Raw genomic sequence first — 144,179 nt, 5'->3', positions numbered from 1 at the left:
CCAAAAAAAAAAAAAATGGGGGTGAAAAATAGGTTACACTTATGCCTGAGTTTATGAAAAGAAACCATGTGTAAATTAGATAACTCCTCAAGTTCATAATTTTTTATGCACTTTCGTAGGTTTTCTTTCTTTCTTTTAAGTCCAAAGGATTCTTTAGGCTATTTACACATTGTTGGGACTACCTCTGAATGTCACTGGCAAAATTGAATGGCTTCACTTCATTAATTTTAGCAAAACCTTTTCATGAATATGTATAGTAAGAGATTTTTCATAGGGATGCTATCATCCCAATCTTGAAGTGAGCAAAGTAGAAAATTAATCTGCTGAAGTAACACAAGTTGAGAAGAAATTCATCTTTTATTCCTTATCAAAGAAACTGGTAAAACAGAAAAGAAGCCAAAGAAAATGACATCATTTACCCTTGGAGAAAGTATAACTAATTTGTGTTCCATCCACACCTATCAAATAAATGTTGACTCATGTAAAACTTTAAATATTAACTTTAAAAATTAGTTTTCCAGCACACTCAGAAAAAAACTTTTTAATGACTGTAAAAATGAGACAAAAAATTTGATAGCTTTTTAGCTTTTTAACTCTATGTCTAATATAAGGGTCTTGACGTGTCATAATAGATGTTTCTTTAATAAAGTTCATGCATAGTGTTAACACCGGAAGCTTTTTTTACACAATCTGTAATTTTTACAACTTTTATTCTTAATTACAATGAATATGATCCATTTTAAAGATACTGTTTTACATTTCTTTTCCCCCTGAAGAAAATGTATGTATAATCTTTCAACTGATCACAAAGGCCTTGCAGGCAGGGCGGCTCAACACACTCCCAGCAGGGATGCAGTAGTGCTAAACTCTGACCATTTTGTTCTGTTTCTTTATTCAGTAAATTAAACTGAATGTCTATTTTGGGTGAATCAGTGCCGTCTTCACTGTTACTTCTGCACTATCACATTAGTTAGAGTTCTTTCATTGCAAGCAACAGAAATCAACTCAGGCTATTGCAAACAAAAAAGAATGTCCTGGAAGAATATCAGGGTTTCCTAGAAGCAGCATGAAACTGGGGGACCAGGTTTGGGGTCAGACTCTTCTCTGAGCTTCAGACCTACAACCTACACGCGGATTTCTTAAAGGCATCTCAGGATCACCTCTTCCCCTTTCCAGACAAACTTCTCTTCTGCTTAAAATCCTTCCATGGCTCTCCACTGTCCTTAGCATAGTCAAGTATCCTCAACAAGACCTCTGTGACCTTAGATAATCTTGAATGTGTTGCCAGTACTAACTCCCCCTTCTCATCTCCCACTCACCACCAACGCTCTCCAGGCTGGGCCCTGTCTACTTTGTCAGCATCCTTTCATGCCAAGTCCTCTCTTGAATGACAAGCTAGAGCTTCTCAACTGATCTGCCAAAGCTCAAAGCACTTCTGCAAACTGATTGCAGATATGCCAAGATATTGAGCCCTTTGGGACTGCCAGAGGCATAGGCTGGTCCACTGAGTCTTGTGAGCAACGGTGTGGAAGACATCAGGAAGCCCTGCTCCACTCCAGTTATGCTGATCTCCTTTCTGTTCCGCAAATGCATCAGCCTCTCCTCTACTTCAGGGCTTTTATCCACAACATTCTCACTGCCTGGAATACTATTCCCCAACCCTTCACTCAGCTCATCTTTTGAGACTCAACTTTGCATCACTTCTTCTAGGAGGCCTTCCCTGACTGCCCACACTTGGTTAGCAAACCCTATCATTCAGTCCCGCAGAGCCCTCGACCCCGCCTCTTGAAATATTTGTGGCACTTAAAATTACTTTCATCAATGTCTGGCTCTCCCAGTCTATACCCAGTGGAGCAGGGACTCAGTCTGGTTCACTGCTAAATCCCCAGCAGCAAGAACAACTTATTGAATGGACATTCAATGCATTTTTGTGGCTGAATAATTGTTAGCAATCTTGATTTCCCAGATTTAAGAAAATGAAAATAATAGCAATTACTATCTTACATGTGTGTGCTCTTTTAAAATTGTTTTACAATTAAAATCCTTTCTTATTTGGAAATAAAGAAAGTGAAACACTGAAAATAAAAAAATCAATACCATGCCTAAGGCAGCACAGCCCACCAGTGGGAGGTCAGTAGCGAGAACTGATTTCCTGCCTTTCCTCTGTGTTAATTAGAAGTTTGGGAAAGCTTTGGGCACATTTCTGACTTTTAAGGCTGAAATCCTGTAGGGCCACTGGAATTCTTTTTTCAGAAAATATGCATGACTGCTACAGTCAAAGACAGGCTTTTTGGTGGCATGATGTACTGGCCTGACCCGTGACAGCAATCACCACATGCCCATAACACTTCTTGCTGGTCTGCTGGAAATTTCAAGTATTAGGAAAGATTTGGTTATGACAATTCTTGATGATCTGTCATCTGTCTACTTTGTGTTTTGATTTGAAAATATATCCAAAAATGTGTTAATTAACTAGATGGGAGAATCCTTTTATGATGTATACATATATCAAATCACCATGATGTACACTTTAAATATCTTACATTATTGTCAGTTACACCTCAGTAAAACTGAAATTTAAAAATAAAGAAATAAATGTGATGGGCAAAATTCCCCTGAAGAAAGAAAAGAAAAGAAGGAAGGAAAGGAAGGAAAGAAGGAAGGAAGGAAGGAAGGAAGGAAGGAAGGAAGGAAGGAAGGAAGGAAGGAAGGAAGGAAGGGAGGAAGGAGGGAGGGAAGGAAGGAAGGAAGGAAGGAAGAAAAGGAAGGAAGGAAAGAAGGAAGGAAGGAAGGAAAGAAAGAGAAAGAAAAATACATCCAAAAAGATAAACAAGAGTTTAAAAAATACACTATTGTGATGGTTAGACAAAGAATTTTTTTTTTAATTTTGTGAAATTGTTGGCTCTCCAGGTTGGTTTTTCTGTTACAATTCCTCACAATTTACAGAGGTGACTAGCAGAAGGGAAAAGCTTCTAGGAAGTAATGTAAGGAGGCGTATATAGCAGCCATGTGTAATTCTGATTTCTTTTCAATACATCACGTGACATTTCTGATTATAAATTGATGGCAGATGAGCATTGGTATGAAAAATTTACTATTATGTAATGCATACGTGTTATTCATAACAACATACCAGATGGAAAATGTGAGTACTTTAACTGAAAAGTGAGTTATTTGGTCTTTCCATCTTGTGTAAATCTGCAAAGCATAAATTAAAAGCAGAAGATGTATCATGTGGATTCAGGATCTAAAACCTCTACCATACTCTATAAATTTTTCAACAGCGTGAAGGACAGCATATTCAACTGGCCAGACAGACACTCTTATCTCTTCCCTAGTGTTGTTGTTCTACTTTGGGATGACGAGGTTAAAGAAAAATGTACCCTTAAATGAGTATTTCCCACTCTAAGTATTCAACATGAACCCTAAGGCCAGACAGAGTTTATTTTAGTTTCTGTTCATAATGCCCTGTGTGGTGCATCATATTGAAAGTTTTTTCATTCAGAAAATATTTCAACCCTTCATGGTTTCGCAGTGTCTACGTGGAAAGGACTCAGTACACAGAGAAATAATCTCTTAGATGGCCTCTTGAAATGTATTTATTTTATTTTCATATAGCCTGAATAATTTATGTCATATCTTTTCATATTTAGAGAGGAGAAGAACTCAAAAGGTGATTTTTTTAGAGCTAGGAAAGCTGTTTTTCCCCATAAACATAAAGCTAGGACTCAGAATGTCCTATGAGAAATATAATAAAATAAAAGATGAAAGTTTAATATCTAAGTAGAAATAGAAAAATTCGCACTGACATTATCGCCATACACCTTAATGAATAAGAGTGTGAAGCTGAAAACTCAACATGACAAAAACCCAAAAGGGAAAGGGCTCCCTTGGCCAAGTAGGCATAAATTATTTCCACCCTAAATACCACCATAGGAAACCATACAGCATATTTCAAATCTGCAAAACAAGAAATAATTTTAATGTAGCATTTGTGACAGTGACAATGGGGAATTTTAGGTGCTTACGCTGCTCTATTCCTTCCTAGTCCATCCCACAGGTAACTGCCAGAATAGCCTCCCTAAAAAGCACAGCTCTGAACACATTGCTCCCCAGGTTAAAAATATTCAAGGGCTTCCTTTTATCTATAGAATAGTTTAACTCTCTCTCTCTTTTTTTTTTTTTTTTGGAGATACACACTGAAATATTATAGATAAATTGATATTATGACTGAGATTTGCTTTAAAATAATCTGGGGGCATGGCAGGGGGAGAGACTAGACGTAGATGGAAGAAGGCTGGCCACGAGTTGATCGTTGTGGAAGCTGGGTGATAACCACGTGGGGTTTGTTTTCAGATTTTCTCTACTATTGTATGTTTTATAAAGTTTAAAAAAAAAAAAAAACTCTTTACATTGACATTCAAAACCTCCTTTAATTTGGACCTAATAACTTTTCTTTCAAGTTTACTGTCGGTTTCTCAAGCATTCAAAGCCACATCCAAATCATTGTCAAAATGTTGTCCCTGTGTATATCTTTTCTCAAATCAATGCCTTTGTTCAAGCTGTTTTTCCTTCCTGGAATGTTCTTCCCTCTTTGTTTCACTTGTTGGACCTCGCTTTCCGAGCCTGAGTTCCCTCTTCTGTCAAATGATGAGGCTGGACTAGGTAATTTCCAAGGTCTCTTCCACCCTATAATTATCAAGCTAGGTTGACCGCTCACTTCTAAAGAAAAAGACCTACTTAGGACTAAAGTCTATACGCAAAGGATTCAACTAGCCGCAGTTCAAGCTAGAACTGAGAAGTACCTGCAATATCAAATTGTTTGGGAAATTTTGATAAAATTAGGTTTCCCATTTTTTATATTTCACAATTATTGCCTTTTTGGAAATGTATCATCCCAAAGGAAAGCTGTCCTGAGTAATCTCTAAGGTCTACTTAGCAATACATTAGGTGATTTCATGGAGCGAGTGTGCCTTGGGGAGAGAGGTGGTTAGAGACTGAGACTGGATGAAAGGGACTGGTTGTAGGAATTCGGCTAAAGAGTGTGCGACTGTGAAGCATGGAAAGGAGCAATGACTAAATGGGTTTTGGCTCTCCACGTCCCATCTGAGCACTATTGCCTTATTTCAAACGACTTAGAGGAAATATTTTTGCTGTGTGATTTCCATTATTAAATGTTATCTAAAATTATTTGAGGAATAAAAAGTCCTAGCAGCCACTGAATTTAATAAAAGAGCAAAAATTTATCTTTTTTTCGTAAAGGTTCTTATTCTCTGATTATAAAAGTCACACACATTTTAATTGTTGTAGTTTCGTAATAATTAGAACAAATTAGAACAAATATAATTACTCTTTACCAAAATGTTCCTAGATGTTGAACCAAATGATTTTTGGCAGGTATCTCTGTCCCTCTTTGATGAGAACTCCCTCTCCTTACCTGCCCACCAGGATAAGCCCCAACAACAGGCCCGTTTGTGCTCTGTGAGCCTGTCTCATGCTAAACACAGTTGATCAGACCAGGAGGCAGAGATTCTCTCTACCAGGACTCTATAACTGGGACTAAAATTAATTAATCAATCTGAATGTTTAACGTGGCGATATTAAACCTGTAATAGAACTCTTTCAATTGATAGTGACAGAAATGAAAATTCAAATGTGCTTAAACAAAATATAAATAATTTATTGTCTCATTAACTTAGAAGTTCAGAAGGATGTTGTTTATTGCATAGCTGGATATAGGTGCTCAAATGACATCTTCAGAATTGAGTCTATCCATTTCTGAGTTCATTTTCCTTGGGTTGTCTTCATTCCCAGGCATCTTCTTCCCCTATAGAGGAAGTTACCCACCAGTAGCTTCACACCTATATTCTACCATTTTAGCCACCCCAAAAGGAAGCACAATTATTAATTAGTTCTATAAAAATTCTTAGGAGTAATTTCCATTGGCCTAATTTGGATTGTGAGTCCATGAACCAATAGCAAAAGCTAGGGCATTTTGATGCTCTGATTACCCAGACCCAAGTCAAAATCCCACCCATGAGGTCAGCCATGCCTGAAAATCATGGTCTAAGAGTGGAGAAAAAAATGGTTCTTTAGAGGAAAATCAAGGTGCTTTATCTCATCACAGGGTCATATGTTAGAAAAAGAGGTGATTATTAATTGGTTAATTGGCTATTGGTTAATTGATGTGTGGATCAGCCATCTAGGGCCAGTCTTGGATTAGTCAGTTCTTGGATAGGAAATATATAAACGGAAAGTTGTTAGCAGAATGGACTGACTGGGTAGCTATAAACCCAGACTTTTTGTGATCTAAATGGCTCTGATGCTTTCCCAGCCTTCCAACTGAAGGTTGAGCCTGAATCATTGGTCCTTGTTCATTTTACCTTGCATTCTGTTGGAAGGGAATGACTAAGGCATTTGGACCAATCAAATGATGATGAAAAAGCATACACAGAGTTCCTCCCTAGTCTAGCTGAGTATTCAAACTCAGTTTACCAAGTTTCTGGGTAAGGCTCATGTATCAAGAGCAAGCCTGCTTATACAACACAGCATGGTAGCCTATTGATCCAGTGTGCTTTGTTGGTTTGCTTGCTTGTTGCTATGGTCTGAATGTTTGCGTTCCCTCAAAATTCATATGTTGAAATCCTAATGCCCAATGTGATGGTATTAGGAGGTGGGGCCTTTGGGAGGTGATTAAGTCATGAGGATGGAGGCCTGGTGAACGAGATTAATGCCCTGTAAAAGAGACTCAAGAGAGCTCCCTAGCTCCTTCCACCACGTGAGGACACAATAAGAAGTTGGCAGTCTGAAATCCAGAAGAGAGCCTTCACCAGAATCTAACCATGCTGGCACCCTGATCTTAGACTTCCAGCCTCCAGAACTGTGAGAAATAAATTCTTTTGTTTATAAGCCATCCAGTCTGTGGCATTTTGATTTTTTAATTTTTATTTATTTATTTATTTTTCCCCCAAAGCCCCGGTAGATAGTTGTATGTCATAGCTGCACATCCTTCTAGTTGCTGTATGTGGGACACGGCCTCAGCATGGCCAGAGAAGCGGTGCGTCGGTGTGCACCCGGGATCCGAACCGGGGCTGCCAGCAGCGGAGCAAGCGCACTTAACCCCTAAGCGACGGGGCCGGCCCTGTGGCATTTTGTTATAGCAGCCTGAATGGACTAGACATCGGTTTATTTATCTTTGAAAAAGATGAAATTATACGGATCTGGTATTTGCCAACAGGCAGAATGTGTGGATTGCCTCTAGTCCCAGTCACTGTTCCAAGAAGCAGATATAATCAGTTTCTCATTTCTACAAAATAAAAACATTTTATTGGTAAATTTGAAATAATTTGGAATAAATACATTTCCCCTCTTCACCAGTTATAAAAATTCAATTTAATTCAATCCAAGTCAAGCCTCATCTCCTTAATAAATCCTTTCTTGATCACTCTGTCTATATCAATTTCCTTCTACTTCCTTTTTCTTCCATCTTCTTTTCATCCAATAGTAATAATAATAATAAGTGTTACTCATTAAGCAATTACTATGTGCCAGGCACTGTGCTAAATGTTTTCATAGATTATCTCATTTAATCCACCCAACAAGGTAGATGATTGAAGAGATACTTGTTTTGCAGAAGCACAGAGAGGCTAAGAAACTTTGTCCAATGTCATATAATTAGTGATCAAACATGTTCCACTAGTCTGTACCACTTATCTATAGCACAGTGCTTGGCACATAGTAAGCACTCAATAAATGGTTGTCACTGTTATTATTATTAAATTGCAATATTAGGGTCTCGTAAAAATGTCCTACGTTTTCTTCTCCCCACTGCACAGCCCTCACAACTTGTGAGGCATGCATAACACTTACTGTGTTATTGAATTTAATCTATCAATTAGACCAGAAGTAGACACATGCTGAATATCACTTTCTCTATTAGCAGGAGTAATAAACACTTTTTTCAAATTGGAGAAGCAGAGGTCTTTTGTAATTTCTTCAGTTTCATAAACGTACCAATGATTTTAACTCTTGGTTATTTTTTTAAAATTGTGCCAGGTAAAAAACATAGGATGGATTTACTGGAGTGAATTCTCAGATTCTCACCAGATTTATTTTATTTCTAACTTTACTGAGCTATAGTTGACATATGACGTTGTGTAAGTTTAAGGTGTACAATGTAATTATTTGATACATGTATATATTGCAAAATGAGATTAATTTTATTTTTATCATAACATGTTCCAGCTATTTTTAGTACTAACTCATAAAATGAGTGTTATTTCATCATTTAGAATGGAGCTAAAATTAAAAATTGAAGTGTATTAGCAGAACACTGACTACATTTAATGCATTAGAAAAATCCTTCAAGGTTTGTCAGTTTTGAAAACACATTCGATTCTCTTGTGGACATCTGGTACCTGGAGAAAGGTCCCAGGTCACAGATTATGCAATTATGGCAATTGAGAATTTTACAACCAAGACATTTGGGGTCATGTTTAATATATATGGTAGATAAATTTCTAAAACGGCCTGCTAAGATGTCCCACTCTAATATGATGAGCTCTCAAGCCATGATTAGATACGTTGTATGGCAGAAGGGATTTTGCAGGTGTAATTAAGTTACTAATCAATTGACTTTGAGTTAATCAAAAAGAACATCATCTGGCAGGGCCTAATCAATTACATGAGTCCTTCAAAAGAGAGAGCTTTATCAGGTTGGTGGCAGAAGAAGTCAGAGAGACTTGAAGCACAAGTCAACACATCATTGCTGGCTTGAAGTCTTGAATTCTGAGAACAATCCTTGGCAACAACCACAAGGAACTGAATTCTGCCAACAATCTGACTGAGATTCAAGCAGATTCTTCTCTGGAGCCTCCAGAAAAGATCTCCACCCTGCCTTGATCTCGGACTTGTGAGACCCTACTCAGAGAATCCAGTTGAGCCCACTCAAACTTCTGATCTACTGAACTGTGAGATAATAAATGTTATTCTAAGCTGCTAAGTTTGTGGCAATTTGTTGCACAGCAATAGAAAACTAACGGAGATTTTTTTATTGGTTGATCCATAAGAAATTGCCAATATTCACTGTCTTTGACCTATAAAAATAATGATTTTATTTGGTTCAATCTAATATTATTTGGTTGATGGTTTCTTATAGCCTTGACATCTTAGGAACACAGCAAAAAGAAACGTTCACAGACTTTACTTCCCCCATGTCCTTTATTCCCCAAAACGCACGCACCAAAAAAGTGTATATGTTAATCATTTCATTAGTCCTACAGCAAAGAAAATGTCTCCTATCCCTAATCATGTTGTTTCTAACTGCTGCTGTTACAGTTATGAGCCATATCATAGCCTCTGTCTGTTCTCAAATGTGATCTTAAAGTGTTTGACGTCAAAAACCATATCTTTATTTCCGGTACATTTTCTTTTTTTACATAATATTCTCAATAAATGAACATTGCAATGTTCAGGTTTACAATGATGGCCCTTTGAAATGCAAAGAGTATATGATTCAGTTATGTCAGGTGATATGGGGATTTTGTTTTGGCATGACCACTGGAGAGAAAAGATGTTTTACATCTTTTTTTCTTCAAAGTAAAAGAACAGTTGAGGAATGTAGTATGTTCCCATGCACAGAAACAGGACTCCAAGATTTGATGACTGAGCTGAGAATTCAACAAGCCATCCTTTCAAAACAGCTCATGAAAGCACCTGAGAACAAAAAAAAGGGCAGAGGAATCTTCATTGGCATAAAGAATCCAGCAATCATATTTTCTTTATAAAACATACATTTTTCTTTACTCTTTACATATGTGGACCAAAAAACACAAAAGGTGAACTCGGTGCAAGAAGGTGCAATGTTTTGATTCCATGGAGAGAGTTTTGAGACAGAGTAAAGACCAAACAGCTCCTCCTAGTTGTCATTGAGGGTGTGGCATTTATTATCAAATCAGAAAATGCATTTCTGGTGATGCCTAACTCTAAGACGGAATCAAGAAATTAGTCATTTGTTCATGACCACTGTTGCCTCAAGGACTGTAAGTCAATGTTCTCCATCCATCCAGACAAAAAGAAACTGTGGTTCATGTAAAAATTATAGTCAATGGGCCGGCCCCGTGGCTTAGCGGTTAAGTGCGCGCGCTCCGCAGCTGGCGGCCCGGGTTCGGATCCCGGGCGCGCACTGACGCGCCGCTTCTCCGGTCGTGTTGAGGCCGCGTCCCACATATAGCAACTAGAAGGATGTGCAGCTATGACATACAACTATCTACTGGGGCTTTGGGGGGAAAATAAATAAATAAATAAAAATCTTTAAAAAAAAAAAAATTATAGTCAACTCACTAGAATCCATCTACTTAGCAAATTCTCAGGACCATGCTTCCAAATTAATACTATCCGTTCTTTGGACAGCTTTCGTTCATGAATTTCCTTTTATAAATTTTACAATCAGCCAAGTAATTTTACCAAGATCATTTACAGTATTGTTTAAGAAGTAATACAGAAACTATTTTCAGAGCTAGCAAAGGAATATTAATAGAATAAGACACTTCATACACGCAAGAATCTTTTTTAAATCTCTTTAGAAAATAGCTATGGTTCTCAACACTTTAATTTGTAAAAATTAATTTTAAATGGTCTATTTCTTCCCTAACCCATTTTAAATGATCTTCATTCTTGTCTATTATGATAAGCAGAGGCATGTTGGGTAGTCTTGGTATATTCTATTAACTAATATAACAGAAAAAAAAGCATCATTACGTGTTCAGTAGCTCTTATAGAATATTAGAATTGAAAGAGAGCTTGGAAGTCACCCAACACAATACAAGCATGAATGAATCTCCTTCAAGTACCATCACCAGCTTGATTGTACAGCTTTTGTTTGACTACGGCAGCCCATTTCAGTCTTGGAAAGTTCTTCCCATTAGGAAGTTCATCTTTATGTTGAAATAAAATCTACCTCCCTATCATTGCTATCTATTGTCATGAAAGTCAAACTGTGCTTAAGATTGTAGCTATTTTGTTCTTATCTTGCTAGTTATTATTCAATTATAGGTCTTTAACTAGTCACTGTGAAAATTCTGCTAACATACTCATTCTATCAAACTACATTCTACATTGTACATTGATATATATTTCCATAGAAGCGATTTCCACAAGTAGGATTTTAATTTCCAAATGGCGCAGTCTTAAATATTGTCTCAGAAGCCATTTCATTCTTCAAATCCGTTCAAAGCCACTTCTGAAGTTTCTTCTAAAACCCTCACATGAACTCAGATTGTGAAAATGAGTTATCACTCCTTTGAAATTAAATGCTTTTTTAATTCCTCCAAATGGAAATGTTCAGACTAAAATGTCAAAGTAAGCAATAGTAATACTAACACAGTTAATATTAAAGATAAATGTTAAACACACGCATACATTTCTTTGCAAAGGGCACCTGCAAATGAAGAATCAAGAATGGTTTCATTATAGACCAATCTACTTGAAAAGTTAAATTGTTTCACAAGCCATATCTTAGCATTTTCTAAGACTGAAAAAAATTCACAAAAGTTTATTTTTAGGGAACATAGCTAGTAATGATTATGATTGTAGATTTGGAAAGGGAACATCTTTACCCTGATCCTGAGGATTTTCCACAAGCACAGTCCTGGTAACTGTCTTTGACCTTTTTCTCATTCTGTCTTTCCTCTGGAGAAGTGAAGTGACTTACTGAATTTATAAATTTGGAAAGAATAACCAGACAAGCCTGCTCAACTCTGTGCTTCTTCTTCTCCCATAGGTATGGAGCCTGTTCATTGAGATCCTTGTTGCTTCTCTGCTCCTCTGTGCCATTGCCTTGCTGTAGCAGGCACACGCCCTGTGTGGGTCCCTCGAGTCCAGTGTGCAGGCCTACCTTACTCCTTCATCTTAGCCCCCACCAGTCATCTGTTTAGAACTCAGGTAGGGAAGAGATGGCCATTTTATGAGCTGGACTTCCCACCTCTAGGGACCCCAAAAGCAGGAAATCACGAAGTACAGTAACAAAGATCTTTTGATTACTTAAACAGAGGGGAGAAACAAAATTTTATTCTGCTGGAGGTAAAGCTTTAACTCTTTACCTTTTCTCTTACTTAGACACAAAAGTAAATTTAGCATACAAACCCATATTCCTTTCAAAGATGTATATTCCAATATTCCAGATATATGCAAAATAGGCACGCGAATTCCTAGCAAGCGGAGATGTGCCATTATTTTATATTCAGGCATTTTTGAGAGTGAAGTTAAAAAATTGTAATTTACAAAGCTGTTTTATAACCGTGTAATTTTTTAGCCCAAGGAATAAGAAATAATCTAATACAACACAATCATTTTATAAACAAGGAAACTGAGGCACAAAGAGATCTAAGCATAACCAAGGTCACATAGGTATGTATTGGCAAAACAGGGACCAGAGTGCCAACTATATAAAAATGCTAGTTGATAAATATCGCGAAACCAAAAGCAATAAATGCTACTCTGTAGACCACCCTTATGCATCTTTGCAATATACTAATGATGTAGGCAGATATAATTTTATCCAGTTTTTACAAAAAACGGGTGATTAAGTTATAAAAATAAGTACTTTTTCTGCAATCGTAAGGCATTTATTCTTTTATTAAGCATAAAATTAATAAATAACCTAATTTATATCAATGCTTCCTATACCAGATAACATATATTTAGCATTCGACAGTAATGACACACTGAGATGTTACAAAATGTTGAGTTAATTTTCAACACAAAAGCATTTTTCCCTTAGAATAACAAGAAACCTTAGACGAGTCTGCACTACTAGAGATTCTTAATCATATCCCTGGGTAGCTAAAACTGAAAAACAATTAAAGCAAGAATTATATAAATTATATACAATTGACCTAAGATAGTTCTTTTTTGTTGTCAATATAAATGACATCTTAACACTCGAATTTTGGACAGTGTGCAGCAAGCTCTCCCATCTCACCAAAACTGAGCAAGCTTTCCACAGCATCCTCATTTTTATCACGAACAATAAATTGTGTCCCCATTGTCACTCACATTGTTTTATGCACTACGAGCTCATTTGAACCTTAGGGTTTTCTTTCACATCAGCAATTCTGACAGGAGAGCTTTCTTTGAATTTTGCTGCTTAAGCAAAAGTCCAGTATTGAAGCAATAGACGAGAAAGCATAAAAATGAATCATGAAAGCTGACATGTCATTTAGGAAAATGGCCAAAAAAGAATACAGCACAAACCAAAACAGATTGAGAGTCTAAAATCCGTGGTTGAGCAAACCCTTCCATGTGGCTATGAGAACTGACTTACCCCAGGAATTATCGCCTCTGGCTTGTAGAAGCTTCATCATCTAACCTCCCAACAAGTCCTGTTTGAACTTGCTTCATTGTGTTCAACTCAGTGTTCTATGCTTGGAAGAAGAATACAAAAGAAATGTAAGGATGCCTTTACGGGGTTTATACTTCAGTTAAGGAGAGAAAACCAAACAGCTGAAACAACCAGACTACAGTTTCAATGTAAAATCTCTTAAACAACTTCCATTCAGTCCACTCACCACATTAAACTGTGCTCTGCTTTCCCTCCATAGAACATACTAGTGATGCCCACGGCATGCTCAAAGCCCACGTTACACCCAAGATGCCAATCCTCTTCTGCTCCTCTTAGTCGAGTTTTATGTTTACCAGAGGTCAGTTGTTGGTTATCAAACTGCTTATTCCATTTGTACTTGTTTTTATAATCACGTAATTTAGTTAGTCTTCGAAACTTTGAAATAGGAGTGTGAAAGGAGAGCATTTTCTATGAAAACTAATTGGAATTACTTTGGAAAGACATGATAAAGTTTAAAATGTGGCTTTTGAATTGGGTATGGGCAACACAACTGAAAAGATTAGGGGAAATATTATAATAATCTGAAAGGATGCTTCACTCAGATGGTCTACACCAGGCATCAGCAAACTTTTTCCTAAAGGGACAAAGATTTTATATTTTCAGCTTTGTGCTCCCTCTGCTCTCTCACTATACAACTCTACTCTTGTTGCAAGAAAGCAGCCATAGGCAATATGTAAAAAGAGAGTCATGGTGGTATTCCAGGAAAATTTCATTTATGAACATGGAAATTTGAATTTCATATAATTGTCCCACGTCATAAAATATTATCCTTTGGATTTTTTCCAGCCATTTAAAAATCTAAAAAGTAGGGGCCGCCCCGTGGCTTAGCGGTTAAGTGCGCGCGCTCCGCTGCTGGCGGCCCGGGGTTCGGTCCCGGCGCGCAACGACGCACCGCTTCTCCGGCCACGATGAGGCCATGTCCCACATACAGCAACTAGAAGGATGTGCAACTATGACATACAACTATCTACTGGGGCTTTGGGGGAAAAAATAAATAAGTTTTTAAAAATCTAAAAAGCAATTCTTAGCTCACAGGCCTCACAAAAACAAAAGGTGGACTAGATTTGGTCCTAGGTTTGCTGATCTCTGGGTTAGGTTAGGTATCTTAAAAAAAAAAAAAGACAGAGGAATTTGGAATTGCTTCATTGAAAGGCGTGCATATTTTGTTTTCAGTGTCTATTTAATTTTATTTAATGCAATATATCTGTGGTATGATTTTGAATATTTTTAATAGATATTCATTAAATCATCAGCACAATCTGGAAACAATCACTACTCTTCCCTTCTGATTTCTGACTCAGTGTCTACAATCTCTTTGTTGCTCAAACATCTCCTTGGTCAGAACATGTTGAAATAACTGGGTTCTAGGAACAAGCCTTTTTATTTCCTTCCCATGTAACTGAAATAATTCTTTTTAGCCAACTACTGCTTGTCGGGTATGCAAGTGGAATTCTCTCACTTGTTCTGGCCTCTCTTTGTCCTTCCAACTTGCAAAGTTACTGAAATAGACAAAACCACAAAATCTATCTCCAGGACTAGATTAATTAAGAACACTCAGTTTAAATCAAATGTCTTGATGGTTCTTTCTTCTTATTTTGCTTTTTTATAATTTTATTTTATTTTTATCAAAAGATAAGTAGTGCAACAAGGATATAACATAATCAAAAACAGCTGTTCTTACCCCATTCCTTTCAATCTTTCTTCCACCATCACCTTACCCACTCCCTACACACACTTCCCTTTCTATCTTCCCAATCCCATCATAATTTTTAGTAAAATCTATATTCAGAGTTTCTTTCTCCTACCCTATTTTTTAATTTCTGAGAGTTACTTCTTGCTTTCTGAATGCTCATAAATATATAGATTACTATTCTTTTTGTGTGTGTGTGTGAGGAAGATCAGCCCTGAGCTAATATCCCTGCCAATCCTCCTCTTTTTGCTGAGGAAGACCTGCTCTGAGCGAACATCTATTGCCAATCCTCCTCCTTTTCTTCCCCAAAGCCCCAGTAGATAGTTGTATGTCATAGTTGCACATCCTTCTAGTTGCTGTATGTGGGACGCGGCCTCAGCATGGCCAGAGAAGCGGTGCATCGGTGCACGCCCAGGATCCGAGCCCGGGCCGCCAGCAGCGGAGCGCGCACACTTAACCGCTAAGCCACGGGGCTGACCCTACTATTCGTGTTTTATTTGTGCAATATCTTCTCTTTCTAGGGTCACTAATTTTGGGGTTTTAATTTGTTTTGCATTTTCTTCTATTCTTTGCATTGTCTCTTACTCAAATGTTTTTGGTTTTGTCTTCTGTAAGTCCATTTTGATCTTTCTTCGTGTTAGAGTCTTTCCTCAAATGTTTGGTGACCTTTGGCTGTTCATTCATATTTAGAATCAAGGCACCAAAGATCTGATTGGAAACTGTGCATACAGTGGAGCTTATTGACTGATTGGCATCACCGTAGGCAATTGGGTTGGGATCTGGCTGCTTCATTGTCTCTACAAAGGATGCTCGCTGAAGAGACTAAGTCCAGAGACAAATTCTCTAATCTGCCGCATGGAGATAAACATGTAGATTTTCACTCAATCCTCCTGTTTTCTGCATCGTGCTTCACCTCTACCACCTTTCCTGCGGCTGTGTTTGGGATTTTCTGGTTCCATCTATCCAGACAGTCAAATTCCTTGTTCCTGTCTGGACAAGGTGAGAGAAGAGAGGGTCAGTCCTTGACTGGGTAAGATAGAGAAGACATTAAAGAGGGTGTTGAGTTGCTCCTTATATGGAGACTTTCAAACCTTCTCATCCCCACTTTTCTTCCCCACCTTCAGAGGTGCCTGGTGCTTCCAATTATTGAGCTTTTCAAGGGTTCTTGGATGTAAAGCTACTTGCTTCTTATTGGCCTAAATTCATTTATTCTGTGACCTCGGTTATCTCTTCTCCATTTACTTTCCTTCTTCAAAAACTTTGTTGATATCTCTTATCTGCTATCTTCTTCTTTCTCATTCTCTTTATTTGTGTGGCATTCTACTCTTTTTATCTCTGAACTATCACGTTAGTGTGGTTTCAGAAGGGTGTAGAGAAAACATATGTGCTCCATCTACCATATTTTGGTAATGTGCATTTTGAGTATTGCCAAAAGGCCCTTTGAAAAGAATGCACCAACTTACGCTTCTAAAATCTGTGCACATGTGTATCTTTTTTCAGTGGACACAATTGCCAATAGTATGTAAATCAAACTTTTCCATCCATGCCAATTCACTACTAAGTTTTATGTTCCTTAAGGATATGACCTACATCTTGCCTGTCTTTGTTTCCTGCAGACAACGTTTGGCACTGAAACATCTGCAGGAAAAAGCATCGACCAAAAAATCAGCCATCCCAGCCCTTCAATGGACCAGCAGTTAGCCTTTGGACATGTTATGTCATGCCTCTAGAGCTCTGTATATCAATCTGAATTCATTGCTCTTCTTAGCATTAGTGCTCTAGGCGCTTGTATTAGTTTGCTAGACCTACAACACACCAAAGCACAACAAACTGGGTGACTTAAACAGCAGATATTCATTCTCATAGTTCTGGAGGATAGAAGTCTGAGATCAAGGTGTCAGCAGAGTTGGTTCCTTCTGAGGGCTATGAGAGAAGGACCTCTTCCATGCCTCTCCTCTAGCTTCTGGTGGGTTGATGGCAATCTTTGGCATTCCTTGGCTTGTAGATGCATCACCCTGATCTTTGCCTTCAGTTCACATGACATTCTCCCTGTGTGCATGTCTGTGTTAAGTTTCCCCTTTTTATAGGTACACAGTCATATTGGATTAGGGCCCACTCTAATGACCATGTTTTAACTTGATTACTTCTGTAAAGGCCTTATCTCCAAATAAGGTCATCTTCTGAGGGACTAGGGGTTAGGACTTCAAAATGTGAATTCTGGGGGATACAATTCAACCCTTAACAGTACTCTTGGTGGGTGCTCAAAAATATTTGATGGATGACCTGAATTTATTATTTATAAGTAAATGGTAAAATATCAGGAGAGTTTAGCATAGAAGCTAGAATTCTGCATGTGTGTATGGAGACAGGAAAAGAGAGAAAACTGAAGCAGAATTGCAAACAGCAGTGTAAAGCTGGTAAACAAGGCCCAGGTAGTCACCAGGAATGGGACAGCTCAACAATTGGGTATCTAAGGAAGGCAGCAACAGGTCCCATATATTGATTAATGTGAAAGCTGGGCTGCTGTCCCAAAGACAATCAATAACTCAGAGGCTTGAAGAATAAAGGAGTGTATTTCTTTGTCATGTAGCAGTCCCAATGAGAGTGGTCCAAGTCAGTGGTGAAGCTCTGCTCTTCATGATGATTCAGATCCCAAGTCTTTTCCAAGACATTTTCATCAGCTGCATGGTAAAAGCTCAGTGTCTTTCATGCCTGCATTTCAGCTGATGGGAAGGAACAAAAGAATCTGGAAGAGGCAGGCCCAATGAATTAAGTCCCAGACCCAGAGCAGGGACACATCACTTCTCACATTCCACTGGTAACAGCTATTCCCACTGGGATGTCTAACTGCAAAGAAGGCTATAAAATGTAGTCTAGTTGTGCACAATGGGACTAACTGTGCAAGAAGAGAATGCATCTGGGTGGACAACTAGCAGTCTCCACCATGCTCTTAAAGAACCTCAAATGGCAGAAATAAAAAAAGTCTTCCTGGTAGGAATGAATTCAGTCTACTGAATTCATTGGGTAGCGTCTGCAGTGCTACTGGGAGAAAAGAATTAATGTAAATTTTTTTAATGGGTTATAATAATATGCCAGTCTATGTGGAAGAGAATATAAGCATAATCAAATGAGAAGAAAAAAATATCAGGTTGGGCCAGAGTAATCAGAGAAGGCCTAACATTATTATTATTCTTATTATTATTACCACTAATCATCATCATCTTCCTGTTGGTTTTCTCCCTTGCACATGGAGATAACCATCATCACCAGTAACAACTTCACACAGAACACAATTTATATCACCTTATTTACATACTAATTATATTAATGATAGTGGATCCCATAATTATCTAACAATTAGCGTAATAACCACTTAATTCAACACCTACAGAAGCTATAGTTATAGCATTTACTTCTTGTGAATTGGAGCTTAAATTTTCCTCCAATTTTAGTCTTTGACGTTATGTTCCAAGAGAAATAAAATTTGTTTTCAAAGAGCATACTGGTAGAAGAGAATATAATGTCTTACAAACTAAAAACAAATATTAAAATAATATTTTAGACAATTATGTAAAAAAAACTGTCAAAAGTAATACTTTTATTGGGCACAAAATAAAAGAGACACAAAACTGACTGTCTAAAGATACATACTGCAACTCCAAGTTGTATTTGAAGGAACATTCCAGAGCAGGCTAATGCTTTTTCAAGTTATTGATTAGTATGTTTAAATTCTCTGAAAACTGAAGGGGACTCCCATTTCCAGCAAAGATAGAGTAATAAGAAACAAACTTCCTATCTTACCTGAAACAACCAAAAATTATAACATAAAAACGAGAGAGAGAGAAATCTCCAGAAAAAGTATATGAAACCATGGTTTTCAAAACACTGGACATCAGGCAACCAGGGACAGAGATCCTGGAGAGACACAAAACAAATGAGGTAAGAAAAATATTGATAAACTGTGTTTTATCAAAATTGAAAATTCTGCACTTCAAAAGACATCATTGAGAAAAAAAGACAAGTTACACACCAGGAGAAAATATTTTCAAAGCATATATCTGATAAGCGACTTGTGTCTAGAATATATAAAAGTTTTCAAACCTCAATAGAAAGAAAACAAATATCCAGCCAAAAAATGAGCAAAAGATTTGAACAGCCACGTCACAAAAGAAAGTATACAAATGGCAAATAAGCACATGGAAAGATGCTCAACATCACTAGCCATTAAGGAAATGCAATTAAAATCACTAAGAGAAGTTGCTATACATCTATCAAAATGGACAAAATTTAAAAGACTGATCAGGGGGCCGGCCCCGTTGCCTAGTGGTTAGTGTGCATGCTCCGCTGTTGGCAGCCTGGGTTCGGATCCCAGGTGCGCACCGATGCACTGTTTGTCAGACTATGCTGTGGCGGCGTCCCATATAAAGTAGAGGAAGATGGGCAGTAGATGTTAGCCCAGGGCCAGTCCTCCTCAGCAAAAAGAGGAGGATTGGCATGGATGTTAGCTCAGGGCTGATCCTCACTAAATAAATAAATAAATAAATAAATAAATAAATAAATAAATAAATAAATAAATAAATAAATAAAAGACTGCGGCCAGCCCCACGGCTTAGCAGTTAAGTGTGCATGCTCTGTTATTGGTGGCCCAGTTCGGGTCCCAGGCGCACACCAACGCACGGCTTGTCCGGCCATGCTGAGGCAGCGTCCCACATACAGCAACTAGAAGGATGTGCAACTATGACATGCCACTATCTGCTGAGGCTTTGGGGAAAAAAAGGAGGAGGATTGGAATAGATGTTAGCTCAGAGCCAGTCTTCCTCAGCAAAAAGAGGAGGATTAGCATGGATGTTAGCTCAGGGCTGATCTTCCTCACAAAAAAATAAATAAATAAAAAATAAAAATAAAAGACTGATCATACTAAGTGTTGACAAGGATGTTAAGAAACTGGAATCCTCATACGTGGTCAGTGGGAATGTAAAATGATAGAACTTGTTTGGAAAACCATTTGACATTTTCTTAAAATGTTAAAAATTACACTAAATAAATGATCCAGCCATTCCATTCCTAGATAATTTACCCAAACAGAAAGAAAGTATATGTTCAGACAAAGACTTGTATATTTATTGCAGTTTTGTTCCTAGTCACCAAACACTGGAAGCTATTCAAGTGTCCATCATTAGATGAATGGGTAACCATACTGTGGTATATCTATTCAACACAATACTACTCAGTAATAAAAAGAGTGAACTATTGATGCAAGCAACAGCATAGATGAATCTTAACATAATTGTACTGAGTGAAAAAGCCAGATATAAATGAATATATATTGTATGATTTCATTTATATAAAAGTCTAGAAAATGCAGACTAATTCATAGTGACAGAAAACAGATTAGTGGTTGCCTGAGGATGCATAGGCAAGGCAGGAGGGTAGGATTGCCAAGGGGCACAAGAAACTTCTGAATTTGATGGATATGTTCATGATCTTAATTGTGGTGGTAATTTCTTGAGTGTATACCTATGTCAATATTTATCAGCTTGTACACTTTAAGTGTGTGCAGCCTGTTATACATCAATTATCCCTCAATAATGCTGTTTAAAAAACCTGAAGGGGGGGCCGGCCCCGTGGCGCAAGCGGTTAAGTGCGCGCGCTCCGCTGCGGCGGCCCGGAGTTCGCTGGTTCGGATCCCGGGCACGCACAGATGCACTGCTTGGTAAGCCATGCTGTGGCTGCGTCCCATATAAAGTGGAGGAAGATAGGCACAGATGTTAGCCCAGGGCCGTCTTCCTCAGCAAAAAAAGAGGAGGATTGGCGGATGTTAGCTCAGGGCTGATCTCCTCACAAAAAAAAAAAAAAAAAAAAACCTGAAGGGAACATTTTAGAGAAAACAATATGTCCACGTTTTTTAATTTTTTAAAATTCTCTAACCATAGCTCTCTCTGAAAAATCTATTAATATTTGGGAATAACCAGTATCACAATTTGCTGAAATATCAAAGTCGGTTGCCTAAGTTGTAACTTTATCGAAGCAATTTTAATTAGTCCATAGTTAAAAACCAAATTTGAAAAAGAATAGACAACTAAAAGACAAAGATTTCATGAGTAAAGGCAAATATCTTCTTTTTTTTTTTAAAGATTTTATTTATTTATTTTTTTCCCCTCCAAAGCCCCAGCAGATAGTTGTATGTCATAGCTGCACATCCTTCCAGTTGCTGTATGTGGGACACGGCCTTAGCATGGCTAGAGAAGCGGTGCCTCGGTGCACGCCTGGGGATCCGAACCTGGGCCGCCAGCAGCGGAGCGCGCGCACTTAACCGCTAAGCCACGGGGCCGGCCCGGCAAATATCTTCTAATTTGATATATTATGTGCCTAAATTGAAAACCTCAGTTCCTCAGAGGTGAAAAACCTCTAACCTCTAACCTCTAACATAAACAAACTTTATGTGCTAATTATAATTCATACAATATTTGCTCTTCTAAATGTATTTAGAATGTATTGCTCATACAATATAATGTATTGCTCTTCTAAACTGAAATGAGTTTATAATTTGGGTCTGTAAATATTTGTATTATGTTGCTTCAAAATTTAATTGGACAAAGAAAATGGGAAGATTACTTGAACGTGTAAGTTGGTCAAGTGTCAAGAATCTTTCAAGAATTTTGTATAAACTGACAAAAATATGACCACTTTGTTGTAAAAAAGAGGATAAATAATCAAGTAGCTTTAAGATGAGCTCTAATTGATGACACATAACTAAGACATTATAATTACTTTTAGTTTCCAAATTAACCCAAAAATAAATGGATTCTCTAGTTTTTAAAAGATGAGTAAAGTAAGATGAAAAATCAACAGAACACTATGAGAAGTTTCAAAGCATTTCATAAACAGTTGTGATCCTAAATATAACATTGTATTCTAAGATTAACGATGTGACGGATTATTGCTTGTTTTTGATGCAGAATCTCTGAAAGATGTAAATAATTACTAATCCATCGGGTCTGTCCAAGAACTTTTCGATTCCATATGAAGAATATATCTACACTAAATATTGGTAAGACCTGGGAGTTTACTGCACACAGAAGTAGGGCCGACTGAGTAAACTTTCCTTGACTTTCCAAGCTCTCAGCTAAATTATTTTAGTATCTAAAATAAATTGAAAAGCAAAACTTGTGTTTTAACACATGAAAAATGTGTATAAGTCTTTAACTTTTACATGTATGACATTTATAGAGTTATGAGGGTCTTTTAAAGATAAATTTCTGTTTCCGATGTGGTAGGGCCCAACTTCTTTGCATGAACCAAATTACTTGGTGGGCAAATCAAACTATTTCCAAGGGAATTAAGAAGTTAAGACAAGTACTATATATGTAGTTAATAAAATCCTGGTTTCTTTTCTGTGTCATTCTATGAGCACTAGGTCATTTGCTCCTATCATCAGAGCATTTTATTCCGGGAAAGATACAGTATTTGAGGAGCACACATTCAGTAGAAAAATAGAGCAAGAGCCAGAGAAAGAGAGAGAGAGATCATTCAAGATGTGAAATACAAGGAGAAATCACTGAGTAATACTAGTAGCTAAGTTTGGAAAAGAATTCATATGTCCTAAATCTATTTTGCTGCAACTTCCAACTTAAACCATAGCTGATGTGAGCTGTTCACGGCATGGTTGGAGACTCTTAGACTCTGGATTGTCAGGGTTTCAGCAGGAAACAAAATTCAAATGATTTCCACAGAAGACTTTGGTGAAGGCTCTGTTAAAGACATGTGGGCACAGCCAAGGGATAAAGAGGGATGTTTGAGGCTCCAGGGACCCAGCAAGGTAGAGAGCGTTATCACTCCTGGGCTGCCAACCTGGGGAGGGAGCCAGTGAGAGCCAGAGCCTCAGGGAACAGCCTGGCAGGAGCTGAGTTCCAGGGCAGAGTTCCTCTCTATTTGTTTTTAGTTAGTATCCCCACTCCCAAGAAATATGAAATCTAATTTAAAGATAAATTAACGGGCGGGCCCTGTGGCTTAGCGGTTAAGTGTGCACGCTCCGCTGCTGCTGGCGGCCCGGGTTCGGATCCCGGGCGCGCACCGATGCACCGCTTCTCCAGCCATGCTGAGGCCGCGTCCCACATGCAGCAACTAGAAGGATGTGCAGCTATGACATACAACTATCTACTGGGGCTTTAGGGGAAAGAATAAGTGAATAAATAAAATTATAAAAAAAAAATAAAGATAAATTAACTACTAAGGAATAAGATTTTATCAAGTAGGGTTGATTGTTGGGTTTTCTTTTTACTCCTCCTCTTCCCCCACCAAGAACTAATTTTCACCCTCTTGGGGGCAATATTGCCCCTGTTGAGAATGCATGTTCTAGAGGTAGGCAGCTACCAGAAGCAGGCTTCAGAAGAAGCGCTCTGACTTCTTCATCCTCTTGCCCTCCAGCAAGCAGAGGATCCTGCCAAACAGTCCAAGGGGTCAGCCCCCAGGTGCAGAACAAGGCAGTAAAGGGCAGAGCATGAAGAGCTGGGGAACAAAAAAAAACGCAGCAGAGAATTTTTCCAGTTTCTTAAAACTCATGTGGGGCAAAATCTCTTTGGGGGAATCCTTGTATGTCTTGGTGAAGGGCATGAATTTCGTGTCAGGAAGAACTTGGTTTAAATCTCAGCTTTGTCCCTCTTTCACTGCCTAAGCTTAAGGATGGTCTCTAAACTCTCTGAGCCTGAGAGAGTAAAATGGCGCAGTTAATATTTATCTCTGGTAGTCGCTTTGAGGATAAACTAAAATAACATATGCAGAGCACTTAATGATGTAACTAGCTGGATAAATAATCAGTCAATGTGAATTTGAGAGTTTTTATCGTGTGCCTTTCTTTCCTTTCACTCCTAAGTGCCAAGAGCTTACCCAATGGTGCATGCGCCCAGTGCTGGGCTTAGAGAGTAAACAACCAGAGACTCTGCCCCATCAAGCTTGTAGTCTAGTGGAAAGTCAGCGGGAACAATCTTCCACGTGTGATTCAAAATACCAAATCACAGTCAGGCTGTTTGAAGGAAATTGGTTCACAAAAGAATGTCCCTGGATACAACAGGTGACAACTGGAAGCATATCCGGTAGCAGAGTTCTCTGTGACATCTTCTGAATAATTAGTCTCATGTTGAAGAAGTCATCCACTAAGTCCTTTAGCCAATTGCTTTGCACATACTTTCATTCCGGAGGGAGTTCATTAAGTGATACCACAATTTCTACAAGGCTGGTGGTTCAGAAATCGTCATTCTAGTTAGTTTTCTAAGCCTTGTACCCTCATCTATGAGAGAGAGAAGTTGAGAGTTATTTACCTCAGAGGATTGTTGATGGTTGAATGAAAAAATGCACTTAGTACTTAGAATATAAAGCACTTAGTACTAGGTCTAGCTCAGAGTAAGTGCTTGATAAAATCTAACTATTTAACTGTATTTCTCTTCAGGTACTGAAATCTTTATGACCTGGATCACACACTTAAGCTTGCCTTAGCTTTTCATGTTTAACATAGTAATGGTTTTAAATGTCTATTCCATCTCAGTAATATTTTCATAGCTAATGAGAGAATATATCAAATTTATCTAGATAAGAGTTCAACATACAGTTAGAGATAAATTCGATTATATTTATACATGCATGTTTATAATTCAGTTAAATATAATACGAATATCCAGTTGAATACAAGTTAATTTATTATAACTAATTAATCAATCAAAAGGCTACTATTGACCACCTATATCACAATAGCCTATTGTTGGCATAACAGTTTACTTAAGAGATAATGTTTATGGTTATTTTTAAGCATCTGACACAATCTTCATGATAAGCTGCATATGAGACACTGAAATTGTGTGAATGTAAAAAGGATAGAACATAATTTAAACACTGGAAATCTTTCAAGTTTTTTAAAATTTTTTTTCAGCCTTTCAAAACAAACCTTTAAAGCCAACAACATAAAATAAAGCAAAATTAGAAAAAGGAGCAAAACACAAAAATAAAATTTTTCCTAGAAAGTGCTACCTATCTTGGAAAGCTGGAAAGGTCTAGAACACAGTTTTGGTGAAGTGTTCCAGCTACACAGTAGTTAGTTTCATTTTACTGGATGAATTAGAGTCCTTTGCAAAGCCTTTTGGGAGTTATGTCACTCTAATGAGAAAAGAATACTCCTGTTAAAAAACAAGGGGCGTAGATTAAGGCTCTCGAAAGTGCTGATTAAATCATAAAGTAACTCAAATATAAACAAAATGCTTATTAAGTGAAAACTGGCTAGACATCAAGGCATAAATTAAAGCTGTTATCAAGTATTTTTTCCCTGGTTTCAGGAGCCCAGTCAATTCTAGACAAACTGCCCAGACATTCTACCCATGAGGGCTGCCGGTGGCGGGGGGGGGGGGAGTTTTTTTTTTCTCATACCTGTGCTTAATGAGTAGCAGTTTTGCAAGCTTGGCTGTTTTCAAGGGAAGAAGATGGGAAGGATTTCATGCCAAAAAAATAAAGTCAAGATAAGAAACAAAACTACTGTAATTTATCTCCATCCAACCTACCTACTGAGACCATGCAATAGAACAAGACACTACAGGCTCTTAAGGTCGAAAGTCCAAAGGTCACTTAGTCAATGGCCTCCCCTCTAACAGGACTGAAAGAGATTAAGAACAGGATAAAAGCTAAAGGTTTTCAGGAAAACCAGCCCACTTTCGTCTAAATGTAACCCTCAGGGTCAAGAAGTTATTTCTTATCAGGGATAAGATTTTTTTCAATAGGCAAGGGATTTGGCTAGGGAGGGGTATTGTCTGTAATGTGTGTTTTACTCCTAAAGGAAACCCATTTTTCACTTGGAAAAAAATTGCCTTTTAAAACTTATCCCTTAAATTGTTTTAATTTCAATCCTCTTTAGATGACTGGATCTGATAAATTCTTTTTGTGCTTAACCATAATCTTCAGCTCAAGTGAAGACAGTTCAATTCAGATTTCTGTAATTTCTCATTCTCATTAACTTCTCCAAGAACAAAACATCCAAATAACACCCCCACTCCCAATATACACAAATATATGTGCTCCTTCTTGTTAATGAAATTTAACTTGTCTTAAATTTTGGAAAAATCCTATTGCTATGGCAATTCCAAGAAAAAACAAGGCACAGTCCTAGATGCAGATTTGTTCTCTCTCCACCACATACATGCCATCACACAAATACTAGGTTGGGTAAGGAGTTACTGGTATAGAAGAAAGATCCACTACTGTGTTAAAGGCAAACTTCCTCTTAGAAAAATGAGGAAATGAAGACACCTTGTGTATGCTGCAGCCACTTGGGAGCAAGCCCTTGGAACAAAATAAGCAGGTGATACAAATCAAAAAGAATAAAGAAATACCACCTTATAATCAATTTTTTAAAAACAATTTTATTGAGGTATAATTTACATACCATAAAATCCTCCCATTTTAAGTGTACAACTCAATGATTTTTAGTAACTTTACCAGGTTGTGCAGCCACCACCACAATCTAGTTTAGAACATTTATTTCCATCACCCCAGGAAGATTTCTTGTGCCCATTTACAGTTAAGTCCTGTTCCCAGCCCCAGGCACCTGGGAATCTACTTTTTGTCTCTTTTGTCATGTTTCCCTCTCCAAATAAAGATAAGAAAAAGAAATCCAAGGATATTTCCTACAAGTAAAAGGCTACTGTTTACTTAGGAACCCACTCTGCCAAATAGTCTTCAGGATTCTTGGACACTAGGCAAGCCAGTTGAGTCGGAACAGAGTCATCGTGGTCTTTAAGATTTAATTCTCTCTGCAGGTCGAGAAAATAGTCTTACACAGTTACAAGGAATTTTGATAATGAAAGAATACTGTCGCAAGCCTTCTCATCTTAACTAAGAAAATGTTTCCATCTCCACACTTTGAAAAAACTTTCAAGTAAGAGGGTAAACTTCGAAGCATTCCTAAGAAATTCAGTCAAATATTATTATCTTTTTGCTTATGAGACACTAGAGATATAACATTTCCTTAAATTATATTTCAATGAGATTGAAATATAAAAGTTTCTTCTGAAATGTAAGGTGAGCTTTTTTCCTCCAAGTTCTCATAGGTATTTATCCTAATGTATTTTGAGTACAGTAAATATATCAAACTTTCATGTTTTTGGTTGGGAAAATACTTTTGTAACCACTTATTTCCTTCCCCCAGAATCTATGTATTTGAAGAAAGCTTTAGCTCCAGGTTTATCTTGCTTACATCCTGATTTCCAGGTATCCTTGCCTGTGGAAGGAACACTCAGCTTCCCAGAAATTTACTAAGAATTTTACAAGGGGCCCTTTTATATGTGAAAGAGAAAACTGTTTTGTCAAGCGAGGATGAGAAATTTAAAAAAAACTGTAACCCAGACGGGACTCTAAATTTGGGGAAATCCGTGGCACTCTTTCAACTTGAAATGTTGCTCACAAAGATTCCTCAAGAAGTTATTTTACACTGCATGTAGGAAACTGATATTTGCTGTGGGTTTTTTTTGTTTGTTTGTTTTAATTCCCTGCATTAATAAAAACACATGTTAGTTTTGTATCTTTAATGTGTCAGGCATTTTATAGACTCTAGAGTTCGAATTACCCCAGGGCAGTTACTGAAGGTGGAACTTTTGGAGAAAAGCACTTGCAGAAATAAACATTTTGCTAGTAGCTTTCGTAAGTTCTCGAAGCAAACAGGAGGTCTGCCCTACTAACATAAATCGAAGGCAAAGCTTTGAGTTTGCTTCTCTCAGGAGTTACTGAAGAAAGTTGTGGACTCCTTTTAAATATCTTTAAAAGCAAGTGTGACTTGTGTTTGCCTGAAAAAAGGCTAATGTGACGAGTTGCTAAATGCTAGAGACTTCTCATATTCCCTTTCGACCTTCTGAGTTTAGAGGGAAAGCGGGAGAAATCTTAAATGGGAACTTTACACGTTCTTGGAGTTAGTAACGATTGAAATATTAAAAATCTGGCAGCGGGGCTGGGGGAGGGGGATTCTGTGATGAAACTGATGTCTACCAAAAAAAATGCCAAATAAACGCAAGAAAGGGGCTGCAGGAAGGCAAGACTGTATACGGTCTGTCTCAGTTTTTAGTGAGTCACACAGGATCTCTGCATTGTGTGTAACGGGCATGGTGAACAGGGACAACGACTTGAAGATCTTTCTCTCTCCACGGACTGTCCAACTTCCCAGTTTCCCAGTCCACGACTGACTTCACTTTCAGTGGAAATAGACGTCCCATTCCCAGGAAAGGAAGACTTTCCTGCATGTTCAAAAAAGCAAACTGCCGCTCTGTCCTTTCAAGAGAAACCCCAGAAACCCCGTTCTCTGAACTTTCCCCAGATCCGCCAAGCGCCCCGCAGAACTCCTGGTATTTAGTAGAAGCTCATTAAAGGTTGGTTTTTCTCCTCTGCCCCCCAGCTAGCACTTCCTCAGAACCGGGCAGGTACAGCGTGTAGAAGGAGAAAAGTCTGGAACAGGGAGCTGTGAAGGCAAAGAAAGTGAGTCCCAAGTCAGTGCACATTGGACCAAAGAGAGGGAATGGGAGAAAAGCCAGCCCCGCCCCGGGACTGCCAAGTCTACATTCCTACAGCTGCAAGGTGGTGGCTCCTTTATGGTTTTCCTTCCCCCAAAATACACTCCAGTGAGCTGAGATTTTTGTTGAGATGACGCAATGTCCTCAAACCCCCCTCCACCTCAAGAAAAAAGAAAAGGGAGCGGGGGGAGGAGGGGAAGACTTGCAACCCCTTCGCTTCGCCCAACTGCAGCCCCTCCCTTTCCTCCCAGTCTACCCCTTTCCAGCCGCTTCCCATCCCTCCGCCCTCAGCCCCCAAAAAGTTTGACGACCGCAAAGGAAACCGAAAAAAAAGTGGTCTTGCCCCGGTCCTGGCGGGCGATCAGCATCTCTTTTGTTCGCGGCGAACCCGCAGTCCCCCTGACGTCACCCGGGGCCCGGCCAATCGGCGCGCGGGCGGCGGCGGCGGGAGGAGGTGGGGGCCGGGCCGGCGCCCCCCCCCCCGGCGCCCGGCCTCGCGGGGGGCGGGAGGGGACCGGCCCATATAAACCGCGGCCCTCGGGGCTCGGCCGCCCGCGCCGGCTGCGCTGTGCAGGGGGGGAGAGGGAGCCCCGGGCGCGAGCGAGGAGGGGACGTGCAGCCACGACTTCTCTCGTCCTCTCCTTCCCCTCTGTCCCTCTGCGCGGCCCCGGCCCCATCCTCCGGCCCCTGCCCTCTCCGAGCCACTGGAAGGGACTCCTCCCGCAGGTTGCGAAGGGAACCCAACTTGGTGGCAACTTGCCTCTTGGTGAGGGCGTCTCTCCCTGCACCGTCTCAAGATGCTCAGGGGTCCGGGGCCCCGGCTGCTGCTGCTGGCCGTGCTGTCCCTGGGGACGGCGGTGCCCTCCACCGGAGCCGCGAAGAGCAGGAGGCAGGCTCAGCAAATCGTTCAGCCCCCGTCCCCGGTGGCTGTCAGCCAAACCAAGCGTGAGTACCGAGCGCGGGCTGAAACGGGCTGTGGCACGGAGGGGACCGTAGAGGCGACCAAAGTTGTGGCTGAAGTTTGCGCGCGCGCGTGTGTGGAGTGTGTGCACGCCTTCAGGAGAGAAATCGGCTGTGGATACAAAAGGCTCTTGGTTTGAGCCGGCTGGTTCTGAATGCATTGGAGGACAGGGGCTCTGCGATGTCCTGCAGGGCTCTCATCAGCTACACGTTCAGGTCGTCCTCCTGTGATTCATCAAAACTTGCCTTTAAAGCGAAAAATGCTGTATGCCTTTGAATTTTCCAATTGGAATCAGCGTGGTCCTTATGCTTCTTATTTTCTTTGTTACTAAATAACTGGTCAAATATTTTCAAAACCAGGGAAGAGGGTAGCTAGATAGCTATGTGGTTCCTAAGTAGCTTGAAAGAGATGTAATTGGTTCAGATTGTTCAGGGGCCCCTCAGGATACTTCTCCAAGAACAGAGATTGGAATTCCTCTTCCAGTTTTTTGAAGACACACCCTCCCTATGCCTTGGCTAAAGGAAACTGCTTCAAGTTGTCCTTTAAAGAGCACTGAAGTTCCTTGCATGTTTTAAGATGTAATTCCAGTTAACTGCTTTTCAAAATGTTCCACTCCTTTGATGTAGACCCCTGGCCAGATGGAAGTGACATCATTGTATAACATTTAGCTAAGTTAAACCGGGGAAAAAAAAGGAATACCTAAATGTGTACGTGTACAAGTTGTGGTTAACTCTTTAGATAGCTTGTTTCTATATCTATATACTAGTGGAATATTACTTTTAATTCTCCTGGTGCTCTATGATTAACTTATTTTTCTGTTTGTTGCTTAGGCTCATCAATTTAATTGTACAAGCAAATTCCATAATTTGGAAAAAGGGGGAATGCAAATGTAATATGATTTTCCTTCAATTATTTACAGCTGGTTGTTACGACAATGGGAAACACTATCAGATAAACCAACAGTGGGAGCGCACCTACCTGGGCAATGCCTTGGTTTGTACCTGTTACGGAGGGAGCCGAGGCTTTAACTGCGAGAGTAAACCGGAGCGTAAGTGGTGGCGAGCCTGGTAGTTAGTATCTTTTAATAGATGGAGAAGTGGTGCTTATTAATTAAACTTAACATTAGTAGTAAAAATGCATACACCATTTTCCCAGTAGAATTGTATGTCATTTCCTCTTTAAAAGTGTTTAATAACTGCTTATATTTGCTTTTCACATGTTCCTTTTACCTTTAAAACAAAAGAATAAATGTATCCCAAAGTAGTTCCTAGAGTCTTCTTTTTGTTTTACTCTCCCAAAATTTTTGTTGAGAAAATGAAAGATTTTGTGTGTTCTCCTTCAAAAAAATTGCTTATAAAATTTTAATTATTAGAAAGTAATCTCAAATCTTAAACTGTAAGATTCTGAGCCAGAAAACACTTTGGGTACTCTATTGTAAAGTGACTTGTCACACAAAACCACTAACCACTTCAAAGTTCTCATTCCTTTATGACCATTGATGTGTTTCTTGTAAATTATAGCACATCCTGCGGAGAAGCCCTGAGGAGGCTAAAATGGAAAGAGTAGGATTAGCAAGTGACCAGGCTTGGTGGGAGGTGGGGCTCTTCAAACTGTTTGCTTTTTGTGTGGACCTTCGTTTGACTTTCTGAGTCAGAGACCAGAATCTGAACCATAATCTAGACCATAATCTAGCCTGTCCGAAGGGAGTATGTTATATGGCTTTTTTCTAAGGGCCTGAGAATCCTATACAGTAGAAATTAATGTACAGATAATTAGAGAACTTGTCAAAGCTCAAAAACTAAGGCTTTATTAGAGCCTAGGATAATATCCAGAACTCTCACTTCAATTTTTTATAACTTTCCGTTGTCCCATACTACTCCTGGAATGGAAAAGTGGGTTTTCCTTTGGATGGGATTAGTGGAATAGGATAACTTGTACGTATGTGAGGCTCACATGGACTTGCCTTCTCCCCTCAGCTGAAGAGACTTGCTTTGACAAGTACACTGGAAACACCTACCGGGTGGGCGACACTTATGAGCGCCCGAAAGACTCCATGATCTGGGACTGTACCTGCATCGGGGCTGGGCGAGGGAGAATCAGCTGCACCATTGCAAGTAAGAAAGACGTTCTGTGAAACGACACTGAGATGCCATAAATGGGGATTTCTCTATTACCGTCCCTGTCACTTTCTATTATCCGTGACTGGATATTCCTAACTTTGGGTGGCCAGATACTCAACGTGGTCACCCAGCTGGTTCCTGTGTTTCTGGCAGATGGCTCTGAGCACAGGTGGAATCAGTGTTTAGTCTGTGTGGATTTATGAGTGTGTGTGTATGTACATAGTGTAACCAAGTGGATCTCCTGGGTTCCATTCCAGTAAGACGTGCTTAGAGGAGCTGCCCATTTTACATTACCTGGGCATCAAGCCAGGGTGATCATGTGGTTATCTGCAGTGATTGGGAAGATGGTTATGAAGAGTGACTTCGCCCTTGTGTGGTCTGCTCTTCTTGTTTGCAATGCAGAGACCTCTTGCATCTCACAGAAACGGTGGGGTTTCATTGTGACCAATAGTTTATACCTGGAAGCAGATCTCGCTATTCCCGGAGATAATATGGAATAATTAGCCTAATAGTGTTTCCAAGGTACTTTGGGGACTGGCTTGACTCTCATCAGTTCTAGTTGAGCTAAGGCAACCTATCCAGTATGATTGGCTGGGTTACCAATAGATTCTTTTAACATAGCATTTAGTTTTTTAAATAGATCCTTTAAGTATAAGTCACTTTAAAGGCTTCTATCCAAAAGAATGAATCAGTCCCTTGTGAATAGGCCCGATCAGTTTTTCCCATGCTTAATGTTAGGGTTCATCCAAGTTCATTGGCAAATCTTAAGAGTCAGTGGTCCATAATGTTTACAATCTAGTGGACAGCTCAGCCTTGGCACGTGCCATTGTTTTTAACAGCCTAGAAAAGTACCCAGATTTCCATAATTGATATGTACACATCTATTTGCTTTCTATTAAAATGACATTTCTATCCTAGGGTAAAATACAGACTTACCACATTCCTGAAAGCTGGATTCTCTGCCCGATGTGGCTTTTTCATTGAATTAGTCTTAGGCTCAACCCGCTGTGTGTGTGTGGAGGCCATGTCTGCCAGCCTTTCTTTCTGCTGTAGGACCCCATTTCCTGTGATCTCTCTGGGGAACCAGGATTTATGACCGCTTTCCTTGCCCTTCAGTTTTCTCTGTGGTTTCCCATTGTGTTTAAACAAGACATTTAATGAGTGACCCAAAGTAACTAGACCTGTCACCTGTCCCCTGTCTCTGATGGGAAAGCTGTTCTCTGTGTCTTGACTTTGGCTAACCTAAGTGCCCGCCCTGGGTAGAACATGAGAGTTTTTCTTTTTCAAAAATATTCTCTGTCCCACTCTCTTTGACATTTGCTTTTCATCGTGAACAGACCGCTGCCATGAAGGGGGTCAGTCCTACAAGATTGGTGACACCTGGAGGAGACCACATGAGACTGGTGGTTACATGTTAGAGTGTGTATGTCTTGGTAATGGGAAAGGAGAATGGACCTGCAAACCTGTAGGTAGGTGACCCGTAGGGATGAATGAGGGGTGGGGATGCGCAGTCAAAACGCTGGGTTGAATCAAAATCTACCTGGACAAGAGATCTGAATTCCAATAAAAAAAAATAATGAAACTGGAATTTTATTTCAAATAATGAAATGTTATATAACCCACAGTCTCCTTAAAGGAGTCAGATCGAAAAGTACTAACCATGTGTAGAAGTCTTACTTTTGTTTCACAAACATAAGATAGAGTTGAAAGATTTAGGAAGAAGTCACTTCTTTTGTCTGATATCTGATCTCAGATTTCTCCTTGGTCAAGATAGAAGTCATTTAAAAGAGAAAAATGACACTTTGACATTTTTTTATTGGAATGCACTTGACGAAACCACAGTTTTGTGTGTGCTCTGTCACATCTTGGTAATTTTTTTTCAAAATAAAAATTGTCAAGTTTCTTTTGGTCTCAATTCTCAGTTGAACTCTATAGACACAAATCTAAAAATTTCTGGCTATCAATTTTACCATTTACTTATTGTTCTCTAACTAAGAGGTCTTTATTTTGCTTTGTGTTGTCTCTGTTTTTACAGAATTCCAAATTTTGATTAGCTTGCTTGTCATTTTATTTAGGCTTTCCTAATTGGTCATTCATAATTAAGACTGGAATTTTGCATGTTCAGAATCCCACAGACTGAATCCATACGTAGATCCTTTTCCCTCAAAAAGTGTGAAGAAGGGTACTAGATGAAAATATACAGCCCGTGGACTTATTAGGAGAACAGGATCTCTGCCTGCCAACTCGACTTGAGCTTCTTTTTGCTTTGGTTACTTACTATGTGCTTAGTTTCAGGGTGTGCCTTCCTTTTGGAACAGAGTACCACTTAAGAAAATGTGGCTGGATTTTTGCTTACACAATACACTTTAAATTACAGGGAGACTGCAAATTCAAAATAACCCCTTTTTTTCTGTTTTTTCTCCAAATTTCCCTACAGCTGAGAAATGTTTTGACCACGCTGCTGGGACTTCCTACGTTGTTGGGGAAACTTGGGAGAAGCCCTATCAAGGCTGGATGATGGTGGATTGTACTTGTCTGGGGGAAGGCAACGGGCGGATCACCTGTACCTCTAGAAGTAGGTTTTAGATCTTTATCTTATGGACGAGGCCAGGTGTTGTATTCTGGATCCCTAGAGAGCATTGTAATGTGATGTCACTTAGAAGACATCCAATACACCAACATGCTTTGGTAACATTTGTATGTCAAGAAAAATTCCATACCCAATTCTGCTTCTTAAAGAAGATTTAAAAAAAAAAAAATCGTAGTTCAATAAGGTCTTAGGCTATCAGTTACTAAGAAAGAACCTTAATATTCATTTCAATGCCAAATGTGCTACAGACCTGAAGATTAGTTGCAAATGTTCAATCTAAATTATCACTGAGATATTTTCCAAGCATTAAGAGCAAAGAAATTATTAAAATAACATGCAAATGCCTCTTTAGGCTTGTGGGTACTATTGATATCAAATGGAGCAAAGCTCTAAAGATTTAGGTTTCCTTCCATGTTTGAAATTTAAATAAAGCATAGTCATAAGCAAAATTGATGAAAATACAACGTCCTTATCCCATAGGTTAAAATTATGTGTCTACTCTGGGGTTAAGGGCAGTGTCTCCTACCCAAAGCTCTAAATAGCTTCTTAGCGCTATAAAGAAGGAGGTCTCCAATGTCTCTGCTGCAGCTTCTAAGATTGCCTTGAGGCCTCTCTATTGCTTTAGGGGTTCAAGGCTCCTTATTTGAAATTTCAAACTAACAGCAACTATAGTTTGTTGAAGCAAAACAGCCATTAACTATTGGTGTTAGAAAGAAATTTAAGGGGCCGGCCCCATGGTGCAGCCGTTAAGTGCACGCGCTCCGCTACAGCAGCCCAGGGTTCTCACGTTTGGATCCCAGGCGCACACCAATGCACCGCATGTCGAGCCGTGCTGTGGCGGCGTCCCATATAAAGTAGAGGAAGATGGGCACAGGTGTTAGCCCAGGGCCAATCTTCCTCAGCAAAAAGAGGAGGATTGGCATCGGATGTTAGCTCAGGGCTAATCTTCCTCACAAAAAAAAAAAAAAGAAAGAAAGATTTAAAATCAAATCTAAATATTTTGAACATTATCTAGCTTAAAATATTTAACCATCTTAAAATGTTCATCATCCAAATTTGAATTCTTTGCTAACAAAAAATAAGTCTCTCCCGGAAAGTAATAACAATTCTGACCAAATCTTTCCCAGAAACTTACCGGTTCATTAGATCTTTGCATTTAAAATGTTATTATGATCATTAGACTTCCAAGACCTTGGTGGCAGTGTTTTAGCTTAAGACTAATTAGATGTCTGACTTGAACCCTTATCTATTATTTAAAACTCTTTTAATAGCAAGTTGGGAAAAGTTTCTCAAAAGTCATTTATTCCGTGAGATTTTTTAAGTCCCTACTTTGTACAAGATGGTATAGGGATGCAAAAATGAATTGGACATTAGCCCAGCCTTCAAAGAGCACTTAGTAAGTAGGTCAGGGAGATGGGAAAGGCTTATACATATTCATCTTCTAAAGCACAATATTAAAGGCTTCCAGAAAAATACTGAAAATAGTGCCATGGAGGTTCAGGGGAAGATGATCTTTTTAGCTGGGGATTTGGGGAAAAACTAACCAGTAATGACCTCTTCATTCAGACCTCTGCTGGTGGTAGATCAATGTGGGTGTGTATTTGTGTGAACTTACATCAACTGAATAATTTTTTTTCTCTAACCCAGTGCAGTGATTTTCTGATTCACAAATAAATTAGATCCTCTCTACTCACATTGTAGCGAATGGGCAACAATTCATTTGCCCGATAATTGAACACATAGACTAATGGTAATTTACAGTCCTGCGTTGCATAACGACATTTCGGTCAATGATGGACCGCATATACAGTGCTCCTATAAGATTAGTGGTCCCACATAGCCTAGGTGTGTAGTAGGCTGTACCATCTAGGTTTGTGTAAGTACGCTCTATGATGTTCGCACAACGATAAAATCACCTAACCATTTCTCAGAACCTATCCCTGTCCCATTAAGTGACACATGACTGTAGTTACGAATTATCATTTTACATTAATAATCCCACTTTTCCATCAAATGGTTAACACTGAGCCATTCAAAAGAAGCCATTTTGTTAGTGATTTTAAATAAGTGGGTGTGTGTGTGGGGATAAAACATTTTAGTCAAAGAAGTTGGTACTCCCTTGAATGTTTTTACCTAACACATGAAGAAAGAGACGCTGCTATCTTTTTAGGGTTTCTTTGGGGCAATAGAGGGAGACCTTTTGAGACCTTCTTGCCTCTCTATTGTTTTTAGTTTTCTAAGGAAAGTCCCTCTGGAAAGGCAGGTCATATACAGTAATTACCCGGAGAAAGCCTAGGAGAGCCTGAGAAGGAAAGAGGAAGAATAAAAAGGCAGAGAATGAATTTGGTCAAAGGAACAATGTAAAAACTATTAAAAAAAATGAATGAATGAAAGATGATGAAAAAGTGTTTTGGCAAACAGAAATGGAACTAGACTAAACCATACAGCTCCCTTTCTGCCGTAACAAATGTAATGCCGTCTTTCAGAAGTTGAACACCTGTGGCACCACAGCTGGCTATATCACCAAAAAATAGCTTACCAAGCCTTAAACTACTATATTCTTGTTTTAGGTTTGAAATGAGCATTAGCCAAGCTTGACCTGATTTGCATATTTAAATACTTCTTTCTGACACAGACAGATGCAATGATCAGGACACGAGGACATCCTATAGAATTGGAGATACCTGGAGCAAGAAGGATAATCGGGGGAACCTGCTCCAGTGCGTGTGCACAGGCAACGGCAGAGGAGAATGGAAATGTGAAAGGCACTCGTCTCTGCAGACCACATCTGCTGGTGAGGCACGGGCCAGGGGGACCGGAAACCGAAAATGGGATAGCGTTTCAAAAAATATTTCTGCAAATCCGTCTTTCCTTTGACGTGCCATTGAAGGATGATTTGCAGGGTTTCGGCCAATAAGCTGAGTTCATTTACGGATTGTTAGTTGTTAAAACTTTGTCTACTCTCAAGTTTTAAATTTAGATAAAAATAAAATGAAAATGAATCTTAAGGGGAAAAAACAGTTTTAGCCCCAAGAGATTAAAGTGATGTCAAAAAAATGCTAATATTGGAGCCGGCCCCGTGGCTTAGCGGTTGAGTGCACGCGCTCCACTGCTGGCGGCCCGGGTTCGGAACCCCGGGCGCGCACAGATGCACCGCTTGTCCAGCCGTGCTGAGGCCGAGTCCCACATACAGCAACTAGAAGGATGTGCAGCTATGACATACAACTATCTACTGGGGCTTTGGGGGAAAAAAAAATAAAAAATAAATAAAAAAATAAAAAATGCTAATGTCGTAAAACCTACACAATTTATAGATAGATATAGATGAGTCTATATGTATATATACTCATATAGATACACATATACATACACGTGTATATGCATTTTGAACATCTAAAGTACATTTTAATGGAAATGAGAGTGTTATGATGAGTTATTTGATTACTTGACTCTTCTGCTAGCAAAGGGGAAAAAAGTATATTTGTTCTTTTCTCAAAATGGAATATATTTCCTTGTCCTGACATTCAGCTCTTTTTGTAGCAGAAACAATCCTTTATGTGTGGTTTCCATGCTCCAGCAAACTTTGTTGCATTCCATAAAATAATGCACAATCATTTTCTTCATGTATTGGCATTCACAATTTGAGAAATTCAGAGAGGGCGTAGAGATGGGAATGAATGACACAATATCTAAGCTTTTTTTTAAAAAAAAGAAGTTTTAATTATTTCTAGTACAAGTACAAGATCTTTGCACTGTAGCTTGTTTTGTAAGAATCTGAGGAAAGAAACATGGCAATCAAGGATGTGTACTTCTGTTATTATTCTTAATATGTTTTGATCAAGTTTTCACTACATAATGTGCTAGTATTGTTGCTTAGCCTTTTATCGATCAATCATTTAGTTAAAAATATTAATTATTTGTTTGGATTTTTCTCCTTTTGATGAGTTTTCATCTTCGCTCTGAACCCTTATGAAGGTGAACAAGATTAGATTTGATAATATCTTTGAGTTATTTGATTATCAGTAAAATGCTACTAACCAAAAAAAGAAACAATTACAAATATCAATCTACTGAAATAGTTTAAATTGAAAGAGTGGTTGGGGTTAAATGGGATACGCATTCAAGAAATGTAATCTATTTTTGTTAATATTACTGATGTTATACTGAAGTTTCCGTTGTTCAAAAAAGTTTGAGAAACACTAGATTAAACAAAATGGAACCTACTCCTACAGCATCTTTATGTTCCTTTGCACTGTGACTCTTCCAGATGGGATGTATGAACACAGATGCTGTGTTTCGCCAATATGAGTGACTTTGGGACCCACTGTCTGTGAAGAATCTTTGGGTTCTAGTGTTCAGCAGCACTTAGCTAGATCCTGAATTCAGTGTACCAGTCATTCTAGCATCAGTTCCAACTCTGTCCCCCTGTGGACGTAGCCTTCAGGAGAACAGACTTCCAAAAGTTTAAAGAAAAGATTGACACAGTCAGTTATCTTACTCCAAAAGGAAAGCTGTTTTAAGAGGATTGATTAGTTTTAGAAAAAACACGACAGAATCACAAATAATACTGAGGAGAAACAAAATGTGGAAGGAGGGGACAACTTCTAGAGTATCCAGTATGGCTATTCAGGGCACCCTCCAGTGAGGCCAGAGTTACACAGGTGGCCAGAGGTCTGCTGCAGAGTGTCAGGGACTTCTCGAAACAATGTCAGGAAGAGAAATGCCTAGATTTGTTGAGCTTATAGAGGCTGCTTAGAGAGGAAGGGTAAGGGAGACCATTCCAGGCAAAGGGAAAAGCATGAGGCCAGCACGGGGCACATGAGAGAGTGAGCATACAGCAAGGAAGGGAGTGGTCAGAAGTGAGCTGGAAGAAAGGTAGGTGTGAAAGATTGTGGCGGCATGGACCCTGAGCTTCCTGGCATGAGTAAGGAGTTGTTGAAAGTATCTGCTCTGTTGAGTGGCAGAATAATGTCTATCATTTTAGAAATATAATCCCAGTAGTTCCAGATGAGCTGGAAAATGGAGACCATTTGTTAGACTCTTGTGGATTATTTCCTAGGCTGAATGCAAAACTAATGCAGAATGAGAGGGGCATTTCTTTTCAGTTCCAGGTTAGTAACAACATGGATTTCAGAGTGATCTGTATGGAACCCTAAAGATCCCAGATCTAGAAAGTAGTTATTTTCTCTTGTCCAGCTTTGTGACTTTCTTTTCTCATGCCCTTAGGATCTGGCTCCTTCACAGACGTCCGACCGGCCATTTACCAGCCCCAGCCTCACCCCCAGCCCGTTCCATATGGTCACTGTGTCACAGACAGTGGCGTGGTTTACTCCCTGGGGATGCAGTGGCTGAAGACACAAGGAAACAAGCAAATGCTTTGCACTTGCCTGGGCAATGGAGTCAGCTGCCAAGAGACAGGTCTGCATCATCTTTTCAAAAAAAAGCACTGATAACTTATTTCGTTTTTGAAAGGCAATACATTCATTTACCCAAAAATGTAAAACAATAAAACAAACGAGAAAAGCTTATAATCTTACCACCCCGTGATAACAACCAGGGTTGGCATTTGATAAATCTTCTTCAAGTCTTTTTAATTTATGTATTTTCTTTCCTGAAGTGAGATTTAAACTGCTATGTTTTATCTTTATTTGTCTGAAGTGTTGTTACAAGAGAATTGCTTTCTGAATAGCTAATCATCCATATTTTATCCTCTAAATCTCAACTTTCTGGAGCTTTGTGATGTAAACTTTCAACAACCTAATGCATCTCTTCTGGGCTACAAAAGTCGTAGTAACTATAGCAATAATAATTGGTACACTTGACTTTTCCTTTAGAATAGCCTCGTGTATTCATTCTTAGGGTACCAACAGAGGCATACACATCTCTCCAGTATCCTTGAACAGCATCCTTAGCTAGCCTATATTAACATAGCTTTACATATAGGGAAACTGAGGCATGAGGTGCCAACAAAAGACATCAGCAGAAGAATTCAGGTGTTGTTCTGTCTACAAAAGACCTGGCTTCCTGAGTAATGCATTTTCACTGACATTAACCAGAGGATCATCTATACTCGCAGGTTTTTCCTTTGCGGGCACAAGCACAGTCTCAGTTGAACTATAAATAAACAGCAACTGGTGGGAGATAAATGCAGCTTTGTTTACCGAGACCCTTTTGATTATGTTTGCAGCCGTAACCCAAACTTATGGTGGCAATTCAAACGGGGAGCCGTGTGTCTTACCCTTCACCTACAATGGCAGAACTTTCTACTCCTGCACCACAGAAGGGCGACAGGATGGACATCTCTGGTGTAGCACGACTTCCAATTATGAGCAAGACCAGAAATATTCTTTCTGTACCGACCATGCTGGTAAGTATCCCGAGGGGAAAACACAGCAGTGAGAAAAACCCATTTCTCATGCCCTATTTTTATTTGCCAGCAACCTAGCCACTAATTTTGAGGCTGCACAAGAAATGTCACTTTAGTTCAGTCTGGACCCAAGAGACGTGGAGTGAACTTAGCAGCTGAAGATCTTTCCATGTTCCCCAGTACCCTTGGGAAATGACACCATGGGAAAGCCCTCCAGTTCATTTATTTTTGACACATTGAGATTATGATGTGATTACAGATACTTGTCTATTAAAATCAGTAGGTGATCCCACAGGACTGAGGAATACACAGGAGAGATGCCTGAGGGTTTGTGCTCCTCTTCTGCTTAAAACTGTGTTTTATTCAAAGCGATCATTTAATCTGTTTTTTTCTGGTTGGGAAAATGCGAGTGAAAATTGGATATAAATCCATTTGGAAGGTGAAGGTGAATACACAAAGGAAGCTTAGAACTGTGTTAGCAGACATCTTTTATTCTGAGACAGACTGTCTGTGAATTAGCTGTAGAACCCGGCTATCCCTGAACCTTTCTGTACTAATTCCCTGCTGTACGTTCAAAAACTCAGCTGTAATTTTTTCTTCCTTTCTGTGTATTTTTCTGGGCAGTTTTGGTTCAGACTCGAGGTGGGAATTCCAATGGTGCCTTGTGTCACTTCCCCTTCCTCTACAACAACCACAACTACACTGACTGTACTTCTGAGGGCAGGAGAGACAACATGAAATGGTGTGGAACCACCCAGAACTACGACGCGGACCAGAAGTTTGGATTCTGCCCCATGGCTGGTAAGATGAAGCCCCTGTAGACAACCATTTACGGCATAAGACTGAAGAATAGTGTCCAGTTTACTCCTGTTTCACTCATTAAGACTTAATTTTGAGACAGCAGAAAACTTTATGTGATATAAATATATATATAATCAAATATATAAGAATTATAGAAGTATTTATATAATTTTAAAATCCTATTGGTATAATTTAATGTCCAAAAATATATAAATACAAAAAAAATATTTTTTAAAAAGTCTGGAAATACGAATTTTGCACAGGTTTGTCTTTTGTAAAGAGTACACAACTGAGTCGCTTACAACATTTAATATGTAACTGACTGCTGTAGTCACAGACCTACAATGTTTACATGTAGTTTTGGTTTGACTGAACTGAGCTCTGTCACTAAATACGAAAATGACTAAAACTCTGTGTCTCTAGAGGGCTCTAGTTTGTGTGAATGGAGAAAGGGGAACCAATACCTTTTATCTGTTTTCAAATTTTAAGAACCCCATAGATTACCTTTGATTTTCCAGTTGTAGATCCAAGAACCTCTGTACTAGGCATTGTCAAGTGTGAATATGAGACAAGAAAACTACTTACACTTACTTTCTCTCATTTCGACAAAAGGGGATGTTGGGTGTATAAGGAAAATACACTTTAGCTTGCAATTCTTGCGATACTTGTACACGTGGTTTCCCTTTGAGCCAGAATAAACTGGAACTAGGACAGGTTATCGAGCAGTAGTCAAATGTAGGCTTCTAGAATAATGCAAACTCTTTGTGCGAATGTGTAGGTATCGTCGTGGTTTAACATCCCCTAACCCTTCCTGTGATTATTCTGATCAAAGTACCTTACCTTCAGTAGACTGTGTTTTCTCCCTTTGGGGCTCAAAACTCTCCACCTCCACATAGCAGCACTGAGATTACTTTGAAGCACACAAGACTTCTTTCCAAGTGAGAGTTCTCAGGATAACCAAACTGGACTGATAATATTGCATGCCTTTTTAGACTTTGTGATCATTGGTCAAGTGTGCATTTCTCATTTGTTTCCAAACAGCCCATGAGGAAATCTGTACAACTAACGAAGGGGTGATGTATCGTATTGGAGATCAGTGGGATAAGCAACACGACATGGGCCACATGATGAGGTGCACATGCGTTGGGAATGGCCGTGGTGAATGGACCTGTGTTGCCTACTCCCAGCTCCGAGGTGTGTTTGCTTATTAATAAAAACATTGGAGAGGACAAAGGGTCCAAAGAGGCAGACTTTTATGTGAAAACTTGTACTTTACCAAAAGCAGCAGAAGAAACATGCAATGCCTCTCCATTAGTCTACTGTGCTGGATAAGTTTCGCATTTTAGGCAGCCGGTTAAGAAAAGCTGGCACAGCGATTCTAAGATTATGAAACATTCCCAGGATCTAAGTACTTAGGCTGAGCCAGAAAGATGACTTCAAAGGCTATAACACAATCATTTGATCCTTTTAGCTTTTGGTTATGCCATTGGATTCATGTCTAGAAAAGACTGGATAATTTCTATAAAGAAAAGAGATGTTGCTCTTCTGAAATTAGATCCTTGCAGATCCAAATTTAAGGAGACAAATACATAGGCCAATTTCTTTTGTTCAGATCAGTTTTTCCCCTTTGCACCCAGATATATAATATAAAGATGTTGATTTATTAAAACTTTTTTAAGTTTTCTATTTCTTTGATTTGAAAAGTAAGATTTAGGTAGAACTCTGAGCTAATAAATAGCCCATGTAGCTGGTGTGTTGACATTGGCCTGAACTTGTTCTTTTGTGTTGTCCAGTGGGTAACCCAATCTAGGAGTAATAATAATTACATATGACGTTGGAGAGCTAAAAGAGACCCTAGGAAGGCATACAACCAACTCTTCATTTTACAGATGAAGGAGCTGAGAGGGAAAGTAATTTTCTCAGGATCTCTCAGAGAGTTAGGAACAGAGTTGGCCTAATTCTCTTTTAACTTTACAAATGCTGTAGATGTCATTTTATTTCTCAAATCCAAATATCTCCCCACCCCCGCCATTCCAGAGATCAGACCATCACACTATGCTGGGTGCTGTATAAGTATGTTTAATCTTCCTCCTGTTTATCATAACAAGCAGAGATCTAAAGGACATCATCAACTAAGCAAGAATTTTTCTGAAAGCAACACAAGTATTTTTTTAAAATTGGCTTTCCACAGGGAGGTGTATCTTACCACATTCTTTAGTTGTCTATACTTTGACCTCTGACATTTACAAGTTTGTAAGAGAATTTTTTTTCTTGCAAAAATTGTATTACTGACTAAGCTTTGAAAACACATTTATTCTACGCCAGTTGAAAAGTTATTTTAGTGGGAGATGTTGATAATTAAGTGGAAGGAACTGTAGGCTTTGAAAAGCGTAGCTTCTTTTCTTTTGTCAGTGAAACCTAACGTTCTCCACCCATTCCACTGTTTCCTGAATAGATCAGTGCATTGTCGACGACATCACTTATAACGTGAATGACACATTTCACAAGCGGCATGAAGAGGGACACATGTTGAATTGTACCTGCTTCGGTCAGGGCCGGGGCAGATGGAAGTGTGATCCCGTCGGTAAGTGGCCTTGTCTCTCTAGACAGATTTGGACACTGAGAATAGTTAGCAAGTTTCAGATAAGAAGAGCTATTTGATGTTACGTGATTGAAGTTGGATCCAGACGTTGATGAGTGGCTTGCAAAGAGCTTTGCAAAGTCTTCGCTAATTGTGGACCAATATATAGTCTCGATATTGGTAGTCATCTATTTTCCTGAATTTGTTGACAAATTCAGATTTATTTTAATTGAATGGAATTTGTTCTTTGGTTCTGAATCGCAAAGATAGTCCCTGTTATGAAAGAGAACTTTTCTTTGCTGACTGTGCAATAACATGGGCAAATGATTATGCTGGTAAATACCTCCCTCCAAATACTTTATTTTTCTTGGCTGCTCTTTATAATAGATCTAAGCAAATAGTGAAGGTTGAGCCTTAAAAGGGCTGTGTTACCAGCGTTAAAGTAATCCATTAATATTCCTGTTCTGAAAGAGGCGGGTTGGTCACTAAGAAAACATGCTCATCAGGTGAGTTTGTTTGACCTCAGATTGCCAAAGCTGAGAGAGAAGCTGAGAAGTTTTCTCAGAAACTGCTCAGCAAGCATTCAGAGTTAAAATCTAGTTCATTGATTTACATGTAAAATTAAGTCCTCCAAATTTTGAAGAGGTGTATAGAGTGAGATTTTGTCCTTACTATTCAAATGGTAAATCAGTTGCATTAATATGTGTAAAATACACTAATTTATTTTTCTCAAATAAATATTCAGAATATCAATAGACACTGAAATCTAAATCTTAAAATTTTTATTTAGAAGTATTGTCCTTTTAGAAAATGAAATATTCCTCTCAATGGGTGCTTTTTACCGCTAATTGTCCTGTAAGGTAAAAGATATGAACCAAATATTTTTTTAACTGCATGTATTTGTAAGGAAAGTTTCAAGTTTCTGTTAAAACTAAGAATGTATGCTTAGCACACTGAAATTAAGTTTGTAGTTTTAAGTCTTCAAGGCTGCTTATCTTTTACTTGTTTATGTTTTAGACCAATGCCAGGATTCGGAAACCCGAACGTTTTATCAAATTGGAGACTCCTGGGAGAAGTATGTGCATGGTGTCAGGTACCAGTGTTACTGCTACGGCCGTGGCATTGGGGAGTGGCATTGCCAGCCTTTACAGACCTATCCAGGTGAGCAGCCTTATTACTGCAGATTGAGAATTGTCCCCCGGGCTATGAAAACAGGGCACATCAGTATTTACGAATACTCTGATGCCTAAGTTGGAATCTCTTTCCTTTCCCATCTTTTTTTCATACCACTGTCTAATAATCAATCAAATTTTTGCCTACAATGATTTTCCTTTCTCCCCAGTCAACTACAAGGCGTGGAAGGCTGTAAAAATGCGCCTCTATGTAATTTGTTTCTTAACACTGTAGAACATTCCATTAGCTTAAAACGCTTGGGCTAATTTCATCTCACATCCATGCATAGAAACGGAAACCATGAAGTGAGCTGTGCTGAGAGTAAAGGGTTGGAGTTTTGTGCTATGGTTCTTAACAGAGAAGTTTGCATAGAGAAATTACTTGAAATACAATATCCCGTATGTGTTCATTCCGTATATTTCATCCTGGCCATCGTTTTGTCAAAATTTTCATTTGTTTGCTCAGTTGGAGCGTGGAACAAAGTATCCCAGTCAAGAGTTGAGTAACTTGGTCAATTCTCTGCCCACACAGTTCAAATATCCTGAAATGTTTGTTGCTGGATTCTTTCCGATCACAGGACATAGTGCCTCGCTGTAGGTGTTTTTAATTCGTTTTAGAAAAAAATTTTTGAATTTAATTTTCACTGGGTGACTAATTACAACACTAAAATGTGTTGAATCATGAAAGTCTAATTTTTAGGCATTGGTTCTTTGAGCAACTACTGAGGTGCAAAATTTCCTCGACCTCTGTTAACTTTAGACTTAAAACATGGCCTGCTTTCAGAAGCAAAAAGAGAGATTTTCAGGGCATCAGAATCTGCCTGTGACAGAAATTAAGATTAAGTTAACTAAGTTCCTCCATAACGTGATAGAGATTCACTCTCCTAGAGAACATGAGATGGGACAATTTGGCCAAAGGCAGTGTTCACCAAGACATGGGTCCCAGCTCTACATATACTGCCAAGGAGATACACGCCAAGCTCTGCTCATTATTTCATGATCTGGAAATCGGGGACACTGTAGTTGATGACCTTTAAAGTTCCTTCTAGCACTGACAATCTAACAATCTGTGATCCTAAACACCAACCACCCAGATCCACTCTTTCTGTGAACTTTGAAGAGAACCTGCTCCCGCCCTGGCAGCCCTCAGACACTGTCAGGGCTGCAGAAGGTGACTTTGCTTTAGGCAAGCTCATAGCACAGATCGACCTGTCTCTTAAATTGTATTTTGCGTGCATTTGGGTATAAGAATCACTTAACAGAATTTTTTTATTTAATAATTTTTAAAAATCTGATCGCAGAAGCAGTGTAAGTTCAGAAAGTAGATAACTGGGTTGTTTTTTTCTTTAATGACACAACCAAAGGATAGAAACTTCTAAAGAAATGCTCTCTAGTTTCAATGGTTATGGCTATTATTGGTGTGGCAATTTATTGAAAATTATTTCCTTCTCGTTGATTTAAAGACAGCTTATTTCTTTCTCTTTTGAAATAAGCCTGTTCACATAGCTACTTGCTGGAAACATTTAGGTAGACGTGTCAGAGATGAAATCCAGATGGGAAGGAGGCCTTCTGTTGTTGGAGTTTATGTGTTGACCTTGTCTCTACTCTTTACATATGGTACCAGTAGAACCCACTGAGCATAGAGGAGATTTAGGGGAGAGGGGACTGGTGTTTGCCCTCAGTATGTGGTTTGGTTTTCTCAATGGTTCATGCCTAGCGTGTGGGGCATGAGGAGGGTGGGGAGGCTAAAAGGACAACAGATTACCAAGAGATTGTCTCTGAGCCTCGTCCTGTTTGTTCCTCCCACGGAGGGCTTAGGGGAGCTGTTCAAACTAACAGAAGATAAGAGGCATTTGGTTTGTCAATAAACAACTAGGAAAGCACAGATCTCAGCAAACTAAATAGAGAAAAAAAGACTGAGTCGCAAACCCATAAATGTTTAACTTCTCCAGGGTCACTGTTGCTGGAAATTACTCATTTTGACCTTAATTTTAAACTGGTTTTAAAAGTATAGACATTGTATCCTATCTTTACTTCATTATTTTCTTCTTAGCCGGATGTATTGAATAAGAGAGGGAGTCAGGTTTTCATAATGGTGAGTAATTGCTCAGTTAGGTTAATTTTAAAAGTTTTACCAACTAACTAGTATCAGAAGGATGATCAAAAAGATTTTAAGTCTAAATAGTGTAAAGGATGTCAGAATTTCCAGATTTCCTGTCTTCAAGTCATATGTAGACGAAGGTAGAGTGACAACTGGACTTTGCCCTTACAAATAAGGGACACAGTCTCTTTACTTTCTGGACAAAAATGTGCTAAGTGCGTGACATCCTCATCGCTGGTCAGCTACGGCATAAACCTAAAATTGAAAACATAGAATTTCAAACCAGCGCTTGAAGTTTTAGAAGGAAAAGAAACTTGTGTAGTTTTACTCTATCACTGGGGTAAAAACCACTGAGCTGCCTTTTTCTCCTCCACTCCCTCCTCTTTTATCCTCCTTCTTGTGGACGTAGGAGCATGATTAGACTTAAAGCTGGGCAGTAAAGGTCATTTGTGTTGTCTTTCTAAAACTTAATCTTAATGACATTTAGCCATCATAAACTTTTTTTTTAATTAAAGACTATTTTCTTAGAACAGTTTTAGGTTCACAGAAAATTGAAAGGAAGGTACAGAGATTTCCCATATACCCCCTGCCTCCACGCATACATAGCCTCCCCTATTATCAACATCCCCTACCAGCATGGTACATTTGTTACAATCCATGAACCTACCTGGACACATCATTATCACCCAAAGTCCATGGTTTACATTAGGGATGACTTGCGGTGTTGTACATTCTACGGCATCATAAACGTTTTCCCCTCAAAATCATGACTGCCAAACTAAATAAAACAAACACATATCAAGTGTCTCCTTATCTGAAGAAATTATAGTAGGATTTCTTTAAGAGATCAATATTTAAACAACCGTATGCCGATTATCATAAATAAAGGACGTGATATTCCTGTATTTACTGATTTAATGGAACTACTTTAAATAGTTACATCTCTAGAATTTGCCTTCACTGCTTATCTTTAAAAACTTATTTACATTTGTGAGGATCTTCATGAGCAGAAAGGGTGATTCAAAGAGAGACACGGAATTGACTTCTGCCAATTGATTAACACAAACATCTTGCCATGTTTTGTGAAATATATACCCCTTGAGAATGGAAAACAGAATTTTATACATGAGTTTTGGAACTCATGTGACTTGGAAATACTTGCATTAAATGAAATTAAGATTCAAAAAATATTTGTTAGTCTTCAACCAACTTTGGATTATTCTCAGTGTGGAAAGTGAGTATATTATTCTGGAACTTTTGAGTCTACACGGATTTGCAAGTTATATATTTGTTCTGCTAGAGAAGACTTTGTTTTCGAAGGGAATTTAACAGCAAAGATAATAAGTTTGAAAATCAATTTTTTTTTTTCAGAAAACTTAAATCTGTTACTCTGGTGAAGTGTTTTATTAAACATGAAAAATTTTGCTGTTTGACAGAGTGGCAGTTAGAAATTCTCAGAAAGGTTATTACAAGGAGCTTTATTTTTATTTCTAATAAGTTGAATGTTGATTGACATCATAAAAAAGGTAATGTTTAGGAAAAAGATAGTGTTCTGTGCCACAAGCATCAATTTTTCAGCTATTTCATTATTATTCCAACTTGACTCTACACTATTAAGCCATTGATTCCACTTCTGTTATTTTGTTTTTTTAGAAAACAGAAAAAAGAAACAAAACCATACTTTAAAGTTTGTTGGAAACAGTCATACACATCAAGATGTAGAAATAGTGAATTTAGTATATATTTCAACGTCATTTCAGTTGATAACTGCTTTTGAAAAAAGAAAGTTGTGTCTGTTAATAATTTGACCAAACGGTGGTATGATTTTAGAGTATATTTACTGAATAAAAATAAAGTTTTTTTTCCAAATTGATAGGATGTTGAGACTGATGAGAAATAAAATTGAGTCTTTAATTGTTACCTTTGTCTATTTGTCTAAGATTTGACCCCATTTAGAAATGTGTTTGTTTTACATCATGTCATTTGTCCTTTGAAATGTTTCCTTCTTACATGGTATACTCATTCCTGATGAAAGCCTTCACAAACTAGAATTTGCTTCAAAGAAGCTTAAAAAATAAGTCAATGAAATTTATATTCTATATTGCATTATTTGTATTAGGGTAGTTTTACCACTTCTCATAATTCTCACTTTGAAAATAGAGAAGAAACCAAGCTAAGAGGCATTGTTTTTAACTTATTTGCTGTAAACAAGTTCTATTTACAATTCTCTTGTGAAGGACAATAATTTATGAGCTAAAAAAGGATTCGTTGGGGGCTGGCCCCGTGGCGTACCAGTTAAGTGCACGCGCTCCGCTGCAGCGGCCGGCAAGGAGGCGTGGTTTGGCAGGTTCGGATCCCAGGCATGCACCAATGCACTGCTTGTCAAGCCATGCTGTGGCGGTGTCCCATATAAAGTAAAGGAAGATGGGCACAGATGTTAGCCCAGGGCCAGTCTTCCTCAGCAAAAAGAGGAGGATTGGCATGGATGTTAGCTCAGGGCTGATCTTCCTCACAAAAAAAAGAAAGAGTCGTTGCATTGATTTCGAATGTCAATATGTAAAAGATTGATCCCAGATAATTTTTATTATACTCATATTTACTAACAAGCAAAATTGTCTTAAATGATGGCCATCACTGCGCACTACATTTTAAGTTGAAGTGAGTGAATACCCAGGGTAACCAAATCTCAAATTTTTATTCTCAGGCACAACCGGTCCTGTCCAAGTAATCATCACAGAGACCCCCAGTCAGCCTAACTCTCACCCCATCCAGTGGAATGCACCAGAACCTTCTCACATTTCCAAGTACATTCTCAGATGGAAACCTGTAAGTATGAAACCTTGGACACCCAGTCTCCTAAAATTAACAAATTCAGAACATTTTTTTCAGCTTTTGAGGCAACAGATCTGATTAACTATTCACAATACGTTTATATTTGTTTAGTGACGAGACAATATGTGGTCGATTGAATTGACACATAGATTTAGGTTTTTTGGTGTTTTGAAGAATTTAGTTCTTTATGTTAGAAAGATCTTAGCAAGGACATAGAAATGATAATGCTTAAAATTATTCTTCTTCAATATGGGAAGAAAATCTAAAGCTTTGTATGTTTCATAACCCTTTGAAAGGAAAAGAATTATTGGCATCATTTCCTTAATTTGAAAAAAAGCCCCAACTAAATTCATATCTTTGTCTTTTGGTTCACTTTTTAAGTGATCATTGCTTAAATTTTGATCCTCTGAAGTTATTTAGATAGAAGAGAAAGATGATAAGAAAGAAGTATAGATGAGAGATGATAGTAGGTTTATTTACAGAATGAACCTAGTAATTTTCTAGTAATAAGGGTCTAGAAATTGAAGAAATCATACGAAAGAGGATATGGGTCTATTAAGCTTCAGTTTCTCTTAGCCTCTCAGACCTGCCCTGCTATATCTCCAAAATTCATGACTCATAATTTGAGAAACACTATTTTAAACGTAGGAGAAAAATGTCCATTTTTAATTACAACTATTGAATTCTAGCAATTAAAAACAATGTAAAACAAAACAAAATGTTTCACCAACTTATGCAGTTGTATTTAAACTCTTTAGGGAAAATTCAAGCTGTTGAAATTATTCTTTTTCTTTTTTACCTTCTTTTGTAATGTCTGTGGTATATTGAGTAGCCACTTGCAGAACTTTGCACCTGGTGATGTTAGTCCACAGAATCAATCTATTTTTCCCTCCAACACCTTCTTGTATCTTATCTTTTCATCTCATCACCAATTTTATTTGTTTTAAACTTGACTCTGAACTATTATGTGAGACCACTATAATAAGGGACATTTACAAGTAGGTATAAAATGTATATTAAATTGGAAAGTGCTCAAAGAGTGGCAATGATGAATTTCTTTGAGATTTTTAACAATTAAAAAATTTCAAGTCTGCTGAGACATCTGACTTGGGTCTCTTCTCCCATCCCCAATGACACTGTGTCATTTACAACTTATGTCTACAATTTGTAATGTTTACAAGCATTAAATTCTCATCTACTCTCAAAAATTTTTTTTCAGGTTTTTCCTTAATGTATGTCACATGAGAGTTAACTTTCTAATATTTTCTTCTAATAGTCAATCAAATAAATTTACATCGAATAAAAGGTTTATCACGAAATCTGAGCTAATTGTAATGCCTGATTTAAAATTTTTTTCACAGTATATTTGAGTTAAAATTTAAATTTAAAGAGTACTAGGATCATTTTCATTTATTTCAAAAATATGAATGGACACTTGAGTATCTGAATTACTGAGGAACTGGTTGATTGGATAATTTCTAAAAATCATTGGGCATTAAAAATGTATTTTGACTGACATTAGTTTAGAATGTTTACAACTTAAAAAGATCTCATCTTGTTTGCAGTAAGGGCGTTTCTTTTCCACACATTTTATTCCAATGAGTTTTGTGAGCCATGGCATATTAATGAAGTTGGACAGGATATGAAAATGTAAACTGGAAGCAAAGATTGAATAAACCAAAGTCGCATTCTTCTGCAGTCTTGCCCAAAGTTGGCTAACCACTTTTGGTGGGGTAGTTCATATTTAAGAATGAGTCATAAAACCAGACCAGCCAAACCTTGTATGTGATGGCCCCAGGAGCTGAGTCATGAAGCTGTATTATGTCTTTGACTGTTTTCTGCAAGGCAAGAAACTTGAACTGTATCCCTCCAAGTGAAAGATAGAAGATATGGCTTTCCCCACTTCAGAGAGGAATATATCTCTGTTCATTGTAGAAATGAAAAAATTGAGAGAGGAAAAACTTGAGTTCGTCATATTATGTTGCTGATATTAAATAATTAATCTGGCAAAAAGGAAGGTACCCAGCACCTAGGACTGTGTAACCTTGGGCATGCCACACAACTCTGTTTCTCCACCTGTAAAATGGGGACAATAATACCATTAACTTGGAGGAAGGGGGAGATGAAGATTAAATGGGAGCATGCGAGTAAAATACCGAGAATGTGGGACATAGTAAGCTCTCCATAAATATTAGCTATAATAATTATTATTATTAATATTAACAAATTCTGCTTCAGGTCCCTATTCTGATTCCGATTTTCCATGATTTTCCTCCATGATGAGACTGCATAGGTCCCTCATTCTTCTTTGAAGATTACTCCACATCATCTCTGAATGTTCATCCTTGTGAATACTTGTGTGTTTTTTTTTTAATTTAAATTTTTAGAAAAATGCTCCAGGCCGTTGGAAGGAAGCCACCATTCCAGGCCACTTAAACTCGTACACCATCAAAGGCCTGACACCAGGTGTGGTGTATGAGGGGCAGCTCATCAGTGTCCAGCAATACGGCCACAGAGAAGTGACACGCTTTGACTTCACCACCACCAGCACGAGCCCAGCGGTGACCAGTACGTACCCCAGCAGCCTCATGTCTGTGCCTGCATTTCCCAGAGCTAGCTCGCCTCAGAAAGTGCTTTTCTTCTCCATTCATATTATTCCATGGGTGCCACCTATATTTAAAAAAAAAAATGATATTCTACAGACAATGATAGTCAATTTTCCCAATGGCTGAAGGCTCTCTTTACCCTTTCTGTGACTCTCTAGGCAACACTGTGACGGGAGAGACAACACCCTTTTCCCCCGTTGTGGCCACTTCTGAATCTGTGACTGAAATCACTGCCAGCAGCTTCGTGGTCTCGTGGGTCTCAGCTTCGGACACTGTTTCAGGATTCCGTGTGGAATATGAGCTGAGTGAGGAGGGAGATGAACCACAGTACCTTGGTGAGCTATAAATGTGTTGTCATGACAGATTTTGAGTGGCTGGTGGTAGACCCGGCTTAGGAGAGGGCATCCAGGCAGGTGGTCTATGAGGTTAGGAACTAGTTGACAGCTCAGACTGAACAAAGGACCCTCCAGTATGAGGAAAGAGAAGGACTGGCCCTTTCTAGAACTGAGCTGGGTTTTTCCTGAGCCGTGCTCACATTTCCCTGGTCCCCGACGTCTGCTGCGTTATGCGTTTGCCTGGGTGCAGGTCCATGCAACAAAAGTGTTTTCTGTGTGGAAGTAATTGCCAGTATGAGGACTGCAGTGGAAAATGTTAGCTTTTGGGGATATCCAGTACCCTCATTCACGCTTTTCAAATTCTCATGTTTAGGGGACTTGTAAAAACTTTATTGTAGAATAAAATACATACTGGAAAGTGCACAGATCATAAACTAGAGCTCAATGAATTTTTATAAAGTGAATGCACCCGCTTGACAAGAACCCAGATCAAGAAAAAGAACATCCCTCTTACCCTACTCCCCATCATCTCCCACCCATAACCACTACCCTGACTTCCAGCCACAGAGGACTATGTTTGCAAATTCGGGGATGGAGTACAAAAATTATACATCTTTAGAGAAAATATTTGGAAAATGGAGAAAAAAAGAAGAAAAATTATCCCATAGTGCCTTGATAATTACTGATTATCCATAGTATATTTCCTTGTAGTTTTACCCCGTCCCCCACAAATATATAATTTTTCAGATGTCCTTCTCCTAGGCTGTGGAGTCATTTGAGGGATCAGTGTGCTCTGATGAGTAACCTTTCCCTTTTATTTCCAAGATCTTCCAAGCACGGCCACTTCCGTGAACATCCCTGACCTGCTCCCCGGCCGAAAATACATTGTAAATGTCTATCAGATATCTGAGGAAGGAGAGCAGAGTTTGATCCTGTCTACTTCACAAACAACAGGTAGGTGTGTACTCCGCGGTGTGACAAGAATCTTTTTGTGTGTGAAGCAGACCTATAGCAATATTTCCTGACTGTTGCTTCATTTCTTCCTTTCTTTCTTTGTTAGCGCCTGATGCCCCTCCCGACCCTACCGTGGACCGAGTTGATGACACCTCGATTGTTGTTCGCTGGAGCAGACCACAGGCACCCATCACAGGTCAGCTTAGCTTCCTCTTCTTGGCTGCCATGTTCACCTTGATGGCATAAGATGTGAAGGAACGGATTCTGATCTGTGGAGTGGCATATCACTTAAATCTCCTATCTAATTACTAGACTAGGGTAGGGATCTGTGTGTGTGTGTGCCTATGTGTGTGTGTGTATGTAATATTAATTAAGAATGTGATTATTTTCAAGTCTTACAGCCCTACTTTCTTACGGATCATTCTCCCTCAAATCCATTTTATCATCCCTTTACACGCACACACACAAACACACACACAAAACCTCTAAGGCTAGCTCATTGACTAATTAAACCAGGCATTCCCATGGTTAGAAGAGGGGTAATTTTTCTGAAAACCTCACTCTAACAATCTCAAAGAGGGAGCTGAGTTGCCTTCTTAGCTCATTAGGTGACTCAGCTGTTTCTGAAGTTCCTAAAAGACACAGCACTAGACAACTCTGTGCTCAGGGTGCTTCATTAATTGCTTCCATTGTCAAGAGCTCAAAGAGAAGAAATCAGTTTAGCATGAATATCTTCACCTCACGGCTTCTCCAATAGACATTTATTAAGGATTTTGGGTCTTTAAGGATGATATTCATTATTAAAGAGTTTTGCATGGCTATTCTTATTTTATCTTTGCACTGAATAGTCCTTATAAGAAGTGGCAACATGGAAAGAGTCAAAAAGAATCACTGGTCCTTAATTAATCAAGCATGATGCTAAGGGCTATTGGGAAAGCGGGATTTATGACTTTTTAAACCTCTGTTTCATAAAAGTGTGTCCTGCTTCTCTCTCATGAATCTGCAGGATACAGAATCGTGTATTCACCATCAGTAGAAGGGAGTAGCACAGAACTCAACCTGCCTGAAACTGCCAACTCCGTCACGCTCAGTGACTTGCAACCTGGGGTTCAGTATAACATCACCATCTATGCCGTGGAAGAGAATCAAGAAAGTACCCCCGTTTTCATCCAACAAGAAACCACTGGCGTCCCACGTTCAGGTAACTTAAAGACACTTCCTATACAAGGTAACATCTTTAACCCCCCTTTTGTTGGAGGAATAAAACCATCTTTGGATTGTGTTCATTCCGTTAGCCTGATGGGGAGGACCAGAAGTGGAAGATGAAAGAATAATTGTCTCTGTGGGAGGGTTGCTTTGTCTCTGTCAACAGTTTCTATATGCAAGTAATTTTATAGATGATTTTATCCCTAAACTTTTGAAATTTGGCTGAAATGTCCTCACTACAAAGTAACTTCTCAAAGTTGGCTATTGGCCTTCCTGATCAAAAACTGACACCACAAAGTCTTTGTATTTTTCCCCAGAAACTTAAGGGTCAGTTCATCTGTTGCTTTTAAGTATTAGAAAATGATTCAGTAAAATGAAAACCACTTTTTTTTGGTTGTCACAATAAGGGTTTTTTATTTTGTTTTTTTGTATGTTCCTTTTAAACCCCTCCATGAGACACCTCATATGTTGCAAACTCATCTGCTTGCCTACATATTTTAGATAAAAGCTTCAAATATCATGTGGAAGCAGTATGACTGAACCATGAAAATATTAGCAAAAGTATATTCTCTGGTTAAGAGACAAAATTTAGCATTGCTCTAGAATAAGAGGCTCTATGAATTGCCTTATACACACCCGGGAAACAGGCTTTCTAAAAATAATCTTCAGTAGGAATTGTGAATGACCTGTTGGCTCTTGTCTGTCAGATAAAGTTCCCCCTCCCCGGGACCTGCAGTTTGTGGAGGTGACAGACGTGAAGATCACCATCATGTGGACCCCCCCTGAGAGTGCGGTGACCGGTTACCGCGTGGACGTGCTCCCCGTCAACCTGCCTGGGGAGCACGGGCAGAGGCTGCCCATCAGCAGGAACACCTTTGCGGAAGTCACCGGGCTGTCCCCAGGGGTGACCTATCACTTCAAAGTCTTCGCTGTGAACCACGGGAGGGAAAGCAAACCACTGACAGCAGAACAGACGACCAGTACGTCCTGCTCCTCGCTCTACCTCCACCCCAAATTCTCCACCATTGCTTCCAGCTTGTGAATGTGCAGCATACCGTTTACTCCTGGGTTTGCAATTAGAAATGGGAAAATACTCAGCTAACATAAAGTGCATTAAACTTGAAAACAAAACTCAGAGAAGCTCCATGGATGCAAAATGGTAACCCATTTCCCAAATACATGTGCCAGTGGAATGGCAGTAAGAGAGAACTTAAGAGAACCCAATTTTCTTTGCCGATGGAGACATGGATTGAAAACTTAAGTGCATTTTCGTGTAAATAAATATATGTAGATCAGACTTCAACTGTAGGCCCTCAGCACTTTAGAGCAGAATTATTCACAAATAGTAATTGCTTGAACATTTAGTGCTTATTAGGCACCAGGTCCTCTGCTCCGTTGTTTATAAGCATTTTCCTCATATTTAATCCTCATTTTGACCTAATGAGGAAGGTCTTGCTAATCCCTATTAGAGACGTGAAGAAACTGAGGCTTATAAAAAATTCTGCAACTTGTACAGTCACAGATCCAGGAAATGATGGAGCTGGATTGACATAGACCTATGTCTTTTAGACCCCAAAGCCCATGCTTCCAATTATTATACTTGACTCTCTCTTAAACATTTCCTCTCTAAGTGTTTTAAATTACTGCAGGGAAATTTCTAGTTGTCTTACTAAAGAACAAAACTCACAATTTATGTGATTCTTTTCAATAGTGCAAACTCACCTGTGTCCTACCATGACTCTGAGGTTCTGAATATATTTTATAATTATTGCCCAATCTGAATCATGTGAAAATAATGTTGATTTCTCCAGCAAAGGACCATTCATTCAATAAATACAGGGAATGTTACTTTTGGTTCATATGGAGCTTCCTTCTTGCCTTCATCTTAGTGGTCTTATTCCTCTTTTCTTAACATATTTGGCTCAGAGCAGAGAAAATGGTGGCATTCACAAGTGTGTGTTTTGGAGTTTTTTTTATGCCATCTCTTTAATGTTAGAATAATATTGGAAGACGATGGGAAAGTCAGGCTGGAAAACTTTGATTCCACAGAATCAAAGTTAAACAGAAAGGTCAGCAATTTCTCATGACTGACACAGAGTTTTGCAAAGTTCTGTGTAGCACTCAATCTTACTGGCTCAATTTTTCCAAGGTTTTGACTCTTACTTGGGTTGAACCTTGAGAAGAGAAAACTTAGAAAGTTCAGCCAAGCTTGAGAACTTCGGTACAATGATTATTGAGGTTTCAATATTTCCTGACATGTTTCATCTTTTTTTCTAGAATTGGATGCTCCCACCAACCTTCGGTTTATCAATGAAACTGACACGACTGTCGTAGTGACCTGGACGCCACCTCGGGCCCGGATAGCCGGGTACCGACTGACCGTGGGCCTAACCCGGGGAGGCCAGCCCAAGCAGTACAACGTGGGGCCCTCTGCCTCGCAGTACCCGCTGAGGAACCTGCAGCCTGGGTCTGAGTACACCGTGAGCCTCGTGGCTGTAAAAGGCAACCAGCAGAGCCCCAAAGCCACTGGAGTCTTTAGTACCCGTAAGCCAAAATTTAAATGTCTTTTCTTAGGGATGTCGTAAATTCTTAACTATATTTACATTCTCTGCTCTTCGTCCATTTTTAAAAAGTTAACTTAAAAAACTTAGTACAAGAGATTCAAATATATAATAAATGATAAAAAAGAGATTTAAAGCCCTGATGCTCAAACTGTGGTCCGTGGACCAGTGGCTGGTCCATGAACTGTTTGTTACTAGACAATAAGGAGCTTGTGCCAGAAGGTAAATCATGAAGCTGACTATTTGGTTCAGCAGATCAGTTTTTGAAGCAGGATTTTCTCGATGAAGGAAGCAGTGCGTTAAACTACGTATGTTGCCAAGCTCCTTATTTTCTTTGGGACCGGCACTTTGAGTAAAACAGTTTAAAGCACTCAGTTATTTGAAAATTGAATGCTATCGTATTAATGAGTTTACCAAATGCTAGTGAAGGCAAGAAAAAATCAGCACCTATGTCTACACCCTAATACTTTTAGTATCGAATGATAGCAGTCAATGTAGAATAAAAACATCTACCAATTGAATAGAAACCAACAGAACAAGAAGCCAAAGAAATGATTTCTTTATGAGTGTTGACTGCAGCAGATTAAAGTACTTCTGCAGAACAGAATAGCTTTTCTTTTTTTCCTCAAATTACTCTTGAAATTCCACAGGGGGCAAAGTACTGACAATAGTTTTTGGTCATGTCTGTTTTTTGCTTAGAGTTTTACAGGAAGTGGCCTTAAATCTCATAACGTATTTACATCACAATAAAGGCCTGTATTCATAAACTGATTTCTATTAGAGACATTTCATTTACATTACAAAGAATTATGAGACACCTTATTTCTACCTGAGCAATATTTGTTAGTTTTACCTCAGCGTTTTGAATTGCAGAAGCACTTAACATAACGCTTTTTTCAGCATATATTGCAACTATGAACTAGTTTACAATTTTCTAAAATCTTTCAACAAATCTTACTCTTTGGCTAAGTTTAAAATACAGATGTTAAAAAGCATTCAAAAACTGAATATAAGCTTAGTTTGTAAATAACTTTCGAATTTATTTCCCAAAGTAAATTCTCTATAAACTTTTCCCTGTAGGAATGCATGTAATTTACCAAAAATTTGTTTCCATTTAAATTTGGTTTATGAAGTTTGGCTAGTGAAGTCTTTTTTCCTAAGTAACTGCTAATCATAAGCAAGTAAAATCTGCTTTTTATTTGTAAGTTAACCTTTAAATTTTGCTATTTTATCTTACATGGTACTAAGATACTTTAAAATCTGTTAAGGTGAAATCAGTGTCTTTGTATTTCTTGTAAATAATTTGTTTCTTATGGATGCCCGTCACTGCATTAGAATTGATATTTCAATAGATTTAGTCTTTTATTAACCACATATGATTCTACATATTATCTTTTTTTACTCCTTAACATGAGATGTATTTTATGTCATTTCCTATGTTGGATAGAGTGCCTATTATAAAGAAAAAACATTTTTAATGATCTAACAATAATTAAGTGGAGTGGAGTGGGTCAATATAGACTACTTCAAGTACTTTTGGAGACTGATATGTTGGATACATATATGTTGTTTTATGCTCTGCACAATACATTTATACAAAATATAATTCTATTTGACTTAAAGTATGGATAGTCAAAACTAATTTGTTTTTCTTTGTGAGGAAGATCGGCCCTGAGCTAACATCTGCCAATCCTCCTCTTGTTTTGCTGAGGAAGACTGGCCCTGGGCTAACATCCATGCCCATCTTCCTCCACTTTATATGGGATGCCGCCACAGCATGGCTTGACGAGCGGTGCTTCGGTGTGCGCCCGGGATCCGAACTGGCAAACCCCAGGCCGCCGCAGCTGATCGCGAGAACTTAACCGCTTGAGCCACCGGGCCGGCCCCTAGTCAAAACTAATTTTAAAGGTTAACATAGTGCACTGCGCACAGTGTATTTTCAAAAAATATTTGTTGAATAGACGGTTAACTAAAGAATGAGTGAGAACGAAAACAGCTCAACCAAGCTTAGATCGAAATAAACCCACGTAAGCAGGGAATTCTACGACTTCGTTTGAACTTCAAGGACTCTCTGAGGCTGTAAACATCAGCAGGGCTTGCATATTTTTAAAGTTGCTTTAAGTTTTTGTTGCTTTTTACCGTCTTACCAAGCTGAATTCTGGGAATAACTTTTCTGGGTTTTATAACTTGTGTTAAATTCTTAAGAGCCAATGTGTGAGGCTGGTGGAAAGCTGTTTCTGGGGAAAAGTCAGCTTACTCTTTTATAAATAGGGCAAATTTTATTTCTTTAACAACCAGGCTGTTCTTCATCTAACAAGACTGCCAGAACCCGTAGCTCATACTTACAGTCACATCCTTTGTTTGACATCAGTTCGTGGGTTTGTGGTTTGGAGATTTTCCTGTAATGGTCTTCCCAGGCAGAGAGCATCGTCTTAAACTTGGGAAGATTCTAGCTGGCTGGCTCAAGCAATAGAAAACACCCAATCTTAAAGCCCAAGATGACTGAGGAGAATGTAATTTGTGAAAAAGTTGTGGCTTTCACAGATGTTCAGTGAAAGAAGCTGACGGCTCTCTGAATTCTTTCTTGTGGCCATGAACGTGGTCACACAGGGCTGGCGATGGCATTATGGCAAAGTCAGCAGCAGCCAAGTTGTGCATGATTTCAGAGGCTCTGGGAAGGCATCACAGGTCACTCATCCTAGTTCCCCTGAAAACGCCATCAAAATAACAACATACTTATGAAACAGCTCACCAAACCAGTGCTACTTCAGTTCAGCCATTAGAGTAGCCATTGCAAAGAGGCCCACACATATATTTTACTTTTTCCCACAGTTTTTAAATTGCACATTAAAATCAAGACTGAAAAAAGTGGTAGAATTGCAACGCTAGGCCTAAATTCCCACATAACAAAGAAAAAATAATTGACCAGAAGTGAGTAATGACTAGAGTCTTAACACTTTTCTTCTCCGTTTATATAACTCTGGAGGATAAATCTTTGTCTCATCAGCCATTCATAATTTAGTATAAATGCATTTAATAGGTATTTTCCCAGTGGGCACAGAATTTGGCTGGGACGTAAAGAGGAAGGAATTGTGAAGACATCAAACATGTGACCAGGGCTATGAACACACTTGAAACCCTTGAATTTGGCACACTCTACTCAAATGTCTTTGCTTCTGAGACCTCATTTTTCCCGTAGCAGCCAGTTATTAAAATGCTTATTCCCCTTCCTACAAGATTTAGTTGTTCAGCCAATTATATCTTAGAAATTCTAAATAAGGTTCGTGGGATTGTTGAAAATGTCTGTCTTAACTTTGTGTACACATATTCTTTCTCTTCCTTTCTTTTCTTGTTTCTTTAAAGTAATATTTTCACTAAGAGAAATAATAATATCAGGATGCTAGGAGATACGAAATAAACTTTTATTATAATTCCTAATTCCAGTGGCAAAATACTAAACTTGTGCAATATGATTAATCTGAATGAGTAATCACATATTTAGGGAAAGAATCTTTAGAATTTATAAGTGCATTCATGGTGGCAAATTTTGTTTAATTTTTAAATGGCATTTCTTTTGCAACCAAAAATAATTGGCCATCCTTATGGAATAATTCAGCATAAAGCTATTTTTAGATCACTATCTATAATTTAACCATTGTTCTCAAATTAATGATTAAGAAGCAGAATGATAATCAGTGTTTGGTGACTAATTTTACATTTTATATGAGATTTTATACTGACGATATGGGGAAATTTATTGTCATCAAACTCAAATCCCAAACATGATGAAAAGACACAAATCATAGAGTCCAAGGTGTTGAAAGAGTCCTCTGAGCTCTTCTAATCCCTTGTTACTCAAGTACGATTCATGGACTGGTAGCATCAGCATTACACAAATGCTAACGACCTAGTCCCCTGGTGAATTTACAGAATCAGAACCCGCGTTTTAGCCAGGTCTCAGGTGATTTGTGTGGCACATGAAAGGCTGAGAGATGCTGACCTGCTCTCAATTCTCACCCAGTGAGGAAACATGTGTTACATCCTGGATCCACTAGCTGATTAAACTGAGGTTCTTGATAAAAATACTTGCTATCTACGTTCTGTGCAATCGCCTGTGATTCCAAGGTTTGAACACGTGTGTTGATTCCCTTTCACAGTGCAATCTCTGGGCTCCATTCCACCATACAACACAGAGGTGACTGAGACCACCATTGTGATCACATGGACGCCTGCTCCGAGGATTGGTTTTAAGGTAAATTGCAGGTGTCCCTAATCTCTGGTGACAGAGCCCTGAGGTGCCCTCATGTTTCTGGATGTGGTAGAAACAGGATGTTCAGGAGTCAAGAGACTTGGGTTTTGTGCCTGCTTCTGTTCACACCTGTCTGACCACGTTGTCAGGGCATAACGGTGCTTCTGGCTCACTGAATTGCTCGAAGGATGGACCGAGGCAGTGAAAATGCTTTACAAACGGTGAAACGTTAGTGTGGAACTGTTAGTTGTTATCTTAGTTTCTCCATCCTTTCCCCCAGGGAATTACATTTGAAAATACATAGAGAAACACTATTTGTTGTGTTGTTCTAAATGGATGTCAACAAGTTCAAGAAAACCAATTTAGGGAGACCAGTTAAACTCAGAGTCGCTTAATAACCACATTTTCATCCAATCGGTTTCATCTCAACCTGTTCAAAGCCCCTTGGGTGAATCTCTTAATAGAAGTTAAGATGAAGGTCTTCCCTGTAGATGGCCGGATTCACGTTCTTTAAAGTAATGATATTAGGAAAGTGATGAATGCAAATGAATATGTTTAAAAGAATTCTTTTCTTTGGCATTTAGATTGTGGGGAGAGAAATATTTATTATAATTGGAAATCAAGACTAAATCCCCATGATTGTTTAAAAAAATATGCCAAAGGTCATTTCTTTTTTGAAATAAGCAAATGGCCATATCAATGATTATGCTACTTAAATACAGAGAAATCCTTTTTGAAGATTTAATATACCTTTAAATTTCCCTTAATAGTGTCATTCTGAGTTTCAGAGGCCTTATAGTGAGGAAGAATGTCTCTAGAGTTGAACACTGCTTGATGACACAACATGACCTAAATTTTTGAAATAAAATATTGAAAAGATTAAAAATTATAGGCACATTCATTTTAATTCTTCTTTTGTAATATATCACCCTGTAGTTGAAGCTATGAATATACTTCTTCAAAAGGAGTGTTTTTGAAGTACAAAGAGTTACAGGGTCTGTTACTTTTAAATTGAATGTTAACTGACTGGAGAGAGACCTAGAGGATTTCTTCCAGCAAAAAGAAAATAGAAATGAACTGCCATGTGGCCCAAAGCCCCTGTGTGCCTCTGGTTTATACCAGGAGATTATTTATCCAGCAACACAGTAGGTAATGACATTTCTCTGGAACCTTCCATCACAAGCCACCTTAATGCAGTGTTTCGGAGGATACCTCCTTGATTTCGCCCCACCCCCCACCCCCCATTCAGAGAATTTCCAGCTAAGGTATCTAAAAGAGCTGAAGGAAGGCCCCAACTCATTCCCTGCTGAAAGCACAGTGTGCCTTCCTGAGGAGCTCACATTATACGAAGCATAACCACAACCTCTCAGCAGTAACTTGGCTCTGGCAGTATTTGTCCTAGGTGTTTATTTTGCTTTTCTTCTTCTAGCTGGGTGTACGACCAAGCCAGGGAGGGGAAGCACCGCGAGAAGTGACTTCAGACTCAGGGAGCATCGTGGTATCTGGCCTGACTCCAGGCGTGGAATACGTTTACACCATCTCAGTTCTGAGAGACGGGCAGGAGAGAGACGCGCCGATTGTGAGGAAAGTGGTGACACGTAAGAGGAGTTCTTTGCCCCTTTTTTTTCAGTTTTTTAAACTGTTCCACTTTTGAAAAATAGCTGAAATCAGTATCAATTTTTGCTTATGGTAACGGCACAGGGGAAAGATCCCATCCCTACATATATTACTAGCTATTTCTAAATTTGGAGTGACAAGTTCAACTCCTGTCATGTATTCTGTGGCATCAGAAGTGTTCTTTCCATGTCGGAAATATTTATGAACTGGTAAGACAGAAAGAATTTCAATAGTGTCGCAAAATCATTCATTGTAAAAAAAATCTCTCAGAGAATTGCTGTCCACCATGGTTTCATAGTACAACTTCTATATCTTTATTAATTCCTGGAAGGAAGGGAAGGAGGGAGGGAGAGAGAGAAACATTCCAGAAATCCAGTGCTTTGTGTTAGCTTTAACTTTTAATTTAAAATTTTCTTTCTGCATAGCATTGTCTCCACCAACGAACTTGCACCTGGAGGCAAACCCCGACACTGGGGTGCTCACGGTCTCCTGGGAGAGGAGCACCACCCCAGGTAAGCCTGGGATGTATCAGAGGGCAAGTACATGCAATACCTTCCCAAGACAGACGTTTTAGAAACTATGTTCCTTTCAGAGAAAGATAAGGTCAAAATTCTAAGTAACCAGCTCTCCATAAAAAATACAGGAGTCCATGAGTGTACATCATAGAGCGACATGTAGGGGGTTTTACTGCATGTTTATTTAAATCAGGAAAGAGAACAGAACATTCCTTATCCAGTTGTAGGGAATCATGAAGAAAAGCATTCTGGAAGGTGCCTTTTGCTCATTGGCATTCAAAATTGCCAAGCAAATGGCTGAAGTTGTACTATATAGTTTTCCTTTTGTGAGTTATCATAGATTCTGTTTATTAGTCAATGAAGTTTTACAAATATTTTTGTCACGAGTTGCACCACAAAAATCTAAGGGTGGAATGACCTCCATTTTACAGAATGAGGAAACTGAGACTCAGAAAAAATGGAATTACCCGTAGTCACAAATTTTAAATGTTACAGAACTGGGAGTGTAACATAAGTTTTCAGACTTATTCTCACACCCAATATCACATATTTGGATCTTGTTTGTTTGTTTTATTTATATTCAATACTGAGAAATTTGGCTAAATGAAGTTCCATGACTATTTTTAAAGCTTTAAATGAAGCTTTTGTCTAAACTCTTTGTGAACACATATTGAAAATTATTTATAAAATCCTAAAATGTGTAAAGACACCTATAGCAATATTCAAGCAGCATGATGTACCATGGCAATGACAGGAGAAATTCCTGGCCTTTGCCAAGCCCACATGAAAGTCTCTTTAAATGAGAAATGTTAACTAAAATGTAATCATTTAATATTGGGGGAATCACTGATGAAATATCATGATACTCATTATTGAGAAAATTCTAAATTAGACAAAAACAAGTTCCAACTAATGTTGATTGCATCCATAACTGCTATATTTCTTAATTTAAGGGCTATATCTAGTTTATTATCTCACTATTTCTAATTTTACTGTAATTTTTTGAAGAGTTTCTTACCTTTGCTTGGGCACACAGCTAAGGCAATTATCTCTAAATCTGATCAATATGTGCAGTCACACACAATGAAACTAGCTCAAAATATCCTTTTTAATCCCCCTCTGAAGTAGAGTGATTTGGGGAAAGTTGTCATCATCTGTGGAAACATTGTTTAAGCCAAAGCTATGCTATTTCCAGACAAATTACTCTAAATTTGAAACTTTTAGTTGGCACGTTTCGTGCTTGTTGGAAGCTGGATCATTCATATTTGGTCTGAATGGATGGTCTAGCCCCCTATCTGGATGGTCACTAACACATATAATGACCTAAACATTTATTGCCCATCTGGTTGGATTTCCTGGTATATACTTCAGTGTTCACCCTGTTCCTAATGACAAAATAACACTGTCATTTCCTTGCCCTTTAGTAAGTTTAACTTAAATATACTTTCTCATTTTACTTTTAGTTTGTCTCTGCAGATCTCTAGTCATCACTGTTTTAATATGAATATCTCTCTCCTCCCCCTCAACCCTCTTTCTGCCGAATTTCTATGATCCTTGAAGTCTTCAGCAGTTAATATTCTCTCTCTAGAATAAGTATAGCCACTTTAGTTTTTCACTCTTTCTCCTTTTCCTTATTCCCTTCCTGTAAATCTCATAGGTTCAGACCTCGTAAATTAGGAGAGTCTGCTTTGGGGAATGTGCCTAAGGTTGAGAACCATTCCATACTAAGCAGGTAAAATGGAATATTCCTCAGCTGTCCTGCAGATGGTCCGTTAAGGAAGAGGGTGGTAGAAGGGCGTGGAATTTGGAGACAGAAAAGCCTTTGGCAATCACTTCCCCTTTCCAAGGTTTTCTTTGAGCTGAGGAGATTAATACCTGCCCTGAAGGGTTGTTGTGAGCACTGAATGACAGTAGAGTCGTCAGTAAATGCCGAGTCTGTTCCCCATTCCCCTTCGTGGGGCCATCATTGGAGTCTAGTTTAGTATGCTCTGGACTGCAGATGCTCCATGCAGTACCGTCTTCCTTTCTGTTTTCTCCAGACATTACTGGTTATAGAATTAGCACCACTCCTACAAATGGCCAACAAGGATATTCTTTGGAAGAAGTGGTCCATGCAGATCAGAGTTCCTGCACTTTCGAAAACCTGAGTCCTGGCCTGGAGTACAATGTCAGTGTTTACGCTGTCAAAGATGACAAGGAAAGTGCCCCTATCTCTGATACCATCATCCCAGGTAATGGAAGAATAAGCTGTTTATCCTCAGAGTGGCAGTTTCAATAAGAGGGGGGATTAATATCTTAATCCCTAGGTGGTTGAGTGTGTCAGATATATTTGGGATTTAATTCTGACCCCTCAACCACACTCTCCAAAACCATGAAGTCAAAGCAACTATTTGGGAAAATGCTTGCTGTTAACACTGCTTTACTGTCTGTGCTTCACTGGGATGCTGTTTGTTGCGATGGGTATGTAATTGAGTGACAACCATGGCATTAACCCTGTACTGTCCGCTCACGTGGAAATATCACTAAAACAATGTCATGTGTCTGTACTCAGTACTGACAGGCTAAAAGTAATATGGTAAATGCATCCCATCGGTACGTTTGTGCCTGATTTTACAGTCTCTACCAATTTTCAACAGCTGTCTATAAAATAGTATTTGTCTCCATATGTGAGCCTTGAAATAGCACTTGGTTGACACATCCAATTCTTCATCTGGCAGTTTCTAATCCTTCTGTTTAAAAATTGAGAGAAAACATAAGAAAGGCCATACCTTCAGGGTATTCTTTCTTGTGAATTAAAAGACAACATTGAAAAGACCTGTCTAGGGATAGGTTTGTTGATTGTCCAAAATTGGATTATGACAGAATAAAAACATTGGACAGATTGTGTTCCCCTTTGCATTATTTGGTAGAATGCTTTTACTAATGCTAATTAAATAACTTTAATTATGAATTAAACAAAATTTGGCAGTGGCCTTGGACTCAGGCTTATCTGTCTTCTGCCTGAACGTGCTTTTGAATGGCACATTTCACACCATACATTCATAATGCATTGGCATTATGGATACAATGTTGTCATGAGTTTTTGTATGGGGAAAAAAAGAAAAACTCATCAACCATTTTTTTTTTAAACCTTCTTAATGCAAGCTTTATTTTCCTACTAAAAAAGTTTTGGACTTTTTTAGACTTGCTGATACTTACTACAGATATTATTATGTCTAGGTGCAAGGAATGGTTTTGACATCTCAAACAGGCCTATAATTTTTAGGAACCTGAGAGGTTTAAATGTAATGTACTGTTGAGAAACATTTTCAAAGTGACAGAAAATCCCTAAAAGAATATTGTAACCTGTTTTATTCTCCCAGGGAAGCAAACTATTCATGATGCTCAGGAAATCATTTCAGATAATTTGCATATTACCATTGGAAGAGATTGCATATTACCATCATTGCTTTAACATTCCGTCAATTTTGCCACTAGTAACCTGATGTACACTGCTTTATTTTTTCCTCTTTTTTGCCTCTATTTCCTTTTGCCCCCCCCTTTTGCTTTGTAACTCAATAGAGGTGCCCCAACTCACTGACCTAAGCTTTGTTGATATAACCGATTCAAGCATCGGCCTGAGGTGGACCCCGCTAAACTCGTCCACCATTATTGGGTATCGCATCACAGTAGTTGCAGCAGGAGAAGGTATCCCTATTTTTGAAGATTTTGTGGACTCCTCAGTAGGATACTACACAGTTACAGGGCTGGAACCCGGCATTGACTATGACATCAGCGTTATCACTCTCATTAATGGCGGAGAGAGTGCCCCCACTACGCTGACACAACAAACGGGTGAATTTTGAAAACTTCTGTGTTTGAGACATGGATGGTGTTGCATGCTGCCACCAGTCACTCTGGTTAAATATGGATGTTTCCAGGGAACAGCCAGCAACTTGCCAAAGATTAAGAGAGGGCGCACTGAAGGGTGAGGAATCGAATGCATATGCTAAACTGATTGGATGAAGATATATGCAAGTAGTCTTGACTATACTTTCATTTAAACCACAAATATGTATAAAGCTAGAGAAATACAGATATCTGATCTATTAAATAGAAAATAGCAAAGGTTAATCGAATTTGCAGACCGTAGTTGTTTTTAAATATCTAACATTAATATCAAATTGTATAATGAACCAGTTAATAATAAGAAATGTACTTCCAAAATGTACCATTAAGCCCCTCCTTCTGCTCTTTGATAAACTACCATGATCCTTCTTTGTAGCTGACTCAAAACCCATTGAAATTTAGAGTAGAATGGAAGGGGGTGGTTTCGAGGTAGGAGAAATGGCAACTGTGGAGCATTCTAGATTTGACTGTCATGATGAGGTGAAGAAACTCCTCTTTAACCACAGTCTGGGGACAAGCATGCAACATTATAAAGGTTCTCTGCCCTGCATGGTAAGGAACACTCTGAGAACCCATTTGCATGAGCCCTTTTCACTTGTAAGTAGAATTCACTGAATGGAATTGTAGCTATGCCAGTAGCTGTAGTCAACTCATGTCGGGGGAAATTCAGGACTCTCCTGTTCTTGTCTATGTGCATGTGTTTCTCTGGAAAGTACTGCTATGTTTTTCTTTGCTGTGTGGCAACTTAAGCCTCTTCAGCCTGGGATAAAATCATCTTCAGTGGTGTTAATAATGTACTTAAAATCAACATATTCGAAAGTCGATTAAAATCATTCTTTAAAATATATTGACGGCAGAAAGGTTAAAGGGGCCTAACAGTACTGTACGTAGTGTTTTATTTTTAACAGTAGTTCACTATGATTTAGATTAGATTTAGATTAGACTATTTGCATGATTATGATTCGTTTCCTTTATGCATGAAGTATTGGTTTTACCTTTCCAGCTATTTTTGTTAGCTTTACTGTTAACATTACATTAACTTAGTCTTCCTTCTTCTTTGAAACCAGCTGTCCCTCCTCCCACTGACCTGCGATTCACCAATGTTGGTCCAGACACTATGCGTGTCACCTGGGCCCCACCACCATCCATTGAATTGACCAACCTCCTGGTGCGCTACTCACCTGTGAAAAATGAGGACGATGTTGCGGAATTGTCCATTTCTCCTTCAGACAACGCAGTGGTCTTAACAAGTAAGCGGTCAAGTGTATCTATTCAGTAAATACTAAGCTAGAGTATAAGGAAAGAATTCTGATTCTCAGGTAGGACCAACCAAGATCAAGATAGCTACAACAGAATTACAGACTAAATTCTGAATCTAACAAGCAGCTGTCAATTTTGAAAGATGTCATTGTTTATCGTTTATTGTTAATATGTCTTTGATATCTACAACTTTTTAAGCATCATAGTGGAAAAACACCAGTAGTGAAGTTCAAAGACTTCAAACAAATTCTGCTTCCAAATAAGCACATACAAATAAATGTTTGTCAAGAGAAATTATATGACTAAATATAAATGTTTAGAGAGAGAAAAAAGATTGAAAATAGTGTCAATATATGTTTTATTCTCATTTTTTTAAAGTGTCAGCAGGTAATCTATTTAACATTTGAAAACTTAGAAACAGCAGCTGATTACTCAGGATCGATCAGGGTGCTGTTTTGAAGAAGAGCTAGGAGTTTAATTTGTACTTCAAAAAGAGTCTGTTAGCAGGATTTCTCTGAAGCTTGAAGACTCAGAAGACAGTTGACACTAAAATAACAATAATTTATGGAAATCATCTCTTTCTAGTTTTTACCCTTTTGAAATAGACATTGTTTATTAAATAAAAGTAGGCTGCAACGTGCTGCTGTGTTTCACACAAATGTTGCTTTTCATTATTTTCACTAAAATAGAAAAATACATATGCAAGAACAGTATAAGTTTCTACGTAAGGGAAAAATAGCCCACATTTAGGTATATTACCAAATGGTGGTCTGAAAACATCCTCTATTTTCAAACGTATTGTAGAGAATGAAAGGCAGCCCAGTGTGACCACGGTCTTGGTTTCTCATTTTGTGGCTGAGGGCGAGAACATTCTTATGTTTGCATATCAGCGGGGCTGTTATCTCTGTTCTGGAGCATTCTGGAACCTGGAGCATTCTGGAACCGGCAGTTACAGCATTACCCTAACACAAGCCTCTGCTTCAGGACCACTGTCTGTCCTCCTTCGCCACAGACCTGTCACGTGTTCATCATGTGTTCCAAGGTCTTATTCTAGATTCTACTCAAATCCCAAGGAAACTATTTCCTCCTAGAACAGCCATTATTATGCTATCTTACAGATGAAGCAGTGTAAGCACTGAGGTCCCCAGTGGTTAAGTAGATTGCCTCTGGCCAAGCAGGCAGGAGGAAAGTAGACTCCAAGCATCTGGTCTCCTAGTCTTTTCCAAACCTTGCGGGGGCCTCTGCAGAAACTCTGAGGGGGAGATGGTGTGGAGGGCAATGGCGTCTAGTGGGTCAGAGTTCAATGATTAGAAACCTTACTCTGTACCTTTTTTGGTAACTCAAAATGAGAGAAGAGGATACCCAGTAATGTCTATTTAACTTTTTCTAAGTATTCTGCTCTCACCTTAATATGGCAGAACTGATCACTTTCCCTACGGAGTATGACTCTTTTCCAGTAAAAGTTCATTGTCAAGACCACTGGTCTTGGCTTGGGTCAACTCCTGTATGACCTTGGGCAAGTACCTCAAAGAAGATAACTTCTCTATGCCTCAGTTTTCTCCTTTGTAAAATGGGAGTAATTGTAAACCAAACTTTTGGAGGTAACAGATATGTTCATTATCTTGAATGTGGTGATGGTGTCACAAGTGTACACATATGTCACAACCTGTCAAACTGTACGCTTTAAATATTGGCAGTTTATTGTATGGGAATAAAGCTGCTTTAAAAGGCAGCAAACTACCTCCAAGGGTTGTTGTGAGGAGTAAATGATAATCCACAGTGCCAGAGACATTATCATCATCTGCCCTCAACAGACGTACTGTTGAGTGGATGATAGAAATATCACTATGTGGCAGCAACTCCATCATATTGCGGATCTGGCTGAGTCACACTCACAAAGGTAGAATTGGGGGCAGGGCTTAGAGATGCTACAGGGCAAGGTGACCTTCCTTATCACCTAATTACAGCCATCTCCAGGTAACGACGTTCAGTTAGGTGTAACTAGGCTGTAGGACTGGGTTCTTGGATATTTTATCAGTTGAAATAGTCCCAAGCGTGCTTTGATTTTTCATGCTTTCAAGCACAATTTAAAAATAAGTCCTGCTTGCCTTTCAGATCTCCTGCCTGGCACAGAATACTTAGTCAGTGTTTCCAGTGTTTATGAACAACACGAGAGCACACCTCTTAGAGGAAGACAGAAAACAGGTGAGTCATGTTGGCAATATGTTTATCAAGTAGCTTTCACTTACCAGTTTTAAATAGCAAAATGGAATGCTACTTCTAGAAATACATCTCCATTTTTGTGGTGGTGGTGGTTGTAGCCTTGTCGTTACTTTCTCATCACTGGTCTTAAAAATTAAAGGACCCCATATTCGTCTATTACCCTGACTTTCAATCACTAAGATTATACTCTCTGCTTCCAGAGAGGACTGAAAAGAGTCCAGAAACTTTGTTGTCTGTCCTTTTAAAAAATGTCCCAAGAATAATATCTCATAATCTCTATTATTTAGAGACAGTGAACATTCCTTCTCATTGGCAGCTTTGTCCACTGTCTGACCCAAGGCTATCACTATCATCAAAGTATTTCCTCTCCTTTACTAAGCCTATAAGTTTATCTCTTTTTTCTGCTTGATGAAATATTCATTTACTATAAAAAAGAAGCTGAATTGAATCTCATAATAGTATGTCCCTTCTTAAATATGAGTACTTCTATTAATTTTTCCCTTTAAAAAAGTGTAATTTAGTACAGCCATTAATTTTATTTATTATAGTTCACTTGCTTCCAAAAAGAAGTTGTGATATCTCAGTTTGGTTTGAGTGTATATTTGATTGGACTAAGTGAATGGTATAACTAAAACAAAAATTTGCTGGAAGTCCCAGAGAAGTTAAGTGATTTGAATTTGAGATAAATTCTAAATTCTTGTCAACTTTTTTGCAATGCACTAAATTCCTGATTGATGAGAAATTACTTGCATTGTAATTTGTCCAGGATGTCTTATTCTAGTTTTAGAGAGCCTTAGGTTTGGCATCATTACCACCCTGTTGACATATCAATTCCCTATTGAGTGTAGGAAGCTTCTTTGAGAGCCAAACACTTAACTTGAGTGTGGGCAGATCTTGTCTTACTTTGAGAGATACACTTATAGGATAGAAACATAGAATACTTGAACACTGAAGCATTTGAAAATATCAATTCCCAGAATATCTTAAACACCTATCTTCAATAGTGATGCAGAAATCTACTGTAATGAAACCTATAAATTACTTAGATTACTTAGCAAAAGAAAAGAATGGTTGAGTTGGCCATTTTGAACTGAGTCAATTTATGATTTTGATGTTTATGTGTGGCTTAGAATCAGTGCGTCATAACCTGAGGTTTATGGCAGTTCATTGTGTGAATAAGAAAGGATAGAAACGTTGGATGTATGTTAGTTTCCTCCACCTTCTTTCTCACTTCCTAAGCTGGTGGTGTCTTTTTTTTTTTCCTCTCTCCCTTCCTCCCTTGGGTGGGAAAAACAGGTCTCGATTCCCCAACTGGCATCGACTTTTCTGATATCACTGCCAACTCTTTCACCGTCCATTGGATTGCTCCTCGAGCCAGCATCACTGGCTACAGGATTCGCCATCATCCTGAGCACACTGGTGGAAGACCTCGAGAAGATCGAGTGCCCCCCTCTCGGAATTCCATCACCCTCACCAACCTCAGTCCAGGCACAGAATACGTGGTCAGCATTGTTGCTCTTAATGGAAGAGAAGAGAGTCCTCCCTTGGTTGGCCAACAATCAACAGGTAACTTGTTTTCTGATCTGCAAGAAACTTGGAGGACTTTCCTATGTAGGTCAGATCCTCTGTGAAATAGCTTTGTGTTGTCTGAGTCATCATCATCCCTTAAAAAATAGATCATGGTTATGAGACATGGACAGGGAAGTGAGAGAGTGTGTGGAGAGAATCTCCTTCTTAGGATATATTAAAGAAGATAATTTCTTTATCCCAAGAAATTTCTCAACTGATTTAGGTATTTATGCATTTCTAGTAACTAAAGTTTTATTCAAAATATAGAAAACACTCTATTTCAAAGTTTCCTTAAAAACATAATTATTTTAATGTAACAGTGTTGTTGTTCTTAGGAGACAGATGCTGAAGTTCTTAGGGGAAAAGCATCATCTTAGTCTCAAATGGACTAACAAAAAGACAGACACAAAGAGAGAGAGAGACAAGCAAATGTGGCAAATGTTACCAATTAGCAAATACCTGTGGGAAGGGGATATGGGTGTTCATTATATTATTTTTGTAACTTTTCTGTTGTTTTAAATTTTTCAAAATAAAAAGTTGAGGGGAGAAAACCTTTCCATAAATTTGAAATAATCATTTTATCATAATTTGAATTGTCTCCTTAACCTCTTACCTTGAATGGTTCATAATTTTTAATTCTGCTAATTTTGTATAGTATTTATGTTATCGTTTGAAGGAATCGTAAAGGCAATTATCTGGAAAATGAACAAGGAATGAATGTGGGCATCGTTTTAAAGTTATGGTTGTGAAAACTTTCCCATGTCTTTCTAGTTTCTGATGTTCCAAGGGACCTGGAAGTGATTGCCACAACCCCCACCAGCCTGTTGATCAGCTGGGACGCTCCTGCCGTCACAGTCAGATATTACAGGATCACCTATGGAGAAACAGGTGCGGTAGTAAAATGATATTCCACGCTCTGATCAAGTCAGATTCTGTTGTGTGGAACCTGAAAGCCCAAAGGTGGACACATAATTAAAGACACTGTGGCAGATCCATTCAATGGAGCCTTGTCTTTTCCAAGAATACATGGAAAATATGTGTGATATAATTGGTGGCAAAATCAAGATAAAAAGTTGTTTGTGTAATAACTAGAGGAGGGGCGGGAGAGCTGAGGAAGAAAGGATTGTAAATTCACAAATATATTCTCAGTGGTGAAATGATAAGTATTTTTCTTCTTTTTATTTTCCTGTACTTTCAAATTTTTATTTAACATGAATATGTTCCATTAAAATTTGAAAAAGGAACACGATATATGCAGTCCTGGGTTGAAGACTTTCCTTCTTTCCTCTCCTAATGTTAATGTACAACTCAGTGACATTTTAAAGCTCGAATGTTAAAATAGCATTAACTGCAATTTTTTCCCAGTTTTTACACACTTATCAAGGTTTACTACATGCATAAATAAATATTCCTTCCTGTTTGGGCCCTGTTAATAGCACTTTTTAAAGGGAATAGCAAAGGTGTGATTTATATGCTGCTCTCAATGTGTTAATTCACTTACTCATCGATCCCCAAGGATCTCTTGGCCTCTTACAATTTGAACTAACCCCTTTTCCAACAGGAGGAAGTAGCCCTGTCCAGGAGTTCACTGTGCCTGGCAGCAAGTCTACAGCTACCATCAGTGGCCTTAAACCTGGAGTAGACTATACAATCACCGTTTATGCTGTCACTGGCCGAGGGGACAGCCCAGCCAGCAGCAAGCCAATTTCCATTGATTACCGAACAGGTACCAGCTCCTCCTCTGGGGTGACATAAGCATAGTTACTCAGATAGTTTGTACAATCGTCTCTCAAGATATTTTCGTCATTGTGGAATTGATTTTCTTTGTTAATAAGACAAAGCGACACCTACAGCTATCCGAGTTTTGAGCCAGATATACAAAGAAGCACCCTCAAGGGCTGGGACTTTTGTCTGTTTTGTTAATCAGTGTATTCCATGTGCCTACAATAGAGACAGGCAGAGAGGGTATTCAATAAATATTTCTTAATGAATGAATGAGCTGATAAGGTAAGAAGACAAACACCTACTTGGAATGTAGTTTCTTTGTGAATGAAGCAGCCATCTTGAAAATAGGCAACATTATCTAGATACATGCCCCACCTCCCAAAAGCTATCTCTGTGTTTCTGCAAAAGAAACACCTGTGAGTTGTTAATAGTGGTAAGAGATCATTCTATATGTACCAGAACTGGAGACAAGGACTTGTCTAGTCTTGTCCCCATGGACTGGAGCCTCACTGGTTTCTCTTTGTTTTTATTTGTAGAAATTGACAAACCATCCCAGATGCAAGTGACTGACGTCCAGGACAACAGCATTAGTGTCAGGTGGCTGCCTTCGAGTTCCCCTGTTACTGGTTACAGAGTGACCACTACCCCCAAAAATGGCCCAGGACCAACGAAAACTAAAACCACAGGTCCAGGTAAGAATAGCCAGCATCTCACCTACATCAGGATAAACAGAGGAGGACCACACAAGATGCTTTTTTAAATAAATGGCCACCTGGCTCTGAGTACTATCCATTTTCATATCAGATGTCACGGTTTCCCTATTTTTGAATTCAGTGCTCAAGATTGTTACTAATTCCCTCCACAGGAGAATTTTTAGGATAAATGCGCTTCTGTTTTTACATGCATGGTTCTGTTTGATGGTGTGGTCATCTTAAGTTATTAGATCCATCTTTGTGGTTTTGTTTATCATGCACATCAACAAGAGAAAGAGGGCCTGACTTTTTAAGATCCTTTTAGCTCTTATTTTCGTTTTTATATTAAATAATTGTGAAATTAGGATCCTACGGCAATATCTTAAAGTCAAGTTAATTTTCATTTTTCCAAGAGCAGCATCATTCATCATTGGGGATATCATATTACATTTTAGACTTATCCTTTAATGTGACTTTAATCCAATGTGATAATTGGTATTAGCAATCAGCATGTTTGTCCAAGAGGAAATCCATGTCTGACTCCTCCATATTTTCATGAAAATTCTAGACCACTACATGTTTACTACCGAATTCTGAAAGTCACTTGGATGACCTTACAATGGATGACATAGATGTTGCCTTTGCTTTTCACTCCCTTTGCAGATCAAACAGAAATGACCATCGAAGGCTTGCAGCCCACAGTGGAGTATGTGGTTAGTGTCTATGCTCAGAGTCGAAATGGAGAGAGTCAGCCTCTAGTTCAGACAGCAGTAACCAGTACGTAACCAGTGCTTGTTTTCCATTTTCAAAGTCAAATTTTGTTCTTAGGCATCCGAATGCCCTCTGTATATCTTCTGCGATTATGCATAGTGAAAGCTAACTTGTTTGCTAGTTTGTATCTTGAGCTGAGCCCTTGACATTTTTCCTTCTCAGTGCCAAGCAATGAACATATAGGGAAAGAAGTTGTGAAACTACCATAGTTAGTGCTGTGCTTTAATTTCTTTTGCTCAAATGGCCTCAGCAAAATCTTATTTGCCTATAGCAAATCTACAAAATATTTTGCTAGGACCTTCTTTTCTATGACTGGATGGTAAAGTTGATTGACGTGTAACTCATGAAGCTATTATGTCTGGAGCATTTGGAGGACTGTAGCTGGACCAGCGTTTACTGTAAATACTTAATAGAGCGGGGAAAAGAAAGAGTTAAAGACAGATTATAATGATCTGAATCTAACATTGAAAATCAACTTTACCACTTCCGAGGTATAGAAAATCCAGGTCTATGAAACTAACAACACATTGCAAAAACAATTCTTGGTAGGGTATCTTAAAATTAATATAAATAAATCTGCCTTGTGGGGACATTTGGCTAAGATGTCTACGCATCTCACCTACGTTTTAATAAGTGATGCGACATTAAATATTTTCTACGCCAAAACTATTTAAGCAAGTGTCAAGTAATTTTCCATTTAATAGTGGGTTAATTGGAATTTAATTCATCTGAGAAAATGAGATCTGCAAAACTGCTTTGCATGTTATAAAAATGCTTATTTCACAACTTGCTTTTCACATAACCTCTTACCATTAATTTGCCTAACAGACATTGACCGCCCTAAAGGACTGGCATTCACTGATGTGGATGTCGATTCCATCAAAATTGCTTGGGAAAGCCCACAGGGGCAAGTTTCCAGGTACAGGGTGACCTACTCGAGCCCTGAGGATGGAATCCATGAGCTATTCCCTGCACCTGATGGTGAAGAAGACACTGCAGAGCTGCAAGGCCTCAGGCCGGGTTCTGAGTACACAGTCAGTGTGGTTGCCTTGCACGATGATATGGAGAGCCAGCCCCTGATTGGAACCCAGTCCACAGGTATATCGTTAATTGCACCACTGAGTGCTCCTGGGAGCAGCAGCTTTATGCCCTGCTGAATGAATTATACTTTATCGGGCTACTATTCCCGTGTAGGGGGGTAGGAAAAGCAGCCTCTCTGTTAGGGAAAACCCTCCTTAGAGAAGAATAGTAATAAACAATAAAGTTTAGCTGATATTTAAAGTCTAATAAAAGGAAATTTTGGAGTTACTTGGCTTACAAGCGAGGCCATAAAGTGAGATATTTGAAGATAATACTAAAATTGTGGATTATTTCCTAAACTATGACTCCCTGTGGTTATGCTCACTACATATAAGGGAAAGAAGTTTGCCATCCTAGCGCTTACTCTTAAAAAGGAACCCAAACTGAACCATTTCTAGCAGCATGATTCTGAGAATACGTGGATAAGACCTTCCTTCTCTGGTTAGATATCATGTTTTGGGTGTATAATTTGCTTAAAAGATTAAGAATTAGACACATGCAACAGTTGATAAGGCAAGTGCTTTCCACAATGCTGTATCTTCTTATGCTTTGTTTCTGAAGCAGAGTGGAATGCTAAAGATGTGTCCTCATGACAGCATAAACCCTCGAGGTGACAATCTGTATTATTGCTCTTTGCTTCTCTTTTCTGCTTCTATTGTGAGCCAACTTTCTTCTTATGCTGCACCACAGAGAATACTTCAAATTTAGCAGTGATATGTGCCATGGGGTCCAAATAAAGAGAATAAAAACATAATTCTATCTTCTGGGGGATGGAATACTCTGTGAAATGGTTTTCCATACAAAGATATTTTATATAGGAAAAAGGCTATTGCTTATCTTTCTATACAAATGGAAAATCAATCCTAATGACTAATCAGCCAATTTGACTTTTTTTTTTTTAATTTTTTAAGGGAAAGCTAAAAGAACTTCAAATACCTAAAGTCTCTTAGAGTTCTGGCATTTACCCAAGTGCTTCCAGTGATTGTGAGCATTGGTGGATATAAAACACGTTTTTTCAGCAAACATTTTCTTCATTTTGGCATCCCTCCTTGTACTGAATCTTGGCTTGATCAGGGAACCCACCTAAACAAACAAGCACAATCTATTCTACTTCTCAGAATTCACTTTATTTTCCCTTTTCCCCATTTCCTATAAGATAATCTCTAACCAATGACCATCCCAACAGCCATTCCTGCACCAACCGACCTGAAATTCACTCAGGTTACACCAACAAGCCTGACTGCCCAGTGGACAGCACCCAATGTTCAGCTCACTGGGTATCGAGTGCGGGTGACCCCCAAGGAGAAGACTGGACCAATGAAAGAAATCAACCTTTCTCCTGATAGCACATCTGTGGTTGTATCAGGACTCATGGTAAGAAGTGCCCTTCTTCACTGGAACAGAGAAGTACGTCATCTCCTACACAGTTTAAGGTGGTGGAAATACAATATCATGATAAATATAATTGTGGTCTTTGCTTTTACCATCAAATAATTTTATTATAATTTTGTATGAAGTAGAATTCTTTGTGTTGACGTAAGCTTTTCCAGATGACTATCTGGGACAGAATGTTATAAATAGCTTTGGATGTTGGACAGCTCTTTAAATGTATTCTGTTTATTATAAAAGGTTGTATGTGTGTGGGGGTTGGAAATTTATATATCCATAGGCTGAATGCATAAATCCATCTCAGTTATGCATTTTCTGAGCTCTGTTACCTTGGCAAGGAATATTCTCCAGTTTGTACCAACCCAGCCTGACACTACCTTCATTAAAACATTTTTAATCCTTCTAGATGTGTACCCAGAAAACTAGCCAGGAACCTAGGAAATTGGTGTTCTTCTTAACATAAGGCCACTTCCAGGAGAAACTATGGAGAGTTCAGAGATAGAGCAGAGCATTCTCTTTGCATCTCTATGGTCAGAAAAATTCCTGATTTGCACCTGTCAGATCATAAAGGAGAAAAATAGGCTAATACCCATTTTTCTCATTTTGTATCTGTTTATGTAAGTATGTAAGTTATGGCTTACTTGCACTTAACCCCTAAGCGCATTTTTAAATTCATGTAATTTAAATACGTTCTTAATCATCTGCAGTGTAGGAGTGAAATTAATCTAGGAATTTACAGTGCTGTGGGTTTTGCTAGTTTATTTTTTCTTTTATAACCATTGTGTTTTTCTAAAGCTGTAGAGAAAATCCCTGGGCTTCCAAAGATCACATTGTTAAAGCTTACCATGCTCTTCTTTCTAGGTGGCCACCAAATATGAAGTGAACATCTATGCTCTTAAGGACACATTGACAAGCAGACCAGCTCAGGGAATCGTCACTACTCTGGAGAGTGAGTAATCAAACTTTTTAGTATCAACAAACATTCTGTATAAACAAAAATTAAAGAATGGGAAATCATTTTCTAGATCACTAAGTTGACAATGGAATGATTCCCAATTTGGAAATTGCTTGCCCATCTTTTTGACTTACTACGCTTGCCTTCTGTGCCCCTCCAGAAAGTGGTCCACTAGCACATAAATGGGATCACTTCATAATGTTATAGTGCTGGTGTTATGAACTAGGACTAACACCTAGTTTATGCTCTACTTGTTATAATTTGTTTTCATTGAGTTAAGCTTGAGGAGGACATGCTGGCTTCTGCAATATCTTAACAGTGCAATAAGTATTGGACAAAATTGGACCCAAATTCTAGTTTTCTGCCGTATCAATAACTCACAGTATGCTCTTCCAGAAATCACATAAAATGTCAAAGTTTCTTCATTTAAAAAATAAGGATGGTGTTGCACCTGTTGAGAGAAAAAATATTAAGTCCTATAAAAATGACAAAATGCTAGCAATACATGCACGTATTATTGCTGGCTGGCCATAATCCTACTATGCATATTTTATATTATAATAAATTAATAATTTTAACATTTACTGAGGTATTTGTAGATACTATAAAGTTAGCCTTGGGAACCACTGGGACTATTTGTAAAGCTTTTCAGTTCTTCAGAAAAAAAAAATGGTATGTGAGATAAATATTTCCATATTTCCTAGTTACTGTCAACTTTCCTCTTTGGATGCCACAGGAGAAAATCTACACATTATTAATCCTGTATAGAAATGGATGTATTTGGTGCAAAATAAACATTTTAAAATACAAAAACCTTACGTATATGAGCCAGCCAGGCACTAATCTCTAGCTATGATCTCATGCAGATGTCAGCCCTCCAAGAAGGGCCCGTGTGACTGATGCTACTGAGACCACCATCACCATTAGCTGGAGAACCAAGACTGAGACCATCACTGGCTTCCAGGTCGATGCCATCCCAGCAAATGGCCAGCCTCCAATCCAGAGGACCATCAAGCCGGACATTAGAAGCTACACCATCACAGGTCAGACACCTCACTGTACTGACCACATTTATTAACTGCTATTCACAACATAAACGAGCTCTTTGGTTATTCTACCGCTTACACTGATTACACTTATTTTCTTTTTTTTTTTTTAATAATTTTATTTATTTATTTTTCCCCCAAAGCCCCAGTAGATAGTTGTATGTCATAGCTGCACATCCTTCTAGCTGCTGTATGTGGGACGTGGCCTCAGCATGGCCAGAGAAGTGGTGCGTCAGTGAGCGCCCGGGATCCGAACCCAGGCCGCCAGTAGCGGAGCACACGCACTTTAACCGCTAAGCCACGGGGCCGGCCCCATGATTAAACTTATTTTCAATGTTTTATGATAACCCAGCTATATTTTTCAAAAACTTATTTTCACACCATGATCAGAAACAGATTTGTCCTGTGAATGCCTGACTTTGTTTAATGTTTGCCAGAGAAATGGCATAAGTCCCATTCACAAAATTTGATCTTTCATCCATATACACTTGCTTATAAAAAAAAAATTGTAACACAATGCTTAAAACCAAAAGACACTAAATGGTGGTATATAGTTCTTAACATTAACATAGATTATAAAGCATAATTAAATTTAGAAAAGCAAACACTACTTCATAAAGACCAAAGTTATAGTCAGAGAATGTTCAATATCTGAGTCAATTTAGGTCTTTTTGAGATTTAAAATTCTTATTCCAGTTACCAACCAGTGACCATCTGATTACGATAAAGAAACAACACACTCAATAGGAGCTCACCCCTCATTCTCCGAGATGGCCACTTCTTTTTTTTTTTTTGTGAGGAAGATTAGCCCTGAGTTAACATCCGTTGCCAATCCTCCTCTTTTTGCTGTGGAAGATTGGCTCCGGGCTAACATCCATGCCCATCTTCCTCTACTTTATATGGGACGCTGCCACAGCATGGCTTCACAAGCAGTGTGTCGGTGCATGCCCGGGATCCGAACCTGTGAACCCTGGGCCACCAAAGCGGAGCGCACGAACTTAACCGCTACGCCACCGGGCCAGCCCCTAAGATGGCCACTTCTAACATAGCATTTTTGTATTTTAAAATTGATTTTAGCCAGTGTCTTTGTATGCATCAGTGATTTTCTTTCCAGATGTTTCTCATTAACAGTTAACACCCATGCCGTGCTCTAATTTATTGTTCAAATATGAACCGCTTCTGTGGTCTGTATGAATATAGGGTGGTCAAGGAACCATGAAAATTGTAGATGAGTTTAAAAGTTTTCCTAGTAAATCAAGATCAGATACAAATCATCTCTTCACAAATCCCAGGTTTACAACCCGGCACTGACTACAAGATCTACTTGTACACCCTGAATGACAATGCTCGGAGTTCCCCTGTGGTCATCGACGCCTCCACTGGTAACTACACTTTTTATAAAGGCTGGGAAAAGAGTGTGGGAATAATTCTCTTGGTTGTTCATTTGCTTAGAGACTTAACTTTGTTTTCCTTTAGCCATTGATGCACCATCCAACCTGCGTTTCCTGGCCACCACACCCAACTCCTTGCTGGTATCATGGCAGCCACCCCGTGCCAGGATTACTGGTTACATCATCAAGTATGAGAAGCCTGGGTCCCCTCCCAGAGAAGTGGTCCCTAGGCCCCGCCCTGGTGTCACAGAGGCTACTATTACCGGTATTGCTGCTTCCATGCTGCCATTTTCCTCCTTAATCTCTACAACACACAAAGTGCTTAGCAGATTCCAGCTGTGTCTTTGATGCTATACCATGAGAACATGGTATAGCCCCATTTCTGATAACTTCAAAAAGCATCCTCTATGTAGGAGCTGTAGAGCTCAAGACATCTCAAAAGGCATGAATTGATGCAAATGCATTAATTTCAATACTGTCATAATGGCATAACTAGAATCTGTTTATTTGCTCTACATTTGCCAGCTACCTGTCAATCCAGTCCTAGGAAAAGACATTTTTCAACGCAAACTAGCTAATTGTGATCCTGTCCTCTCACTCAGCTCCCTAAAGATCTAATGATCTTGTAGGATTTGCCAGAGTGCCACCTGCCATGGCCCTTATCCTGTTTCACAGAATAGGTCTTGAGGCAAAGTAATTCCCAGCCACCCGTATTGGAGACAATGCCTGGAATGGGGAATAAGAGTTGTCCATTTCGGTGGGAAAGATCATCGGCCTCTGGTATTATTTTTGTCCAAGAAATTAAATGTTTAAACTGTGTATAGGGTATCCTCTGGACTTAAAAATCATACAGAACACACAGATACTAGGAGACATTGCTTTTTTAGAAACTTTGGGGACAGGAAAATAGAATCATATATGGAAGGAGTTGAAGTGCACAGGCACCACACAAGGATGGGTCATTCTCTTCTGTAGAGTACTCACCGTTACTCTAACATTTCACTGATCCTGCCACCGAAGGCTGTCTGCTTATTAGGCCTGTGTAGATTCATGTATACAACCTGCAATGATCTCTCCCAAATGTGTATTCCACTGGCGGTGTACAGTGCTGATAGATTTCCTGGAACTCAAAAGGGCAAATGAGACGGCATGTTAAACGAATACCCAGGAAAAGTTAACCTAAAAGTGCTTGTTTGGGTGTCAGATTTGATAGGAAGATAATTAATTTGCTAAATGGCCGCTGTATGCAGAGTATTTTGGTGTTTATGGAAGAAAATGAAGTTGATTTTACCTTTCAAGAGGCCAACGGCCAGCTAGAGAGAGGATCCTTGCTCCCCAGTAGCATCTCCTGGTGAGATCAATTGTCATTGACTAGCGGAGCCCACAGACATCACTTGATGATCTGTCCTTCCATCAGGTCTGGAGCCAGGAGTCGAGTACACAATCCAAGTCATTGCCCTCAAGAACAATCAGAAGAGTGAGCCTCTGATCGGGAGGAAAAAGACAGGTAAAGAGCGCCTTCCGGGTAATGGGGGACAGTCAAGACAAAACTAATTACAAATGATCAATTTTGCAGTGAAACTGTTCTCCAGGTTTTGATGCATTTCTCATGGAACTTTCTTTTCTAACAGCGTGGTATATGTGTTGTGCTCTTGACAGCAGGAATAACCTAACATAATCTGCAGAGTTCAGTTTTATTTTTTTCTTAGCTAGTCCATATAAAGCCTTCTCTTCACCTTTAAAAGACTCAAACCAGATATTATAATGTAAAAACCAAATTGTTGTCATTGCTCTTCTTTTATATCTTTTGTTGAAGTTAGAAATGTTAAAAAAAAAGTTGGGAGAAAAATCTCTCCTATTTGTCTTTATTTATTATTTGGTTTCTAAAACTTGGAGCTAAATAATGTCTTACTTTTTCAACCAATTTCAGTCTAATTTGGAGAAAATTCTATATTATGCTAACAGGAGAATTTTAAAAATAAATATGTATGTATTTTTATCTATTTTTACCATGAAAACCTGTTGAGCCAAACCTCTGGAATTCTCATACTTCAGACGCTGATATAATAGTGTGGATTCTAGCCCTTATAACATGATTCTCAAATGAAAAAGAGAAAGAAAAGTCTGCACATTTCGGTTCCATTAGGCTTCATTTGAGCAAAGGCAGCTTCTATGGGGCTCAGCGGTTCAAAGCTTTGTATGTGTGTATGATAGCTTCATACTAACACTTTTTTCGTTCTGAACTGTAAAGAAACCTTTAAGAAAAAGCATAAAGATTTTTTCTGGAAAAAGTGTTTTGTGATCGAGGAACTGCTAATTTTCCAGGGGCTTTGATCAGATTGATAAACAGTCATTGTTGCCTGAATTGATAATGACCTGCTGCTATTTCTGCAAGCTTAACGCGCTCTGCTTTTTTTGGCTCTAACCTCTCTTGGCTAGATGAGCTTCCCCAACTGGTAACCCTTCCACACCCCAATCTTCACGGACCAGAGATCTTGGATGTTCCCTCCACAGTTCAAAAGACCCCTTTCATCACCAACCCTGGGTATGACAATGGAAACGGTATTCAGCTTCCTGGCACTTCTGGTCAGCAGCCCAGTGTTGGGCAACAAATGGTCTTTGAGGAGCATGGTTTTAGGCGGACCACACCACCCACAACGGCCACCCCCGTCAGGCATAGGCCAAGACCATATCCGCCGAATGTAAATGAGGAGATCCAAATTGGTCATGTCCCCAGGGGAGACGTAGACCACCACCTCTACCCTCACGATCTGGGACTCAATCCAAATACCTCTACAGGACAAGAAGCTCTCTCTCAGACAACCATCTCTTGGACCCCATTCCAGGAAAGCTCTGAGTATATCATTTCATGTCATCCAGTTGGCATTGATGAAGAACCCTTGCAGGTAATTAATTTTCTCTTTACTTCTGGGCAGCCCAGAAAGAAGGAATCTAGGTAACTGAAGTGGCCAGAGCTCTGATGTCAAGTGGCTACACTTCTAGAACCTCTTAGCAAGATGGCACACTTAAGCCCTGATTTTTTTTTTTTTTTAATCTCAATGTGGCTCTACTTTGCGAGATGTACCAGAGTGTCATTAGCTTTTGTTTAATAGAATAAAATAATTTCTATTGTTCTGACACTTTTGAGGCTCTTTAGTAATATAGACAAAGAAACAATCCTAGAAAAGAGAGAAATATGCTGCCTGAATTTATATTTGTGTGAGAAGGGCTAAAACGCCATCCTTACAGTCTGTCCTTGAAGCCTCCCATAATCTATGATATGTCCAAGGAGAATGAACTTGGGTGAGGCTGTCTGTATCAATTGTTATAAGTGATTGATTCTCTAACTAAAACTTCTTTTCTTTAATTTGTCTTGCTAGTATCAATTTTGATTGTGTTCTTATTTTTAGAAAGTGGCAGAATTTAAAAAACTGACTATGCTGTGGGAGACTTTTGAGCTTAGAAACATGAGTTTGAGGACTTGCCAGAGTGTTTTAAGGACCCCATCTTGGGGTCAGATGCCACTTTGCATAGGATGAATTTATCTCCTGCATGGCACAGTGTCCACGTTTTACATGAAGTGGGCATAGCCAGGGTTTTCATTGGTCTTGCACAGACCTGCGACTACAGCAGGATGAAGAGGAGGCTGTCTCTAGAGTTACTGAGGGCTCCTGGTAACTCTGGAGCACATAGGGTCCATTTTTGGCAGGAAAATCTGGCAGGTAGAAATGATGGCCCCTCACCCAACGTCCATTTCTCTCCTCGTCTGGTTGGGACCTTTACAGCCTCCCTCTGTATTTGTCTGCCTCTGCTTTGTTGACCCAGTGAGGGGTATTGATAAGAGAATAGGGACAGTCTTGTCATTCTCGCTGTAACACTTTCTCACTGTGGATGTGCCAATAATTGCAGTTCCGAGTTCCTGGAACCTCTGCTAGTGCCACCCTGACAGGCCTTACCAGAGGGGCCACCTACAACATCATAGTGGAGGCACTGAAAGACCAGAAGAGGCACAAGGTTCGGGAGGAGGTTGTTACCGTGGGCAACTCTGGTATGTGAAGGCCTGTGTTATTCAGGCATGGGCTCTCCTCTGGACCACACCAGAGATGCTTTTCCTACTGACTGTTCTTGGGTTGCTGTTGTCTTTTAACTTTGAGAAATAATGCCATGAAGTAAACGAACAACTTTAAATTTAATTATTTTCCCTTCATAGCATCCTAATATTTTTGTAAAACATCCATAAATAGTCTCAGTGATATGATGATACACCTGGAAGGGACTTCAAATATTATTTAGTCCAACACTCTGAGCCCCTGCTAGTGAGTGTCTGAGTTGATACAGGGCACAAGTCTCCTGTTCTCTTTACCAGACTCTCTCCATCTCACCACGTTACTGTCCTCTTGAGTGACTTTTAAGTACCAAAACTGATTACCTGTAAAGGAAATCCACTAGCTGCAGACATCAGGGATAGCTGGTTTTTGTTCCTGATGTAAAATGCTACCAAAATAGCCCACTTCTGTCCAAACAACTCCCTTATTCCAATGCTATTTCAATTTTTTTCTGATTATATAGATCTGTAGCCACCACGGAGGTTAAATGGTCATTGACTCTTCTTTGTAGCACCTGAGAAGTCCTTTTAAACCAGTATTGTATCACCTGGCTTCTCAACCTGCGGCAGCTGAAGATTCACAAGGAACGTGAGATAGGGAATAATCAAAACCATGAATCTTGAATCTTCCGTCCAGAGGGATGATTCCACATCAGCAGAGAGTGCTAAATTCTGTCTCTGCCGGATGACAGGCTGTATTCCTAGGGCCAGTTACTTAATCTCAGCCTCCTTCCTCATTCGATAGATGACTGTGCCATTTTACATGTGTAAAAGCCTGTGAATTAAGCAGTTGAGTATTTTGGAGGGGGATCATTTTGTGCTTGTTGTATTATACATCCACAATAATCCATGCCTCTTGCCTTGTGTGGTTCTACTAGTAGAATGCAATGTGAAATGAATTTTCAAGAGCACAAAGGTCTTTGTGCTTTTCCACATCGTTTTTTAAAAAGATTCCATCTCCACGACTTTAGTCAGGTGGAATTTACCTCCTAGCTATTTCTAGGAGGGTTATTGAAACCCCTAGTAGCGATTTAAGTTTCTTCAATTTTTCTTTCTGACTCCTTATTCTCAGTAGCAATATTCTGCATGCCAGCCAGGTTCGCCTGGCTTTGAGACTTTTCAGACTTCCTAGTTTCTCCAAAACTCTATTTTCTTCCAGGGTGATGCTTTTTAAAATATTAGGCACTTCAAATATCTATTGCTTTTGATTTTTGTACTGTAAAAAGAAATATACACAGTGAGATTCAAAGTCACAGAAGTTAGTTTATTTAATTTTGGGAGAATAACTTGAAGCATGCTTTGATGGCATAGATTATTTTAAAATAAGCTTTCCCAAAACATGAAGACCAAGGTCTTAGGCAACATGAAGAGACTCTATTACTTATTCTTAAGTCATCGAGATCCCATTGCTGTTTCTTATTTGGAACAGTTGATTTTATTGATAAAGTAAAGCAGTTCTACCATTATGACAATAATGTACAAAATCTAGAATTTTTGCATTATTATACCAAAAAATGCAATAATAAAAGTGAATATCTCATTATACCGGTATATAAAAATGCTACAACTTTTGCATTAAAAGCAAAAGATGCCCTCTATGAATTATTCTTTATGTGGTGAGCACTTTCTAAGTGTTGGCAATGGACCAGTGCTTTGAATTCATGATCTTGTGTAATCTTCACAAGATCCCAAGCAGGTAGACATATTTTTATTATCCCCATATTACAGATGAGGGAGGTAAGGCAGAGAAATTTTAAATAACCAGCTAAAGGTCACTTGGGTACTGATGGAGAGACATTTCCAGACTCTGCATTCCACTGAAGTTGTTTTTTTTTTTTTTTTTGTGAGGAAGATTGTCCCTGAGCTAACATCTTTTGCCAATCTTCCTCTTTTTGCTTGAGGAAGATTGTCCCTGAGCTAACATCTGTGCCAGTCTTCCTCTGTTTTGTATATGGGACACTGCCACAGCAGGGTTTGATGAGCAGTGTGTAGGTCCATGTCCAGAATCCAAACCCGCAAACCCCGGGCCACTGAAGCAGAGGGCGTGAACTTAACCACTATGCCATTGGGCCACCCCCTCTGCTGAAGTTCTTACCTAGCTTAAATTGCCTCAAGATCTGTTCCATGCTCTATAGACTAGGTTTACCAGAAATGATTTTTTAGAACTGATAGCAAAAATGAAAGATAGGCTTCTTTTTTTTTTTTTTTGGGGGGGGGAGGAAGATTTGCCCTGAGCTAACATCCGTGGCCAATCTTCCTCTTTTTTGGTTGAGGAAGATTCATCCCGAGCTAACATCTGTGCTAGTCTTCCTTTATTTTGCATGTGGGATGCCGCCACAGCATGGCTGCTGACAAGTGGTATAGATCCATGCCGGGAACCAAACCTGGGCTGCCAAAGCAGAACACGCGAAACTTAACCACTAGGCCACGGGGCTGACCCAGATAGGCTCCTGTTCAGATACTTGTGGCAAGTGTCCACTGGCAACTTCTAAGCGTTGTTTATTAAGGCAGCTGATGCATTGATAGAGCAGATGAATGCTTCTTAATGCTACTAGGATGTTTGTTTTAGATTGTCATTATATATAATAACTCAGTTTTCTTCTTATGGTTTAAAACCACCAATAAGATGTCTTTTTTTTGTGCTTTTTCCTCCTTTTCTTCATGTAGTCGACCAAGGCCTAAACCAACCCACGGATGACTCGTGCTTCGACCCCTACACGGTCTCCCATTACGCCATTGGAGAGGAGTGGGAGCGATTGTCTGAATCTGGCTTTAAACTCTCATGCCAGTGCTTAGGCTTTGGCAGTGGTCATTTCAGATGCGACTCATCTAGTGAGTAGCTCGCTCTGTCCATCTCTTCCAGTGCCATGCATTCACACAACGTGCCGAGCAAGCGTGTTTGGCAGACACAGGCTCTTCCAAACGTGAAGCAAACCATGGGAGGCTGCTTCACTCAAAGTAACATTTTGCATCATAGAAAAATGATGGGAAATTTTACTTGTTGAATATTGCTTCATCTCAAGGGTTGTATATCAATACGACAATTAATTAAAAATACATTTGTGATGGTAATACGATTTTTAAAAACGTTCTGTTAAAATAAATCAAGTCAGACTCTTTGGAGCCAGGTGTAAAGAAGAGCATAGGAGACACAAAGAAACTCCAAGTCTCTCTCTCTTTTTTTTTTTTTTGTGTATGAAGAAGATCAGCCCTGATCTAATATCCATGCCAATCCTTGTCTTTTTTTTTTGCTGAGGAAGACTGGCCCTGAGCTAACATCCATGCCAATCTTCCTCCACTTTATGTGGGACGCCGCCACAGCATGGCCTGACAAGCAGTGCATCGGTGCGCACCCAGGATCCGAACCCGGGTCGCCAGCAGCGGAGCACGCACACTTACCACTATCCCACGGTGCCGGCCCCTCCAGGTCTCTTTTAATCTTTTAATCTTGAGTGAGCTCAGAGGTGAGCATTTATACAAACACTGCCTCTTTCACCACAAACCAAACATACACATATACACACACACACGCGCACATACATACATCCGGGAGCTTGAATCTTGCCAAACAATATAGAGTATAGATAATCCATTTGTAGATAATTAAGAATCAATTTCAATTGAAAAATATTTGATTTTCAAATTTTAAAGAGATTTTAATATTTTAAATTATTTTTGATTAAAATGATCCTAGGAATTACTTCTTATATGCTTTGAGATTTAGTACTAGAATTTATAAATTTTTCATGTGCTTTGTTTTTAGGGGATGTGATTATTATTTGACAATTGGTTCATTTTTATAGGTGTTAACCATCATACCTTATAAATAAGCCTCCTATAGACATATCCAGAAATCGTATTTGGAAAAATACAACATAATAGATTTTTTAAAGATTTTCAAAGTATTTTACTTAACTTGTATACATGAAATGGCTTAATTCAGACTGAAATATAATAACAACTAATTTTTTCAATGCAGATTACTGTGCCTGATCATCTGAAACTGGAAAGAGCAGTAGAAGTGTCATATGCTGTTTAGGAGTTGGAAGTTTTAATATTTGGCATCAATTAGGTGGTTTTTAATTTCTGAAACTGAATTATTGTTGTTTTTATATTTATTACCTATATAAGTTAGGTGCAATTGTGGAAGTGGAGGTTTAAGTTGATTTATGTGATTCTTTGGCTCAACTTACATATTCTTTGCTCAGATGTCATAATTGTCGAGTAACTTTCTTAAAGTTTAAGGAATGACTGACTTGATAAAATGGAAGAAGTAGTGTATTGTTATATAAACTTCTGAAGTTTGTTTTGTTTTAGTATAGATCTTGGAGATTAAAAAGTCATCTTTTATGTATAGTACTTAAAGCTATACACTGGTGACTTTTAGATAATCCTCAGAACCAGTCTTTTTGTAGGATAATAACCACTGATTTATCATTTTGTTTGTGTTTTGTTTTGATATACAGGTTTATTCTTTTACTCTTCCCATTTTCAAGAAACAGGTTATGGCATGTAGAAACCAGCGGATCTTTGTTTTTTCATTAATTGCACTACTTTGTATCCAGGATCTCTGCAAATCCAAAAACAAATGACTTTTCATCTATGATCAATTCCTAAAAGACTACTAAAATCCTACTTTAGTATTCCACAATTTTGAACCTTAATAGTGAGAATTCCAATGAAAGTCATTAACTATTCTTATGACATGAGTATGGTGGAATAAATGGTATCTTAAGATATCCTAGAAAATGTTAAATGGTGAAGTTAATATTTTTAAATCCAACCAAAAAAGTGATTTGTCCTAGGGATCTTGAGCTGTAACTTTCCTTCCAGATACCTGGCTTTTAAAATCCGGCGACATGTCCCAGTGCGCTCACTGTCTTGTGAGTCAGAACACACCAATAACTCTGCCTCTGATTCTCCCCACCCCACAGAATGGTGCCATGACAATGGTGTGAACTACAAGATTGGAGAGAAGTGGGATCGCCAGGGAGAAAACGGCCAGATGATGAGCTGCACATGTCTTGGAAATGGAAAAGGAGAATTCAAGTGTGATCCTCGTACGTTGCCCCAGATCATTTTTAGTGTCTATTACACACTCCCACTTTCATTTACCGAGCTGTTAACTCTCATTCATAGAAATGATTGGAGACTTTAGGTCTCTTTGGGGAGTGAAGAGCGTGTTTGTTAATCTTTTGATTTGGGAAAGCAGAGACAAGCTTCAAAAATGAGCCATGATTTAGTGTTATTACAGGGCACTTTTGCACTTTTCAAACTTGAGTATTTTGACCATAATCGCCAGTGAAATGTTACAAGAAAGCTTTACAGGTCTTTAAATTCAACTTTTAAAATAGGATCTTCATCTTCCCATTGAACCTTTTCCAGTTTATCAGATCTAGTTTTTGGACATACTGCCCTAAGATCTATACAGCAGTACCTTTCTCACAGATGATTCCCATAAACATGGTGTTTGGGCTGTGATGGTGCAAATTTAGGAGAGAAACGGGACCCACCCCTATATAGGGGTCAAGTCTGTATTATTGTTCTCAGTCTTACATGTGCTTCTCACTGTGTCTCCTTGTAGATGAAGCAACGTGTTATGATGATGGGAAGACGTACCACGTAGGAGAACAGTGGCAGAAGGAATATCTCGGTGCTATCTGCTCCTGCACATGCTTCGGAGGCCAGCGGGTAAGACTGGATGTGCCAGGCTCCCTGCAGTTGAGGTTAGATAAAGGGGAGGCTCCTGCACTGGTGGTTAGGGTTAAGCTTCTTGTGTGTGTGCTCTACACACAGGTGTAGCAATGCCTTTGATGAAATGTTGAAACATCTCATTTCCTGTTGGCACATAGCTGCCCACATAAGGCTCCTGAATACCCTTCCTCCCCCTTTCTGGCAGCCTCAGCCCTCCCACACCTACTAGTCTCAAGCTGTGTGTTCCTTAAAGGCTGGGTAGCATGGAGCCTCCAGTTCCAGTCTAATTAAGAAAATACCATGTCTTTGTAACCCCTCTCAATCCAAAAATAGATTCCTGTTATAGGTATAGCACTGTGCTAAGGAATATGGGACAAACAGAGGGAATGAGAAATAGTCCTGGCTCTTAAGGATATAGTTGAAGACATTAAATTAGCATACATTGAACGTCAAGCTATTTAAATAAGGTTCTGAGTGGGTCTGACAAATAATACAGTTCCCAGGTAGGCTGGAATCAGCAAGAAAGTTTCATGCAAAAGAGAAGTGTAAACTGGCTGGGGTTTAGGATGGTTAAAATTTGGTTGAGGGAGGGAAGGGAGAAGAGAGACCAGAGTAGGCATACCCTTGGGATGGGAAGGAGCCGGCACACATGGGCTGCAGTGAGCCACCCCTCTGCCTGGTGTCTTGTGGTAAGAAATTAGATGTGAAGAAGTGGGGAGCCACTTACGGAATGCCTTGGAAGTCCATTACTTAAGCCAGTACTTTTCAACCATTTCTAATCTGCATCCTACTTCAATATAACAAAAAATGCTGTGCCTTTCTCTAATATTTGAAATTCAAAATAAAATGACTCTTGTAACTCAAATAAAAGCAATGGAATATACTATTCCTTTGTTTTCAATGAAAACATACCCTCCTCAACAGCTCTCAAATTCTGATACACAAAGAGCATGGTCCCTACTCCAGGGTAAGACTTATTGGTTGATGCCGTTGGCATTAGCCAATTGCAGGTGCCCAAGAAGAAAAAGAGCATGATGGAAAATGGTCTTTAGAAAGATTAATCTGGCAGCAGGGAAGGGTCTTCAGGGGCTGGCTCTGCCCCCATCTAAGGACCTGAGGCATCCCATGGAAACTATTCTGATCTCGTTCCACCCCTAGCAGGTGGGTGGGGAGAGAGGCACTCCCCATTCTGGTAGAGAGAAGCTGTGGAGTCTCTCTCCTTCTCTGTCTCTCATTAACACTTATAGAGACTGTGATCATAGAATGCAGTCATCTCTGGTAAAAGGTTTGGTATAGAATGTGTGATGGAAAGTGAATTTGTTGGGAAGTAGGTTTTGGTCTCACTTCAGTATCTCCTTCCCATTATTTATGAACATGAAACCTTTCATGTGTGACACCTATTCTGTTCTAAAGCAGAGTGCTAAATGAAACATGTAAGACAGGAGTGGGAACGGTTACAATTATTTATCAAAGCCAGAGTCATCGATTCTTAAGTAGGTGTTTACCAATATTGTATTAGGTATTATAGGAAATATACTTTTAAATGGAGAAATATGTCTGAAATATTTAACTGACAATATAAGAAAGAAAGTGATTGTGTTATTTAGGGTTCTTTTGGTTATAAGAGAAAAGCCCAACTCAAGTTAATTTAGGTAAAAGAAGGCTCAATCACTGAAAAGTCCCAGGACCTGCCAGCTTCCGGGCTGCTCCAGCAGTGGCTTCCGGAGTCTCTCACTCTCTCAGATGCTTCGTTCCCTGGTATTGGCTTCATTCTCCAGAAGGCTCCCTGTTGATGGTGAGAAAGATGGCCTCCATCAGCTCCAGATTTATCTCCTGTCAGCGTAGGAGCAACAGGGAAAGAGAACACACTTCCTCACATTTCTAGCAAAACTCTCAGGGAGGAGCCTCACTAGTCAGCGTGGTCCGGTTCCCACTCTCATTCCATATCTAGCCAGATGAATGGCTACCAGGTCACTGGCTCTGGAAGTTTAGGAAGGGAGTGGCTATGTGCAAGAGAAAGAGCACGGCCAGGGGTCACCCCGCTGGGTGGCAGCGCCAGTGCCACCAGCAGTTCCCTGTGTGACTGTCCTGCTCCCTCTAAGCAAGTCACATCTCTGGGTCTCATTTTCCTTACCTGTTTGTCCATGTGATCTGAAGTCCCTCTTAAAAGCTCTAGGATTCTAGGAAAACCTCTGCTGTCATCTAGTGTGGAAAGTTTATTAAGGAAGTTGGGACTGGAATGATGCTTAGCAGATGGGCGGGGTTTGAACAGGAAGAGAAGACATTTCAGGAGAAAGAGAAACATAAAAATAGAGGCAGCTAGCTATAAGATATGAGCAATCAACCAAAATGTATTCTACGAGTTATAAATGCATGAAATCATCATCAAAGTTGCCTTTGGATTAACTGCTTATATTTTGCCAATGCGTAAGAGCTGAAATTCTTCTTCAACTCAAGCACTAAATTATGATGTTCCTGTGTCATCATAAACCCCATTTGACTTCTTGTCTCCGGTGCCTCAGGGCTGGCGCTGTGACAACTGCCGCAGACCCGGGGCTGAACCTGGTCATGAAGGCTCCACTGGCCACTCCTACAACCAGTATTCACAGAGATACCATCAGAGAACCAACACTGTAAGTGCATTGCACCAAGAGTGCTTCTCCCGTGAACGCACTTAGGCTCGTGGTAGGGAGTCTCCTTCTGTAGGTACCTTTCTTTTGAATGAACCAAATGTTTTTTGATCTTTTAAATGAAGTAAGAAGAGAATACTGTATCCTGTAACATAGTGTAGGTTCTAATGTACTAAACTCTTGAACATCTCCTATTGCCCAGTATATTGCTAGCTTCTTAAGCTAGAAATATTCTCCTAATTGTAAGTAATTGTCATAGATGCCCCCCATTTTTTTCTGTACCCTTTATAGTATTTGCCACTAATTTTTCTTCTTCTCTTTTAACAGAATGTCAACTGCCCAATTGAGTGCTTCATGCCTTTAGATGTACAGGCTGACAGAGAAGATTCTCGAGAGTAACATTTCCAACCCAGAGAAACAAGCATGGACCTCTGCCAAGGTCCATCCAAACTGGAGTGATGTTAGCAGACCCCATCTTAGAGTGTTCGTTTCTTTCTTAAGCCCTTTGCTCTGGAGTAACTTCTCCAGCTTCAGCTCAACTCACAGCTTCTCCAAGCATCACCCTGGGAGTGTTTTGAGACTTTTCTCATAAATGGGGGCAGTACGTTGCCTCTTCGGCTCCAAAGTATTCAGTACCGCTCAGTATTTTAAATGAAATGATTCTAACTCGTGATTTGGTTTGGGATCAATAGGGAAGCACATGCACCAACCAAGACGCAAAATCTATTGAAATGATATTACCAAAATTTTAAGTAGGAAAGTTACCCAAACACTTCTGCTTCCAGTTAACCGTGCGGCTCGCAATATTGTAGGAACAGCATGTCCTCGGTTACTGTGATATTTAAAATATCCACAGTACTCACTTTTTCCCAATGATTCTAGTAATTGCCTAGAAATATCTTTCTCTTACCTGTTATTTATCAATTTTTCCCAGTATTTTTATATGGAAAAAAATTGTATTGAAGACACTTAGTATGCAGTTGATAAGAAGAATTTGGTATAATTATGGTTGGTGATTATTTTTTATACTGTACATGCCAAAGCTTTACTACTGTGGAAAGACAACTGTTTAATAAAAGATTTACATTCCACAACTTGAATGTCATGGCTTCTTTTTTCTATAAGGAAATTTAGGGGAAAATAATCCTTACAAATGCTCCTTTTCTCTTCAGCAAACATTTGAAAACCGATGATGTGTACGAGTCTCTAATTTTTGGTGATTTCAGTACAAGAATTTCTAAATCTGTCACTACAAATTCATTCTTGTCATTTCATCTCTTCAGTAACAGAGATAGTTTTATATTTTCTGCCTTACCAGATTTAAGTGGACTCAATATTTATTTAACTTGCTAGCTAACTCTTCTGAAGTATAATTGAAACAACCTTTAGCTGATCTTTTCTAATCATTATAATTCTTCCCTCCCTCCCACCTCCTTTCCTTCCTTCATTGAATAAACATTTATTCAAAGAGATTATCTGCTGGGAAAACAAAAAGATGACTGAGGTCTTAAAGCTTCTTGAACAGTACAGCATAGAGGAGTTTTGTCTTAAGGAAACCCCATGGTATAATAACCTCAATCCAATCTGTCTTAATTCGTGTCAGCTGAGGGTGTTAGAGGGTGCCTCCCCGCCCACCCCCAGCTGAACAAAGTGTGCCTACTCCTGGTCTGCCAAGGCCATTTCCTTTTCCATTTAACTTTGGGGAGATCACTAAACTTTGAGATTAAATCTGGCATTCAGCATGGTAAATAGTGGTGCTGGAAATAGTTGATTATTAATTAGTAAAATATTAGTAATTCATAATATACAAGACATGGAAAACACTTTTTTTTATACCCTATTGTGCAATGTAAGAAAATATTTCAGTAATACCTGGCAATGAATATTAAGACTAAATACAGGGCCGGCCCCGTGGCTTAGTGGTTAAGTGCACGGGCTCCGCTGCTGGCGGCCTGGGTTCGGATCCCGGGCGCGCACCGACGCACCGCTTCTCCGGCCATGCTGAGGCTGCGTCCCACATACAGCAACTAGAAGGATGTGCAGCTATAACATACAACTATCTACTGGGGCTTTGGGGGGAAATAAAATAAATAAATAAAATCTTTAAAAAAAAAAAAAGACTAAATACAGAGTGACAGCCCGGTGGCTTAGCGGTTAAGTGCACGCGCTCCGCTGCTGGCAGCCCGGTTCGGATCCCGGGCACTCACCGACGCACCATTTCTCTGGCCATGCTGAGGCCGCATCCCACATACAGCAACTAGCAGGATGTGCAGCTACGACATACAACTATCTACTGGGGCTTTGGGGGAAAAAAATAAATAAATAAAAATTATAAAAAGATAAAAAGACTAAATACAGAAAGAGATTTCCTCAGGGTTCATTTGTTTAAAAAACAAGCAAGCTCACATTTGAATTGATTTACGGTGTATAAAATGCTTTGACATTTAGCATCTCATCTGGAGGAGGTTTTACAGTCTAATTTTGTAGAGACTACAGCTCAGATGAGTTTTCCTTAGCAGGACACAGACCCAGACTCTGGTCTTCTGGTTAACATCACTGTCTTTCAGCTTTATCAGGCCAGTAGTTACCAAGACAGCTGCTCTGTATATGTGAAAAAAGGAAAAATCAGAAAGTGCAGATCATGGTGATATTAGACGACCGTCTCACATACATGAGTCATCGTTGCTCACTGGAGAGAGAATGTGACGACACAAATCCACACACTGTGCAATGGTGGGGCGGGGGGTGGCTCCCACTAAAGACATGCCAGAGGGAGAGCAGGCTGGTCCCTCCATCTTCATATATGAGGACGAGGCGCTGGAAACTCACAAAGGAAGACATGCACCTCAGCTCCATCTTGTTCAAATTTCCTTACATTTAAAAACATAAGGAAAGAGCAGCTTTGGGTTGAGACTGGCTGTGCTTCAAACCACTTATTTAACTACAAACCTAAAAATATTTTCCCCAAAGTAAGTTTAAGTAAATCCAGCTGGACTGTATTAATTAAAGGGATAGCAAGCCCTTTTGACAACTTATGCACAGAAATATACAAACCACAAGCTCTGCATTTAAGATAAAAAAGTACTGCTTTTTCCAGAATGTCTGCTAGATTCTGAAAAGCAATATTTTAGACTTACAAATTAAACTATTTCCATAGTTAGTAACTACTTTAAATAATCAGAACAAATTAAACAACATTTAAATGGGCTTTTATGCTTAAGCATCACAATGCAAGAATAGTAAAACTTTTTTTTTCACTATCTCTCAGCAAAATCATTCAAACTTGAAAACTGAGAGGATTTCCAAAGATCGTTTACAGTTTTCACTGACTCACGTTACTGCTTCTCCTGAGAATTGTCTTGAACAGGCCAGATTGAAAAGGTGTAATTAAAAGACCAATCTGGATTTAGGCAAGAAATAGCCAATTCAAGGAAAATCAGGTAAAACTAGTAAATATATCAGACTTTAAAAAGAAAAATCAAGGCCAGCCCCGTGGCCTAGTAGTTAAGTTCGGCACGCTCTGTTTCAGCAGCCCCAGTTTGGTTCCTGGGCACAGACCTACACCACTCATCAGTGTCCATGCTTTGGCGGCGACCCACATACAAAATAGAGGAAGATTGGCATAGATGTTAGGCCAGGGCGAATCTTCCTCAGCAAAAAAAAAAAACGAAAGAAAGAAAGAAAAATCAGGTAAAACTGGTAAATATATCAGACTTTAAAAAGAAAAATCATAGTTTTGAAGTTTTACCTTGCCTTGCTTCACTTGATTTGTAATGAAATTTATTGTTATGTATTTATATTGTTTTCAGCTCTAATGACCTACGTGAATTATGCAAATTAGTCTGTATAATAATATCGCTATAAGCTTGTAAGGCACACTTTCTATGGAGGTGATTAAAGAAATGATCAGGAGGAAATTACAAGTATAGGAAATGACTTTTCTATTTAATTATATTTCCATTGAAAATTCTATCTCATTTCTAGTTGTATGAAACTCATTAAAAGTGATTAAGAAACATCACATCAGCACATTTAAGTGTTGAAATTGCTTTCTATTCAGTGTGTTCCCATTACTGTGGGAAGGGAAAATGGCAGGCTACAATTAAAAAATCTCATTTTCAGAAGATACATTTCAACCATTAAAAAAAATTAAAAGACCACTCTTGGGACTTATGCTTGGGAATATTTAAAGATTACCATAAAGGCTGGTAAGACAGAAGGAGCACAAAGATAACCTTGCATTATCAAGGGTTTTTCAGACGAAGAAAGTTCTTCTTAAAGAGTATACGGCACTCATGTTTGATTTGGGAGTTATTATCATTGCCACATCGTCCCATTAAAATAAAAGAGATCCCATTTGAATTGCAAACAAAAATCTACATAAATTACAAAGGAAAAGAAGAATAAGTAATAAAAGAGCAAGAGAAATGATGCTTCAGCTGAAAGCCAAAAATGGGAAATTCCTTTTTTAACATTCCTCAGTAGAGTTGGGTATGAGATATTAAAACATGTTTTACATGTCCTTGAATTTCTTTTTACTTACTCTTTAGAGACATGTAGGTTTTAGCCATCATAAGAGCCAAATGCATCTCTAAAAGAGCTCTTGTGTGGAGCCCGCGAAGACTTGAAATTAGCATGGTTCAGAGGCTGTGGGAGGCAGCCAGCGGGGGGATGGTCAGCTGGGGGCTGGAATCGCTGTCCTGCAGGCTGCCCACCCCAGCTGGCTCCCCTTCCCTATTATACACTAAAGGCCAAGGATTCTCCTTTGGCCTTATCTCTTCTCTCTTTGCATCATGGTACTTTGGAAACTGCCAATTTGTTCCAGAAGGAAACATTGCCTCTGCCAGGAGACCACTGGACAGGACTTTACAATGAAACCTGCTAATCTATATAATTCAGCATTAGTTGTAAGACGCTGAGCCAAGTGCTGAAAAGCTATATTTGACTCAAAAACATGCTGCTTTGGAGGAGAAACTGGAGCCCCCATACATTGCTTGTGGAAATGTAAAATGGTGTAGCAGCTGTGGAAAACAGTTTGGTGGTTCTTCAAAAAGTTAATCATAGAATTACCATAGGACCCAGCAGTTCCACTCTTAGGTATCTACCCAGCGGGACTGAAAACATATGTTCATGTAAAAACTAGTTCACAAATGTTCGTAGCACCATTATTCATAACAGTCAAAAAGTGGAAACAACCCAAATGTCCATCAACTGATGAATGGATAAGCAACATGCAGTATATCCATAAAACGGAATATTATTTGACCAGAAAAAGGATTGAAGTACTCATACATGCTACAACACAAACTTTGAAAACATTATGCTAAGTGAAAGAAGCCAGGCACAAAAGGTCACATATCGTATGAGTCCATTTATGTGAAATGTCTGGAACAGGCAAACGAATAGAGATGGAAAGTAGATTGGTGGCTAGCAGGGGCTGGGGGGAAGGAATAGAGAATAATAATAATAATTTTGGGGTGATGAAAATGTTCTGGAACTAGATAGTGATGATGGCAGCAGGACTTTGTGAATATACTTAAAATCACTGACTTGTACACTTTAAAATGGTTAAAATGGTAAATTTCATGTTACGTCAATTTTATTTCAATGAAAAAAGAAAAAAAATGCCACTTTAGTTACAGAAAGTCCCTTCAAGTCCTTTTGCTTATTGGTAAGAAGTGAGGTGGGAAAAATATAGTAGATGAAAGATTAAAGGACACAGAAGATTTGGGCTTCCTATTTGGAAATGTAGATAAAATCTTCCATAAATATACACTTACTACTTTTTATAGTAATTTCCATACATTAATATCACACTTCACTTCCTCCCGGCCCCCATATACACAAAAGCATTATGAAAATGACCAGCACTTTTTACAAATAGCATTTATCATGTCCCAGGAGGTGTGCTAAGTGCCCTTATAGATTTTGTCTCATTTACTCCTCAGAGCAACCCTAAGAGGTGGGTACTGTAATCACCATCAGTTTACAGAAAGCAAGTGAGGGACAGGCTCTGTGAATCACCCAACATCATACAGCCTGTTAGGAGCAGGGCTGGGACTTGAACCTGACAGACCATCTCCAGGGCGTGTGCTTTCAAGGGAGCTATTCAGTCTTTCCAGGAGCATATCCATCTCCATTTTATAGATGAGAAAACAGACTCCAAGAGGTTAAGGCATGTGCCCAAGATCCCCCAACTGGTGAGTGGCAAAACAAGGTAATGATTATCATAAAGGGAGGGAAAGTTGGGGCCAAAATCAAGGACAGGCATGTAAGGGGGAGGCTGCTGGCAAAATTATTTTTCTTGACCTGGTTGGTGGTGACAAAGGTGTTTGTTTGTTTAAAAATCATTCTTTAAGCTGTAGATGTTTTATGCACTTTCCATAGGCATGACTTATTATAATTTATTTTTGAAAGTAAATTTGTGTCTAGCACAGTGTTTAGCAAAATGAGGTTTAAGGGTGTGCAAGAACAGAAAGCCCTGGGAGCTTATGACCTGCAGTTCCTCGTGCTCTCAGGAAGGGACAATGGACTGGGCTGCAGAAAGAAGGTGCCTCTGGAGGCAACAGGATGGGTAAAGGGCGCCCTCAGCGGACTATCTACAAGTGAGTGAGAGCTGATTCTTTTCTTCCTGGACCCCACATATTCCCCAATTTAAATACACTCTCTACTGATGCAGATGTTTTACATCACGGGTTTCCAGCCCATTCTGTATCAACAAATAACAGGTATCAGATCACTGTGTGTTTGATTTAAACACGAGTGAAACTCCAATCTTGAGGTTTTAAACGTAGTCATTGCATTAGAAAGAGACTGTGGTAACGGGATTCCAGTTGTAGACCCTCCCAAAGTGCTAAATTCCTTGGCTGCTGGCTCCCTTGACTGAGATTAACCCGAGTACGGATAAAGGGAAATGGTAAGATACATGGCCCAGAAGGAGGGACCCCAGTGATGAGCTGGTGGCTCTTTTGAGAGGGTGTGTGATGGGTGGTGGCTCTGGCCCAAGGTAAGACACTGCTTGGCAGGGCAGTGGGAGGGTCAAGCGAGAAAGGAACTGTTGAAAGCCCTGAACTGAGTTGTTTTGAAGAGGGAATGATTGATGGGTTTTTGCTACTTGGGGTGCTCCTCCCCAGGGTTCTTTCCAACTTTCCCCCCGGACTCCTGGGCTGGCACCAGCAGCAGCTCTGCGCTGTCTGCCAGAGAAGCTGACACTGGCCGGGAAAAAATGAGCTCACCAGCCAACACACTAAGATATTTTAGAACAAAGATTCCAAAAGAAAAATAATGTACTAGATTAGATTCCAACAGAAGTAGGAATAATAAAACAGAGCTAGAAAGAAGAAATCAATAATATGAAAAAAAGCCCAGAAATATTAGATGTTAAAAAAGTAACTGCTGAAACAAAGGGCTCCATAGATGAGACAAACAGCAGAATAGATACAATGCAGGAATTAATTAGTGAACTTAAAGACTAGACTAAAGAAATCTCCTGAAGTGACATACGGAAGGAAAAACAAATAGACGATATAAAAGAAAAGCTAGGAGATACAGAAATTGTATTAGAAATGCTAACATTTGGATAAAAAAATACCACGAAATGAAATAAAAATGGAAGAGAGAAAATATCAGCAGAAGAAATAACAGGGATAAATTTCTTAGAATTAAAAAGAAAAAAAGGACCTCAGAGTGCCAACAAGGAGAAATAAAGAGAAACCCACACATAAACACATTACAAAGAAGCTTGAAAATATCAGAGAAAATTAGATAAAGTGTTCTGCCAAGAAACAAGAACCAGATTGACCTCAGATTTTAAATACAATGATGGATGCAAGAAAACAATGGAGTAGGTTTTCAAAGTATTGAAGAACTTAGAATTGTATGTGTAGCCAACATGAATTCAAACATACAGGCAGGATAAAAATATTCTTAGGCATACAAGGCTTCAAAAGCTTTGCCACACAGACCACATGGCATACAGTTTATACAAGAGGAGGGAGAAACTCGGGAGGTATTGCAAGAGATTTGTGACAAAAATGTTAACAGAAACCTTGGAAGATTGTCTTTAACAAGAAAAGGGGGCCGGCCCAGCTGCATAATGGTTAAGTTCACATGCTCCTCTTCAGTGGCCTGGGGTTGGCAGGTTTGGAGCCCAGGCACAGACATACGTTCCACTCATCAAGCCATGCTGTGGCAGCATCCCACATGCAAAGTAGAGGATGAGGGGCACAGATGTTAGCTCAGGGCTAATCTTCCTCACCAAAAAAAAAAAAAAAAAAGAAATCAGAGAAATTGTATCTCCCTATCCCAGAATTGAAAGTCTAGGAATCAACATTACGGAGTTTTGGGGGGGTGAAAGTGGGGAAAAGTTGTGAAAGTAGGTGGAAGTTCTTAACTTATTAGGAGGGAAATATAGCTATTAATTCAGAGCAACAGTAAGAAAGGAATAAAACCTGGGTCAAACTTAGTAGGATGGTAGAAAGAGGGTTCAATTACATCAATAATTGAAATGAATATAAATGGGCTGAATGCAGAGGTAAAGGTTGGCAAAATGCATTAAAAAAAACAAAAACCGAGGAAGTCAAGATGGCGGCATAAGCAGACTTTGACTCACCTCCTCCCGTGGACACAGCCAATTTACAACTACTCGTGGAAAAATTACCCCTGAGAGAGAACTGAAAACTGGATAAGAGGAACTCCTGCAACAAAGGACAATCTTAACTGAGGTGGAAGAGGCAGAAACTCCCTTCTGGAGAGAAAAAACACTGCCTTCACAAGCCGCCAACTTCACTACCGCCCAGGAGCAGCCCAAAGGTACCCAGCCCTCCCTGGAGGAGCAGGGCCCTGAGCCAGGGAGGGCTCCCGCTGTGGGCATTTTGTGGACCCAGCACAATCAAGACAAGTGGCATAATATCTGACTTTGCCTGCTACTAAAACATTGGAGAGTACCCCCAGAAAAGCTGGTTCACAAAGAAATTAAAACCGGCTCTTCAGGGCCCATGTGCAAACTCACCTGTTTCAGAAAGCAAACTAACATCAACAGAAAGAAGGGTGCACAGTGCTTTGGTGAAAAGAGACTCACCTGATAGGCTCTGAGTGTGTTGCAGTGAGAGGTGAGACCTCTCCAGGGACTGGGACATTGGCGGCGGCCATTGTTGTGGCCTGGTGTGGGCATGCTGACACAGACTCGATTGGAGTTCTCCCTGGAGGCTGCTAGCCCAGGTCTGCCTGCCCCACTAGAGCACCAATTTAATCCAGCTCAGCTAGGGTAGGCAGCCCACACTAGAGACTGGCCCCACCCAACAACAAGCCCTCAGGCAACTTGTGGGCCTGCATAGATTGGTGACTGGACTCTCTGCAGCCTGGCAACTGAGCCCACTTCAGTGGGGCAGGGCATGCACAAGGAGCAGGTGGAGAGTGTGGGGCAGTGGTGGAGTGTGTAGGGCTCCCGCCGTGGAGAGACTGGGTCCACTTCAGGAGGTTGGGGAGCGCACATGGGGCAGGACTGTGAGGACTGTGTGTGTGGACCTGTGGGCGGCAGGGCTTGTCAACTGCAGAAGACTTGTGCTTCTCAAAGACCCACATAGGAGGTTTGCCCCACCTTCCAAAGCCTGAAACAATTGGGTGCTCCTGTGCCAGGGTGAGGCAAGCCCCACCCAACTGCAATCCTCAGAGAGCTGACAAGAGACCTAAAGGCTGGAGGCTTACAGCATTTGTAAGCCCCTGAGCCTAACAACCTGCCACGGTGGGGGCCTACTCATTTAAAAGAAATAGTGAAACACAAATGTGGTATTAGAACTTGCAGCCAACTGTGCTGGGGCTCCCCACACCTGATAAAGAGACTGAAGGGCCCACAAACACTACAAGCAGTTGAGCATTACAACAGCTGGCCAGGAGCATAACTCGGCCTCCCTCGGTGCCTACAGGGAGAGCAAACAGGCCACAACAGAAGGACACACGTAGCCCACATAGGGGTCACCCCTGGAACATTGAGAACTGAGGGAAGCACACTGCAGGCCTCCTAAGCCATCACTTACATAAGGTCACCTATCAAACAGCAGGAGACGTAGCTGACCTACCTAATACATAGACATAAGCACAGGTAAAGAGGCAAAATGAGGAGGCAAAGGAATACATTCCAAGTAAGAGAACAGGACAAAACCCCAGAAAAGGAACTAAGTGAAACAGAAATGAGCAACCTACCTGACAGAGAGTTCAAACAAAGAGTGTTAAGGATGCTCACTGATCTGGGGAGAAGAATAGATGAACTCAGTGAGAATGTCAACAAAGAGATGGAAGATAAAAAAAGAACCAATCAGGGCCGGCCCCGTGGCTTAGCGGTTAAGTGTGTGCGCTCCGCTGCTGGTGGCCTGGGTTCGGATCCCAGGCGCGCACTGATGCACCGCTTCTCCAGCGATGCTGAGGCCGTGTCCCACATACAACAACTAGAAAGGATGTGCAGCTATGACATACAACTATCTACTGGGGCTTTGGGGGGAAAATAAATAAATGAAATCTTTAAAAAAAAAAAAAGAACCAATCAGAAATGAAGAATACAATACTGAAAATGAAAAATTCACTAGAGGGACTCAAAAGCAGAGTGGACGATACACAAGAATGGATCTGCGAGCTGGATGAAAGACTAGAAGAAATTACCCAAGCTGAACAGGTAAAAGAGAAAAGAATTAAAAAGAGTGAGGACAGTCTAAGGGACCTCTGGGACAACATCAAGCGCACTAACATCCGTGTTATAGGTGTCTCAGAAGGAGAAGAGCGAGACAAAGGGGCAGAGAATCTATTTCAAGAAATAATAGATGAAAACTTCCCTAACCTAAGGAGGGAAACAGACATCCAGGTACAGGAAGCACAGAGAGCCCAAACAAGATAAACCCAAAGAGGCCCACACCAAGACACATCATAATCAAAATGTCCAGAATTAAAGATAAAGAGAGAATCCTAAAAGCCGCAAGAGAAAGACAAGTTACATACAATAGAAACCCCATAAGGCTATCAGCTGACTTCTCAGCAGAAACCTCACAGGCTAAAAGAGAGTGCCACGATATATTTAAAGTGCTAAAAGGAAAAAACTTACAGCCAAGAATACTCTACCCAGCAAGGTTATCATTCAAAATGGAAGGAGAGATCAAAATTTTCCCAGACAAGCAAAAATTAAAGGAGTTTGTCACCAAGAAACCAGTGCTACAAGAAATGTTAAAGGGACTGATTTAAGGGGAAAAGAGAAGACCACAAATAGGAAAAATTATCTATTTCCATGATAAGAGGGTAATGGATACAAATGCACAAAAAAGAGGTTAGATAGGATATCAAAAACATAAAAGGAGGGAGGAGGGGAGTGAAAGAGTAGAGCTTTCAGACAGAGGTCAGACTAAAGAGACCATCAATTGTGTATAGAAGGAGAAAGGAAGAGAGAAGGACTACTAAAACACTGAGAAAAAAAAAAAGTTAAAAAATGGCAGTAAGTACATACTTATCAATAGCTACTTTAAATGTCAATGGAATAAATGCTCCAATTAAAAGGCATAGGGTGGCTGATTAGATAAAAAAACAAGACCCATATATATGCTGCGTACAAGAGACACACTTCAGACCTAAAGACACTCACAAACTGAAAGTGAAGGGATGGAAAAAGATACTCCAGGCAAATGGCAATGAAAAGAAAGCTGGAGTAGCAATACTCATATCAGACAAAATAGACTTTAAAACAAAAACTGTAAAAAGAGACAAAGAAGGGCATTACATAATGATCAAGGGAACGATCTAACAAGAGGATATAACACTTGTAAATATCTACGCACCCAATGTAGGTGCACCTAAATATATAAAGCAATTATTAACAGACATAAAAAGAGAAATAGACAGTAACACAATAATAGTAGGGGACTTTAACACTCCACTTACACCAACGGATAGATCATCCAAACAGAATATCAATAAGGAAACATTGGCCTTAAATGACACACTAGAACAGAGGGACCTTGTAGATATATACAGAGCATTCCATCCAAAAACTGAAGAATACACGTTGTTTTCAAATGCACATGGAACATTCTCCAGGATTGATCACATATTAGGCCACAAAACAAGTCTCCATAAATTTAAGAAGATTGAAATAATACCAAGCATCTTTTCTGACCACAACGGTATGAAACTAGAAATCAACTATAGGAGGAAAATCAGAAAAGCCACAAATACGTGGAGATTAAACAAAATGCTACTGAACAACGATTGGGTCAACAAAGAAATCAAAGGAGAAATCAAAGAATACCTGGAGACAAATGAAAATGAAAATACGACATGCCAGAATTTATGGGATATAGCAAAAGTGGTTCTAAGAGGGAAGTTTATAGCAATAGAAGCCTATCTCAACAAACAAGAAAAATCTCAAATAAACAATCTAACAATGCACCTAAAGGAACTGGAAAAAGAAGAACAAACAAAGCCCAAAATCAGTAGAAGAAGGGAAATAATAAAAATCAGAGCAGAAATAAATGAAATAGAATATTGGCCTGTAAAAAATATTGGCCTAAAAAAACAATAGAAAAAATTAATAAAACCAAGAGCTGGTTCTTTGAAAAGATAAACAAAATTCACAAACTTTTAGCTAGACTCACCAAGAAAAAAAGAGAGAGGCACAAATAAGTAAAATCAGAAATGAAAGAGGAGAAATTACAACACCTCAGAAATACAAAAGATTATAAGAGAATACTATGAAAAGCTATATGCCAACAAATTTGACAACCTGGAAGAAATGGATAAATTCTTAGAATCATACAACCTTCCAAAACTGGATCAAGAAGAAATAGAGAATTTGAATAGACCAATCACCAGTAAGGAGATCAAAACAGTAATCAAAAACCTCCCCAAAAATAAAAGTCCAGGACCAGACGGCTTCCCTGGTGAATTCTACCAAACATTCAAAGAAGACTTAATACCTATCCTTCTCAAACTCTTCCAAAAAATTGAGGAGGGGTGAAGCTCCCTAACTCATTCTACGAAGCCGACATTACCCTGATACCAAAACCAGACAAGGACAGCACAAAAAAGAAAACTACAGGCCAATATCGCTGATGAACATCAATGCAAAAATCCTCAACAAAATACTAGCAAATCGCATACAACAATATATTAAAAAGATTATACACCATGATCAAGTGAGATTTACTCCAGGTATGCAGGGATGGTTCAACATTTGCAAATCAATCAATGTAATACACCACATTGATAAAATGAAGAATAAAAATCACATGATCATCTCAATAGATGCAGAGAAAGCATTTGACAAGATACAGCATCCATTTATGATTAAAACTCTGAACAAAATGGGTATAGAAGGAAAGTACCTCAACATAATAAAGGCCACATAAGACAAACCCACAGCTAATATCATTCTCAATGGTGAAAAACTGAAAGCTATCCCTCTAAGAACAGGAACCAGACAAGGATGCCCACTGTCACCACTCCTATTTAACATAGTACTGGAAGTCCTAGCCAGAGCAATCAGGCAAGAAAAAGAAATAAAAGGGATCCAAATTGGAAAGGAAGAAGTGAAACTCTTCACTATTTGCAGATGACATGATTTTATATATAGAAAACCCTAAAGAATCCAGCAAAAAACTTTTAGAAGTAATAAACGAATACAGTAAAGTTGCAGGATACAAAATCAACATACAAAAATCAGTTGCATTTCTATACACTAACAATGAAGTAGCAAAAAGAGAAATTAAGAATACAATCCAATTTACAATTGCAACAAAAAGAATAACATACCTAGGAATAAACTTAACCAAAGTGGTGAAAGATCTGTACACTGAAAACCATAAAACATTGCTGCAAGAAACTGAAGAAGACACAAAGAAATGGAAAGATATTCCGTGCTCTTGGATTGGAAGAATTAACATAGTTAAGATGTCCATACTTCCTAAAGCAATCTATAGATTCAATGCAATCAGTATCAAAGTTCCAACAACATTTTTCACAGAAATAGAACAAAGAATCCTAAAATTTATACAGAACAACAAAAGACCTCGAATAGCTAAAGGAATCCTGAGAAAAAAGAACAAAGCTGGAGGTATCACACGCCCTGATTTCAAAATATACTACAAAGCTATAGTAACCAAAACAGCATGGTACTGGCACAAAAACAGACACACTGATCAATGGAATAGAATCAAAAGCCCAGAAATAAACCCACACATCTGTGGACAGCTAATCTTCGACAAAGGAGCCAAGAACATACAATGGAGAAAAGAAAGTCTCTTCAACAAACGGTGTTGGGAAAACTGGATAGCCACATGCAAAAAAATGAAAGTAGACCCTTACCTTACACCATACACAAAAATTAACTCCAAATGGATTAAAGACTTGAATGTAAGACCTGAAACTATGAAACTTCTAGAAGAAAATATAGGCAGTACGCTCTTCGACATCGGTCTTAGCAACATAGTTTCAAGCACCATGTCTGACCCAGCAAGAGAAACAATAGAAAAAATAAACAAATGGGACTACATCAAACTAAAAAGCTTCTGCACAGCAAAGCAAACCATCAACAAAACGAAAAGACAACCTAACAATTGGGAGAAGATATTTGCAAACCATACATCTGATAAGGGCTTAATCTCCAAAATATATAAAGAACTCATGCATCTCAACAACAAAAAAAACTACCAACCCAATTAAAAAATGGGCAAAAGACCTGAACAGACGTTTCTCCAAAGAAGATATTCAGATGGCCAACAGGCACAGGAAAAGATGTTCAACATCATTAACTATCAGGGAAATGCAAATCAAAACTACAATGAGATATCACCTCACGCCCGTCAGAATGGCTATAATTAACAAGACAGGAAACAACATGTGTTGGAGAGGATGTGGAGAGAAGGGAACTCTCATACACTGCTGGTGGGAGTGCAAACTGGTGCAGCCACTATGGAAAACAGTATGGAGATTCCTCAAAAAATCAAGGATAGAACTACCACATGATTCAGCTATTCCACTGCTGGGTATTTATCCAAAGAACTTGAAAACACCAACGCCTAAAGATACATGCATCCCTGTGTTCACTGCAGCGTTATTCACAATAGCCAAGACTTGGAAGCAACCTAAGTGCCCATCAAGGGACGAATGCATAAAGAAGCTGTGGTATATATACACAATGGAATACTACTCAGCCATAAGAAACGATGAAATCCAGCCATTTGTGACATCATGGATGGACATTGAGGGTATAATGCAAAGTGAAATAAGTCAGAGGGAGAAGGTCAAATACCGTATGATCTCCCTCATTAAGTAGTAGATAATAACAACAACAAACAAACACACAGAGACAGAGATTGGATTGGTGGTTACCAGAGAGGAAGGGGGGAGGGAGGGGGGCGAAAGGGATAATTCGGCACATGTGTGTGGTGATGGGTTGTAATTAGTATTTGGGTGGTGAACAAGATGTAATCTATGCAGAAATAGAAGTATAATGATGTACACCTGAAATTTATACAATGTTATAAACCAATGTTACCACAATAAACAAAAAATTAAAAAAAAAAAAAACAGGGGCTGGCCCAGTGGCACAGTGGTTAAGTGCGTGCAATCCACTTCAGTAGCCCGGGGTTCACTGTTTCCAATCCCGGGCACACACCGACGTACCACTAGTCAGGCCATGCTGTGGTGGCATCCCATATAAAGTGGAGGAAAATGGGCACAGATATTAGCTCAGGGCCAGTCTTCCTCGGCAAAAAGAGGAGGATTGGATCGGATGTTAGCTCAGGGCTGATCTTCCTCACACACAAAAAAAACGACAAAAAAAAAAAAAAACAACCCAGGGCCAGCCCCGGTGGCCTAGTGGTTAAGTTAAGCTCGCTCTGCTTTGGCAGCCCAGGTTCTGTTCCTAGGTGCAGATGTACACCACTCTGTTAGCGGCCCTGCTGTGCTGGCGGCCCACATACTAAAACAAATAGGAGAAGATTGGTATGGAGTGAGCTCAGGGCAAATCTTCCTTAGCACACACACGTAGAAAAGAAAACGAAATAATTCACAAAAACCAGTTCCAGATGTATGCTACATCTAAAGCATGAGCTCACAAAGTAAGAATGAAAATCTGTATTAGACATATATCAACCAAAAGAGAGCTAGTCTAGCTAGGCTCATATTAGATAAAACTTATTTTCTATCATATATTTTATCTAAGATAAATATTGTTAGTAGGATTGAAGAGAGTCACTACACAATAAAAGGTCAAAATCACTATGAAAAATAGTAACTTTAAACAAGTATACACTTTTTTTAGCTTCAAATATATAGGAAGCAAACATTTATAAATCTGCAGGGAGACACTGGTAGACTCATCTTCACAGAGAGAGGTTTCAACACGTCTTTCTCAATTATTGATAGATCAAACTTCAAAAAAATTTATCTCACTACAGCTATCATTTCACACGAAATAAAGGAGCAGAGGCACAAACGGAATGACATCACAGGAATGCAACAGCAAAAGCCAGAATTCGGGACACGATGGAACCAAAGGGCTGGTATCTTCAATAACTGACAGCAAGAAAAAAATGTAAGAGGAGGAAGCAATCAATTAAGAGACTTGAGATACAGCAATCAAATGCAATGTGGTACCAGGCTTGGATCTTATTACCAACAAACTGGAAAAAAAGAAAAAAAGCGAGTGTAGGAGATCTGATAGTGACTGGATATCTGCTATTAAGAATGACTGTTAAGCTTTTTAGTGTGACGCTAGAATCGTGGTTACATATTTTTTAAAATAAACTTTTTTATTTTCTAATAGTTTGATTAACAGAAAAAACTGTGAAGATAGTGTAGAGTTCCCATATATCCCACACCCAGTTTCCCCTTTTATTATGTCTTATGTTATTATGGTACATTTGTTACAATTAATGAATCAACATTGATACATATTAACTAGACTACATGCTTTATTTAGGTTTTCTTAGTTTCCACCTAATGTCCTTTTTCTGTTCAAGGATTCTATCCTGGATTCCACGTTACACTTAGTTGTCATTTCTCCTTAGGCTCCTCTAGACTGAGTTTCTCAGACTTCCCTTGTTTTTGATGATCTGGACAGTTTTAGGAGTCCTGGTAAGGTATTTTGTAGAATGTCCTTCAACTGGGAGTTGTCTGCTGTTTTTCTCATGACTAGACTGGGTTTATGGGTTTTTGGAAAGAAGACCAAAGAGGTAAACTGTCACTCCCATTTTGAGGTACAAATTATCAACATGACATCACTGTTGAGGTTAACTTTGATCACCTGGCTGAGGCAGTGTTTGTGGGGTTTCTCCACAGGACACTTACGCTTTTGTCCCCCTCCCCACACTATACTCCTTGGAAGGAGGTCACTATGCAGAGCCCAGACGTTAGGGGTGGGGAGTTATGTTCACCTCCTCGAAGGTGCAGAATCTATTCAAATTACTTAGAATTCTTCTGCATGGGAGATTTGTTTATTCTCCATTTATTTATTCAATCATTTATTTACATCAGCATGAACTCACAGATATTTGATACTTTGGGTTAAAATCCAACACTACATTATTTTGTTGCTCAAATTGTTCCAGCTTTGGACATTGGGAGCTCTTTTAATTGGCTCCTACGTCTTCTGACATATTCCCATCATTATGTTTTTGCCGTTTTTTAAGCACTTGCTTACTTTCTGGCACTGTAAGATGCTCCAAGCATCTCATCTTGTATTATTTCCTGCCCTAGAATAGAGTCAGCTGTTTCTCCAGCAAGTCCTAGATCCCTTTCTTGGAGAATTGTAGTAGAAACCAAGATCTTGGCACTGGGTGTGCTCGTTGCTAGTGAGTGTCATTACTTCTTGGCTCTCTCAGCTGATAAGTGTGGTTATTTATATCAAAGACTAAAAATACTCCTTTTAAAAAATTATTTTTTTGAAGTTACTTTTAGATTAACCGATTGAAATACCTAGAATTTGCTTCAAAATAATTAGTGTTGAGGGGTGGGAAGTGGGGAAACAGTAGAAAAAACTAGAGTGGTCATGAGTTACTTACAGGGGGATGATAGGTACATAGAGTTTACCTATTTTAATTGTGTGTCCCTCCCAAGATTTCCCTAATAAAGAACTTTTAAAAATTCATACTACTACTCAAAACTATATGTCAACAATTTTGAAAACTTAAGACAAAATGGTCAAATTCCTAGGGGGAGAAAACATTTTGCTAGAAATGACTTAAAAAGCTATTTAAGAAACCGAAGCAGTGATTAGAAATTTTCCTATCGGGAATTCATTGGTGTTTCCAATTCCCTCAATGATGGAGCAAATTGTATTGGACTCATCTTCCTGCAGATAATTATGAACACTGGACAAAAACATTAAAAAATCTATTTGAAGCCACTGGAGAACAACCAAAGGCTGGTGGAAAAGAGGGGCTCAATCTTCAAAGGGAAAGAAGGGGCTATGCCAATTCTCCACAAATTGATCTATAGATTCAATGCAATTCCAATCAAAATCCCAACAGGCTTTATCGTAGAAATTAACTAATTGATTCTAAAATTTATACGGAAACGCCACGGACCTGGAACAGCCAAAATAATCTTTTAAAAGAACAAACATGAAGCACTCACACTTCTTGACTTCAAAATTTACTATAAAGCTACAATAATCAAGACAGGGTGGTATTGGCATTAGGACAATGGAACAGAGCAGAGTCCAGAAATAGACCCACACAAATGTGGTTAATCGAGGTACAAGGCAATTCAGCTGGAAGAGTGTTTTCAACAAATGTTGCTGGAACAACTGGATAAATGTATGGAAAGAAAATGAAACTTGACCCCTACATCACACTAAAACAAACTGATAACGGACCTAACCCTAATAGTGAAAACTATTAATCGTCTAGAGGAAGACGTCGGAGAAAATCTTCACCTTTGGGTAGGTAGGCAAAGATTTCTAATTTTTAGGAATACATAGAGATGCAAAGACGAACTTGGGGCTCAGAATGTGGTTATCTATGAGGAGACCCCAAGATGGGATGGGGTGGGGAAGTCAGGGGCACCCAATGGTTAGATGTAAGTTATTGTCCAGATCTTAGCTTTTGTTTTGGGAGATGAGGCTACGTTTCTACTATTTTACTAAAAATATGTGCACAGACCAGTCTGTCATGAACTAAGGCTTATGATTATTCCAATTCCGTCTGCCTGAGGTCCAAAACAAAAAATTATCTGAAAAAGGAGTAAAAGGAAATACTCTATAAAGCATTTCAAGTCTTTAAAAATTACTATTGTAGCTCCATACCTGGGAAGTGAGGGTGGGTGGAATTTTAGCTCTCACACAGTCCTCTTGTCTGCAAATATAAAAAATGAATTTGATAAATATGGACAAAAGAATTTATATCTCATTGAGATACTTTGTAGTACCACTCTTAAAAATACTTGTGTAAGCATGGTTAGATAATATACCACTGAACAGAGCAACAATTATTCCAACAACTATACCTTTATGTTAACCTTTGGGCAAGCCAAAGAACAATCAATAACTTGGGCGAGATAGAATGCACACTTCATCACGTATAAGCCAAAAGCTATATTAGCTATTTATTGCTACGTTAACAAAGTACCCCAAAACTTTGTGGCTTAAAACAACAATAACACATCTCTGTCTCTATGGTTCAGGAATTCATGACAAGCTCCTTTGGGCAGTTCTGGCCAGGTCTCAGGAGGCTGCAGCCAGATGTTGTCTGAGCCTGAGCTGGAGGCTGGAGGGCCACTTCCAAGGCGGCTCACTCACACAGATGGCAGCTAGCGTTGGTAAGGTTTCTCCTTGCGGAAGGCTGCTTCAATGTCTTTACAACACAGCAGTGGCTCACCCCAAAGCAAGCCATCCAAGAAACAAAGGCTGAAGCTGCAATGCCTTTTATCACCTACTCTCAGAAGTCATACATTTTTTCTACAGTATTTTATTGGTCACACGAGTCAGCCTTGTTTCAACGTAGGAGGGAAGGACTGGAAGACTTGCCAATATATTAATGACTAAAAGGACAACCTTAAAAAAAAAAAAACTTAAATTTTAATCTAGGGAGGAGGTGGCTTAAAGACATAGGAAGAAGTTGGGACTCATCTATTAAGTGAAAGATGACAAAAGGCTTTAGTTGGTCTCAGGTGTCGTATAAGTGAACAGTCAGGACCACACGTGCAGGGTACATAGATGCACAGTCATGTCCTGCTGCAGGGAGGCGCTATGCTACCACCGTGCCCCATTTCCCAGGGGCAGCCTGTAAGGGGAACACTGGGTCCATTCCTGGGTGCCAAACATTGATTACGTTTTTCATGTAGCTCCAGAGGGGACATCAAGGGCTTGCTGAAATTATGGGAAACATTTCACTTAACACAGAGGGTAAAATACGTACTAGCATTATCCATCTATGAGGCCAACAGAAGACTTACTAGTCCCCTCGAAGGTTCCAGTTCACAGGATACAGCCTGCTGTTTGTTAAGAAGGTAGACAACCAAGTTTTTTACAACTGTGATTAAAAGAAACTTCAAGAGTGAATCCCCCATGAGCAAACCAGTGGGACTTTAAGAGGCTGGAGCCATCTACGCTGGTGGCTGCTCCCTCTCGGGCTCTCTTGATGATTTTCAGATGTTCACACAGGTAATGTTTTGGGATGAGTTGAGCTCCAGGAGGTAGGGACGCTCCTGTATTTCTCAGCCATAAATACTGTGTGTAATGCCTGTCACTCTAAAGAGCCCATACCTTTAAGACAAATTAAATGAACTACCAAACTCTCTGGATCCGGGATTAAGATTTAATGTTTTATTGTTTTTAAAGGTTTTTTCACAATGTCACACATGATTTTCCCCCGACACACGAGCAAGCCATAAGATATCACGTGACGGAATCAGTGATGAAAGAGCCGGAGATTCGTATGAGCCAGGATTATTCCCAGGTCGTCGCACGCCTCAATCACAACTTTGTCAGCTGCAGAACCGGAAGGAGCAGCGATATACGCCACACCACTCTGAGGGAAAACAGACATCGACTTTCACAACACAGTTTTATGTGAAAACACACAAAATTCAAAATCCCCCTCTAAAAAGCATATACTAACGATTCACACTGCACACTGACTCCCTCAGTCAAGACAAAATAAGAGGATTTGGGTCATCTATACATCAAACGGAGAAGTCAAAGTAATTCTCTAAATGTTACTGATATATCACATTGCCAAAGCTTGGATATATAACTCACGGAACTTAAAAATCAGAAGCAGGATTTCTGAAATAGTTTCTGCATAATGATCAATTCTATGCAAATACAAATCAATTCCATACTTACCCTTTTAGCTCTGTCTACATTATCCCGGAAAGGAAAGAAGGCATCAGAGCTGATAGAAACTTCACTCAGCTTGTCAACCCATTCCTTCTTCTCTGCCTCGGTTAATAATTCAGGGACTTCCTCAAAGAGTGCCTTCCACTTTACCAAATCTTCATCCTATGAGGTGGGGGAAAGGGCAGAGGAAGGTTTCTGACACCATCTTACCTGATGCAAATCAGAATAATGGAAAGCACTGGGCATTTTTCCTAGGACTTCTTAATTATAAATAATGACCTTTATTTACATTCAAGCTCATACTTCTAGAATCTCTTTTTTTTGGATGCTTTCAGCATTTCATTAAGGAAAAAAAAAGATTCTAACTGTACCAAGTAAAGACTGTATCATTTGCTTTCTAAATCCGCTTATTGCAAATATATTTTATTCTTTAATCTCTGCTTAGGTTAAATCTACTACTGCATGTCCCTGTATCAAAGCAAGTAAGGAAACAGATGGTGACGGACATTCTAGAACTACATTTATACTATTAGCCTCAAGTACAGTAAATCTCACAGATAAATCAAAATATGATTCATAATCATATTTTAAGAAGGTGCTTCCATTTTGGGTGATGTTTTGGCTTAAAGAACATCCTTTTATTCTTGTTCACGTATGAAGACTTCTAGGACACTTAGCATGGTTTTGCTGGGTTATATCAAACAGAAAAACACAAGAATAAAGTAAAAATGAAAGGCTGTTTCGAGGACTTCAGTCACAAGGCACACTCTGCAGCCTCACCTTTCAGTGACACTTAGCAAGTCACAGACTCCTGCCCCTGAACGGACGACTCAGCGTAATGGACTCGCCCCTTCAAAAACCCCTGAGATTCGGATTACTGGACCTTTCTCTTGTTTCCCTCCAGTATTTGTTAAGCGCTTGCTATGTCCAGAAACTGCGCTAAATTCTATTTCTTTGGCAGTCTACCTGATATGTGCAGTTTTAATACTTCCATATAAGTTCTTCAAAACAGAAGACATCAAAGAATGTGAAATGTAACAAAAATATATTGAGTTGTTAATGGAGCTTGCAGAAAACGTGGAGGGAGAAGGAAGACACTGGTTACCTGCAATCAGGTAATTTGTATTTAATGCTGAATATACCCCTCACGTAGCAAGCACATGGCTTGGCTCCATGACAGACACCGCGAGGTGACTGAAAAAGTCCCTGCCATCAAAAGCTTATCATCAACAGGGGAAGTGCAAATATATAAAATGAAATCAGTGGTTATAATTTAAAAAGACAGAGAAGGTTTGTGGAGACGGAAAGGGATGAAGGACAATGACGGAAGTTAAATGAGACAGAAGACAATGGGGAATTGCTAAGAAGTTTAGACTAACAATTTTACACAATATAGAATTTCAAGAAAAATATCTTTTTCTCTCTAGTGATGATGGTGAAGTGTGTTACACAGAAAATGATGAACATATTTAATACACTCCATCCACCACCCAAAGACAAGCCTTTACCTCGCCGATGGTTCCAGTAACATACTGATCAATGGCATTGGAGATTTCCGCTCTCTTCACCCCAGTTTTGAACTTCATTGAAAGCACCCGTGGATGATGTCTGAGCCACCACGAGTTTGCCTTGTCCCCTGCAAGGCGTGTGCAGTGTATCCGAGACTGCTGTCCTGCTCCAATGCCGATGACCTGAAGAAAATGGACATTAAAATGAATCCCTCTTCCAACAACACATTTTCCTCAAAGGATCTTTTGTGTATTTTCCCCAAAACCTACCTATTAATTTTGTGGAAGAAAATATCGGCCAAAATAAAAGAATGTGAATAATTCTTAAGTCATTAAAAGGTGAAGGTAGGAGGTTTATGACTGCCATTTATACATTTTACCTCTTCAGTGACATGTGAAGTATGACTATTGATATTCAGGAAGTTTCTAGAACTCCTGGACATCAGTAGTGAAGCATGGTCTTACTGGAACTTACTAGAACCTGAGCACAAGGAGCCCAGTAGCCACAATCTCCCAGGTTTCTGTTATTAGAGACTACCAATCTTTTAACAGTTGGCAATCCCAAGAATTCTGAATCTGAAAGGGTCTTCCAGGTCACATGCTAATTAACATCCACCTACCCCACTTCCACTTTTGGGCCAAATATCTTAACAAATGCTGCGAGAAGAGCTTAAGACAACGTGAGAAGAAAGGGCTCCCGGTGCTGCTTGAAGCTACGACAATACCAGGCTCATCCAGCGTGAGGAGCCCGAGTGAGGAACTCAACCGGTCCTGCATTCCATGGCTCGGTACACCAGGAAGCAGCTGAATATCCTGCTTAACATCAGAGGCTAAGAAATGTTCAGGACCTTGATTGCAGAAGTGCTCACATAACTATACAATTCGTGAAAACTGGTCAAACTCTACGCTTAAAAAGGGTGAATTTACTGTATATAAACTATGTCTCAGTAAACCTGATTTTAAAAGATCACGTTAAACCCTAGTCTATGGATTCTTGGTAAAATAACCTGAGAAACAGACGTGAAAATGTCCTATGATCTGCAAAGATAATGGGCTGGATGGTGCCATTACCATTCTCTACTTCCTCTTCACTGGAAATACTACCAAAAGCGTGTGTGGAGGGGGAATAAACCCGTTTTGTAGCAGCTATTAGATTCTCTCCAATCCAAAGTATGCCAGCTCATTCTAGGCAAGAAGCAATGACTAATTTTAATTTGTTCCAAAGATACTTCATAACCATCACGAGCTTTAACAGTTCACCAAGTTCCTGAGGAAATACTGACAAACCCAGGGGAGAAAAATTTGGCAAAACTTCCTTTTCAAGTGGCGTAGGACGTGAGGCAGATGGATTTCAGAATATCATTTGGTAAAACAACTGCCCCTCAGGTGAGGCTGGCCGCTCGGTTACCTGGCCGTTCTTGGCGTAGCACACGGAGTTAGACTGAGTATACTTGACGGCAACGGTGGCCACGATGAGGTCTCTGAGCGCGGATTCTGGCAGCTGAAAACACACAGGATGGCAGATCCCATCAGGCTTTTTAAACTTCGTTTAACTTTAAGCATCTGACATGGAACTCACTGTAACAGCCTGAAACAAATTCACCGTTTACACTAAGGACGACTATGTCTTACTGAAAAGATCGATATTTAACATACTTGTCAGGAAACTCAGCATAACGCCTCATGTGTCACAGACTCAAATTGATGCCATTCTGCAGCAACACTGGCTTACACCTGTTTACAAATCACACAAGACAGGAAACACCAAATCTGCTCCAAAACTGACACATACTTACTCCACCACAGCACCAACACCTGGAGACGTGACGGCATTTATGTTCAGAAAAAACACTGAGGATAATTTTCACAGACATTACAAACAACTGTGATGCCCACACACAGCCAAGGCTGTTCGGGGAAAATCAAATTAGGATCATTTTCTGCATTGTCTAGAACATTCTAAGCAGAAACTACTAAAAAATGCATTGTGAACTACCAGTCCAAATAGAATAAAACAACAAATATTATAGCCCAAAATATCACTATCTTTAATGTAAAGAGGAAATGTAAATCAAAAAGGATGATGATCTATGTTGGTATGCTAAATGGACAAAGGATATTAAGTGGCAGCTAACTGGTAAATTAGCTAACTGGAAAACTGATAAATCAGACTTCATCAAAATTACAAAATTCTGCTCTACAAAAACCCCTGTATTAAGAGGATAAAAAGACAAACTATAGACTGGGAGAAAATATTTGCAAACCACATATCCAAGAAAAAACTAGTATTTAAAATATATAAAGACATCTTAAAACTCAGTAATAACAAAAACATCTAATTAGAAAATGGGCAAAAGACATGAAGAGACATTTCACCAAAAAGTATGTATAGAGGGAAAAAGCACATGAAAACTGTCCATCATTAGCCATTACGAAATGCAAATTAAAATCAGGAAATATTGCTACACACCTACCTTTGAAAAAAAAAAGCGACAACACTGAAAGCTCGTAGGGATAGAGAGAAGCTGGCCTACTCATGCAGCGCTGGTGTAAAAAGAAAAATGGCACAGCCTTTTTGGGGAAAACAGTTGGCACTTTCTTAAAAAACTAAATATGCAGCTATGATACCACTTAGCACTCAGTAATGACAATCCTGGGGATCTATAGCAGAGAAATGAAAACTTATGTTCACACAAAACTGTTCACAAATGTACCATGAATGCAAATTATAGAAAGGGAACAGATTAGTGGTTGCCAGAGGTTAAGGAGGGGGTGGGAGCAGGAGGGAAGTGAGTGTGATTGTAAACGGGCAACATGAGGGATCCTTGGTGACAGAAATGTTATGTCTTGACTGTACCAATGTCAATGTCACAGTTGTGACATTGTACTATATTTTTTTAAGACATTACCATTAGAGGAAATGGGTAAAGGATACATGGGAACTCTGAACACTGTATGTGAATCTACAGTTTTTATGTTTTTATCTCAAAATTAAAAGCTTAATTAAAAAGTACTGTTAGAATCTCGTAAGAATTTATTATTCTAAGGTGCTATTAGTGTAATATATCCTTTCCTGTCTATATCTGCTGTTTGAGTCACCAACTATTCATTTTATTCCTTTGGTTCTAAGAACGATTAATAACAAAAGCCAGCCTTCTTAGATGTCGACCTTCAAATATAACCCTGGTATTCTGTGTCAGGATCAAGGAATACGAGACACATCAAGGGGAGTGGGGTGGGCGTGGGAGTGAGGGACTCCAGTCTTATAAACATGGCACAAAGAGTTAAAACAAATTAAAGCATTATTCAAAAAAAAAGGGAGACGAGGAAAGAATTCAAACATGTTTAGTAATGCTTAATTCACATTCCTTACACTTCTGCTTTCTCAGGGCCAAAACCGTTCTAGACCTGAGAGCACAATCTGATGATTACGAGGCTGGAATGTTAACAAAAATCTGTTTTAAAAGAGGGAGGGTGTATTTGCAAAACATACATCTGACAAGGGGTTGATCTCCATAATATATAAAGAACTCACACAATTGAACAACAAAAAAACAAACAACCCGATCAAAAAATGGGCAGAGGAAATGAACAGACACTTCTCCAAGGAAGATATACAGATGGCCAATAGGCACATGAAAAGATGCTCAACATCACTAATCATCAGGGAAATGCAAATCAAAACAACACTAAGATACCACCTCACGCCCGTTAGAATGGCTATAATCACCAAGACAAAAAACAACAAATGTTGGAGAGGATGTGGAGAAACAGGAACCTTCATACACAGCTGGTGGGAATGCAAATTGGTGCAGCCTCTATGGAAAACGGTATGGAGATTCCTCAAAGAATTAAAAATAGAGATGCCCTATGATCCAGCCATCCCACTACTGGGAATCTATCCAACGCACCTGAAATCAACAATCCAAAGAGGCTTATGCACCCCTATGTTCATTGCAGCATTATTCACCATAGCCAAGAAGTGGAAGCAACCTAAGTGTCCCTCGACTGACGATTGGATTAAGAAAATGTGGTATATATATACAATGGAATACTACTCAGCCATAAAAAAAGACAAAATCGTCCCATTTGCAACAACATGGATGGGCCTGGAGCGTATTATGTTAAGTGAAATAAGCCAGAAAGAGAAAGACAAACACTGTATGATCTCACTCATATGTGGAATATAAACAAACACATGGACAGAGAAAACTGGACTGTGGTTACCCGGGAAGTGGGGGTGGGGGGTGGGGGATGGGCACAAGGGGTGAAGGGAGTCATATATGGGGTGAAGGACAAACAAAAATGTACAACCCAAAATCTCACAATGTTAGAAACCATTAAAATATCAATAAAAATGTAAAAAAAAAAAAAAAAAAAAAAAGAGGGAGGGTGGGCCGGCCCCGTGGCTTAGAGGTTAAGTGTGCGCACTCCGCTACTGGCAGCCCGGGTTTGGATCCTAGGCGCACACTGACACACCGCTTCTCCGGCCATGCTGAGGCCGCATCCCACATCCAGCAACTAGAAGGATGTGCAACTATGATGTACAACTATCTACTGGGGCTTTGGGGGAAAAAAAAAAATTTAAAAGAAGGGAGGGGAATATAGCAGAGGATAAAACCATCCTTAAGTTTCCAAATTTCTATTAAAAATACATATGAAACAAGTAGAGAACACTTTAGATAAAAGATTAATTAAAATCATATCCTCAATCCTTGCAAAAAACATCCAAGCTAGCACAGCCAGAGGCACAAACCTACCAAATACTGCTCAGTTATGAATCAGTCCAATACCTATAAACCTATAAGGAAAACTCACACAGGTAAGAATCTCAGTAGTTCGGCACAGCTGCCAACGTGGGTACCGCGGAATCTAGGTCAATACCCTTTCAATGTTTTTAAAAATACATTAAGCAGTCAGGTTAATAAAGTAAAAAATGAGCCTCATTTTACTGTGGGCTTAAAGTAACACTGCTGTGAACAGTTTCCCTGTACCTCATGGCCTTGACCAAAGGAGTGGATTTCAAAGAATGGAAAGATATTGTACATATAATGCCTACATGTTCCTTTACTTCAGGGCACCATTAATTTTCAAAGATAAAAATGGAAAAATATCCATTAAATCAACAAAGATCATGTCTTAATCTCCATATGCTTATTAACGAAACTATCCTGATCAAGATTTTAGAGCTTATTTTCAGCAATTCTACTCAAGGCCTCAGGCGTCAGACCTGGGAACAGCTGCAGCTCACTTTCACTTGTTACAATGAATGACTTGTTACGGGACTGATCCGTTTCTTGGAACAAATAGAAAAGCTGAACACAGAGCTAATAAAATAGCAATACTGAGAGGCAACGATCCCAGAGATAAAGGGAACAGGAAGAAATGAGTGTGACTATCTGTGCTTTGCCCCTCAACGCATTTTCCAAGTTGCAAGGCAATCAACTAAGAGGTAAAGGAGCTGAACACAGGACTAAGGGGCAGAAACGGAGCTCGGGGTACAACAAGGATGAGTGATACTAGGGGACACGTGGTGCTCTCAGCAGAATAGGGGTGAACCATAACCAGACCCGTCCTCACAAAGACTGAAGCCCCAACTCAACTCAGCTCAGTTCCTGCCAGGATGGAGACGACCTGCCTCCACCTGATCCATCTGCCAGAAGTGCGAGTCAGCTCTCTCTGGAGGGAAAACACATCATCCAGACCCTCACACAACTCTAAAGAGTTTCATATCCAATCCCCAGCATACAATCAAAAAGACCAGGCACACCAGCAGACAAGACCAGAAAAGAATGGAGTTACGCATCAGAAGTAGTGAAAAAAAGTTCAGCCAACATGAGAGCCAGCAAAAATATCCTTCGAAACTGAGGGTCCAATTAAGAATTTCAGAAGACATATACCAGTTCATCCATTTCCTTATTGTGTAACCTTGGGCAAATTTCTTTACTGTCCCCTATGTCACAATTTTGTGATCTTTACAATAGAGATGATAGCAGTCACCCCCTTCCCCCCACACAGAGTCCTGTGCATATTAAATGACATAATACATGTAAACACACACACACACAAAAAATCACTGTTATTATCCTAGGAATATGTCCGTCCTAAAAGATGACAAACAGCCCAAGAGCATACACTTGACTACAGAAAAACATTGATCACAGCACTGAAAATGGAAACAATCTAAATATCCATCATAGTACACCTATACACGGATTGCCACGGTGACTTTCAGATGAAGATGTGGATCTATATTCATTGATACAGAAAAAAATTTGTAGTCTAGTGCATGGAAAAAAGGCAAGTTACAGAATTATAAAAGATATGATCTCATCTATGTATAACTAAAGATAAATATCTCTATTATGTACATATGCATAGAAGCTTATAATATGGTCTTTTACTCATTTTTTTAAGCCCTCATACTTACTTGATGACTCAAAGAAGAGCTAGCCATCTGCACATCAACCAGTTTTAAACACAGGCCTTAATAAACACATAAGCTTATAAATATTAAAAACACACCTACTGAATTACTAGCATTCAGTTCAGATATTTTCAAACTTACATCTTTATTCTTGGTAACAACATTGCTAAATAACGACCTGTCGATGACACCATTATTTCTCTTCTGGCTTAAACGAAGACCAAAGAGAGTTCGAACTTCATTTTCATCTGGATTGTAAGACTGGTCCATCTAAAACACAAATTTAAAGAGTTAAAAGTAATACATCTACATCCCTCAAAATTTTTCACTTAATTTATGTACAAAAGATTTTATTTTAAGACGTTTATATGCATTTTTTTCTAATTCCAGCACACGTAAGATCATTTCAGTATGGGCATAAGAGAAGGGCCAGGGACCAATGTTTTGCTCCAAAAGATTTTATAGGTTTTATAACCCTGTAGGGTTTTACAATTTATACCAAACATATTAAAACCAAAGATTCCAGTGAGAGCATTTTTGCTTACATTAACTGAAAGCACTATCTACTCAGCAGTTCTGAAAGATCAGCAGATAAAACAGATATGCTGAAAAAACAGACAGTGGCACAAAAATTAAATTCAAATTTTCCTTTCCTCCTAAAAATCTACTACAAATACCAAGCTAACAATTGAATTAAAAAGTTAAAGGGGGGGGGAAGCATTTGTAGCCTGTGTCATTGTTATTTGAAAAGGAATATATGTCATTTATTGCTACCTGCCTCTCCTGAAAAGATATTAAGGTATGGGAATAATCTGCCTAAGATCACTCTCTCCCTAGATATTTTTCTAAACTTGACAGTATTTCTTCATTTACCCTTTGGATGATCTTGGACTTAGAAAGCACTGATATCTATAACTTACAAGCAAGCCCTCATATTAATTCTGCTTAACTTGTGTTTTCTTGAATTCTAAAATGCTCCTTCTTCCTTTCCATTATAAAATTTCTAAAACTGGAATATGCCCTCCTATTAACTGCTGTCAAAAGAAACTTCTCCTGGGCCGGCCCCGTGGCTTAGCGGTTAAGTGCGCGCGCTTCGCTGCTGGCGGCCCGGGTTTGGATCCTGGGCGCGCACCGACGCACCACTTCTCCAGCCATGCTGAGGCTGCGTGCCACATACAGCAACTAGAAGGATGTACAGCTATGACATACAACTATCTACTGGGGCTTTGGGGGGAAAAATAAATAAATAAATAAAATTATATAAAAAAAAAAAAGACAAAAGAAACTTCTCCTTAGCCAGGTAGAGGAATAAGTTGTTTCATGGTTGTAATTATGTGTCCATGTACAAACTTAGCCAAACTCTCAAATAAAATATTGAGGAAACCCTATATTCTTTTGACACTTTCAAATATGATACTGTCAGGTGCTCAAGAGGTCATGATGATGAACTCAGGGTTTGGAAAGCATCCTCCATGATGCTACATGTAACTGCTAATAGCCATAAGTACTTAATACTCTTTTTTTTTGGTGAGGAAGATCAGCCCTGCGCTAACATCCATGCCAATCTTCCTCTTTTTGCTGAGGAAGACTGGCCCTGGGCTAACATCTGTGCCCACCTTCCTCCACTTTATATGGGACGCCGCCACAGCATGGCTTGACAAGCGGTGCGTCGGTGCGCGCCCGGGATCCGAATCCGGGCCACCAGCAGCGGAGCGCACGCACTTAACTACCACGCCATGGGGCCGGCCCCACTTAATACTCTTAACAACAACAAAAGAATACTTGATTAAAAAACTGTAGAATATACTGTCAGCTACCTGAATGGTTGAACTTCCTATCAAGTGCCTTCAAAAAAAAAGCATGTAATCTGGTATTTCTTCTTGTTTCCTTGAAAAGCTGACATGGAATCAATGATCGACCATACAATTACTCGTATCTTACAAAGAAGAACATATACTTAATATACTTAGTAACTTTCATTATATAGAGTTGGGATTCTACAGGTTTTTTGATATCAACACCTTCTGAAAAATGACATTATGAATTTTTACTTTTTTTTTTTTTTTTTTTGTGAGGAGATCAGCCCTGAGCTAACATCCGCCAATCCTCCTCTTTTTTTTTTCGCTGAGGAAGACGGCCCTGGGCTAACGTCGGTGCCTATCTTTCTCCACTTTATATGGGACGCCGCCACAGCATGGCTTACCAAGCAGTGCGTCGGTGCGCGCCCGGGATCCGAACCAGCGAACCCCGGGCCGCCGCAGCGGAGCGCGCGCACTTAACCGCTTGCGCCACCGGGCCGGCCCCATGAATTTTTACTTTTAATTCAAATAACTCTTTGCCTTACGCATGTACAACTTTAGATTACAGGCTAGTTTCCCTAACACGTAAAGCTTGTAAAAATCAGTAAGGAAAAATCTCAACAATCAATTGGAAAAACAGGCAAAGAATCTGGGCAGACAGTTCATAAAAAGAAATACCCTTAAATATGAAAAGATGTTCACCCCACACAAGGAAAAATTAAAACCACAATGAGATGTCATTTTCATCTATCTTATTACTAAGACAAAAAAGTGTAAGAACACAACGCTGGCAAAGGTGTTAGCAAACAGGCTCCCTTACACATTCCCATTAAGACACAGAGTATGTTGCACAACCTCTAAGAGGAGCAGTCACCACCAAAATGACCAATACACACAGGCTGCGACCCAGGCCTAATTTCCCTCCTGGGACTTCTTCCTGGGTTACTCATCACAGTTGTGGCTATTAGCTAAAGACTGGTGACTAACTAGGTAAGACACACAGACATGGGACAAACTTCCAAGATGGTGAAGTAGGGTGTATTTCTGTTGGTGAGGGGAAAAAACGAAAAAGAAATGCAAATGCCAATATTTGCTAAATATGTACAGACTCTTTCAGGAAAGATAAGCAAGAAATTTAAAATGGTAGTTACTTTTAAAAACAGTAACAGTGGCAGAAGGGAGGGATGGGGAGACTTTTCATCAAATAACATTTAATATACCCTTTGAATAGGAAAGTAGGTAAATATACTACTTAAAAAAATTTAAAAAGTTAAAATTAGGGGCCGGCCCCATGGCTTAGCAGTGAAGTGCGCCAGCTCTGCTACTGGCGGCCCAGGTTTGGATCCCGGGCACGCACCAACGCACCGCTTGTCTGGCCATGCTGAGGCTGCATCCCACATACAGCAACTACCAGGATGTGCAACTATGACATACAACTGTCTACTGGGGCTTTGGGGAGAAAAAGGAGGAGGATTGGCAACAGATGTTAGCTCAGGGCCGCTCTTCCTCAGCAAAAAGAGGAGGACTGGCATGGATGTAAGCTCAGGGCTGATCTTCCTCACACAGAAAAAAAAAAAAAAAAAAATTAAAAAAAAAAAAAATAAATAAATAAAAAGTTAAAATTAAGGGTAAGGAAGCTATCCTCATATTAAACCCAAAAATTAATAGTAAGAAAAAAATTTGCAAGATTAAGGATAAAGAAACCACAGTAAAGAAGGATAAATTAGAAAGCTGTCAGCATAAACGAAAGACTAAATATGCAGAAAAAGAGACACGAAATAAAAGAGCAAATAACTGCTTCAAACATGAATTGTGCTAACCTGAAGAACACAGTAGTTCCCATTTTTCTTTTTAGAAAGTATTTTCAAAGCTTCGTCTTCATATCCCGGGGCAACAATACCATCAGATACCTGTAAATATACTAAGTATTAATTTCTCTTTTAAAAAAATTAGAGAACACCTCTTAATCTAGAGACTATTATCTGTCTTTAAATAATGCAGTAGCCTTTTCTGGTGTCTATGTCCAACAGATAATGCTAATACTATACCTGGAAAAAATAAGCCTGTGTTAGAACACAGCTTTCTACAGCCGACCATATCTCATTTGCTGTCCTTTCAAAGTTTTTGGTTGTTTGTTTCAGTTTTAACTAAGATGATATGAATGATTCACTCTAATACACGTAACCTTAGAAAGAAAAACGATTTCTTACTGTTCTGTTCACGGGTGGTGTTTTGCACTAGAAAGAGCATGTTCTAGTCCCAGCTCTGCCTGGACCTGGCTCAGTGACCTTAGGCAAGGCAAGTGCCTCCACAGCAAGACAGGGGTCAGACTGAATCAGAGATCTAACGTCTTATAACTAAAGATACAAAAGCCACAGCTCTCACTCCAAAGCCTGTGCTGTAACCGACAAGGCCACATGTCAACTCCACTGCAGTCGGGGACAACAGCGGTCACAGGGAGAACGGCTACAGCAACTAAATACTGTCAGGCCTTTAGCCTTCATTTCTACCTGTTTTCCCTCCAAGCAATCTGAGCTACCACCTTTTCTTCCCTTTCTGTCTGTCTCCCCACCCCTAAAGCCACTCACACCTTTCTGGAATGCTGGTTTGGCATTCAACTCATGGGGGTTAGTTTTTCAGAGTAGTTAATAATTTCTCCCGTCTACAGTCTCTTCCATTACAGACCTATGAAAGTTTACAGGAAAGTTCATTATTACATCAACCAAGATGCCACCCTCCGCTCTTGAGAAACAGTAACTTTGGCATTAAGATAACGACTATACTAGAGAAGTTAAAAGACTAAATGTATAAATTAAAACTTTTCCATAATAGTCAAACATCCATTTGAAATAGTAATTCACTAAATTTCAAAATTACAATTCAGTTACGGATTCATGTTCTACATAAAATATGAACGTTCTAAATGACAAACTTAACTAATTTACAGATGGCATAAATATAAACATTACAGGTTCTGTTTTCAATGAACACTCTGAACAAATAAAGCCTACTCAGTCACGCATGGATCAGGATACACGAATGCCCACTAACCTCTCTGGAGATAATTTTGGCGGTAGGGACATCACAAACATCAGATAACGCCACAAAGTCACCAAATGACGACATCCTATCGGCCCCTGTAAATAAAATTAAAGCGAGGTATCCATCACAAATTATCCTAGCACAGAAAAAGACAACGTTTAAAAAACCCCAATGTGATCGTATAAAATCCCTTTCTCTAAATCTAACTCTACTGTTTACATGAGATTTACACAGTAGATTAATACGCCATTTAACTGAAATAACTGTGAGAAAGTATTCTTTAATTTTATCTTCAAGAGCAGCACTTGGCAAACTTTCTGTGAAGGGCCTGATAGCAAATATTTTTTAAGCTTTGTGGCCACATGGTCTCTGCTGCAACTACTCAACTCTGTGGTTGTGGTTCAAAATTAGCCATTGACAACACAAGGAAGGGCCAGGGCCCTGTTCCAACCAAACTGCATTTACAAAAACAGGTGGCAGGCTGGATACAGTCCGTGAGCCACAGTCTGCTAATCCCTGTTGCAGAAGGTAAACTATATCAAGGTTCTCAGGAATCTTCCATAAATGTTACACTAATATTGACAGGTTATAAAATTCATAAATTAGACATTTCTGAGATATATCAAATATAACTATAACCAAATTCAGTGTAGTTAAAATAACCATACAATTTTAGCCATATCTTAAGCAATACAAATGCATTCAATAGCCTAATCTAAAATTACATGCACCAAATTCCAACTGTGGTTCCAGTTATTACATTAAAATACTGACATACACTTCTGTAAACAAATGCATCCCAAGGCATAGTCATTCTAAAATATTAATAAAAAACAAATTAAAGATAATTTGAAATCTTATAATAAAACAAAGGATATTACTATTTTATTCTATTTAGGATATAATATTGCTTTTTTCCTCAAAAAACGCTGTTTCTCTTCTGACCTCTTGCTCGGGCATACGCGGTTGATGTGGGTGTGAGGGTCTGATACAGATCGTAGACCATGCAGACTTTGGCCTCATCTTCACTAAGTGGAACTCCAACAGCAGCACCTGGCACAGGAAAACCACAGAATAAACCAAAACTCTCAGGTTACTACTTCTCAACTCCTGAATCAAGACAACATTTTTCTTAATAACTAGTCTATGCAGCAATAATTTCTAGCGCCGGTGCCACATTAAATAGAAATCTGTTTAGCCAGATAATTAAACACCAAAAATATAGTTGCGGGGGAGGATGAGGAGGGGGAGGCTCTTCTCTCCGGCCTGAGTCTGCCAGCAGCAGGAGCGTGCATGAGGCTGGTGTACTTCACTACTGACTCTCTCTCCATCCTGTTTGATACCACACACCATTTATTTCTTACCTGCTCACATCCCTTTAATATCGAATAAACAGAGAATTAACGATGTGCTGGACTGTGAGCAGATCTGGTGATATAAATAACTAAGCTGTGGAGTCAGCTTAAACACAGAAGCAAAAAGGTTATCTCATACACGATCGCTACAAAAAGTTACAGATAATGTGTCATAAGAACAACTTTATTTATTCTCAGTTTTCCATTTTCAACCATGTGGAAAAACATTTAGTCATAGTGCATTAAGCTATTTCACTTTTTTATTTTCTACCTTTCCACTACAAAAAAAAACTATTTCCTGATCTTCCTATCTCACAATAATGTTACACAATTATACATATGCAAATAATGTGTTATTTTATTATCAGATTTTATCATGTTACTATATTGATACTGTTCAGATTTGACAGAAGTGGTTTCAGAAATATTCATAGAATGTCTGTATTCACATTAGAACATGTCAATTCTTTTTAAAATTAAAAAGAAGTGCATTTCGAAACAGTTCCAGAGCATTCCAGAGCACAATGTTTTACCTGCTGGGCTGACGTGTTTGAAAGAGGCAGCGGCTGGAATGCCTAAAGCTTCTTTGAGCTCCTTCACCAGCTGCCAGGCATTCAAAGCATCACACAAGTTTATAAATCCAGGGGCTCCATTGAGAACTACATATAAAAACACACATTACCAAGCAGGGTCAGTAAGGTCAGATGCATGTACATTTCTGAAAAAATAAAAACATGTATCAAGACTGCACAAATATTTTTTAAGTGAAGCATAATTAAGAGGCAAACAGATACACACAAATATATAAGAACTTGATGAGAAAAGTGAACAGAGGCACTAGAGCTTATCTTAAAAAAAAAAGAATACGAACACACGCCTACACACACACACACACACACACTACTGGAGGACCAAATCCAGCCAATCTAGAAATAAACCAATAGAGAATTCAGGAGTGCGAGAAAGATAACACTAGTGATCATCAGGGACCCGTTTCAATACAGAATTAAGATTAAAGAATTATGGCAATTACAGAGACAGTATAAAATTTAAGTTATAAATCTTGTCATTTTAAGAAATATTACTACAAACTAAAGCAAGAGCTGTGAGTGGGAGGAAAGAGGGAAAAAAATGCGTAGGCTTTTTCTTCTTTTATAGCGGACTCAGTAGGCTCTGCCTGAAGTTGAAATGCAGTTAAAAAGACCACAACTTCAGAGTTTTCCATTGCCTATTTTCTTATCAATGAAAGGATTTTTTAGGAGTTAATATCTCTCGTGAATAAATACTTATAAGAAGTTTAGCACATACAAAAAAATAGTGGGCCACTAATTAAAAACAAATTTATAATTGCATTTCCTTTCTATTCTCTTGCATAGTGGCTACTTTTAAGAAAAACTGCCAAGTATCTACTGAGTGCCCAAGCTCCAATGTTAGGCACTGTTCTACCAGGGAAGGAACAGTCCCTCTCACCCACCCCCAAAACATCACTGGCCTCACAGAGCTTATGCGAGAGGCAGAGAAGAAACAAAATAGGCAGTAAATAGTAAACAAGAGAAAATATTAGGTATTTACACACATGAGTTGATAACACGTCCACACAAAAACTTGTACTTGAATGTTTTTAGCAGCTTTACTCTAACGGCCAAAAATTGTCCTTCCATGTTTGATGTCCCTCAATAGGTGAATGGAGAAACCAGCTATGGGACATCCATGTCCAATGGGACATTATTCAGCAATAAGAATAAATGAGCTCTCAAGCCAAGACATGGAAGAACCTTAAATGCATACTGCTAGGTGAAAGAAGCCAGTGAGAAAAGGCTACATACTGTACGATTCCAATGTTATGACATTCTGGAAACAGCAAAACTATGGAGCCAGTAAAAAGAGCAGTGGTTGCAGGGGCTAGGGGGGTGGAATGGCGGGAATTTTCAGGTAATGAAACTATTCTGCTTGATACTGTGAAGGTGGATGCATGACATTATGCGTTTGTCAAAAACCTGCAGAATATGTAACACAAAGAGTGAGCCCTAATATGTAAACTCTGGACCTTAGTTAATAATAATGAATCAATATTGGTTTATCAATTGTAATAAACGTACCAAACTAATGCAAGGTGGTGAGAGGGGAAACGGGGCAGGGGAGGGAATGTTTAGGAATGTCTGGGAACTCTCTGTACTGAGAAATTTTTCTGTAAATCTACAATTGCTCTAAAGGATAAAGTCCAGTAAAAAAAGTACTTAGAAAAAATAATTCCCTTGACCAAAGACGAATGAAAAAGCTTTTGGAAATTAAAAGAATGGGCTCTGAAAGTACACAGAAGTAGTGTTTGAATCAGAATCTAAATGGGGAACATTATAAGGAGGAAATATCTGAGATAAAACAGTAGATAAATCTGTTTTAAGAAATTCTAGAGGTAAAAATTTGTGTAACATGTCAAGTTTCTAACTATTCATTCAATAAATATTTAGGGAACATGCCAAGTGATATTCTAAGCACTGGGGACACAGCAAGGAACAAAGACAGACAGGGTTTCTGCTCTCGGGAGCTGACATCCTCAGGGGAGAAGGCCAATAAAACGCAAATGTACGCAGGGAAATAGGGTGATGCGATAAAAGTGTGATGGCAGCTACTTTGGCCTGGGTCGTCTGGGAAGGCTTCTCTGAGGAGGTGACATTTAAGGTGAGATCTGAATGACAAGAAACCAGAGGGAAGATTTTGGGTGAAAGGAACAACCTTTCCTTTGCAAAGGTCCTAGAGAGAAGAAGCTTGGCCTGCTGAATGAACAGGAAGAAGGTGCTGGGAGTAGAGGGCAAGGGGAGGTTGTCCAGGAAGCAGACCCGAGTCAGATACCAAGGTCTGTAGAGCAGGGCAAGGTGTTTAAGCAGGAAGGAAAGCCAATGGTTTTAAGTAGGGTGTAACATCATCTGATTTCCGTATTTAAAAGACGACTCTGCTGTGAAGAACAGAAAGAACAAAGAGAAAGCAGAGAGATCACTCAGATTATCGCAGGCTGAGAGACTTCCGGGGAGACTGTGGGGCTGGGGTAGTGTTAGAAAAGATTCAAAGTATATTTGAGGTAGAGTAAAATAAATAAAGAAAAAAAAATTTAAAAGGGCTGGCCCCGTGGCTTAGTGGTTAAGTGCGCGCGCTCCGCTACAGGCGGCCTGGGTTCGGATCCCAGGCGCGCACCTACACACTGCTTCTCCGGCCATGCTGAGGCCGCGTCCCACATGCAGCAACTAGAAGGATGTGCAACTATGACATACAACTATCTACTGGGGCTGTGGGGCAAAAAAATAAATAAATATTTGAGGTAGAGCAGGAACAGAACCTGTTGATCACTGAATGAAGGGTAAAGAGAATATTCCAAACTCTCCTCTAAGCTCCCACACTGCTCCCGGCTCCTCCTCTCCCTCTGCTGGTGATGGGAGAAAAGAGCAGACAGGAACGCCTGCGTCTTCTCACCATCAGTGCACCATCCTGTGGCCCCTGTGCGTGCCGACTGAGCATATGCAGTCCCTGCTTCAGAACCTCCTTCCAATGCTCGGGCCTCCAGGCCTCACGCCCTTCCCACCCACAACTCTCTCCCCTCTGCCCCCTGCCCCCAAGAGTGAGGAGCAGCACAGGCTCGACCAGCCCACCTTAGGAACAAAACAGAACAAAAAACCGGAAAACCCTCTCGCAACTCTACAAACCCATGGAGGTCCTGACTAATTTCTCTGTTCAAGGAACTCTCTTTATCATTGTTATTTCCTAACCTCATATTCCTGTTTCGGCCCATTTCAACTGGGCTTCCGGATCCATCATTCCAAGAAAATTGGTTTCTTCTAACATTCCCAGATCATACAGTCACTTTTCTGTTCTCAGCAGCATTTGAATCGGTTGAAACTCAAGTGTTCCAACCTGGTTTTCCTCTGCTGGTTCACCCACTGCTACCCCAAGGCATGGTCTTGACCCTCTTCTATGAAATCCAGGCCATCCCACACCGTCCTATATCTTCAAAATCATCTACACGACAAAGACATTCCAATCTGTATCTCCAACTTCCCCTCTCCCCAGAACCCCACACTGTCTCAATATTTTTTACTCACAAGTCCAACCGGCATCTCAAACTTCAAGCGGCTGTAAGAGTTATTATATAATTCACTTTATCTTCTAAACGTAAACCTCATCAGATATGATGTAAGGAAGACACACACACCCAGACACCGCAAACCGTGCCACACAACACTCAGCCTTTACCTGTGATGGGAAGCTTGGGCTTCAGGGTGTACAACTGGGCAGGAGTTTGATGAGGGTTCATTCCATACCTCAAAGGCAACTGAGATATTCCTTTACCATACTGCTTCCGGAAGTAATCAGAAATTGCTTCATCATATTGTGCCGTATGAGTGAAAGCCTACAAAAAGAGTCAGTTTTGTGAAACAACAGCAGCATTTCCCAAAGTGGGAGAAGATGGTTCTAGGTAGCACATAGCCGACTACACCCCCTCCCCCTGCACACACACCTGTGCAGGAAAGACACCAAATAACACTAAACAGCACAATGAATGAGTCTCTTTCCAATTCTCTTGTCACCATGAGTCTAGTGAGAAGTGAATACCGTGTGGTTTGGCAAACGCTGCACCAGATAAAAACAGGCCCCCACCTTCAAGGCTAACTGGCGCCTTGTCTCCAAGGAGGTGTCTTGACCGTTGGTGCTCTGCATCTCTGTGAACACGGCTGCGTAGTCCTCTGGCTCACAGACGACTGTCACTCGGGCATGGTTCTTGGCCGCTGCTCTCAGGAGGGTGACTCCACCTTTGAGGAACAAAAGACGATCTGTATTTTCACATCAGTTTCTCAAATACAGTCATTGCACACATACTTCTACTTTAATTCCTGACTTAAAAAATAAGGGAAAAAGTAACGCAGATGAATCTCTGCACAAAGAAATAGCTTAGCAAATACAGATGAATAACAGTCATCCCAGAACACAATCTGGCAGCAGTAACTATTTTTTATTGCCTCAACAGTGAATTTCAAAATGAAATCTCATTTAAAATCTACATAATCTTCCCCTCTGTCAGTCTTCAAAAACAGTTTTTCCACCTTACCAATATCAATTTGCTCCACAGCATCTTCGACAGTTACATCTGGAGAAGCCACTGTCTTCACAAAGGGATACAGATTACAAACGACAACTCTAAAAGAGGAATTCAGCTGTCATTAAAAACTCAACGTTCGTGGTTTACGGCTATATAAGAAAAGCATGATCAAAACTCCTGAAGACCTAACATGTCGACTGTGAGCCTGACATTTCAGAATTCTAGAAAGTGATGTTGGAAAGTCAGGACCTCCACTGTCGCAGAGCACAGGGCACCAGAAGTGGCTGCAGTCAGCAGGTGCACTCCACGGACGTTATTACCTCTCAGTCCTACTGCAGTGGTGCTGCAAGATGGCTTGATAGCATCAAGCCATCAAAAACTTTTTAAAAATTTTAATAGAAATGTAAAATTTCTATTACGCTACAGATAAGATACTCATTTTGCAATGACATCATGATTATTTAGGACATTTGATTTTAGATTCTATTTCCAGTGGATTGTGTACAATGATGAAAAACAATGGACCATTCTAAGGGTGAAATACTTATTTGTATGTTTTGTCTTCAGAGAGATCATAGATAACAATGGTAACAAGAAAGCCAAAAGAATAATTTAAAATATGGAACTAATCTAAAATTAACCACCAGTGAAATTGAGTTCCACTCTTAGGACCTCAATGTGAGGAGGTCTGCGGACAGTGAAATACACACAACTGGTAAAAACTAATAACACAAGAAAAAGAGAAGAGGAGGGGAACACTTCCTGATGTCTATTACCCTGACATCAAAGCCAGACAAAATGTCACAGGAAAAACACAGACCAGTATCTCTTACAAATACTGACACAAAAATCCTCAACAAAAGACTAGCAGAATCCCCCAAAATATAAAAGGAGGCACACACCACAGCCAAGTATGGTTTATCCCAGGAATGCAAGGTTGGTCTAACATCTAAAAATCAGTTAATGTAATAGACCACTTAATAAAACAGAGGATAAAAACCACCTGATCATTGACACAGATGCACAAACAGCATCTGACAAAACTGAACACCCACTCATGATAAAAACACTCAACAAGTTAAGAATAGAAGAGAACTTGCTCAACATGATAAAGGGTATTTAACAGCAGCCACAGCTAACATCATACTTGAAGGTGAAGACTGAAAGCTTTCCCCTAAGATCAGGGTGTCCACTCTTCCCCTTCTATTCAACACTGTACTGGAGGTCCTAGCCAGGTCAACTAGCAAAGAGAAGGAGATGAAAGGCATCCAGATTGGAAAGGAAGAGGTGAAGCTATCTCTATTAGCAAGTGCCATGATCTTGTATATAGGAAATCCTAAGGAATCCACAAAAAAACTATTAGCACTAATAAATGCCCTCAGCAAGGTTGCAGGACATATCATCAATTGAACTTATACACACTAGTCATAAACAATCTGAAAGTGAAATTAAAAAACAATTCTACTCACAACAGCATCAAAAACAAAAAAACATTTAAAAATAAATTTAACAGAAGTACAACAGTTGTATATGAAGAAGTACAAAGCATTGTTGAAAGAAATAAAACAAAATCTAAATAAATGGAAAGACATCCCATGTTTACGGACTGGAAAACTTAATATTGTTAAGATGCCAATATTCCCAAATTGACCTACAGATTCAACACAATCCCTATGAGAGTCCAACTCCCTTTCTTGCAGAAATGAGCAAGCTGACCCTAAAATTCACATGGGAATGCAAGGCATCTTGAATACCCAAAGCAATCTTGAAAAAGAAGAACACAGTTGGAGGACTCATACTTCTCAATTTCAAAATTTACCACAAAGGTACAGTGGTAGCATAACAACAGAGATATAGATCAAGTGTGCCCAGACCGGTCAATGGGGAAAGAACAGTCTTTTCAACAAATGATGCTGCGACAACTAGATAGCCACACACAAAAGAATAAAGTTGGACCCTTACCTCACACCCATATATAAAATGTTGCTTAAAAGGAACCAAAGATGTAAGCGTAATAGCTAAAACTAAAAACCTCTTAAAAGAAAACATAGGGCTGGCCCTGATGGCCTAGTGGTTACACTTCGGCACACTCCCCTTTGGCGGCCCAGGTTCAGTACCTGGGCACGGAACCACACCGCTCATCTGTGAGTGGTCATGCTGCGGCAGCAGCTCACATGAAAAAAAAAAAAAGAGGAAGATTGGCAACAGACGTTAGCTTGGGCCAAAGCTTCTTCAGCAAAAGCAAAAAAAAGGAAAGCATAGGCATAAATCTACATTACTTGGATGATCAAAGGGCTTCTTAGATATAACACTAAAAGCATAAGCAACAAAAGAAAAAATAGATAAACTAAACAGCATCAAAATTTAAAACTTTTATATGGTCAAAGGATACTATGAAGAAAGTGAAAACAACCCACAGAATGGGATAAAATGATTTCTTTCAACTCAATAATAAACAACTCAATTAAAAACTGGACAAAGGATCTGAACATACATTTCTCCAAAGGTATACAAATGGCCAAGAAACACAGATGTTCAACATCATTAGGAAATGAGAATCATAATCACAATGAGATACCACATCACACCCGCTAGAACAGCTAGAATCAAAAAAATACATAACAAATGTTGGTGAGGATGTGGAGAAATTAGGACCCACCTACACTGCTGCAGAGAATGTAAAATGATACAGCACTTTGGAAAACAGCATGGCAGTTCCTCAAAAGGATAACAGAGTTACCATATGACCAAGGAATTCTACTCCTAGGTATGCACCCAAGAGAAATTAAAATATATGTCCACACATAAATTTGAACATGAATGTTCATAGTTGCATTATTCCTAACATCTAAAAAGTGGAAACAATCCAGATGCTCATCAACTGATGAACTTATAAATAAAATGGGGTATATCCATGCAATGCATTATTTTTCAGCAACAACAAAAAAATGAAGCACTGATATGCTATAACATGGATGAACTTGAAGACATGCTAAGAAGCAAGTCACAAAGGACCACGTATTGTAGGATTCTACTGATATGAAATGCTCAGTATAGTAGATAAATCCATAGAGACAGAAAATAGACTGGTGGTTGCCTGGGGGTAGAGGGTGTTGGGGGAAATAAAGAATGAACGCTAATGGGCATGAGGTTGTCTTGCTTTTTTTTTGGTGAGAAAGACTGGCTCTGAGCTAACATCCATGCCCATCTTCCTCTATTTTGCATGTGGGACGCCTGCCACACATGGCTTGATGATACTGTGTAGGTCTGCGCCCAGGATTCAAACCTGCGAACCCTGGGCTGCCAAAGCAGAGTGTGGGAACTTAATCACTATGCCACCAGGCCAGCCCCATGAGTTTTTTTTTTTTGAGGGGGGTGATGAATATATTCTAATATTAACTGTGGTAATGGCTGCACAACTCTGAATATACTAAAAACCACTGAATTAAATATTTTAAATTGGGGAATTGTATGGTATGGGAATTATATCTGAATAAAGCCATTATACATATTTAAAAGAAACAGTGACTATCTTTATGCAAATACCTAAGTTGCTTGTATGTACTAAAATTTAGATAACTTCCTAAAAAAGCAAAGGTTGTTTTTAGTTGAAGTATGAATTTTGGTAATATAAATTAGGCAAAACCAAAATGCTTAAACATGTACAATGTCACACAGAAGGTACTCAATAAATGTTTATACAGTCATGCATCGCTTAACAACGGGGATAAGATCTGAGAAATGAGTCGTTAGGAGATGCTGTTGTGCGGACACCAGAGTGTATTTACACAAACCTAGATGCTATAGCCTACTACACTCCTAGGCTGTATGGTACTAATCTCATGGGACCACTGCTGTATATGTGGTCCATCACTGACTGAAACGTTGTTATGCGGTGCATGACTGTAGTGAGTGGTCAGGAAACTAAACCTAATGCTAATCTTGAACTCAAAAAAGGGACACTAGCTTTGGCATACTCTTTATCTTTGATTCTTAATGTATTAAAAATTCAACTTCAAATTTTTACCTTATGAGACTGAAATCAAGTCTGGCCATGTCAGCATTATCTTCTGGGATATTACGAGCCAAGATTCCTAATTTCACAAAGTTAAAAGTATTAGGTTCAAAAAACAAGTCAGAATAAGGTACTTCTTTCCAAAACAGTCCCATCATCAAGTTAAAGCTTCTAATACTGCCTAATTAAGAATACCAAACACATGGTTAAAAATTAAGATTAGCGGGTATATTTAAAAATCTTGTGTCAGTTCCTGATTCCCCTTTTCTTGAGCCACAAGATGTAAAAGGAATTTTCACGTAACTGTTGTCAATTCTGTTACTCTATATGTTCCATAAGTAAATGGCTTATCTGAGGATTCTCGGCCTTACAGCCTTTTATTCTGCTGAATTTTACTGTAACTGATAAGTTAGCAATATTCCTGGTTCTCACCATTTTTGATTGACATGCTCGTCTGTGTCTCAGAAATGAACAAAAGTAGAGCACTTCAAAAAAGAATTCTTTTGAAAGTCAGTTACATTGTGATGCTTTATTCTGTCTGAATCATGACAAAAGTCTTTACACACATAAATTCTAAATACTTTCATTAACTCCAGCAGGAAATATCACTCTAAATTAGTTACCAGGTCAGGACTAAAGCAAGCAGAGGAAAACAACCTGAATCCATCGCGTAATAAAGCCAAGGAGATTTTAAACAGGTTCTAACGTACTACGAACTTTGGCAGCGAACGTGGCAAAACCAATATAACCGCACAGATAATTTTTTTTTGAGCTCATGACCTACCTTTTTCCTCACTTATTCTACAAAGTAATCAACTAAAATATTCCTGAAACCCACAGAAGGTACCAACCACTTACCAGCATGGACCGCAGGATGCAAGGTTTTCACACGCCCCCCTAACATTTCAGGAAATCCTGTCAACTCAGAGACATCTCTGAAAATGGATACACAGAATGTTACTCCTGTCTCTGCTGAACCATCATTTTACATTTTACGCTATTCCAAAGCATCTTTCAACATTAAATCTATCATTCTCATTTCAAGAGATTTTTCAGAGCCTGAATTTTCAGAATTCAGAAACTCAATCATAAGCCATACTAATGAAATATTAAGAAACAAATTCCACTGAGAAGTAATTTGGCAATATATAACAAAGAGCATTAGAAATACCCTCATCTCAGAAACAGACTAGAGTAAAAACAAGAATTTAGTCTTATGATTAAACAAGCCTCAAGATGGCAAATCCAATGAGTGGGGAAACGAAAGATCATCTAGTAAAGTGGTGTTGATACTGGAATAACTGGTTAATCCCACATAAAAATAAATTTGCAATGAATCAAAAGTTTAACTACCAGAATTAAATATGTGAGGAATGCTTTCCAAGTGTTAATCAAAAGACTATCTGACTGTGTAAATATTAAAAACTTCTACAAGGAAAAAAAAGTAAGCTGGGAAAAATAATCGCAAAATATGACAAAGGGTCAAATAAGAGACAATAATTAAATATCGATCCATATCACCAAACTGACATGAACCTTCTCTCTCTGACAGAATTTACAAGCAAATTTTAATAGAGTGGAAAAAAGCCCCCCACATTTTAAGTGAAAAAAGGCAAGAAGCAAATTATCTTCTGTAGGAGCTATGAAATAAAGTACACGCTTATAAAAACACTGGAAGGAAACACGTCAACATGTTAAACAGAACTATAAGCCATTTTTACTACTTTCTTTATAGTTTTCCACATTTTTCAAATTTTCTACAATCAACATATATTGCCTTTATAGTAAAAAACAATAAACATTTTAAAGCAGCAAATTCTGCCAATAGGATACAGCAGTCCTGGGTAGATTCTCCTATTAAGGAAGGCCATTTGCAAATGAGTGGTGTTTGACCAAGGACATACACAGTTCCAACGTAAAACGACAAACTGGTGGCATTATGGTTTCCAAAACAAAATTACCTTTCCTAGAATTCAGGAAATAAAATCCAGTTTCTCCAACTGAGGATAAACGATAAAACAAAGGTAGATCCATTCTTAGAATTAACCACCATTTGAGGTAATTAAAAAGGTCGCCACTCCTTTACATTTAAGAATTTGTGCAGAACGGCTGCCATCTTGGGAATAATTCTCAGTATGCTCACTGCTGTATACTCACTAATTAAAATCTGATCAGTTTACCTCACACATCAAGGTTAACTTTCTGGGATAAAACTGTGTAATCTTGGGCAAGTTACATAACTTCTTTGTGCCTCTATTTCCTTATTTATTAAATAGGGATAATACTATCTACACCAAAGTGTTATCGTAAGGATTACATGAGTGAATATATATATGAGAGTGTAAACAGTCTCACTTTAATAGGAGAGAAACACATAATGGGGGTGAGTGAGGAGTGAGTAGGGGTATAGATCAAACACAACTCAGGAGTTGATATGTATTTAAACTGGGTGATGGATATACAACATGGAGGTTCATTATACTTTTCTCTCTACTTTTGATTACGTCTGAAATGTTTCCATAATACAAAGTTGGTGGGGAAAAGAGAGGTTACAGAAGAGTACCTTGCTTAATTTGCAGGGTCCAACTACACGAGGACCCAACATTGTTCCATGGAAAGAACACTGTCTAGACTTTGGATTCTCACCCCGCCGTTGTTCAGAAAGGGCCGCCCTCGCCTTCCATGATTCTTACAAGGTTCCTTTGAGAACCCCATCAGGGAGAAGATGCAAAAAGACTTTGGAAAATATAAAGCATTTATTTAATAAAGTTAAGTCATTCCTGCCACCTGAACTTGTCAAATTTAGGGAAGCTGTGTACTGCCCACCTAGGGGAGGATTACAAGGGGAAAAAGGTAATAATCCAAATCTACATGGATCTAGAGGGCAAGCAGCAAAATTTTCCCTGTGGCAACAACAGCAGACAGATCTTTCACCCCTTTTTCTAAAAATATTTCAGGGGTGGGTATGCCCTTCCTCTCAACCCTCACTGCAGCGTGTTACACCTGTCCTCCGGCCTGTTTCATTTTCTTGAGGTCAGCACTGGCAGCACATTCCTTCTTCCAATCGTTTAGCCACGTAAGGAATACCTTACAGAAGAGGGAATGAATGACAGATTTGTGCCTTCATATGGTTACGTCAGCTGCTAAGGGAAGAGAGGCAGACTTGAATCTTAATGTCAATAGTTTACTAAAGGGCCAGTCAAAACAGATCACGTGAATCAAGCGAATCACAATTTGAGTTTTTCTTGCATAATAAATAGCCCGCCTAAATTAATCGTTATAGGAAGTGGCTGAGAAGCGGGGTTCCAAACCATGGCTCGCCCCCTTACTTAACTCTGTAAACTTGAGCAGAAGCTCTTAGACCTCTCTGAGCCTCACTTCCCTCTTCTATGAAGTGGGTAAGCAGTGTCCCAACCTCACAGTACTGTTGGGAAGAGTGCACAAAGCATTTTACTCCCAGTGCCTGGAAAACACTCCTTTCTGGTTACCGTGAGCACACTACGTTCTGATGGGACTTAAAATTAACTCTGAGGCGCCTTACCTGACGGCCAGACCAGCATCCCTGAGAGCTTTTGCAGTGCCTCCAGAAGCGATCAGATTCAAACCCAGAGAAGCGAGGCTTCTGGCAAATTCCACAACGCCAGTTTTGTCGGAGACACTAAATAAGGCTGAAACAGAAGACATCCTCCGTCATCACTGGCGGTGCACCGCACTGGGTTCTCGAAGGCCTTGGGCGGGGGGAGGGACTGGGCCCGCACTCCCAGGCCAGGCCCGGGGTCCCCGCCCCGGCTCCCCCCCCCCCCCCCCCCGGGCGCGGGCGGCGCGGGGCTCCCGAGGGCGCGCGGGGGGCTCACCGAGCTGGCCGGGCGCCATGGCCGCGGCGGCGGGGACGGCAGCGGGGACGCCACGTGCGCACAGGTCCGCGCGGCCGGACGCGCGAGCAGGAAGCGGGGCGCGCGCCTGACCCGCCACGTGACCCGGCCGGCCGGCCACGTGACCCGCCGGCCCGCCCCGCGCAGCGGCAGCGCCGAGACCCGAGCCTCGCGGCGGCGGGAAGGCGGGCGGGGCGCCCTCCGGGGCCCGGAGCTCGCAGCGCTCGCCCGCCCCAATCGCACAGGCCGGGCGGGGCTTGTCCCTGCCCCCGAGGGGCGGCCGCCCCGGGGCCCCCGCAGCACCGGCCCCTGGCCCTCGGCAGCCGGTCCCCAGAGGCCGGGATGCGCAGGGGAATGTCAAGGCGCTGTCCCAGACGAGAGAAACAGGGACAAGTTCACAGAGCAGCAGAGGTGGAAAACATCTTGGCAGTCGGCGACCATCCTCCCCTTGAATATATTTAAAAAAATACAGCGAAGACCTAAAGATGAAATATTCAGTGGTTGACTCCCCAGTTCTCACATCAAAGGCAAAACGAAGTGAAACTGACGGTCATTTGAGTTTTTGATTCCATATTATTAAATACCCTGAAAGCTGCTGAAAGATGGGGTCTTCTTGCAAATCGGTAGATAGTGTTAGACTCAAGACTGGATGAGAAGAATGATAATGGTTAAAGAGGACGGGAGAATACTTTTCCTACTTCGTTAAACATGGGGAAAGTGAAACCGAAAGCATTCGTTTCTTTTTGAGAATAACACATTTGCCACAAAATACATATATATTGCTGTCTACAGAAATCTTTTAAAATGTTCCTTATCAGAATTATGTTACAAAAGAATAATGCTGCCTATCTTGTATTCTTAGTCTGGGGCTCACAGCTGCAGACAGAAACCTATTTTCTAGTTACCCACATGCTATTTATTTCTGTTTTTCCTCTCCCCCTCTCTAATTCTTCTAGTCTTTTCTTTACTCCCCAAAATGAATACCTATTGGCTAGAATCAAGAACTCTATTTTATAACTTTTTTGTTTGTTTGTTTGTTTTTGAGGAAGATCAGCTCTGAGCTAACATCCATGCTAATCCTCCTCTTTTTGCTGAGGAAGACCGGCTCTGAGCTAACATCTATTGCCAATCCTCCTCCCTTTTTTTTCC

At 39.4% G+C, this 144,179-nt stretch overlaps 2 protein-coding genes across 3 annotated transcripts; one reads left to right on the top strand and one right to left on the bottom strand.

Annotated features, from left to right (window-relative positions):
• The first annotated feature begins 29,199 nt into the window (after positions 1–29,199).
• Positions 29,200–95,704, top strand: FN1 (fibronectin 1). 2 transcript variants are annotated; one of them, XM_058532953.1, is made up of 46 exons: positions 29,200–29,569; positions 30,505–30,633; positions 31,562–31,699; positions 33,043–33,174; positions 34,143–34,280; positions 36,931–37,089; positions 39,522–39,713; positions 40,483–40,662; positions 41,287–41,463; positions 42,505–42,657; positions 43,919–44,047; positions 45,062–45,205; positions 50,022–50,143; positions 52,537–52,717; positions 52,914–53,090; positions 53,916–54,044; positions 54,151–54,240; positions 55,051–55,245; positions 55,958–56,230; positions 57,528–57,794; positions 61,969–62,063; positions 63,490–63,658; positions 64,103–64,189; positions 66,232–66,423; positions 67,754–68,026; positions 69,148–69,330; positions 71,456–71,545; positions 72,860–73,129; positions 73,904–74,020; positions 74,694–74,858; positions 75,394–75,549; positions 76,213–76,326; positions 77,149–77,418; positions 78,587–78,774; positions 79,651–79,738; positions 80,611–80,787; positions 82,083–82,172; positions 82,267–82,446; positions 83,599–83,688; positions 84,621–85,087; positions 86,091–86,229; positions 88,954–89,118; positions 91,221–91,346; positions 91,871–91,977; positions 94,503–94,613; positions 94,938–95,704. In XM_058532953.1, exons 1-46 carry the CDS (start codon positions 29,422–29,424, stop codon positions 95,007–95,009), a joined length of 7,434 nt encoding a protein of 2,477 aa, XP_058388936.1. In that variant the 5' UTR covers positions 29,200–29,421; the 3' UTR covers positions 95,010–95,704. The 2 variants fall into 2 exon arrangements, with proteins under 2 accessions (XP_058388936.1, XP_058388937.1); XM_058532954.1 differs by lacking the exon at positions 67,754–68,026.
• Positions 95,705–115,388: 19,684 nt separating this feature from the next.
• Positions 115,389–143,107, bottom strand: ATIC (5-aminoimidazole-4-carboxamide ribonucleotide formyltransferase/IMP cyclohydrolase). Its single transcript, XM_058532951.1, has 16 exons — positions 143,013–143,107; positions 142,700–142,826; positions 140,017–140,093; positions 139,171–139,237; positions 135,153–135,241; positions 134,705–134,856; positions 134,300–134,456; positions 130,591–130,716; positions 129,648–129,755; positions 128,712–128,797; positions 127,481–127,570; positions 124,003–124,131; positions 118,843–118,935; positions 117,435–117,617; positions 115,933–116,088; positions 115,389–115,615 (listed from the first exon to the last, which is right to left on the bottom strand). Exons 1-16 carry the CDS (start codon positions 143,029–143,031, stop codon positions 115,496–115,498), a joined length of 1,779 nt encoding a protein of 592 aa, XP_058388934.1. The 5' UTR covers positions 143,032–143,107; the 3' UTR covers positions 115,389–115,495.
• Between the last annotated feature and the right edge of the window lie 1,072 nt (positions 143,108–144,179).

This window comes from Diceros bicornis, chromosome 37 (assembly GCF_020826845.1).
Source record: "Diceros bicornis minor isolate mBicDic1 chromosome 37, mDicBic1.mat.cur, whole genome shotgun sequence".
Classification (NCBI taxonomy): domain Eukaryota; kingdom Metazoa; phylum Chordata; class Mammalia; order Perissodactyla; family Rhinocerotidae; genus Diceros; species Diceros bicornis.
This window is presented reverse-complemented; position numbering and strand designations above follow the sequence as displayed.

Excerpts from the sequence above, each read along its gene's own strand:
- FN1 (XM_058532953.1), top strand. The coding sequence starts at position 29,422 with ATGCTCAGGGGTCCGGGGCCCCGGCTGCTGCTGCTGGCCGTGCTGTCC. Across the intron at positions 66,424-67,753 it reads CTCTGATACCATCATCCCAG|AGGTGCCCCAACTCACTGAC; the intron begins GTAATGGAAGAA and ends GTAACTCAATAG. Across the intron at positions 94,614-94,937 it reads ACCATCAGAGAACCAACACT|AATGTCAACTGCCCAATTGA; the intron begins GTAAGTGCATTG and ends CTCTTTTAACAG.
- ATIC (XM_058532951.1), bottom strand. Across the intron at positions 134,857-135,152 it reads TGTGGAGCAAATTGATATTG|GTGGAGTCACCCTCCTGAGA; the intron begins GTAAGGTGGAAA and ends TGTTCCTCAAAG. Across the intron at positions 134,457-134,704 it reads GGCGCCAGTTAGCCTTGAAG|GCTTTCACTCATACGGCACA; the intron begins GTGGGGGCCTGT and ends CTCTTTTTGTAG.